Below are 142,581 nucleotides of genomic sequence, written 5' to 3' on the forward strand. Positions count from 1 at the left end.
TCTGTAGAAATAAATAAATAAAAACTAACTGCAAGATGTAAACATAGAACTGCAAGTAAACCGTCACAATTCTGAGATAAAAAAAAGTTGCAATTACTTTTTTTTATTATGTGGCAAAAAATAAAAATAAAATAAAATAAATTAAATAAGAGAGATGTAAACTCAGATTTACAAGTAAAAAAGTCAGAATACTGAGTAATATCTTAAAATTCTAACTTTTTTTCTCAGAAATGCAAGAAAAAAGTCAGAATTATGCGATAAAAAGTCAGAATTACTTTTTTTTTATTGTGTGGCAAAAAAAAGAGAGATTTAAACTTTGAATTGCAAGAAAAAGTCAGAATTATGCGTTGAAAATTCGCAAAAACTTGATTTTTTTTTTTTTTATTCTGTGGCAAAAACAAAACAAAACAAAGTCACAAAAAGGAATAAAAGTTGTTGGCATTTTACTGCCACTACTGTTCATCTCAGCTGGAAACTGTAGTGAACTGTACGTAAAGGTAAGTTTTTGGAGTTTTGCAAGTATATATATACATTACTCAATGAGCTGAAAACTAGTAAACTCTTTTTTTGCCACCAGACTTTTCATGTTCAGTTAGATTTCATCATTTCCGACATGTTATATTCATCATCATAGCTGAAATGAGAATTTAGACAGAGAGAAAGAAGCAATCAGTTTTTCCATTCTCTCACTTATGCTGAAATGGGCCCGGGCAAATGAGGGGCATGGTATGCTGAGGAAATGAGGGAAAGAGGAAAGCTAGAAAGAAAATATGAAGAGAGAACCACAGTAACTTTAAGGCTTTTTCTTGTGTTAGAGATAATCGGAACGGTAGAATCCTATGTTTTTAAAGGAGTCTTCAATCCAACAGTGGTTCACAATGGTTGAAAACTATGCTAAATCCATTTTTTTTTAAACATAGTTAAAATTGCTAAATAATTGGACTTGTCAACTTTTAAATGAGAGGAGAGATCCTTTCCCATATCTTTTATTGACATCAAAGGCCGTTGACCAATTAAATGCTATGGTATTTTATTATAATATAATTGGTATAATAATATAATTACATAATTGGTAAAAGCTCATCAAATTATCATCAAATACCAGGTTGCGTGAGATACCCCCATCCTGAAAAACCATCAATAAATTGCATTGAATATGGGTTCACTTTCAGCAAGAATCAACATGCTTTGTGCCGACCACAATGTTTTTTGTGTGGTAAATTATTGGCTGCCGAGAGCATGAAACCATCAAAATTTAGAAGACGTTTAGAAAACAAAATGGTCCATTTTCCTATTCAGCCTCTGTCGTGTTAATCATTTTGCATATTGTTGAACCTATGTAGTTTATTGTAATATTTTATAATATTTTATAGACTGATACTTGTCTGCCTTTCGTGGTTGTCTGCAACTTTAAACTAACAAACCTCAAACTGACTAGAAATCTTGGTGACCACTGTGCAGACTAGTGATTTAAAACAGCCAAAAGACATGCAGAGCAGGGTGAAAAAGTGTTAAGGTAAAGGCAAGAGTAACACATTTCTTCCCACGTTTCTCCAGCCACTGTTTCATCCTCATTTCTAGTCTGGTCAAAGCAAAAACCGCAGTCCCTTCCTCCAGGTTGATGTTAATCATCTCTAGCATTGCTGCGTGTATGAGTTGGTGTGAAAACGTAAGTGGAATGAGCTTATAATTGACTCTAGGGCTTGCATGTCTACTTATTTTTGCTAGTTGTTCAGAAAAGTTGCCAACTAGTTGACGGTTCAGTGATTACCTTATACAAATGACTCAACATGCAGCATCGGTGGCCTTTGCTGTTTCAGGCAAATCAGGCACTGTTTATCAGAGAATTTCCCACACCGCTGAGATGACTGAAAGTTTGAATGTCTCCAATGCCTATTCATGCTGCTTGTATTGCCATGAGCTGTGAAAAAGCAGCCCTGTCACACTGGGTTAAAGTTTCTGTCAGTCTCTGGGTGACAATCGATTCGTTTCAGGGCGCTTCACAAGAATGTTGGCTTATATCTTAATGCTCTAAATATACTCAGCCAATGCCCAATGTCACAGCTTTAAAACACATGCTACTTTTCTTCATAATTCTTCATTTTGTCCATTAGACTTGTTTGTTTTGCAATGCAATATGAACACAGTAAGTACATATTTTTAATGCAAGTACAGTACATAGCAGTTAAAGCCACCTAATACTGTATAAAGTGGAACAAAAGATATTTTGAAGAATGCTGGTATTCAAAGAGTTGCTGGTAGCTATTAACTTCCATAGTATGGACAAAAATACAATGAAAGTCATTGGCTACTGACTTCAAAATATCTTCAGCAGAAGAAAGACACTCATACAGGTTTTGAACAACTTGGTGGTGAATAAATGAAGACAGAATTGTAATTTTGAAGTGAACTATCCCGTTAAACAAGAAACTAATGTTAAATGTGCACAGTCGGCGAGCTTCAGTCTGTATTTTTGTATTTTCAGATTTTGCATTCACTCTCCCTCTCCATCTTTCTTCCATTTAGAGTCCTACTAACTTCTTCCTCATCCCAATCTGCAGCCGTTCTCCTCCCACTGACCTCTCTTTTACCTCTCTCTCCATCCTGGTCCCACACTCTCTGGCTGCAGTTCCCCGCTGCATGCCTCTAATACTTGCTCCATGTGCTTTTATGTGGCCTTATTAGAATTTATATCTAACAACTGTTTCCCGATGTTATGATTCATCTCCTGCCGCATGCTGGATCCGCTGCCTGAAGCTGCAAGAATGGATTCTGGGAATCTGCACAGTAACACCGTCTCTCCAATGCAAGCGTGCAGCACGTCGCTAAAAAACTAGATCGCAGATAATAAAACTAGATTCCATTATAATCAACAAAGCTGTTTAGTGGTGCTCAGCGTAGCGCTGTGTCCCAACCAGGTGTAAAGCAGTGTTTTTTTGGTCCACACTGAGTGCAAAAATGCTGCGTGACGAAAACAAAATAACAGATAATCAGAACAGTGTGTGAACACAAGTTCACTGAGTAAAACCAAAAACACATAGAGCCTGCTTTGTGTTTTCATGGCTTCTGTCATACTGCCCCAGACAGGAGGATTTTTATGGAGTTAGGTTTTTCATATAATATTTAAAGTTTCTCAATAAACCTCTCCTCGTGTATGTTTATTGTTGTTAAAAAAGGGATATATCACCCCAAAATAAAAATTCTGCCATAAATTTCTCACCTTGATGTGGCAAATGCACACTGAAAAAAAAAGAAAAAAAGTTTTTTGGAGTTTTAAATAACAGTAATAACAATAACAAACAAACAAGAAATACGATTATCAGAGTGTTTTAAAAGAAAATACTATTTCAGTTTTTCTACTTATAATTATAATATTACAAAATAAATAATAATAATAAAATAATAATAATAAAAAAGTATAATATAATTTTTTGTATGTTTGGAAGAAGTTATTTGATCAAAAATACAGTAAACACAGTAATGTTATTACAATTTAAAATAACTGGTTTCTATCTGAATATACAGTATGTTAAAATGTAATTTATTTCTGTGATCAAATCTGAATTTTTAGCATCATTACTCCAGTCTTCAGAGTCACATGATCTTCAGAAATCATTCTAATATGCTGATTTGCTGCTCAAGAGACATTTCTGATTATTATCAATGTTGAAAACAGTTGTGCTGCACAATATTTTTGTATATTTTTGCTCGCTGTCAGCATGAAGAGGGTTTAAGGGGAACTTCTGTTAAAAAAAAAACAAAAAAAAACAACACCAAGCACAGATAACCTTGTTCCATTCAGAGGGAAGATTAATAAAAATGAGCAAAAAATAACTAATGTTACATGGTTATTGTTTGACAGTGGAGTATCCCTGGAGCAAAACGGTCAGATTTTCCACAGTTTGGGAGAGAGGGTTGGAGGTGGGGGTGAGGGACTGTTTGGAGGGGAAACTCCACTGGCTCTGAGGCCGTTGTGTGTCTACACATACACACAGAACCAGAGAAAGACAGACACTGCATGCTCTAAACCTAGCAGGAAGCAATTTTAGGTATCATAAACAAATGACATTTTAATAGACAGGCAGTGACATTATGCTTTTTGTTGTTGTTGTTTTGCCTTTACAGTGAGGACAAGAAAATAGTGATGAGAAACAGGGTGAAAATAGACATAAAGGCCCGACTGAAACCTGGGTTGTGAGTCTGTGCACACCACAGCTATGACCTGATTTCTAAGACAAATCACAAAAGGTTATCCAATAATGCATTGCTCAGTAAAAGCTCAGTGAAAAATATCACACAAACAGCATAGCAACAAAGAGAGACAATGCGAAAATTATAATCAAGAAAATGATACGCCATTTAATTACTGCTGGGTTTTTTAAGATTTCTAACGTTCAATAGTTTATGATAGAACAATATTTAATGTTTAGCTACTTAACTAATTTACGCTAAGCTTCTGTTAATAGTAGCCTAGTTTCTTGAATTGGACTGGCCATCTCAAACAGGCATTTGACACTGTTGAGTGCAGTTTTTGTGTAATGCACTCTAAAAAACAAATGTTTTTAGGATAACAAATCAACTTACTAGTATATACAAAAGCTTCAACATAACAGAAATACTTTTAAAGGGATAGTTCACCCCAAAATGAAAATTGCCATAATTTTTTTTTCATAGACTTTTTGAACAATATAGAAAAATTTTAGCTAAAACCGTGGTCCTTGTAATTCATAAAACCACAAATCAGTGGCTACCATCATTTTGTGAGTCAAAAAAGCATATCAGGCAACACAAAATGAATTCCTGTGACTTCTGACAATATATTGAGGTCTTATGAAACAACACAATTGGTCTGTGCAAGAAACTGAACATTATTCACATGTATTATTACCTGTAATCCAGAGCCTCAAGCAAACGAGTGATGTCCGGTTCACAAACGAATCATCTTTTGAATCAGTTCTTTTTAGTGAACTAGTTGAACCAATCTTTCCATTCTGAAGTATTTATATTACAGCTGTAAAACATGCACAAAGTATAAATACCCACATACCTATAATACAAATATTAAATAATGCTGATGCACGCTTAATAATACCCACATAAACACAACAACAATGTGCATCATTTTCATCAAGTCTCCTGATCATCACAAAACCATTATGAGGCCACCAGGAGATCATGCTGGTCCTGAGCATGTCCAAGCACATTTACACACCAATTATAGCATTTGTAAATATTTCATGCAAAATAACTGTTTGAAAGAAAGCAGTGTTTCTTCTTATGTAATGGTTTTTAGGTATGTGCATAATAAAAAAGAAAGCGTCTGTCCAGGATTATGTACAACTAAAGGATCAGGTGGCGGCCAAGGCGTAAGGCAGACAGTGTGTGTGTGTGTTTGTGTGTTAGGGCTGCTGGGTGGGACAGCAGCAGGTGCCTGCATGTCAGACAGCTCGATCACAAGAGGTGAAGGCCTCACATGCCTCAGATTTGGCACATGGATCCACCAGCTTCACACGCTACAGACGGATCCTCTTTCAGCACAGACACCTCTGTTATGCGGGATTCCCTTCTGCTCTCTGTTTTCTCGGCTCTGTTCAGCTCCTGTCTGTCTGAGGAAATAATAGCTCCCAAATAAGTAACACAGCTCTTTGTCATTGCACTGCAAAAGATCAATTACTTAATCAGTATTGTCTCCCACTGGCAACCAGTGGAAGTCCATTTTCAGCATAAGATAAAAAAAAGAAAAAAGGTAATTGCGACATTTTATCTCAGTTAATGAAAGTTGTCCTAAGACAACAACACATTTTGGTTTTAGGTTTTAGGACAACTTTGATGAAAGGTTTTGATCCACTTCAAATGTTTATTATCATTATTATTATTCTTTAGCTTGGGTTAAACTAAATAATTTTACTTGGCTGGAACAGCAGCTAGGCTAATTATGTCTCTATTTGTTTCTCTGTTTTGTAACTAGGATTTACACAAGCTTCAGTCTGGATCCAGAACACCTGAGAAGAGATGATGCCAACCCCTCAGATGACCTCAGATGATGAAAACCCTGAAACAACATACAGAACTACCACATTTTGCTATAAGTTTGATTGCATAATTGCTGTTAATAGTGTTAATCATCTGTTTGTTTACGTCTTTGATTGATTTTTCTGACATGCACATAAACTGACAGTCACCACTGATAAGCTACTACTAAATATTGTAGAAACTTAATTTTCTGTAAAGTTGCTTTGCAATGATTTGTATCATAAAAAGCGCTATACAAAAAAACTTGAAATGAATTGGATTGAAAATGTTGACTCAAATGTGTGGCACACACACACACACACACACACACACACACACACACACACACACACAATTGTTTTTGTGAATTGTGCGGACATTCCATAGGCATAATGTTTTTTATACTTTACAAACTGTATGTGCTATTGCCCTACACCAACCCTACACCTAACCCTACCCCTTACAGGAATTTTGTGCATTTTTACTTTCTCAAAAAAAAAAAAAAAAAAAAAACACTCATTCTGTTTGGTTTATAAGCGTTTGGAAAAATGGGGACATGGGTTATGTCCTCATAAGTCACCCTCTCCTTGTAATACCTGTGTCATACCCATGTCATTATACAAAGTTGTGTCCTGATATGTCACAAACACACACACACACACGCAAACATTTTGATTTATATTTTCTGAACACTCTGAAGTTTTCATATCTAATGCAGTTTCACTTTTCAAAGGTTGAACAGAACTACTTGTTACATCCCTAACACCCTAACATTGTACTGTTAAAATGTGGTTGGATTTTATACAGTACATTTTAAAGATTTGAACTGAGAAACATCTGGCCTGAGATGAGGCCTTCTGCTTCTCTCACAAATTATGGCTAAAGACCGGGCCATGAGAGACTGCACAGCGACTAGCTATGTCAGCAAACTGTTAGGTTTAAGTAGATGAGAATCTCAGACTTCCGACAGGAAATGGCCGTTAATAAAACAAGGCTTTATTGTTCTAGGGCAGCGCAGGGTTGATTTGTGTGTTATGTTATGTTGTGACCCCGGATGAATCTTTGAGCTGCAAAGTAAATATGTTAGAGACCCAGGATTAGATTGAGCCCTGAGATTCACAGAGACAGAAATAACAAAAGAACAAATTTTACCACAGTAAAATGACTAGAATCAGCACATAACTCAATGACATCAGACACCTTTTCCACCAACAGGTTAGCATTTTTTGTAATCCCAAAATTTTATGATTCACATACACTACACAAAATTATTTTCTTACTTTGTGTTTTTGTCTTGTTAGTCTTTCTAGTAGAAATGTCTAAACATTCTTGAATCAAGATACAAAATGACTTAAAGTATATATATATATATATATATATATATATATATATATATATATATATATATATATATATTATTATTTTTTTTTTTTTTTTTTTTTTATGTCATTTTAATATGGAAGTATGATTTCCACCACTGAATAAAAAATTCAGTAATTGGTAATTGTGACTTTTTTCTCACAATTCTGACTTTTTTCTCATAATTGTGTGATACAAACTCACAATTGCGAGTTAAAAAGACATAATTGTGAGACATAAACTCGCAATTGTGACACATAAAGTTGCAATTCTAAGAAATAAAGTCAGAACTGCGAGACATAAACCCACAATTCTGACTTTTTTCTCGAAATTGCGAATTTATATCTAGTTTATATATAGTTAGAATTATGAGATATAAACTCGCAATTCTGAGAACATATCCATCGCCCAGCCCCTCCCCTCCCCCACCGCAAATAAATTGGACTTTAACTTGCAATTGTGAGTTTATAACGCGCAATTCTGACTTTATAACTCTCAATTGTGAGTTTATATCACACAATACTAAGAAAAAAAGTCAGAATTGTGAGATAAAAAGTCGCAATAGCCTTTTTTTCAATGGTTTCCATAAAAAACTCAATTTTGATACATACACTTTTCAGAAAACAAAACCTAATGTCTAATGTCATTATGCTTCTCAAGTAAATGTATTTTAATTCAAGTTTAGATATTTCAATGGAAAACAAGACAAAAATATGTAGAAAAGTATTTTTTGTATTCATTTACATGTGGATTACATGCATTTCAAACAAAAGTTGAGCACTTGCTCAATGCCCAATACATGATACAATAAATACTAAATAATAACAATCATTAGCAGTACACACACACACACACACACACACACACACACGATAAATTTATCAAATATATAATATTTATTATACAAAACAGTATCTTCAGTTACATCAAAAGTTCAAATAAATGTTAAAAATAACTTTGCATGTTAAAGTATAAGTTCTCAAGACTAAGAATAAACTATGTAAACAAATTTCTCAATGCATCATGTGTGTTTTTGAGTGGGTTTTGTAGTAACAGAGCCAGTTATGTCACTAATCAGTGGAAACACATTTTGAGAGGTTCCGGCTCCAGCACAGCACCATTTTTTGGAAAAGGGCTAAATATTAAGGAACGTTTCTGCCAGCTGTTCAGTTAACCAAATATACTAAAGCAGTCCAGCTCATTTTCAATGAATAATAATAATGAATTTTAATGCATTAATGAAATACCTGGAGAAATCTGCTCTCTCAAGTTTGTCAACTCTTGTGGTCTCTCTTATCTCCAGCACACGCTGTTGTTTCATCCCCTGATTCTGATCAAAACATCTACTCACCATCTCCAGACTCGGAGACAATGCACTCCGTGAGTTACTCTTACACCCACTTAAGAATGTGCATACTGTGGATTCCTCCACTGCGGTTCACTTCGGCTGTCCTCCACCCCGTCATACCTGCGAGATTATTCTCCTCAGCCCAAATGCTGTGAATTTTTCCCATTCTTTCCCCATTTTCATAATGCTCCGGAAAAGTGAGATGCGAGCTGACTGGGAAGGCCAGGAGCTGCCTCTGAAGTTACAGGGTTCATCGCTGGTTCACTGTGTTTGGTTGCAGATGTGTGTTTTAAATTGTGTGGGAATGTAAGAATGAGCGATTTAGAGCTGCTTTTTTCTACATGGGAGGGTCAAGAGGACACGCTTGTCAGTCGAGCGGCTTAATTACCATTCGCCGTGCATCTGAAATCACAATGCATGATCGTCGGCCGTTTTCCAAACTTTTGGTGTGCGACTCCTACATGAGGGATTTTCATAAAGGCTTTGGCATGTCACAGCTAAAGAGCGCGATCCCATTCAGTGCAGTCCAGGTTAATGTTATCACTTAACAGCTGGCCGGGAGATGACATCAGATAAAGTCAAAAATGTGTTTTGGAGGGAATCTCAGGTCATGGAGACTGGGAAGAAATAAGAGGAGAAAAAGGGGTAATGGGAAACAACTGTGTGTCAAAGTAGCAGGCTGTCTAACATCTTCTACACGGCAGAGAGATAACCTACAACCCCGTCTTCCTGCTTCCAGAGTAACACGACCCCCTTCAACCTTACTGAGAAGTCCAGCATGAATTCCCCTTCTGGGTGAAGGCTGGTCAGTGCTGGTTTGGTGCTGGTGTAACTGGACCAACTCTACCACATAGTGAAACATTGCGTTTGGGTTAGGGACACACCAAGTTGGCTACAGTGACAGCACATCAACACATCTGACATTTTCAACCTGATCTCATGAAATGAAATGGCTATTTTACATTGTGTTGATTTTATATGAATTTTGAAAATAAATAAATAAAATAAAAAATAAGAATTGGTCCACACCAAATCCCACCCCTAAACATAACCATCACTGGGATTTATGCAGATATCTATATCTACCAAGCAGGTAGCTACTCATTCGCCAAAACTAATATTTTGGTCTGCCCCAAACACAAAAGTATTAAATGAGTTCAGAGGAATAGAAAAATAGATTACAAGTCGAACTTATTTTATAGTACTTTTATGGTGTATGGTAAATAAAGAATAACTGATGAGAGACCACTGAATTATTAGAAAATATTGCACACTCAAGGTAATGATGTGGTCAAAATGTGAGGTGGATCCTTAAAATTGTGAAGCTGTAAGTTCATTTGCTTCAAGAACAGCACCGCTATTCCCTTGTTAGTGAGAAATGACATGTAGCTTTTAAGCTGCTAAAACTATTTTACCGATGAAATCATCAGACCAACACTGACAACACATTTCTGTGCTCATGTATGTTTCCGTGTATGCCTCCGTACTGTCTGTGTGCACGTTTTTATGAGTGGGAGAAAGAGTGTTTGTGCTTTCTGTACATAATAAAACAATATTATGGCAAAACATGGAAATAATTTTATTGTTTACTATATTTATTTGCATCGTCAGTGTCATTGTTGGCTCTGGTTCTTTTGCTGTTGTTGGCTGTAAGGACCTTTGAAATAACTGTAGTAATTTGGCAAAGAAATATTGACAATGCAATAAAGACCTGCCTGGAAATACTTTAGCTGTGCTTTTTTCCTGGAAATAATTGCACACATTAGAACATTCATTAAACAATCAAATTCAAGTGCAGGCCTGTACTATAATTTCAGAAAACTTTTATTTAACCTTTTGGAATATGAGAACTGTGATGTGTCTGATCAGACTAGAACAGGGGTGTCTAGTCTTGCTTGTAAAATTTAGTTCCAAGACTACTTAAATACACTTGAACCAGCTAATTAAGATTTTCCAAACACTAGAGACTTCTAAGCAGGTGTGTTGGGTCGAGTAGGACCTTAATTCTGAAGGATGTTGCCCCTTTTGGAGCAGGACTGTACTGTCCTGGAGAACTGAAAGAGAGAGGGCCTTCTGAATGTTTCTATGAGTTTGAATTTTGGATACAATGGTTATGAGAAAGCAATGTTCCCATGCCACTCTGACTCACTGGCCAATGACAGGAAATGCTTAGACCTTCACACAGGAAGCACCAGCACTTGCTGACAGTGCAGCAGACACACACCAGCCCTGATTAAACACACACCCCTACATACAGTCCATCACACACTCGGCTACTCTCTGTTCTGTCTGCCTCCCACACACAGTCTGTTTATAAAACTGGCCACAGACACAGAGAATTGCACAGAGCTCACTGTATTTGGATAAGATATAGAGGAGAGGGGCTTTCCCTGCTGGAGTGAAGAACATCAGATGCCCTCTGTCAGAACAGCGGCCTTCTGTAACTCTCCAGTAAAACACACAGAGCTCTTGGATTCCCACAGGAAAGAAAATCACAAACAAGATCTCTTTAATAGCTCAACTGTTTCTCTTAGTCAGCAATGAAACTAAATAGACAGTAAATACTTTTCTACAGGGTCACGCTTTATATTAGTTGGCCTTTGCTTAAAAAAATGATACAATTTACTTAAGGTATTGTGTACATACATGTTGGTGCATTGGAAATACTTTTAACATACTTGCATTTAATCAATATCTGTAGATACACAACCCCCCCCCCACCTTACCGTAATCCAAATCTTGACCAAAACCTAACCGCTTTAACCCTTTTAATCTTAACCCTAATCCTTCTCTTAGAACTAAATCGAACAATACTTCAAACTTATTAACAGAAAATGTGGTAATTTTCCAGAACATGTAGTTACACAATAAATCCATAGTCTTTTAGGTAATTAATATTGTACATTGTTTTAAGAGTCACCTAATATAAAGTGTGACCAGATACTGGAATTAAAAAAAAAAAAAAAAAAAATGCAAGTCAGTGTCTATCATCACTTAAGAGTAAAAAAAAAACAAACAAAAAAACATATCAGGCAACAAAAAATTAACACGTGTGGCTCCTGATGATATGTTGAGGTCTTATGAAGCGAAAAGATCAGTCTGTGCATGAAACTGAACATTATTTACAACATATATTACCTGTAAACCACAGTCCCAGGTAAAACCCATCAAAACTCACTTTCGGACACACTCGACAATCACTCTGATTGGAAATGAGCCAAGCTAGAAATTCTAGGCAATTGTGTTGGGTCAAATGGAACAGTACACTGGACTGAGCAAACATTTTGGACTCAGACTGCGCTAATGCAGTTAATTAATGTTAACAAATGGAATTTGTCCTTTTTGTTACATGGAAGATTTAAAGTCATATAGATTTAGAACAGCATGAAGTTAAGGGATGACTGAATTTATATTTTGAGTGAACTGTCCCTTTAAGGGTGTTGTTTGTCTCATTCTCCTCCTCCCCATCTTTTGAAAGGTACTGTTACACAAAACGGTATGTAGTTGAAAGGGGGGTATAGATGAGAGAGATGTCTGTAGTGTAATTCAGGGCTTAGGAGTCACCGGTGTGAAGTCATGAGCTGTTTAGGACAGCACCTGTCTAAGTGTCTGCTCTCTTTCTTTATCTCTGCCCTGTTTGAACATTTTCCTGCCAGCCTCACATTCAATAGCGCTTCCCCCATTACTCACACCTGTGCCCAGGAGGCGTTCTCTCCCTGCCAGTCGCCACAGCCTGAGGGGGAGTTCGGGAGTTCACTGTCTCAAACCACCCAGTGAGACATGCAGGTACCATTCATCATAAGGAGGAGAGATAGAGTCGATGAAGGCAGCCAGCAGGTACTACACCCTCAGCAAACCACCCAGGATGCACCACTAATGTCTGTCAGCACCGGAGTCAGCCAGTCTCACTGCGTGTGAGTTATGAGACTGGGCCGGAAGCAAAGAATATGTGCTGATGTGGAAGTATTCAATAACATTTACTACCAAACACAACACTCAAAAATTCTGAGTGCAGAATAATAACCTTATTTATTTTTTTTTTGTGTGTGTGTGTATCTCTGCAAGGTTTTGGGGAGTGCTTTTAACTGAATGCACCAAATGTTGGGGCTTTTATTCCAGAATATCTATTGTTGCATAATTGTTGTTTCAAAGTAGAGTTTAACATTTTGTTGTTATTGTTGAATAAAGTTTCTAATTTTGTTTTCTCAAACATATAGCTGTAAATAAAACAAAGAAACATGTATTAAATGCCACCTACAGACATTTCATTTATGAGACAGTGCTTCCCCGCTATTGATAGAATTTTCCGGCTCTCTGTGTTTTCACTGTTACAGGAGGCACTATTACACATCTTCTGATAGAGTATGGAATCTCTGGATCAAAACACAGGTGAAGAAGAACCAGAAACAAGCAATTAAGTATGTAAGCAGATAAATATGTAAATAATGCAATCGTTTAACAGCATATGAATTAAAATGACCTAATATTTCCAAATGAAATGTTGAACCAGGAAATGGTTTAGGACTGTGAAGCTTTGGATGTGTTGAAGGAAGCCATCTAATCTGAACCGGACATCACACAAAATGTGATTTTCTTAGCAAAATGTTACTTTTTTTTCATTGACCACCTTACCCAGATTCAAATGATGATAAGATAATAATGCATGAAGCTTCATGTTTAAAAGCAGAGGCCCTGTTCTTTCCTTTGACATATTGCATGTTCAGGTATTCATACATCCAAATGCTGATGAGCAAAGTGTTAATGAATTACCTTCTCTACCAGGGTGGAAGTACACTAAATTTCCCAGACTGCACTGTTGTGGTTTTTTGAACTGCAAATTCTTTTATTAAATTCTTTGATTTGAAATTGAATTTGATTTCAACTTTTCATTAAGCGTGGCTAATTCAAGTCAAATGAAAGGGAGCCAGTTTTTCAGTTCTGAATTTTGCCCAACCCTTGTTGTTGACAGGACAGTACAGAAGAGACAGGAAGCAGAAGGGAACAGGATCTCAATCTGGGTCTCGAACTCTGGTCACCACTGCCCGTCAGAACACTGCTCACAATGCTGCATCTGACACAGGTTTTATATTTTATGAAAGAAATGTGAGCGGTGTTTCCCATTTAGAAGTTCATTTGAAATTGAAATTGAATTGTATTTTGAATTGAGGCAACAATCAGGATGTAGAATTACAAATTGTGTTTGAAGGAAGCAGAATTAAAATGAATCTAAAATCAAACAGATCGTTGGCTCAGAGGAAAGTGCAGTCGTCTCACAGCATGAAGGCTCCTGGTTCAGTATGGTCAGTCTTTCTTTCTGTGTGGAGTTTGCATGTTCTCCCCGTGTTGGCGTGGGTTTCCTCCAGGTGCTCTGATTTCCCCTATAATCCCAAGACTAGCAGAATTATCATAAAGACAAGTTTCCTAGTTATAAATTGGACATGAACGACCTCTTAACTAATTTTTACTACTGGGAAACTCAGATAATTTTGATACTTGAGTTTCCGAGTCAGACGGGCATAGTTTTTTTTAACACAATGGAGGAGAGAACCATTGCTGTAGTGACTGTCAGGCTTTATTTGTTTTGTTTCCCACTACATCTATATTGTTCTCTGTTGATGTTACAGTCGTAATGGTATATACAGTTAGACACAGTTTTCATAATTTTGGCTCTGTATGCCACCAGAATAGAATTCAAATGAAACAAGGTGAAATTGAAGTGCTGACTTAAAGCTTTAAAGCAGGGTTCCTCAATTAGTTTTCACCTAGGGCCGAATTCTGCCAACAGTACCAAGCCAAGGGCCACTGATATATATATACATATATTATTGTTGCTTTCATTAAAATAATCAAAAGATGGTCACAAGATTCAGATTTTTTTCCCCCCAGTAGTTTTATTCAAACAATTATGAACATTTTTGCATTTAGATACAGAAGAACTTTGTCTGTTGAATATTAAAAACAAACGAACTAACAAAAAATCTGGATCTCTATGTCTGCCATGCAAATCAACTGTTCCTGCTCATCTCCAGACTGATCTCTTCTCTCCACTTTCCCTTAATTGCATATTCAATTATTAGATCGGTCAGCATTAATATTTTTATTAAGTCATGGCCTAGTGGTTAGAGAGTTTGACTCCTAACCCTAAGGTTGTGGGTTCGAGTCTTGGGTCGGCAATACCACGACTGAGGTGCCCTTGAGCAAGGCACCAAACTCCCAACTGCTCCCCGGGCGCCGCAGCATAAATGGCTGCCCACTGCTCTGGGTGTGTGTTCACGGTGTGTGTGTGTGTTCACTGCTGTGTGTGTTCACTTTGGATGGGTTAAATGCAGAGCACGAATTCTGAGTATGGGCCACCATACTTGGCTGTATGTCACTTTACTTTCATTCACTTTTAATTTTTTGGAGGGGGTTCAAACTGTAACACTGTGTCCCAACCTGATGTGACGTGACATGATAAAAAGTATCTTTCCATGTAGTTTTTGTCCTAACCATCTGCGACAGATGACAATAAGCAACACAGGATTCTGTTTTAGAAATGTTTTTTATTTTCTGCGACGTTGCGGCAGGAACAACATACAACATATGACAGTGATAATGTCAGGTAATGATTATGTGCTTTATTCAATGTTAAAAGTGTCTAATGTGAGTTTTAATATTATTTTGTGCAATCTTTATAGCCATGGTGAAAGCAACAATATTTTACCTCAGACCTTGAAAATAAATTAGGCTAAAGCAAACTTACGTTAAAACTGTGAACTCACTGCAAACCAACATCCATAACAAAGATGGTATCAGTCACTCACTTACTCACTCTCTCAAAATTGTTCAGTCCATTCACATTTGAATCATCTATTTTCAGTGTCCACTTTTGTTTACACTTGCCATGTTTTTGCTGTCACATGGTACATCTACTGGACGTGACAAAGCATTGCAAATCATTTGAAGTTGTGTCAGACGCACATCATAAATGTAACGAGTCAGCAGTTTTCTGTTGGGGATTTGTCGCGCCGCGCTGCACCGCATCCAGTGTAGACAGCATCATTGATTGTTATAAGTTCTATTGTATTTTGTTGCGGCGTGCCGCTCCCGTCTGGTGAAGTTAATGTCACTTTCTGATGCTGCGTTTGAATTTTCATGACACATTTGAAATTAGCGTGGGCCAACATTTTTCTCTCGCGGGCCGGATGTGGCCCACTGGCTGCCTATTGAGGAACCCTGCTTTAAAGGGTTAGTTCACCCAAAAATGAAAATTAACCCATGAATTACTCACCCCAGAGGCATCCTCGGTGAATATGACTTTCTTCTTTCAGATGAATCCAGTCGGAGTTATATTAAAAACTGTCTTTGATTTTTCAAACTGTTTAATGGCACTCAGCGGGTGTTGGATGCATCAGTCCAAAAGAAGTTAAATAAAAAGCGCCCATCCATAAAACAAAGTGTCTCACACGGCTCCGGGGGGTGAACAAAGGCCTCCTGTAGTGAATCTATGTGTAAGAAAAATATCCATATTCAAAATGTAATAATCACTTTAATCTAGCTTGCGCCAACAGTTGTACACAGAAGCAGTTCCGGGACGATGAAGTATGAGGTCAGCGCTGTGAGTCTCGTGAAAACGTTTGTTTATAGGATCAAAGGAAGCAAAGTTTCCTTACTTTAGCAAAGGAAAACCAGTTTCCTCTTGGCTTATATCGAAATCCCCTGACAGTCTTCTTTATAAATCCTCGTTTTGTACTTCTAATTAGTTGTTTTGTTATGAGCTTTCCCCTACGCTTCCACGTTCATCACTTCTGAGTGGCGCATGCGCAAAGCCGACCTGATACGTCATCCACCCGGCAGGGGTGTGCCTACGTGGTGCCCCCCCTACCAGATGTCTTGCGATAGGCTTTAGTAAATTTCTAACTGCATCTGGCAGTGGCGGATCCTGGCATGTGCAGCTGCCTAGGACCACTTTCTTCTCCTCTTTATACTTAATTTTATGTGGTTTCTATAGCGTGATATGACAAATATTGAGCGTGCATAATGTTACGTGATCCATGTAATGCGTGAGGATGAATCTCTCCTCTCGCAAGTGGATTTCCTTCACTCACATAAAACTGGATGTGTGCTTTTAAATATAGATTGTTCTTTTAAGAACAGTCTCTTCTCTCACTCAGATATTGCGTGTACAAGCTCTGAAGACTAGAAGAGCTTTTTTTCTAATTCAGTTGAGGAGTATGCTTATCTCACAAAATGGAAGCAAGCTGATTATAGACAGCCTTCTCTAATTATTTATTTTATTAATAGCCTACTTATTTTAGTTTAAATTGCTTAAATTGTAAATATGCATTTATTCAATAATTTTATTTAGTGCATTTGTATTTTGTTGTGTTTGTATATAGTTTTGCAATAAAAGCTTATCAACCAGGTTCCAGAAATAATCACTAAAGGTGCTCTAGTCTTAATACACATTTTCACAAATTTTGTCCCGTATATTGCTATGGTTACCACTGTGTAAATCACTGCTACTTCGAGAGTGAATCCTGGATAAATATGCAGATATCCCGAAACTTTGCAATGTGTGTGTGTGTGGACGAAAAACAACGTTGTACATTTTAAATGGATTATAGACTAGAAAGCTTGCTCATAACCACTAAAAAGCTGTCACTCTTGAGTGTATACACAATGTATTATAACATACATCGTGCCGCAAACCAACAATCACAATTATAATAATTTTTATACACAGTCCCACCATTTTTCAGGGGCTCAAATATTTTTGGACAAATAAACATAATCATAAATAAAATGTTCATTTTTAATATTTTGTTGAGAATCCTTTGTAGGCAATGACTGCCTTACGTCTGGAACTCATGAACATCACCAGAGACTGGGTTTCTTCTTTGTGATGCTTTGCCAGGCCTCTACAGCAGCTGACTTCAGTTGTTGTTTGTTTGTGGCTCTTTCTGCCTTTAGTTTTGTCTTCAGCAAGTGAAATTCATGCTCAATCGGGTTGAGATCAGGTGATTAACTTGGCCATTGCAGAATAATCCACGTTTTATAATGACCCAAAGGACGTCCATGGCTTTTTATGTTGCTGAGCTCACTAGTGCGTTCTTTTTCTCTCAGAATGTACCAAACTAAAAATACTAAAAATTGTCTGTTTAACCTGCATGGAGAGATCTGCATGTGTTCAAAGCAAAAGCTTCCAAATGTAAATGGCACACTTAGAATCAATTGCTTAATTGATGCAGAAATAACAAAGGAATAGCCCACATCTGTCCATGAAATGGCTTTTGAGTCATCTGTCCAATTACTTATGGTCCCTAGAAAAGGGGGGAGGAACATATTAAAGAGCTGTAATTCCTTAACCTTTCCTCCGATGTTGATGAGAATACCCTCGAATTAAAGCTCAGAGTATGTACTTTAAGCCCATATATATATATATATATATATATATATATATATATATATATATATATATATATATATATATATATATATATATATACCCATATATAGTGCAATATATATTTTAAGTATATTTGTAAGTATTCTAACTCTTATTAAAAGAATTCTAAAGTGTACTTCTTTTTCACAAAGGCCTAAGCAAGCTCCACTAATAAGCAAAGTCAATGGACAAACCTTTGATGCTGCATGAAAAGACTCGACTAACCTGCTCCAAAAGATCTGACCTCAATGTAAGATAACTGGCCGATTTAATAAACAGAGTGTGTGTTTGTCCATGTGTGTGCTGAGTTACGAGACCACCAGGGCTCTGAGCTTGTGCAGTGGTGTGTTTGATCTTGCTCTTGTAGGGCATTAGTGTGGTATCAGTGCACACCGCCTGTGGCATTGAGACGTCCGCTATAGAGTATCCACACTGGCAGAGCGACACATTGTTTAGTATATGCTAAAGGGAGGGCTGCTTCAGAGTGAACTCACACACACACACACATGCTGGCAGGTTTAACCTCGATTAAACCCGTCAGACTGATGGACAGGGACAGGTGGGTTTCCTGGCCGCAAATCAAGAAACGCTTTATTCAATTAAAAGCACATTTCACATGGAAGCTCTAGCATTCAGTTCTATTTAATGCGCTTGACCTCACCAAAGAAAGCATGTGCATACATGTAGTTTCTGCGAGCTGTAATTGCATGCACCTCCATGAATACATTGGTCTAAGTGGTGTGCAGGGCTGTGTCTTTGTCTTTGTTTGAGTGTGCATGCTGGAGCTCGTAACACGAGCCAGCAGGGGCGGATTTTGTTCGCAGTCTCTCCTAAAAGTCTCTCAGCTGATTCCCATATATGTAACAGCCAGAGCCGCTGAGCGCGGGCCAAGCCGTGGTGTACAGGATGCAGATAAACTCTGGTAAACAGCAGATTTGTGGCGGCTATAATTGGATCTGACTATTTGTGTGGAGATCAAGAAAGTCATTTGCAGCCTTTTTATCTGCCTCTGTGTCTTGCACAAAATGGCAAAAATGCAAGACATCCTCTGTTTGCTTTTGTAGCCGGTAGTTTGTGCACACAAAAGATGTTATCGGCTTCTCTGAGGACTGATTTAACTGCATAGAAGCCGGTTTATATGCACTTGGTCACCCCAGGAGTTGATGACTTGCAGAGACAAAATGTGAGAGTGGGTGTCCTAAAACTGCAGTCACAGATACGTGTGAGACTAACAGCACACACAGCGAGAAAAGCTGGAGGTCTTGGAGGAGGCGCTGAAGCCCTTGAGACACAGCGGAGGTGCAGCAGATCCCTGGAGGCCTGGTAAACTTAGGTATTATTAGAGTAGCACAGGACTTTTTAGGGACATGTGAAAAATGATGTTGGCTCTGCAGTTGCTCAAAGCCACCACTGACAGCTCGATTACGCCCAGCAATGCGAACCATTATGCGCCATTAATCTTGGAGGCTGGCGTGAGTCATCATGCGATATTAATCTCAGTGAGCTGGGCGCGACCCATTATATGCCATTAATCTTTGGAAGCGGTGTGCAGCGTTCGTGACCATGAGCTGAGCTGGTTCTTTGGGTCAAACCCGGCTCCCTACTGGTACCTGAGTGCAGAGCATTCATCACAACCCAAAGATGGAGTGCTGTTTAATTGCTTCCTTACACTGTCAAGGTAGAACAGGGTTAAAGGAGCAATGGTTACTGTTACGTCTCTGCCTCGCTCTGACCTCGCTGCCCTCCACTAATAAATCTCACCCACACCAACTGATAGATGTGCTAAAACAACTCCTCCTGTTAGCAACTGTTTTTCTTTTTTTTTAAAGACCACTAAAAAATACGCATCAGATGCAGCAGTACAACTGTTTTCAGCAGTGATAATACTCAGAAATGTTTCTTGAGCAGCAAATCAGTATATTAGAATGATTTCTGAAGATCATGTGACACAGAAGACTGGAGTAATGATGCTGAAAATTCAGCTTTGATCACAGCAATAAATTACATTTTAAAATATATTCACATAGAAAACAACTATTTTAAATTGTAATAATATATCACAATTATATGAATATGCAACTGTAAGTTGCTACATTGCAACAGAGAACAACTTACTTCATCTTAAGTAACGACAGAAGTGGCCAAAAGTGGAGGGAACATTTGCATTTGCTTCTAATGACCCTACAATTTTAATTAAACCATCAAAATATGAAGAACATTGGAAAGAGGAAAATACTACATTTGGTTAAGGTATTTAATTGGCAAAATTATTTGGCAATAAAAGGATTATCATGGAATATGGAATTTATTTTACTATGCAAGAAAAAAAAAACATGGAAAAAAACTTTATTACAAACAAATAAACTGGAGCACATATAAAACTTTATCACTGTATTTGCAATATGCTTAGAAAATTTATGTCAACTCAACATAAACAATATGTTTGAATAAAGGGACGGAAATATTAATTTTCCTAGGCCAGACATCACTTTTCACCACTACTGTGTATTATTTGGTGGAAGAACTGTTAATTCTCTCTTTTTATATATATATATATATATATTTAAATATTTAGTGAACAAACAGTCTTTTATCACTTTGCTTTTAACACTATGTTAAAAAGCATTTATGTAGTTGACATAAGCGAGATCATGCTTGCTGCTGTGGTTTTAAGTGTGTCTGGAATGCTAGGCCAAGCAAGCTGAAATAATAATAAACTGAATAAAACAGCAAAACAAAAGACAACAGCAACAAAAACATGGCATGGAAGTGAAATTCACATGTGGTGTGAAGACTGTTGTAGCTGACAGGAGCAGGGGCTGCAGTCTGCAGAAGGCTGGAAAAGCCACTGTCTGCGGCAGGAGCTGCTCCGCTCATCCTGTTACCAGAGCCACAGGCATTCCTCAGAGAGCTGAAACCCTGGACAGGTCATTTGCTTTCAACTAAAAAAAAAAAAAAAAAAAAAAAAAAAAAAAAAATGAAAAAGGAGAAGACAGGAGGACAATACAAGTGGAAGAGGAGCTGATTTCACAAAATCCATATTCTCTTTCTCTCTCAGATGTGCCATCTCTCCTTTAATGTCCTGCATGGAAGGTGTAGGGTGGCATGGCCCATTTTGGTAGACTTTATTTGCACTAATCTGGACATATCTTTGTGGAAAAGAAGTACATTTTAGCATACTTTTAAAAAGAGTACTTATTAGTGAATATATACTTGAGTGTAAAGGTTTTTACATGATATGTGCAATTAAATGAAAACGTATCGTAGTTTAAATGCAATTAGATGAATTTTTTGTCCCATTGAAGTAGGACTTAAGTACATCTTTATCTGTAATTTCATAATTAATTATATTATCTTCTAAATATTGGACGGTTAAAGTGTTACCGCTGGATGAACTGACAGGCATTTATAATAAACTAAAATCTACTTTAATGTAATTTCTATTGAAACTTGTATGTATTTAAATTAGTACTGTCAAATCCTGATTAATTGCGTCCAAAATAAATGTTTTTGTTCACATAGTATATGTGTGTATACTGTGTATATTTATTATGTATATATAAATACACAACCATGCATGTATATATTTAGGAAAAATATGTTACATTTACATATTACATATATTTGCATATGATATAAATCAGTGGTTCCCAACCTAGCTCCTGGAGGCCCCCCAACACTGCACATTTTGCATCTCTCCTTTGTCTGAGACACCCAGTTCAGGTCTTGGAGTCTCTACTAATGAGCTGATGAACTGAATCAGGTGTGTTCGTTTAAGGTGACATGAAAAACATGCAGTGTTGGGGGGCCTCCAGGAACATGCTTGGGAAACACTGATATAAATTATATGAATATAAATATATACATGTAAATATTTTCAAAATATATACTGCAAGTGTGTGTATTTATATATACATAAATATACACCATACACACATACTTTATGTAAATAAAAACTTTTATTTTGGATATGATTAATCATTTGAAAGCACTAATTTAAATGTATTTGTAATTACAATGAAGTTGCAAATATATTAACTGTAATATACATGGAATAACTCTGTATATATGAGATTGAGAGGCAGTTTGAGCTCAGTGGAAGCTTTCTCACACAAAGAGCTTCATTCTAGTGAGGTAAGGAAACACACCGGTGCTGAATAAGCTTCACCAGCACAGCCATGAGGAATGTCTCACCTGCTACGCTCCAAATAAACCTGCTCACAACTCGTTAGAGGTAAGACTTAAGCTAGCAATCCGGTTTAGAAGCCTTTTGTTTTTGAGCCAATCACCTGAGCTGCAAATACTATGTGACTGATCACTCTACACAGTATAACTCCACGCACAACCATAATGCCATATAACACCAAATAATGTATTTTTATAGAAGACCTAAGAACATTTACAAGTAGTTCACAAAGGTGATTACTTGTGTGTTTGTATAGGTAAGTAGGAAATGTGAGTATTGCTAACTCACTAGTTCAGTCAACTTAAAGGGGCAGCTCACCCAAAAATGAAAATTCTGTCATCATCATTAGATATTTTGAAGAACGTTGGTAAGCAAACAGCTGATGGTAGCCATTGACTTCCATACAGAAATATGGAGTAAATGTTGACAGAAATTTCATTTGTGTGTGTGTGTGTGTGTGTGTGTGTGTGTGTGATCCATCCCTTTAAGCTTATCAAAATTAAATTAAGAGAAAAAGAAAGCACAGCAACCCCCCCTCCCCAAAAACAAAAAACAAAACAAAACAAACAAACAAAAAACATAATTTGATTTATTCTCTTTTCTGTTTTAAAGTCTTATGATTTATTATCTAAAGTTATTAATAACTAGATCATTTGTTTGTTTCCATTGTTGTTTTGCATGCTGAATGTTGATTTTCTGCATGTCTACACAGTTACTAACTAGTATGATATTTATGATACATACATTCCTACATAAGTAGCCCATTCACATCCTTGGACTTTTTATTGAAAGTGCACTTGTACTTTCAACCCAACTTTGGTTCAAATATGGACTAACCCAATCATGTGTTTTTTTTTAATTTTTTTTTTTTTACATTTTTAAAAAGTGCAACTTTGTCACATTGAACACATTGAGCTTCTCTTCTCTTCACCTCCAATGGGAGCCCGGGTCACTTCCAGGCGCTGCTGGGTTTTAATTGTTATTTTATACTGTGGTGGGTCATATTTTATATGTAAAGCTGGAACGCTCCACAGGGATCCTAAACTTCTCCTCACTCAGCGGCAGGCAAGCTTTCCCACAGCAGCAGAGACAGATTGATTTCCCACATTGAAACACATGTAACGCTCCTCCTGATGTAGAGTATGTGAGAGATCAACACTGTACAGATCATCTCACAATGATGATTACACTTTCAGAAGCAATAGCAACAGTTTTAGTGATTTTCTAAACCAGACTGCATTTGCATGTAATATGGAGATAGATTCCCTTGTGAAAAACAAGTGCGCTATATTTTATTGATTTTGCACTTGTAGTGTACTTCAAATCTTAAAAGTATACTTTTAAAAAACTGTGCTTGCAGATAATATTATATGAAATGATAAATGAAAGGCGACTTAAGTGTATTAAATGTGAGCATACATTCATGACTGTTTTTTAACAACCACTTTCTGCTTTTTTTACTGTAAATTTCATGGATTTTTTACAGTGTATATACAGTATTAGTACCTAAAATGTACTGTACATATTAATAACTTTTCAAAGGGTACTGTCCAAGTGCCCATAAACTTTTTTCTGAGAGTGTGTAAAAATAAAAAATAAAAAACTATAAAACATTTTACAAAATATTGTCAATTCCACAAAAGAAAGAAATTCATCTAAGTTTTGAATGATGTGATTTTAACGAGAATTTTTAGGAACATCTAAAGCATCTTCTGGTTCAGTTTTTTTGGCTTAAAGATCTTAGTCAGGTTAAATGGTATATTGACTTTAACGAAAATGAAACCGAGGCTATGAGAGATAACCTTTTAGACAGTCTTTTCAATGGCAGTCATTGCATAAAGGTCATAGATCACATAGTTTTCACAACTCTTAACTGTTTTATGGAGTTATTGTCTATTGAAAGCTTTTTTAGTCAGAACAAGACGTTTCGTCAGATGAACAATCGGTATGTTGTTAAATAACAGTATACACTCCATTAAAACGCACTTACTACTATCCTTCACAGGCTTGTTTTCATTCCTTTCAAAAATGAAATATGGTGCTTCACTGAATAAGGTTTATTACTGTCTTTTCTATTATGGAAATGCATGAGCACTGGCTTTGTGAAAACGGGACTAATAACTGCAGCACATCGTCTTTTTTTCCCAGAGGGCCTGACTGATACCAGCACAGACCACCAGCATCTCTTCACTTAGCCTTGAGTATGTGCTATAAATACATCCCACACTAGGGGACTTCCTCCTTCAACTGTGTTTGTCCTCATTCCTCCCACGTTTCAGGCTGTATATATGTTTGTGTGCGAGGGTTACGGGGGTCTGTAGTTTAGCGGGGGCCCTGTCTTCAGGCAGACCGGCGCTGCAGGGATTGGATGTCCACAGATCTCTCTATCATGACATCTCCAAGACGCCAGTCAAACTCAAGGGAAGGCCGGGTGGCTGGAGGAACACTTTGTACTGGGATTCGGTGCTATACTTCAGTCGGGCTGCCTTCGTGCTGCTTTTCAGTGCAACACAAAGAGTTCCTAATCCGCAGCTCAAAGAAGCGAGCTTTCTTGTGTAATTACAGATGTAATACAACCTCTGTCTGCAGGGCAATTACTGCTGACACACACGAGACAGGCCAAGAGCACTGGAGACAGATGTCAACGCGGCATCAAAGGAATTCTTCGCATTTCCATACAAACACTGGGGAGAAGAGGAACGTTGCTTTCCTCTTACTTTTTTTCTGCATGAATGGACACACAAACAGCCTTTGACAAGTAGTTTCAAAATTCCTCTGTGTGCTAATGGGGTCCCTGCGTGGTTTCATGCTGACATCACCACTGAAAATGCTTCTTGCTAATTTCATATTGTTGTGAGCAGCCAGCTGCGGCTGAATCACTGAATCCCCAAATCATTCCGATCCCAAGAGACCCAAGACCCTTTCACCTCAAACCTCTCCTGCTGGATTACCAGAGCTTTGTGTGTGTGTGTGTGTGTGTGTGTGTGTGTGTGTGTGTGTGTGTGTGTGTGAGTGTACACATGAACCCTTGACAGAATGAAAGCAGAGAGCAAGTAGTCGGTGAGAGAGAAACTGAGACAAATGGAAGAGATAAAGGTGAAGTGTTTTTTTTCTGTTAAGGAGTGTGAGAAAAAAAGTAAAACAATAATACTGCTTCTTTTCAATCCCTCTTAGGCCTCGATATTCCAAGATGATAAAAGCCTGAAATGTTTACTAGGTGTAATCATGTGAACACAAATGTACCAAGCTATGCAAGCTCAATTTGGTCCATTGTTTTTTTTTATAATTGTTTTTTTTTTTTTTTTTGGGATGTATGTATGCTTTTAGCAAGTATACACCCTTTTGAATACTTTTAAAGTGAGTACTTATTTGTGGAAGTAATGTACTTTAAAAGAATATAATATACTGGTGTAAATTATCCTATGATGCTGGCGCTCCAGTTCCTCCAGTAGTCACTGAACTGAGGAAACAGTTTGATTCGGACCGAAGAACCAAAGAGTCGGTGATGAGCATATGCAAGAACCAAACACTCGAATGAAGGGGTGAAATTAAAGTTTCTAATTATGAATGAAGACTATATATTTTAATCTTACGTCCATATTATTTTATTTTTTTTTGTAAAATTTATATGTTTTACATCATTATAGGTTGCTATAATTATATAATTGCATATATGTTTCGTCATTGCATGATTACATAAACAATCTAGTAAATTAAACCAGTTCATTGACTAATAAAGTGAAATGTACTGTCTGAAAGAGCCATTTCACGGAAAATAATCATATTTCCCCTATGTCTTAGTCTCTGGACTACAGTTCTAAGTTTTAAGTCTTTGGTTCTTTTAATTGTGATGATTTTGGCTCACATTTAAAAACCCATCAAATCACTATCTCAACAAATTAGAATACTTCATAAGACCAATAAAAAAAACATTTTCAGTGAATTGTTGGCCTTCTGGAAAGTATGTTCATTTACTGTACATGTACTCAATACTTGGTAGAGGCTCCTTTTGCTTTAATTACTGCCTCAATTCGGCGTGGCATGGAGGTGATCAGTTTGTGGCACTGCTGAGGTGGTCTGGAAGCCCAGGTTTCTTTCACAGTGGCCTTCAGCTCATCTGCATTTTTGGTCTCTTGTTTCTCATTTTCCTCTTGACAATACCACATAGATTCTCTCTGGGGTTCAGGTCTGGTGAGTTTGCTGGCATTCAAGCACTCCAACACCATGGTCTTTTAACCAACTTTTGGTGCTTTTGGCAGTGTGGGCAGGTGCCAAATCCTGCTGGAAAATGAAATCAGCATCTTCAAAAAGCTGGTCAGCAGAAGGAAGCATGAAGTGCTCCAAAATTTCTTGGCAAACAGGTGCAGTGACTTTGGTTTTCAAAAAACACAATGGACCCACACCAGCAGATGACATTGCACCCCAAATCATCACAGACTGTGGAAACTTAACACTGGACTTCAAGCAACTTGGGCTATGAGCTTCTCCACCCTTCCTCCAGACTCTAGGACCTTGGTTTCCAAATGAAATACAAAACTTGCTCTCATCTGGACAACAGTCCAGTTCTTCTTCTCCTTAGTCCAGGTAAGACACCTCTGACGTTGTCTGTGGTCCAGGAGTGGCTTAACAAGAGGAATACGACAACTGTAGCCAAATTCCTCGACATGTCTGTGTGTGGTGGCTCTTGATGCCTTGACACCAGCCTCAGTCCATTCCTTGTGAAGTTCACTCAAATTCTTGAATCGATTCTGCTTGACAATCTTCATAAGGCTGCGGTTCTCTCGGTTGGTTGTGCATCTTTTTCTTCCACACTTTTTCCTTCCACTCAACTTTCTGTTAACATGCTTGGATACAGCACTCTGTGAACAGTCAAGCTTCTTTGGCAATGAATGTTTGTGGCTTACCCTCCTTGTGAAGGATGTCAATGATTGTCTTCTGGACAAGATCAGCAGTCTTCCCCATGATTGTGTAGACTAGTGAACTAAACTGAGAGACCATTTTGAAGGCTCAGGAAACCTTTGCAGGTGTTTTGAGTTGATTAACTGATTGGCATGTCACCATATTCTAATTTGTTGAGATGTGAATTGGTGGGTTTTTGTTAAATGTGAGCCAAAGTCATCACAATTAAAAGAACCAAAGACTTAAACTACTTCAGTCTGTGTGCAGTAAATTTATTTAATACACACGTTTCACAATTTGAGTTGAATTACTGAAATAAATGAACTTTTCCACAACATTATTATTTATTGAGATGCACCTGTATATAGTTTCTTGCACAGACTGATAGTTTCACTTTAGAAGACCTCAATATATCGTCAGGAGCCATGGGTATTCATTTAGTTTATTCTCAAAAACCAGCAGCTGCTGACTAGCATTTTATGAACCAGCAAGGACCATAGTTTCAGCTAAAAAAAAGCTTCTTTGCTGTTCTACTGAAGATAAAAGTAGATGACCTAAGGATGAGTAAATTAAGAGCAAATTTTGGGTGAACTATTACTTTAAGTGCACTTCTTTTTCACAAAGGTTGGCATGGCAGTGTGTAGAGAATCCTGTTTTGGCCTTAAGCGTATGTAGCTTGGTCAAATTAAGTTTGCTTCAAAACAATGGAAAATCTTTGTTTATGCTTCTTTATGCCAGGTTATCTTGAAACGTCCAGCTAACTAACTAAGTCACATTTGAAGAAAGGGACCTTGGACTGAAGATGCATGTGAGAGTCCAAAATGAACACAAAGCCACAGCTAGCTGCGTGTCAGTTCTGTGTTCGCATACCCTGCTGGGACAAGTGAAAGCCAGTTTATTAGCATAGAAGATTCATACCATGCGGAATCTAAGTGTCCTTTATTTTTTGAAGCAAGTTCATTGTAGAGTCAAACATGCTCGCAGAATGACAAACATCTTCTTTAATCTAAAAAGTGTTTTTTTAACATCTTTTCCCAAACTTTGGGCATTTTTGTCTTAATTTGGTAGGACAGGACAGTAGAAAGTGGAACACGTTTAGAAACAAAACTTAAACCTGGACTGTTATCAGATTTGAATGACTAATTGTTTTCGGAATTTGTGTTATTAAAGGATCTAAATTGACTCAAAACTATATTTGTTAGGAATTTGTTTTATTTGGGGTTTTATATTGTTTGAATGATTTATCTGTTCAAGCACTGTTCATGTGAATATACTACCAAAATGACCAAACATGACAGGTTGTGTGTGTGTGTGTGTGTGTGTGTGTGTGTGTGTGTGTACATAAAAAATGTGTATATATGCGATTACATTTACATTTAGTCATTTAGCAGACGCTTATATCCAAAGAGACTTACAAATGAGGACAATGGAAGCAATCAAAATCATCAAAAGTGTAAAGATATGGAAGTGCTATAATAAGTCTCAGTTAGCTTAACGCAGTACACGTAGCAAGGTTTTTTTTTTTAATTATATAATAAATAAAAAGAAAACAGATAAAACAGAAAAAGAATAGAACAAGCTAGTGTTAGAGGCCCTTTTTTGCTTTTCTGTCAATTGTATAATAAATAAAAAGAAAACAGATAGAATACAAAAAGATTAGAGAAGCTAGTGTTTTTTTTAAAGAAAACAAGCAGTTAGTAAATGAATAGAGTGCAAGTTACATATTATATGTTTACACATTGTATTTAAATACACACACATGCATGTATATATTTAAGAAAAATGTTATGTTTATATATTAAATATAGTTATATATAATATAAGTTATATGAACATAAACATATACATGTAAATGCATGTAAATATTTTTAAAATATATAATGCATGTGTGTGTATTTATATATATATATAATAAAATAAACACAAATATTATATTAACACTTTGAATGCAATTATTAATCTTTTGACAGCACTATATATATATATATATATAATCATTTCAAAGTTAACATCTTGCAAACTTATTACCTCGCAAAAATCTAATTATTGTTTGTTGATAATTATGTTCAGAAGCCAGTTTATGACTTAACAGTTTATAACCTTAACTAGATTTTTATTTTTCTTGAAATGTGCATGTTGTCAGGCAAAAAGCATTCTAGATTTAGTCAAGTGAATTTAATGTGCAATTTATACAACTTGGGGTCATGAGGTGTCTCTTTACAAAATACCAACTGGAACAACTGACTCTTACACTGTGCATGGAAAAACAGTTTGAAAATGAATTTTAACACTTGTGTCCTATGTCAGAGCCATTTTAATTACGAAAGACTCAAGATAGCATCCGACTGAAAAAGACAAAAACTCACCAGTCAACACCAGCCCTAAGAACTTAGTAAAAAGCAGCAATTCTCACGTAGCCGATATGTGTGACATCATGCGTTTGCAGAGCATTTATCTCTAGAATGTTAACCTAACCTAATTCCAGATTGACAGTCTCCAGAGCTTTCTGCTGCTGGAGTCTCACTCCTAAATAAGGAACCACAGACTCTGGGCTAATGAGCCTGGCACGACTCCAGAGCTCCAGGGCTAATGGGAGGATATACAGTATCAGAGCATCGTCAGATTAAACTCAAGAGTTTGTACTGTAGTTTATGTCAGCTTGCTCATGCTCACTGCGTATGTGAGTTAAATAAACAAATGGAGTAAATGGAGATTAAATGTTTAGGGTTTCATCATAAGGCAGTGTAATATAGTCTGTTTATGTTGAGTCGTTTCCTTTCCAGGTTTTGGGGAAAATGTTTGGGAAAATTCACTTAAATACTTGATTTATTCAACCACGTGAAATAATGAAATTCATTCAGACAGTTTATTTCATTGAACCAGTTAAAAAAAAAAAAAAAAAAAAAAAAAAAAAAAGATTCATTTTCTTAGACAGGGTGGTTGTTTGTGAATATATCACATTTATAAACTTTTATGAAGTTTTTTTTTTTTTTTAAGTCTGAAATCATCATTAATATGCAGACTTGTTGGTCAAGAAACATTTCTGATTGTTATCTGTTAAAAACAGAGTTTTGTGGAAACCATAATACACTGAATATAAATATAAATACATAAAATAAAAGCTGTTCATTTGAACTTTTAAACTGAAAGAATTTTTAAAATCACACTTAAACAGCAAAAACTAATTTCAGCTATGATAACAATAAGAATCATTATTAATAACTCAGCACCATGTGACATTGAAGACTGGAGTAATGATGCTGAAAATTCAGCTGCGCATCACAGAAATAAATTACATTTTAACAGATATTCACATAGAAAACAGTTATTTAAATTATTTTAGAATATTACTGTTCATACTGTACTTTTGAACAAATAAATGCAGCCTTAGTGAGTGTATATTCAACTCGTCTGAATAAAAAAAAATCAATTTATCAAAGGAAAACACAAGCACACAATCACTTGTCACTTAAATAATTTATTTACCACTAGAGCACCACAACAGTAATGTGTTACACTACATCATAGTGGGTCAACAATATCAACATCATCATCATCATCATAGACAATAATAACAATAAACAGCTCTAGTGTGACAATGCTGGTGTCTCCTTCCACTTCCTGTGTCTCCAGGAAGTCATGCTTGCCCTAATACAAATAAAATAAGTGTCACCTAAAAATCTTGGGCATGAATGGACGTTGCTCTTTTAATCTGATCTGCCACCAGTTTCTCTCTAACACTGGTTAAGATAAGGACTAGTTAAAAGGGGAACCTCCACCTGGAAGCCACTCACATCATCAGCTCATGTTATGTGGGTGAAGCTATAACTACGAATAAAAACCAACAAACGAAAAATGTAGAAATAAAATAGTCAGTGCAATTCTTCGTAACAAAGGATCACTTTCTCTGAGAGAAAACAAAATCACAAATTCAGGAAGACTTTTGAGATGTGTAGAAACAATTTCTCCATGATAAGCGTGGCTGCAGTGCATTCGTCAAGCTGGCCTCTGCACAACATGTGGGTTACCTTCTCTCACTTACACGTCTGTTCACATTCTTCAAATCCTTTCATCAAAATCTCTGACTTAACTAAAGCAACTCACTCTTCTCACATCAATAGCAACATTTACATGCACCCCAATGATCCGTTTAGAATTGGATCGATGGCTCAATCGGACTCAAAAGCCTTCAAGTGAACGATTCAACAGAGTTCGATCCAAATAAAATTTAAAGGGGTGTTTTACATGCTAAATTTTTTCATGTTGATTTGATTATTTCAGGTTTACAAACCTGTTTACAAATCAAAACAATGGGAAAAAAATAAGCACAACTATTTTCTTGGATAGATTCGAAAATACGCAAAAATAAGTACTCATATGCATCAGTGATAGGTTTATGTCATAAAAACATGTTTACGTGTTATGTCTAACAAACTGGTCAGTGGAGGAGACTGAATATTTCCTAATATTTGCTTAAAAAAACAAAACAAACAAAAAACTTTTATTTTTAGATATGTCCAGTTCTCAGTGCGGCGACTGGGAACTGCGCATGTGCTATATTTTTGTTCGGAATTAATGTAATGCACACGTAAACAAATAACTTTGAGCTTTGAGAATCTGATTTCTGAATCTGGATTGATTCCGATTAGTGCATGTAAACATACCTATTGCAAATTCAGTCTCTGTACCAGTCTGATGACATCACTTCCTTTCAACACTGTCGAGTTGGTGACATCACAGCTTCACCTGCTCTAATGAGGGACCATGGGGTGAATTCAAGAAGTTGCCAATTTACTAACAACCCGTATTCCAGTTTAACCAGGCACAACATGCTCTGGTATAGCTCTGCGCGGTGAGTATCTAAAAGTCACGGTCATTCTTTTCAGAAATGCCTGTTTTTATGCAAATTTGTGGCTGTTTGCAGCTGTTTTTATTTGTGAATTGTTTTCAAACCATGCAAACACTATTTTAAGGTGGTGTAGTTAAATGTACTTTACCCTGCAGTAAGAACATGTTGTTAATTAATATTACTCAGTACATATTACACTCTAACATCGTCACCTTAAAATACAGTAAAGACTGTCCTCTGTCCATCCTAAAGGAACTAACTTTCAGGCATGTGTTATAGGCACCAATTCTGCCTGGGACTCTTTTGCAGGTATTGTTGTGATCTTTACATATGATTTAAAGAATAAGGGGCCGTTTACAGGACAACGTTTTCAGCCAAAAATGAGAAACTTTTTATGTGTTTTGCCTATTCGTTTACACGACAATGATGTTTTGGGGACTGAAAACGCATATTTTTGAAAACGGGTTTCAAAGTGCAAATTATCGTTTCTGTGTAAACACTAAATACGTGGATCTTTGAAAACGGTGACACCATGCGCGTGCGTAGTACGTGTTAGGGTTGTAGACAAGCGCAGTACGTGTTGATTTTACATACACAACATACACAACAATGGCGGAGTACATGATACTGTTGTTGCTGCTCAAGAGTTTGCTAACGCTTCTTCAGCAAAGTGTGGATTTACTTCACCAATATTACAACTAACAGCGGAGACGTATCATAAACATTATATAATCCTCACTTCCCTACAGGTGCTGTTTACTAACAAGGTGACAGCGCCAACTACTGGCCTGGCATACGTCATACAGCGTTTTTGGCCGCTTGCGCGGACATGTGTAACTGTGAATCATTTTGAAAATGTTGTCATGTATATGTGAAACTTTTTAAAAATGTAAGGGAAAAACATTTAGTTTTTTGCTACATCATTGTGTTAACGTAGCCTAAGAGCTAGCTAGACATAAAATTGTAGAAAAACATTTTTTATCTTCAGAATAAGGCGTTTAAAGTTCTTCCACATATAAGTACACAACCATAAACACTTCTTGCTTTGCAAGCTCAGTTTCACACGCTGTTAAGTTCTGAAACACAATTAAATATTACAAGTACATGTTGCATTCTCAGGGGCGCTACTAGCATACTTTTCTCTGCCAGGTCAGTTGTTGTCATGGCAGAGCAACAGTTTGAAGAGAATCTTTCTGAGCATGTTTATATCCAGCTATCTGCATAATAAAACATTTGGATTAATGCTGCAGATATTTGATGGAAACTGTTTGTTTCTGCCACAGTGATACAAAAATGCAATGGTTTTGCTTTGCAGCAGTTGCGTGTGCAGTTGCGTATTTGTGTAGAGAATGTTTGTGTTTGCAATGGAACAAAACGTCTTTGCCTGCTTGGAACAACATGACTTATTGTTCTTGGGCTTATTTTACACCATGTTAGGTGGCTTAAACTATGTCTTTCTGAGGCTTGCATTAACTTTCCGCAATATTTCATCTTTCTGTCACCAACCCCTAAGCAAAAACGCTTCATTTGAGCCAAACCCGAAGTTCATTTGTGACAACTGTACAGTTTGCCAGAAGTTTCCAGCTCTTCACCAGTATTGGTGAACAATATCATGGGTTTTATATATTACCAAACAAACAATATCCGTATTACTGAGGGAACAAAATCAACAACAAAAACAGAAGTGTTGGTTTGAAATAAATGGAACAAGGGATTTTCTCTTCCGCTTGCTTCACATATAGACACATATAGATCACGTACTTCCAGTGTTTGCCAAACTCACATCCATAGAGTGATGAGCGGGTGATGTGACACATGCCGACAGGGCCGTTTCCAGCACGAGTTCACACATTCAGATGTGTGTTGTGGTTTGTGAGAGTTTGTAGGAATTACTCTGTTGTACCTCGACGCCCTGCGCAGCACGTGTGTGATTGGGTTTTAAATTACTGTGTGTTTGTTTGAGTGAATGTGTGTTCTCGGAAACGGAGCTGATCGGTTCCTAGCTGCACTTGCAGGACTTGACAATCATGTTGGAGAGCTGCTCGATTTTGGGGTTTTTTCCAATGTAGTAAAGGATCGTGAGGGGTTCCAGATCCTGAGACACACAGCACGGAGATGCAGACGCTTCTGGATTGATGGTGTTATAGAGGCCAAGGATCTGAAATGGGACATGAAATGCACTTATTAAAACCATATGTAATTCATTGCTTGACAAATGTAGAAAAAATCAGTACCTAGAAGCATTATATCTAGAATTTTATTAACTGTTCCCAAAATAAAAACTAATGATAAGTGATAACTGAAGGTTTTGTCTTACGTTGCTGTGCTGGGTGTCTGCGCTCCACAGATACGGACAGGCTCCCGCACAGAAGTTGGCGTTATAACCTTTGGGTTCGTGGATCCACTTCCAGCCCAGATCCTTCTTGAAGTCGATGTAGAGAGAGCGTAAACAGCAGTTGTCCTGCACATTCCTGTGGGATGATGGGAGACAAACACAGCTGATGTATTTCTTTCTTTGTTGGAACATTTTTGGCACACTTTCAAACTACGGTATATGCACATACAAATCCATACTCATATAATTAATATGTATTTCGATGATTAAAATGAGAAAAAGCCTTTTTCGACCTAAGAAATAACTGCAGTAGCACTATGCCAGTATTCCCATGAGCACACAGATAAAACAGTAACATTTAAATTAACTATTAAAATACTATTTAACATCACTGAACCAATCTACAATGTATACATTAAGTTATACTGTACCAACAAAACTCTTTTTGTGGGGGTTTAAGGTAAGTTACCACTTTCTTCAGTGCAGTTTTACATGTACATACATTTTTATACCATTAAACCCGCAGTAAATTTAGCTTAAGCAGAATATTTTGTTCTACAAATGCAGCTGTAGTGTATATAGTGATGGTATGCAGAATATTCAGAATAGAGTTAGGCTAGAAATGCCTTCAATTTTTTGTTTTTGTTTTTTATTCTTGAACTTGAAATTAAATTGGAATTAGATAAAAATCATACAACTGCTCTCTCTCTCTCTCTCTCTCTCTCTATTCAGCGTTTGATTTTTCAGCATGAATTACCTATAAATGTGTGAACGAAGTATTAGAGGAACATTAGATGATGTTAATCAATGTTTGAAATGGCAACTATAAAACAATTGTGTATATATATTTCATTTTATAAAAATATATAATTTAATTCAATACACACACACACACACACACACACACACACACACACACACACACACACACACACACATATATAGTATGTTACTTTTTTAATCAATTAATGGACTAATAATCAAATGTAAATTTTCCGATACTTATGTTTATCATTACATGTTTTTGTGCTTATAGCTTATTATATTATACAATCAAAATATGATATTTTTGACCTCAATATTTTCTTGTAAAGTAATCTGAACATAATGTGTATGGCAAAAATAAAATATATTCTTATGGCTGTTAATTTGTTTACAGTATTGAAATTAGTTAATCAGTTAAGAAAACTGAGTTATACATATCAAAAAATGAAAAGGAATAATTAGTCTAAATTAAATTTCAAAATGTATATTGGATTAATGTAATTTCTATGTGGCTAATTCATGGTTAAAATAATTCATGGCTCATCTAATTCATGACTAAAAATTAAAGCATTCATATGCATTTAATATTTTGCACTACACAGTCAAATGCTCTCTAGAATGAAATTATCCCTCCCTCTAATATAATATATCTTGCATCTGAACAGAATGTAGCATGGCTCACAGCTGTCTAATGTCTATTAACAAAAACAAAACAAAAGCGATGAGTCCTTCGAGACGTCCCGCCCAAACCTTCTATTCCAACAGGAAATTTGTCAACACAGGAAAGAAAATGATTCTTTCAAGTGATTTCTTAAAATCCTGAATTCTGGCCAACACTTCTAATCAGATCAGTCCACTCTTCACTGAGCACATTCTCAATGATAATTTATTTATTATTTATTTATTTTTTCGATTTGGAGACAAATGTCTGCTAGTTTCTCAGCTTGTTAATACTGGATGCTATGATGGAAGCTGATATGTCAGGAAATATAAAATTAACAGCACATTGGTATAATGTGAGTGAAAATGTGATCGTGACAGCAATTGGCTGGAAAAGCGAGAATACAGATGACTTTTATTAAAAGACAATCGAGCCACTTTTATTTATATTTTAGCTTTAATCCAACAGTGAAAAGTTTTCCAGTTCATTGATTAAGTAGAGTCTGGATTGATAGCTGGTCCGGTCCGCTTTGATACACGGCCCACCGATTGCATAAATCTGGACCGGAGTCTGGCTGTTTTTAACTAATGACAGATGAGTATCTATAGACCCCAGAAGCACATTCTGTTGCGCTTCAGATGCAAACTGTGGGAAAAACTCCATTTGTGAGGAGGTGGTACCTGGAGCAGAAGGCTGCATCCAAAGCGCGTTTCTGTCTGTGGCTCCTGTGCTGGGACTCCAGCCGGTATGACGGGAGCAGCATCAGCAGCAGGTGCGGAGACTGACTGCTGAGACGCCGCTTTTTAAATATCTTCAGATCCCCTCCGTGCACAAAGCTGTCATCTATACCTGTGAACCGCACAGAAACCAGACAATGTGTTAGACTGTTTGCATCAGCAAGCTAAGACACACCTGTATCTCAAACAGCAGAGCAGTACAGTAAGCTTTGGAAAATACTATTTCAGTCTTTCTTCTTCAAAATTTCATGTTTAATTCAATGCTTAGATTTTTTTATTTCTTTGTAAATATTTGTGAAATTGACTAGCAATTTCTGACTGAATATAGTTTATTTTTATTGTTTTCAGTGTAGGCTCAATTCACAGGGAATGCATGAACTAATTACTTGTTTATACTGAAAAAAGTGAAATGACCATGATATATTATTTATTTATTTTTTCATTAATATTAAAACAAAATTTAAGGTTTAAATCTAAACCATAAATATAATTTGAGAACTAAATTTGGCTCTTATAATTTAGAGAAATTCTGTTACCTAACTTAGTTCCAAAGTATTATTTTTTGCCAGTGTATCTTAAATGCAGTGTAAGTTGCTTGGATAAAATTGTCTACCAAATGCATTAATGTCACCCTGGACCACAAAACCAGTCTTATTTTTCAAAATTGACATTTATACAACATCTGAAAGCTGAATAAATAAGCTTTCCGTTGATGTATGGTTTGTTAGGATCAGACAATATTTGGTCGAGATACAACTAAAAATCTGGAATCTGAGGGTGTAAAAAAATTCTAAATATTGAGAAAATAGCCTTAAAAGTTGTCCAAATGAAGTCCTTAGCAATACATATTACTTATCAAAAATTAAGTTTTGATATATTTATGGTAGAAAACTTACAAAATATCTTAATGGAACATGACTTTTACTTAATATCCGTATGATTTTTTTTTTTTGTATTATTATAATTTTGACCCATACAATGTATTTTTGGATATTGCTACAAATTTACCCCAGCGACTTAAGACTGGTTTTGTGCTCCAGGGTCACAAATGTAAATGTTTAATAATGCAAATACCCATGAAAGGCTGTGTGTTACCATGATTTTACTACTACAGGTACAGTAGCTTAACTAAAATTGGGGGGGAAAATCTATATGAATTACTCATAAATATGCTGTCATGCACACAACATATGGAGCTTTTTTAGGAACATTAGATGATATTAATGATCATAAAGAGGTTCATTAAAACCATTAAACCAGTTTTCATTGAACTGTGAATCTGTAACTTTTAGGATGAATGAAATGTTGTCTGAAAAAATAATATTTTTATGATGATTATTATTATAAATCCTTGTATTGTTATAATTTTCATACTACTACTACTACTACTGATAAGAACATGTTATTATTATTATCATTATTATAGGATCAGCTCAAGGAGAAGCATCAACATGTGTCCATCAAACTTCTTCAGTTAAAAGCAGTATGTGACTAGAAGCTGGAATCTAGACAGACATTCAAATATAAGGTACTTTTAAAAATTTTTTGGTTCCTTCATAATTCCCATGCCTCCACTTCTGTTGTTTCATAGTTTTGACAATTTTATTATTATTGTAAAACGTGACAAATAGGCCTCATCTAGAACGAGTAGCTGTGTCCAGACTTTGGCCTGCTTGTGTGCTTTTAAGTGCACTTTGTTTTGAATTGATTTGCTGCAATTCATGCATTAATCAGATCCAGTCCTTTCTGTTTTATATATTGAAACTATATATATATATATATATATATATATATATATATATATATATATATATATATATATATATATAAAATCTGATGGACTCGAGGAAGAAACAAAAACATTGATTTCCATTTTTCTCTTTTCCTTTCAACTCCAACACACGCACACACACACGCACACACACACACACACACACACACACACACACACACACACACACACAGACACACACACACGCACACGCACACGCACACACACACACACACACACAGAAACAGCCCTCACTCACAAACGAACAGACTCGCACCCCCACCCAAAGCCACCTGCAAAGCGCGCCTCCAGCTCCTCGCTCTTGTTGGGGATGATGTAATTATTTGACGGCACAAATGTGCAGCAGGGACAGTGCAGGCTGATCTTGAATCCATTGTTTCTGTCTGATGGGAGAGAAAAACAGTGAGAAACACACACATGTACAGCAAGGTCAGATAATCTACAGCAGATAAATGAGCTCATCTCTGGATCTGGCCCCTGATGTAGATCTAGCCCACTCCCATCATCCCTCAGGAGTCACACACAGCATCACTGCCGTCTCTCAGCTCCAGCATTCATCACAGCCACTCCAGTCATGCAGAAGATCTGCTGCGTAAAGTGATGGAGAGCCGCTGGGCTCGTGCTCTTATGAGCTCATGCAGGCTGACGATGATCCTACACCTTCATCATTGCTTTTGCTCTGGCCTGTTACTACTGCTATTCTTGTGCACTTTGAAAAGCCGTGGTGAAAACTCACTCAACACTGAACTGATTTGAGCTGAGAATACAGAAATGGCTAAATCCATTACCTTTACAGTACTGCACAGATGCTTCACTACAACTTTTGTTGTAAGATGGTTATGTATATCTTTTGCTTTAGTGTGTCATTCGGAAATATTGATTGTAGGATTTAGGCTTCCAAATACACTTTGAATGAATACATATACTTTGTTGAGTTTCTTTAGTAAATATAATTAAATGTGAACTGAGTGTAATATTTTTGGACTTCTTGGACTTGCAGCTAAATGATAAAAGTATTATAGCTTCTGTTGATTAAGTCAGTTTCTTTGTATTAACTTAAAGGGATACTCTATCCCAAAATGAAAACAAAAATAACGACTTTATTCAACAATTCCTCTCCTCTGTGTCTCTCCAAATCAGCGCAGCACCATTTTGGCAAATCTGAGCAGTACGCAGGCGGCGTACGCTCTTCTGTGTCAGCTGCGCCACAAAGATAAGTTTTTTACGTGTATTTACGCTTTGGTTTGAAAGCAAACAGCGCATCAGCTCAGCGCGGATGACACAGAAGAGCGTATGAGAGACACAGAGGAGAGGAATTGCTGAATAATGTCATTATTTTTGCTTTCTTCGTGTACAAAAAGTATTCTCGTCGCTTCATAACGTTACGGTTGAACCACTGATGGCAGATGGAGTATTCTGACGATGATTTTCATATTTTTCTGGAGCTTGACACTGTTATTTATTTGTCAGTCTATGGGACAGTCACAAGCCTCTCAGGATTTATTGAAAATATCTTAAATTGTGTTCCAAAGACGAACAGAGCTTTTAAGGGTTTGGAACGACATGGGGGTAAGTGATTAATGACAAAATTTTCATTTTGGGATGGAGTAACCTTTTAACTTATTGGTAAACCAACTATATATAGAGTGTTCTGTTTTCTATTCACAAACATGTTTGCAAAATTAAATACATTTTAATGCAAGATACTATTATTTTTTTTTTATATTTTGAACTAGGTTTTATCATTTATATTTTCTGCTTTCGTGTTACTTTTAATTATATCTTTTAAAGTTATGTTTTGTAATTTTGTTGTGTATATAGCCATTTTTATTAATGTGTTTTGTTGTTTTCAAATATGTCTGTGTAAGTTTGTATAATTTTTAGTGCTCAATTGATTAATCATGATCAATCGCATTCATATTCGCATTCATTCGTATATATAAATACATACACATACAGTATATATTTTGAAAATATTTATGTATTTACATGTCTGCATATATATATATATATATATATATATATATATATATATATAAATATTTAATATATAAAAATAACATGTTTTTCTAAAATATATACATACATGTGTGTGTATTTATATATATATATATATATATATATATATATATATATATATATATATATATATGTATGTATGTATATGTATGTATGTGTGTGTGTGTATAAATATATATACACACATAATAAATATACACACACATACATTACGAAAACAAAAACTTTGCAATTAATCGTTTGACAGCACTAATAATTTTTCATTTCAGTACATCAAATTAAATTAAATGAAAATGATAAATGTTGCCTTGGAAACTAGTCGAAAGAAACATTCATTTAACATTTACTTTATTTCAAGCAGCAAAAATGTTTTTGTTTTTTTATGATTTTTAACTATGTTTGTTAACTTTGTTTTAATTTAATTTCTATTGAGAATTGTATTTGAATAATCTGTAACCACACATTTAACACAGATGCAATCTAGTACCTTTAAAAATGAACTTAATTAAATGTAATATCAAATAATAGTTAGTTTCATTCATTTTATATTATCTTTAAAATATACTTTAAAGATTCAAAGTTCATTACAGGTGCACATTTAATCAAATTAAGCACACTTGTTTTACACACATCCCTGAGTAGGCTACAAGATGACTCTTGAGCAATATTTTTGGCCCATTCTCCAAATGTTAAAATCAGCTAAAAGTGACGTTTTGGCAATGTTTTGGAGAATACTAAGAAACAGACCAGGACTAAAAGTCATTAATCTTCCGTTTTGGACTTCCCAGCAGGACTTTACCTCTGTGCAGCAGCCACTCACTGACAGCCTCCGTCACGTCGAACGACAGCCACTCTCCCTCCGTGCGGGTGCGCACCACCTTGCTGCCAATGTAGCGCTGTGTGGGGGACGTGAGGTCCTTGTGACCTAAAATCTACAGAAACAGGACAGGCATCAGCACGGGTCAAGCACAGACCGCAAACGGAGCGGCACCCTGTCCAGCGCCTCAGCAGCAGCTCCCTTCCTCCCATTGGAAGCTCCCTGATTGATTAGCCAGGTCTGGGAAATGCTTGGAGGGGCTGCGGTGGCGGAAACAGATGCTGGACAGGGTGCACTGTTATTCCTCTGTTGACGTTGGACAACACAGCTCTTAATGCGTAAAACACTGCTTCAGCTGCAGCGGCTCAGCTTCCCTCCATCAGGCCGCGGAGGTGAACGTGGGATAGAGAGGCTCAGACGGAGGCCAAAATGGAGATTGTTAATTGTAGGGTTGTTAGGCTGGAGCTACAGGGGTCTGCTGTCGCTTTTGGGACAGTTTGGAGTCTGGTTACACAACTGCTGATAAAGAGATAAATCTCCACACTTGATTTTTTTAATAGGAGGGATATGAGGGATCTATTCAATTATTACTGATTAAAATACACTTCTGTAAGATTTTATTGAAAGAAATTACTACTTTAATTAATCAAGGATGTATTTATGAGAACTTTATAATGTTACAAAAGATTTCTAAATAAATGTTGTTCTTTTGAACCTTCTATTCATCAAATCATGGTTTTGAAGAAGCGCAACTTCTTAAGGAATGTTTCTTGAGCAGATTTCTTGAGGATCATGTGACACTGAAGACTGGAGTAATGATGACGAAAATTCAGCTTTGATCACAGAAATAAATTACATTTTACTATATATTCACATGATAAACCATTATTTTGAATTGTAATATTATTTCAATATTTTTCATTTATTATTATTATTATTATTATTATTATTATAATTATTATTTACAGTGTTTACTGTAATTTTGATCAAATAAATGATGCATTTGTAAGCAGAAAATATTTTTAAAAATCTTTCTGGGCCCAAACTTTTGAACGGTCGTGTTCATTAAAAAAGCTATTTATACAATGAATTAGAAACACCTCTTCTGTGATGAATGAACATGCTTTTCATTTCTGAATTAATATTGATTTTATTTTTTTATTTTATTTTTTAGGACATAATTCAAAAATGTAAACCTCATTAAAAAGATAAAATTGTTAAAACTAAAATCTTGTTTATTAGTCAATCATATTCTTGTATTTTATTTCTTTGAAAAAAAGGGGAATTATTATTTTTTTTAAATATTTTAATAATTTAGGAATGAATTATTCCTGACTACTGAAAAAAAAAAAAAAAAAAAAAACTTCTGTTATGAACTTTTTTTTTATATTCTGATTTACGGTATACTGATTTTTATATCATTATGAAGAAATTGTAATACTTTGTCATTTACTTTTTATATTATGTCTTAGAAAAAAATATATCCATGAATAAATAATAATAAATAACCATAAAAACACCTCTTCTGTGATAAACGTTTTTAATTTCTGAATCAATATTGATTTTGAACTTTTGAGGATGTAAATAAAAAATGTCAACCTCATTATTAGAAGCAGTTTTGTTAAAATATCAGAAAACATTTTAACAACTTGTGTCCATCAAATAAAAGTCATGTGGTCAAATAAATAATTCATGATATTTGGGAAAAAAAATTTGGCCTTCTACTTTGGTCTTGCAGTTTGACAGCCTGAATAAAGTATATGCTATACAGTAAAAATGCATTTCGTATCGTTCTTTCTAATCTTTCAGTTTGAGCTGTTTCACCATTTTCATACACCAAACAGACACTACTTAGTTCCAGCATGGTGATTAGATTCACTATTTTTGACTCCCTTCTTTAATCAGCCAGTGTAACACCTACATTAAATGTGTTATATTGCACTATATTTTCAGTACTGAAGTTCAATTTAATTATAACGACTGCATGATCCTGACCAGGATCATTAACATGAGTAATACAAATGGAAGCGGCTCAACCTCTCCCTTCCAGTGAGCTCCTTTTAAACCCTCCCTAAGACATTCAGCATCTCTGTGTTAGTGGGCCAGTGTTTACTGCACCTGTCATGACGGACCTGACACATGAACAGAGAGGAGGGGAGCGAGGTTAAATGGAGAGACAGGTGGGAGGCGCTGGGATTTTATTCAGCCCTCGAGACCCTCCGAGCTCTAAATCACCAAGCAGCATTCCACACACACATAAAACCCCGCTGATCGATGGGCCGGAGCCCTACAGCACTCTTAAGATAAATAAACGAACATACGAGGACAGAGGAGGAGGAGAGAGGTTAAAAAGTGCATGTGTGGGTGCCTTTACACCGCGTACACAAGCCTGTTTGACGTCACTGTTTGCTTTGTTTGCTTACCGTGAAAACAGTTTTCTAAACTTGAGTGCGTATTAGTGAACCGCAACTGAGTACAAGTGGCCTTAGTTACTTTACTGGTTCTGGGTTACTTTACCAGTTCAATCTGGTATTGCATTTATAGCTCAGAACACTAAACCCCTGTATTGTGTTCCAGAGGATTTTGTTTTTCCTGAAAATGTTAGGTAATGTTCAGTGTTGGGAAGGTTGCTTTGGAAATGTAATAGGTTGCAGATTACAAGTTACTAATCTAATCTAAAATGTGACCATGGACAACAAAACCAATCATAAGGGTTGATTTTTTTTTAATACTGATGTACAGTATGGTTTGTTCGGATCTGACAATATTTGGAGGAGATACAGCTATTTGAAAATCTGGAATCTGAGGGTGCAAAAAAATCAAAATACTGAGGAAATTGCCTAATAGCCTAAAATATTACTAATCAAAAAATAAGCTTTGATATATTTACAGTAGGATATCTACAAAATATCTTCATGGAATATGATCTTTACTTAATATCTAAATGATATTTGGCATAAAAGAAAAATCGATAATTTTGACCCATCCAGTGTATTGTTGGCTATTGCTACATGCGACTTATGACTGGTTTTGTGGTCCAGGGTCACAAATGTAATACGTAGTAACTTTATTAAAGTAATGTAACATTATATTTGATTACTTTTTGATTATAATTATAAAGTAGTTTGGACCCAAATGGAAAACTGTCACAAGAGATCTACCAAAGAAATGAACCAAGTGTGAAAACAGCTCAAGTTTACATGAAAGTAGTTCATGGAAATGAATGAGTGGATGAAGTCAAATGAAATGCTATGATGCTGAAGGGCTGATGGAGAGGACAGGACTCACCTGGTAAAGCTCGATGCGCTGCTCAGACACACGGGCCTTTGGGTTCTGCAGCCTGAAGATCCTGAGCTCTGCCTTCACCAGGTTCGAGGCATTCTTCTCCATGGAGCTCACGTCAAACCTGAGCCTCCTGAAGTACGGGTTGTAATGTTTTGTAGGGATGACATCTGGAACAAACAGTGCACAGTATTACTGACCTGCTAAGACTCTCTGTGTACCTGAATGTGTGCAAAGAATCCAGTCCTGCACACCATTATTTAGATCTTTTGTATATACAGTGTCCTTCACTAATATTGGCACCCTTGCTGCATATGAGCAAAGGCAGCTGTGAAAATAAATCTGCATCATTTATCCTTTTGATCTTTCATTCAAAAACTTCACAAAATCCTAACATTTCATCAAAGTAAAACAATGGAAAGTGGGGGGAAATCTCATCATGAAATAAATGTTTTTCTCTAGTTCACGTTGGCCACAATTATCAGCACCCAAATATTGCAATGTCCTTTTCCCAAGAGTTTTCTCCTATATTGACGGAGGAGTTTGGAGAACACCTGACAAGAGAAAAAAAAAAAAACGTCAAAGGAGCTGTTTTCTAATTTTTCTACTTTCAATATTAAATAAAAAAACGAATGAATGAATGATACATGGATTCTTTAGCTCTTGTCTTAGAGCCACTTTCTATTTTGTGAAGCTCAACAATCTTATTCTTTACATCAGAACTATATTCTTTGGTTTTACTACTTGTGATGGATGATTAAGGGAATTTGGCTTTGTGTTCCTCATATTTATAATCATATAAGTCATGGCTGGACAATTTCATGCTTCTTGTCACCCTGGTGTACTAGAAAATGGAAATATGAATGGAAATATACTTCAGAGATATTTTATTCATAAGAATTTTTAGGATGCCAAAATTGTGGCCAACACACACACACACACACACACACACACACACACACACACATATATATATATATATATATATATATATATAGTTTTATATAGTATAAATATAGTTTTATTTTTAACCATAAATGCTTGTCAATAAATTCAGCAGTGAACTTTAAACTTAAAGATTATTTGAGTATATTTTACCACAATATATTTGTCAGTCTTTTTACTTAAAAAAGAAAAAATCATGTTTAATTCAATGTGTAACTTCCCTTTTCTTTGTAATTATTTGTGAAATTTACTAGCAATTTCTGAGTAAAAACTGAAAACTAAATTCTACACCAATTAGGTTTTTTTTTTTTTCAGAGTATAAAATTACATGTATAGACCTACTTATCTGGGTCAGAAAATCAAGCATGTAATATAAATTTAAACTAAAATACATTTAACTGTAAACATCATGCGCAATAACTGAGTGTCCATAACCATTACATTCAGTATTTTCTTTAAAGTACATTATTTCCATAATACAGTGAAAGTGAAAGTTTGTTGTTATTTAGTTTCCTGTTTTGTCTTTTGCTGGGAGTTGGTGGTATGTTTTTAACTCATCCAAAGTGCACACGCACAGCAGTGAACACACACACACAGTGAACACACACCCGGAGCAGTGGGCAGCCATTTATGCTGCGGTGCCCGGGGAGCAGTTGGGGGTTTGGTGCCTCGCTCAAGGGCACCTCAGTCGTGGTATTGCTGACCCAAGACTCAAACCCACAACCTTAGGGTTAGGAGTCAAACTCTCTAACCACTAGGCCACGACTTCCCCAGTAAGTGCTCTTTTTAAAAGTATGCTAAAGTGCACTTCTTTGTCTCAAGGGTTTGCATATTTCTCACACAGCTGATGGCACTTGAGGCGTTTAAACTATTTCAAACTTTCACTGTGTAAATCAGAGTCTTGCAGAGGCTGTGAGCACTGCTGCAGTGATGTAACATTTGACGTGCTCGTGGGGCGCGTTGAGGCGTAGTGTGTACACTGAGCGTGTGATGAAACAATAGCGGGACACACCCCAGGGGCCGGGCCGTCACGCGAGGGTCAGCTGCGGTACAGAGCCACTCCATATGGTTCCTGAGTGAACCCAGTAGCCCAGCACTCACACAGTACTCCAAACCATGTGTGAACATCATGTGCTTTGACAGGCCACGTAAACACACACACCGCGAGTGTGCTGAGAACCATGTGTGCTGCAGCGAGATGAGAGCGACACTCTGCACAGTAGCTCAACAAATTAACAAAGATAAACATAGCCACATGCACAACTGTGTAAGCGAGCTCCTGACGGGCCGCTGTGACACCACATGAATTACAGCGCCCTGATGCCGCGTGACACACAGAGATACACTCAGTTTGCTCAAAATCACCTCGCAACTGTGTGTAACTCATGTGTTTTTAGCATGAGCTTCACATGTTCCCCATATAGGGGATTTTTTTTTTTCCAGGCCAAAATATTTTTTAAATATATGCTAAGTTTATCTTGTAGTTCAATTCAAGTTCAATGAAATGAAAACTGAAAACATATTTTGTTTCATTCTTCTTATACCAAAATATATTTCAAAATGTATTTCAGGGCAAGAAAAATGCAGTGCAAATGTCAATGGAATAGCCAAGAGTTTATATTTTTAAATGTATTTATATTTATGTATTTAAACATATTTATAATTTAAATTTTTTTTTAAATACACAAAAAAATTGCTAAAAATATTTTGGTAGAAAATATATATTAATATAAATATATTTTTAGATATATTTCAGCAAATATATTGTATATTCTGATATAAATATATATGTGTGTGAGAGTGTATGAGGCCTGAAGCTCTAAGTGGAGCCAGAGTGTTGCACAGAAGTCAGGGATTACAGAGGCTCAGTGGTTTGTTTAATAAGCCTACGCAAGCAGGACGTCCGTCCACATGAGACGGACAGAAGAAAACATTGGGCAGCTGCCGTGACTGTAAGAACAATCAGGACTTTGAAGGAAAACTGTGAATTTTCACTTCAAGAGAAGTAACTTTATTACAGGGCTTTCTGGGGTATTTTATTCTGAATGGTCATTCACAGTATTTTGTCATCAGATATTATCACTCTGCAGTGTTTTTTTTTATAATCAATATTTAATGCATAAGCAACGGTGTACCAAGTGAATGTGAAAGTATGTGAATGGTTGTGCTCAGCTTGTCACAATGCAACTATGTTAGAGTTTTTAAATGAATTTTTGAATGAGCAGTGTTGGGAAGGTTATTTTGGAAATGTAATAGGTTACAGGTCACAAGTTACCTATCTAAAATGTAATAAGTAGTGTAACTATTTCAATTACTTTATTAAAGTAATGTAACTGATTACATTTGATTACTTTTCTAAATTTCTAATGTTTTCAATTGTTAATCATTTTCAAACATGTAGAGCAGGCCGGGTTAACCTTACTGTACTCAACACTGATTACTGTCACTTTCAAAATCCTTCATCCCTCGAATTAAGATTAGATTTTGAAGCACAGCCACCACAAACTAAGACTTACTTTGAGATCATTCTGAGGATAAAACCAGATTTAAAACCATAACAAGAAACAGTATGATACTGTTTTTGAAATCAACTCTTTGCATAGCCATGTGTTTAAGATCTCAAGCACCAGAAGTCTATCAATTTTTGTAAGGGTTTCTTCTGCTGACCAGCTGAACAGAAGAGCCAAGTCCAGCCCACTTCTCTGAAGCTTCATCCCTCCAGCAGCAGAAAAAGTCACACTTACAATAAGGCAGCGTAATGTGCAGTGTTTACATCTCGACTGCATGAAAGGCTCTGCTGTGCTGCTACTACACTGGACGCTTTGAGCAGGGTTCACTGAAACCACACTCCACCGAGTTCACACACGTATAATGATACTTCTAATCTCTCTACAACACAAGCTCGCTGTCACCCTCAGTCCGCTGGGGAATATGGGCTGAGTCGGGAAGCAAACCGCTGATTTACACAGTTTCAGTAGCAGAGAGTCTGTAACCGCTGATTTATACCAACATGACATAAAAATGATTAGTCGCATGTGGTGCCGCTGTGGTCTGAACAAACTCATCAGAACCACATTAACGTACACAGAGAGACTGTATTGTAATTGCACAGAAAATAATAGAATGTGTAAAGGCTTCCAAAAGTGATACGTACTGATTATTTCACATAAACAGAGCAGAATAAATAGTTCTGCTCATGAATACATGGTTTAATTTTTCCAAAGGGGCTCCAACGTCAAATTAAAAAATGAGAGGTTAATGACCTTGTGAGTGTTCGCAAACTCAGTGATTAGTTCTTTCTCAAAAGTCAGCCAGCTAATCAGATTAGAGGAAGTGCTTTCCAATTTTGGGTTCACACACATCGGCCTAAATGTAAGATTTATGTATTTGAATTGCATGTAAAATGTCCATCCATTTGGATAACACAGTTTTAACATCAAATCATTGCAAAATGTATTTTACTATTTGATTTTATTTAAATAATGATATTTTCAAAATGCATTTAACCAAATTGTATGACTTTCTATGATGCCTAATGCATTATATGGGTATCCTTAATGCATTCTAATGCTTGCATAATGATTTCCAAACAACTTTATAATATGTTTTAGCATCTGACAAACACTCAAAACAACTTTATAAAGCATTACAATTATGCATGAATTATAATGCATTATAAATGCAGGCTTCCCAAACTGATTTCTTTATGTTCATTGTGAAAACAAAATTATTCAGTTTGAACACGGTTCAAATACGGCTAGCTGAAACAACCAAGATTCAACCGCAATAATCAAAGCTAACTGGATTTATTGTGTATTTAAAACACAATCAGGTTATTAATATATTACAGAAATCTGACCTGTTTTATTTATGTATGATTGACAAATATGCACCACATTAAGTTTATTAGCCTGTTTATCTTAAAACGAAATGCATTTTTATGCAATTCAAATACATAAATCTTTTTTTTTTTTTTTTTTTGGAGCAGAGCTTGTATGATTATTTGTGTAAAATTAGCACGTATGACCTGACTTTGCAGGAACTTTAATAGGCTCTCAGCTGGGTGTGTTTTCTTTTTGATCACACAATGAAAATATCTCACAAGGGCTTATTATTCCCATCTAAGGAATTTTACAAGCTTACATAAGCTCGTTGAGAGCACCTTATTACCAAGTTCACACAAAATGATGTAATATAAAATAATGTAACCGTTTTTCAATAAAAAGAGATAACGCTGGGAAAAAAAGTCAGATGTGCTGCTTAAACTGAACTGGTTGAACCCGATATGAAGCGCTCACAAAGAGCACTAGCCCTGATGAATGATTCACATCTCTCTCGCACACACACGCATTTCATACACACTAATAATAACAAAGAGCCTTTTTTATGCTCCCATAAATCACTCGTCAGGTTTGCCATTGCAAACACTTGGATCTTAAACTCAGGAAGTCTTCGTGAGTGAGGACCACTTGTGATGTGCGCCAAAAAATATGCACAGCGGCTTGATCTCACAAGAGCTTCCTTCCTGAGAGGAAAGACGCTACAGAGCTGCACTGTGGCTGCCACCAGTTGTTTAGTTTGCGAAAAACGCTTATCTGATGCTTTCGCACATATTTCCAACATATAAACCTCATCTGAACCTCTGTATGCACATCTGTGAAGACATGACATCATGTTTGTTTTAAGCAGTGAAACCGTGAGCCCTGCCGGTGTATAAGCAGTTTACCCTACGCGGAATATAAGGCATCTTGAAGGCATTAGGTAGTTAAATAGACATGGATCCCGGTTACTGATCTGCGCCCCTGAACGCTCACTGATCAAACACCTGCGCCAGGAAATGCCTCCCAGTGTCCTCTGCTCCGCCACTGACCCCAGTCCTATTTCCTGTGTGCTAGATTTCCTCCAGGATTTAATGAACAGATATATTAGTGAGCTTGTCTGCTCGATGACACGGCTGTCCGTCCTTCAGTCTCGAAATAACTCCTGTTGCTGACTGGACCGTCTCTCTCTCTCTCTCTCTCTCTCTCTGGCTGGAAAATGCTGTCAGATGTCAGAGTTAGCGTTTGAATCCAGTTACACAAACACATGAGCATACACTTTCACCTTTTCACTATCTACATTACAGTGACACGCCCAACTCATCATCCACCACAGATGTTCTAGGTCGTGTGTCACGGGCCTCATCAGTGGCCAGAAATCTTCATCAGTGATCCGTGAAGAGATGAATAAACATATGTATGTTCGTTAAAGGAATAGTTCACCCAAAAATGAACATTTTCTGAAAATGTACCCTCAGGCTGTCCAAGATGTAGTCTGTTTATTTATCGGAACAGATTTGGAGAAATCAATCACTTGCTCACCAGTGGATGCTCTGCAGTGAATGGGTGCCGTCAGAATGAGAGTCCAAACAGCTGATAAAAACATCACAATAATCCACACCACTCCAGTCCATCAGTTAACATCTTGTGAAGCCAAAAGCATAATAATGCTTCCTCCAGTGTTGTGTAGCATATATATAGAGTTCATTATTATGTTTGGTTCAAAATTTTGTTTTTGGATTGTATTTGTGGATTTGTTTCTTATAAACACACAGCTGTTTACTTCTCCAGATGTTAACTGATGGACTGGAGTGCTGTGGATTACTTGTGGATTATTGTGATGTTTTCATCAGCTGTTTGGACTCTCATTCTGACGGCACCCATTCACTGCAGATCATCCATTGCTGAGACACTGATGCAATGCTACATTTCTCCAAATCTGTTCACATGAAGAAACAAACTCATCTAAGTCTTGGATAGCCTGAGGGTGAGTACATTTTAAGCAAATTTTCATTTTTAGGTGAACTATTCCTTAAATATTGTATAGTGGAGTCACAATACTGCAGTTTCTAACTTTTATACAATACACTGAAAAATATCGATATCCATTTTGAGGAGATGAACAAAAAATGGCACAACATTAAAGGCAAGTGAAAAAACAAACACTTTCAGAACATTTTTTTTTCTAGCTGATGAATGATAAATAATTGACAGCCAATCAGAATCCACCCTGCTTGTAAGAGCTTGACTATTTTAAGTGGGAGGCACAAAACTGCAGTGCACACTTATAAAAAACTAAGTGTTATCGTGCATTGGTGTAGACGTTAATGTAGTTATCATTACATCACATCTTAGTGTGAAAGTGCCTTAATAGGCACTAATAGGCACTTAAAAGGGCATAAATTTGAATAGTATCTTTAATATATATATATATACAGTAAATGGTCTTTTCCACATGCAAAAACAGCATTAGAGCAAGACAATATTATTCTTTATGCTTTCCAACACAAAAATAATTTTTAGCCTTAAATATTACAATACACAGAGACACAAGCTTACTTATGTTGAACACAGAATAATTGTTTATATTATTTTCAAAGGAATAAGTTTTAGTTACCGTGGAGACCTATGGCATGTGGCTTCAATAAAACTATGACATTAAGGGGCTTATTTATAGGGATATATTAGTTTTCTCAGTTTTTACAAGCAGTGAATTATGAGGAAAATATTCAAACGTTTGTTCATATTCAAAAGACTTGATCCTGATTTATGAGTCCGAGAAATTGCCGGATGCAACCATTTGCAACCTCAGAGTCACTTTTACCATTTGAAAATGGAAACTGAGACCAAATACTGGTAGCACTGTGCTAAAACTCCGGGAAGGAGAGCGGAGGGAAAGTATTTGACCTACTTTAAAGCATTTCTCACTTCTGTAAGACATGCTCTCGGAGTCCCCCGCTCCCTCAGTGGGACTATCCTGCACTCGTCCTGTCCCGTGAGGGTCAGAGAGAGAAAACAGGACAGCGCAGGCTGCCCGGAGGCAGCGAGGAGAACACAGCACTGTAGGCTCTTGCTCAGAAGTAGTTACATTAGTACTAACTTAACTACATATTCAGTAACATGACAGTAGTTAAGCTGTTTTCAAGACATTGTTGCCTTTCCAATAATGAGCTACTTTTTCCATTCAGTTGAGCACAGCATGTCAAAATGCTACATCATTGTTTTTGTTATATTGCATTGCAGCTTACTTACAGCACTTACTGCGGTAACAATCAAACACACTCTGAAAATGCCTTCTCTCTGTCTTAAATGAAAAATTATCTATTGTAGTGAATCGGCTCATACAGATGATTCGTTACAATGAAATTGAAAAAAAAAAAACATTTTTTTTTTTTTTTTTTTTTTTTTTACATATGGCAATAAGCAATTTGCTGTTTGTTTTTTTCTTTTCTGACAGTCACCAGTTTTAGGGCTGTCAACCTCTCTCAGCTTATGAAAATATGTACAATGTAGTGGTATTAAATTGAGACAAAACTCCTTTTAAAAGTTCGGGAAGAAGAGAAAGTGAAAAAAAATGCACTAGAGAGTCTTTGGCTGCAGAGGACGAAAGAAGTGGGAGCTGCTTTTCTGAAATAAAAATGAAAAGCCAAGACATTTTGAATGGTTACCTGCATTCCTCAAATCAAAAAGAAGACGAAGGACTTCGGTTACCTATTCATGCATTGTTGAAGACATTGTTCTGTTCCTGTCTGCTGTTGTACGCACAGGACATTTGGAAAGCCGCACCTGTTAGTAAACACTGTTTTTCCGATCTCAAACACTGACTGTGTGGAAGCAGCCAGAGTAGCTTCCAAAAAAACTGCCGCAGAGAGTCGAGACCTTGAGAGGCCGAACGGAAGCCAGATTAAGCAGCGAGGGCAGAGGAGTGGGAGTGAGAAGAGAAGGGAATGCTGGGAAAGAAATGAAAGACTGGGAGGGAGAAAAGTGAGAGGACGGGGACAGAGAGAAGACTGAGAGGGAAAACAGAGAGAAGAGAGGGAATGTGAGATGGAAGAGTTCTTCCCTCCGCGCTGACGCTCACCTGCCAATAGCAAATTGAAAACAACTCTGTTCATAATCCCTGGGAACTAAAAATACCCCACACTTCTGAAGGCCCTTGCATGAAGGCCGCTTAGTCTCTGCAGGACTCGTTCTGAGCCAGCGGCCAACACACACACCAAGAATAATGATAGACAGAGAGCTGGAAGAATATCCATTTAAATATGAATCTGCAATGCATTTCTAAAGAAAATGTGAGAGGTGCTTGCCATGCAGACACTGGTGCCACAACACTAGGGTGCTGATGCTGTTTCTTAATGGCCAAAAAAATCTTTATGTGTATGACTTACAGGCTTCTCTTAATTTATGTCTGGATGTAATGGATGTTTTCCACTAGTAAAAGTAAAATAAAATTAATAGCACACCTCTCCTTAACAAGCCACATAGTTTTAGCAATAATGCAGTATCTGTAGCACAAATGGTGGTGGATGATATTTAATACCAGGGTTAAATCCTTAATTCTAAAAAAAAAAAAAAAAAAAAGGAAAAGCCAGAAAAATCAATTGTTTTAAATGCATAAAAAAAGTTTATTGAACATTTACACCAATTATTATATTTTTTTAAATGCATGTTTTTTGACGAGTATCATATCTGATGCATCAGGCTTAGAGTCCCAAACTGAGCAAAATAAGCAATTTTGGTGCAGATGTCAATATGTCAACAATTAAGATTAACATTTTGATGCATGTAATGTAAATCAGTGAGCTCTTTATAACAAAATAGCAAATACACAAAATGATATAAATATCATCACAATGTCTTAGTAAGATGATATTTAAATGCTTAGTTTGATGATCAAAACATATAATGCAATACAATGATGACTGAGAGATGAACAAACAAACATTCTTCAAAAGCCTGATGATCATATCTGAGATTCACTGATTTTTCTAAAAAATTACATCTCGAGAATCCAGTCCAGTAAGTGTTCATCTTGAAATCTTACCAACAAAGTAACACTTATCTTTACTTTTTAAAAATCAGTAAAGGTTTAACAGCAAAAAGACTTGAATCACGAGCTGAAAGTTGACATTTGTGCAATTAGACTAAAAGGACTTTTACTTTGCTAAAAAAAGTATGAACTATCAATCAGGTGACAGAAGGCATGCAGTAGATTGTGTGCAACAGGTTTAACAGCAAAGGTTGAACATGTTGATCATTTAGAGGCCTTATAATTGTGTATCAGATATGATACAGTAGGTTTTATAGGGTTAACTCAAATATGAGTAATAGTAACAGCAATGCTGGCCTCAGCAAACACTGGTAATAAGCTGAGGTTGTCTCTCTCTGCCTTCCTTGTCAATGAGATTCTTTTGTAACCAGCCAGGACCACCATGAAATTTCATTGGTCAAAAATCCTGCTCCACATTTCAGCGTGTTAAAATGTCAAATATGATTATGTGGCATCAGGCAGTACTTCACATTCAGTGAAAGTTAGTATGCATGGAAATGCTCTAGTTTCTAACCTCTCGATCTTCCCTTCTCGCTTCTTTCGAGGCCCTGGACACGTAGATGGGCCCCAGATTTCATTCCCACACTGCGCTATGCTCGTGTTAGAGTATTGTATTACATGAGACCTGCGCTCTGCCTGTAAACAGTATAAAAGCGCTGGAAGAGCAGTTGTTATTCTTTCACAGTCCCACTCTCTCTCATCCTTTACTCAAACTCTTTCTGTCTCACTCCCTTTCACTCTTTTCCTGTTACGCAATGCAGTTTGGCTGTCGCTAACTCCCAAGTAGAAGCAGAAAGAGGGTCCAGGTCTTGCGTAAGTATCGAGTCCCCCTTTTTCAACAATAACCCCACTCGAGAATCTCACCGAGAGATGTTTGGTGGACCGAAACCAACTCTCTCAAGGCAGCTATGAGGAAACCGAGGGTTTTGCGATCAGGATGTTTCTGTATAAACACACAGGCGGTAAATCTGCACTCGGCCTACTCCTAATGCTCAGATCCGACTCTCTATGTTTCTCCCCAAGCTTTCATAATATCAACAACTTGCACTCGCATCTGAGGGAACTCACAGGAATGTGCAAAAAGAGCAGAGTTTATGAATAAACAGCTGGTGGATAACCTCGTATAGGTAAAGCTCTGACTAAACGGCAAATGTCTGATCAACGTCGCAGCTCCTTCTGGTAAAGAACCGCCCACGTAGACAAGAAAAGACTGACCGACATGTAAAACAATCAGCCACTTCTTATCTTCCATTTAGATGCGTTCACATTATGTAGACTATAATAAATAGATTATACCACAATGCATTTGTATGCGTTAAAAGTATGTTTAATATATTAAAAGTGACAGTGAAGACATTTATAATGTTACAAAAGATTTGTTTCAAATACATCCTGTTCTATTCATCAAAGAATCCTGAAAAATAAACTGCATCACATTAAAAAACAAAAATAAAATGAAGCAGCACAACTGTTTTTATATTTTTTTTTTATATTAATTTTTTTTTGTTAAGCAAATCAGCATATTAGAATGATTTCTGAAGATCATGTGACACTGAAGACTGGAGCAATGATGCTGAAAATTCAATTTTACATGTTTTACACACATATATATATATATATATATATATATATATATATATATATATATATATATATATATATATATATATATATATATATATATATAAGATATTTTACATTATAATAATATTTCAAAATTTTACTGTATATTTAATCAAATAAATGCAATACTTATTTCAAAACCATTCCATGTATATTTGAAATAATGGGTCAGAAAACTCTGATTAGAAAGATAGGAAAAAAGATTTTAAAAAATATGAAGCGATTAATTTACTGACATGGAATATACTTTTGAAGCACCTCAGAAAAAAACTCATCAAACTCATCACCCCTTGCATTGTTTACAAATAACTAAAACAAACTTTTACTCTTTGAAGTTGCATAAAATCAGCCAATCAGATTAGAGCTTGCCAGAACGAGAATGTGCTTTCCAGTTTTGTGCGCAACAAGCATCTGTGGATATCAAAGCTGGTGGACGACACGCTCTGATTGGCTGGCTGTTCAGTCTCAGAAAAAAGCCACAAAGCCGTCACTGGGGCACTACCCAAAGGTAAAAAAACCCTAAAAGGTGCATCTTTGTATCATATTTACCCAAAAAAGGGTACATATTAGTACATTAAAAGTACATATTAGTATCTAAAGTGTATATATTAGTACCCTTTGGGGTACCACCCCAGTGACAGCTTTTATACCTTTTTTTTTTGACAGTATAGTTTTCTCCCCGCAGGCTGTTCGAGATCAAGCTCCATTGGTCTCCATCTTTATCACTGGATAAAGGCCGGAGGTCCAAGCGCCCACCCTGGGCCCAAATGCCCTGGTTGTTTTTTGAGATGGCCTGCATGCCTGTGTTTATTTACAGAGGGAGAGGTGCAGGGAGATCACTAAACATGATCCGTCATGCGCATGCACCGGCCTCTTCTGGAACATACACAAATGCTGACACACTTCTTACACCCATGCACTCCAAACACACTCAAGAACAGCTTCAACTTTCTAAACAAGCTTTGCTGTAGGACACACAGGAAAACGACTGGTTCAAAAAGCAAGTGTTTTTGTTTCAAAGAAAGATAGTGCAAATAGACTTTTCTAAAATACTGTAACACTGACACTAGATCTTCAGATTGTTGAGCTACTATTTCCTCATTTTCTCATCTATCTATGATTCATTCGGTATCGACTTGTGAGTGTGTATTTATACAGCAAGACAGATATTCTCTGGAATATTTTCTTATTTGGGTAAAATTAGCTCAGCTCCATTTGTCATATGTAACAAATTAGTTCATGCACCCTGTAATTTTCTCAGAGATAAAAGAGCAACTTCTGTCTACAACTGTGTTAAAAGGCACAAATTATTTTGCTCTTACACTAACAAAACGACTGACCTCAGACGAGCAGAAATAGCAACAAAAGCAATACTGTTGAAGCGCCTTTAAATTTAGGGTGTTTGCAAACCTTTTCATGACTGCGTGTTTGCTTAGAGACAAAACCTCACTGTCATAGAGTTTCTGGTAACACTTCATAATAACTTCATCCACGTACATTACAACATTATATGGCGCTTAACAAATCACTACTTAATTTACATTCTGATGAAGTAATGATAACCTGATTCATGCATGTACAACCAAGCGAAGGAATGTTTGTGTAAAAGAACGACTGATATGTTAAGCATAATGCTTGTTATAATGATATATTAGTGAAAATGAGTCATTTTCAGTGATTTTACCCACAGGGTCGAATGTGAGCCGTCTGGCACTGACCGCAGTCATTCTTCATTTTGAGTAACATTTATGTTTATGTTAGTATGTGCAATGTACAGGAGACAACGTATATTTACTCAGTGAACTATGCATCCTGCTATACAGCACATTCACTGAATTTGTCCGTAAAGTGATTAAATAAACACTTATCAAACACTGTACAAACTTATGTAATGATTAATGTTCTATAATAAATCATATAAAGCAGCCTATATGGAAACTTTTTTTCTATAATTACTGCACTGAACAAGCTGTAAGAGATCAGAAAAAGCTAAATATTACAAACCAGAGTAGTGATCAAGCTAATCTGGGACTGCAAAGCTCAATTTAGCAAATTCATTTTATGACAAATTAAAGCAACTATATACTAAATAACAGACAGCATGAATGATATTCAAGCCAAGATGTTGTTTTTGTGCATCTAAAAGTCTCTTACAGTGTAATCATGAGTCGAATGGAGGAGACAAAGCTATGAACTTTAAAAGCCGTGTCCAGCTGTTTTTGCTCAATGACTCACTGTCATTTTTTTTTTTTTAACAGGTTAGGTGTGTTAATGGCAAAAAAATACGGTGCTGATATCCAGTGCAAACAGAGAGCATACTTCAGCAAGCACTCAAAGCGCATATATACTAAGTCATATGCTCTTGAACAGCATAAACCACACAAAGCCATAAAACGGCTGCAACATAAACCATTTCCTAGAGCCTGGTCTCGGTGCACAGAGACAGCCTTGTGTTCCTGTGCATTCAGTCACAAGGGAGCTCTGTGCTGGGCTCCAAGAGACCTGCATTTACAAACAGACCGGTGGGGCCACGGTATGTTAGTATTTATGCATGCATGGACATTTAATACCACAGCGAAAACATACGGACCTGTTGAGGGACATTAGGTTTAATGGAGGTTCCTGCAGGATGAACGATATTTGAACGAGCTGGTTTGTTTCTTAAATAACGGGGCAGAATAATCTATATATCAAGAGAGAGGCTGTAAATAATGGGTGCTGTGTATGTGTTTACTGCTGGAAATTTCACTGTGTGAATGATGTATGAGGAACATTATAGTTAATAATAAAGCCGTAAAGTTGAAACTGGATGCAAATTGGTGCAGCTCCTAAAAATAAAGATTCAAGTCAGAACCTGTGAAAGCATTTTAGAGCCTGGTTTCAACAGAGAACCTTTTTACACTCCAATAACTTTCCACTACTATTCAAACATTTGAATTAATTACTCGCTGTTTTGATAACATTGATAAAAATTAGAAATCTTTCTTGAGCAGCGAATCATCATATTAGAATGATTTCTGAAGATCATGTGACACTGAAGACTGGAGTAATGATGCTGAAAATACAGCTTTGATCACAGCAATCAATTACATTTTAAAATAGATAACAGCTATATTAAACTGTAATTATATTTCACAATATTACTGCTTTTAGTGTATTTTTAATCAGATAAATGCATCTTTGGTGAGCAGAAGAGACTCATTTAAAAAAATCTTACTTGCGCCAAATCTTAAATGGTAAAGCAACGTAATGTACTTTTCAAACAGCCAACTGAACCAAAATATTTCCACTGTCCTTTTAAATTTCATACGACATAGAAAATAAAACACTGACTGAATAGTTCCAGAGTTATACCTTTGAAATAGAACAAGTTCTGACTTTTGGTTTTGACTTTAATGGCTTTGACAGCTTCATATTTTCCCATTCAAAACTATATTTCTGATGACTTTCCAACTAATCTGCACTTTACTGATTGTTTTTCTTTTCATCACTAAACTCTGATTCTAATTCAACAACCTCCCAAGTGCCTTCTTTCAAAGATCATTACACCTGCAATCCAAAAGGTTTGAGAATGTGCAGAAGTGTCAATGTGCAGATTAGCAAGTTAAATCTGTTAAAAACAAAGGCTCCAAAAGGTGGTTTTCGCATAGAACAACCATTTCAGGTTTCCAGGTTTGTCTTATTGTGAGGACCAACTGAATAATCTAAAGAATCTTTTTCCTCTACGCTCTTTGAAATTAAGGTTCCAAAATGAGGTTTGCCATAGAATATCAATTTTTGAAGAACATTCTAACATTCTGAAGATTTTTTTTCAAATATTAAAATTTCCAGTGAGATTAAAGATTCTAGTAACCATAGATTCCAATAAAGAACCTTTATTTTTTTTAAAGTGTACAAGGAACAATCAACTGCAATCAAACTGTTCCATGGATGTTCAAAGTTCTTCAAGGAACCATAGATGCCAATAAAGAACATTCCAACATTAAAGCATTCCATTCTGGTGCTTTAAAGACACCCAAACTGGAAGAAACTGTAATGTACCAACAATGCAACAACGTTCTAGGCTCATCGATCAGAAGAGAGTTCTCCGCTGAACCCAGGAGGCACTGAAGAAGCTTTCTTTTTAAGAGCACATGAGATCGGCTGGAGGTGGGGGTGCGGGGAGAACCTCTCCAGTGACTCCAGCTCCACACCCCAGCAACAGTGGGTCTCAGGGTGGAATTTTCCATGGAGCATGTGGCACGGTGCGGAGTAAACGCACACTCCTCTCTAGTTTAAATAGTGCTGTGTGGGCTCTGCCAGCGCTCTGTCTCCGCATGAGCCCCACTCTATCGCTCTCTCTCTCTCGTGCATATTTTTGTGGCTTCCAGTGCCGCCTGCGAGCGCTTCCTGGTGCCCAACCAAATAAGGCCGATAGCCTGTGTGCGTATTAGCCAGCACGCTATTCTTCAACAGTACACCTGATTCAAAGTTCACTTCCATGAAAAAGTTAACTGCATCCCATATGGTTTTATCTAGTCTTCTTTCTTTTCTGTTTGCTTAATATTTCTTTGCCACACATTGGCTCCATTCCAATTCTGCACTGTCTACATAGGCAGCTGCCTTCTAAGGATTCTATCTGAAAAGGAATCTCATAACTGACCGATTTGGAACGCTCTACATAGGCTCTAAATAGTACTCCTCACAGGAAGTGCACGGGATACTTGACTCCCAATTGATTTCGCTACAAGTTGGTGTTAGCATGTGCGCTAAGCTAATGCCATGAACTCAGAATAAAATTCATTTGGTAATACGGTCCATTTTTTATTAAATTGAACTATTTTTAATGAGTATTTGCTGGGGGTGCACCGCGGGTTTCAGTTTATTCTCAACTTAACCAGTAGATGGAACGAAACGTAATTTGATCCATTATGGATTTATGTAGCAAATGAGAAACTATGAAATTGTAGAATATATCTCTTAGACAAACATCTGATGTTCAGTTTTATTCCGGGTAATTAAATCAACAGTAGGTTAGAGATAGTTGATTGTTGATTTAGATTGTTAATATCATTTATTAAATTGACTGGCCACCTAAGAGATAATCAGCATATTTATAAAGAATATAATTCAAATTATATTAAAGTATGTAATTTTATTTATAATATAATTTAAAAAAAAAGACTTGTCTAAGGAAAAATATTTTTCTATTTATCAAAATAGTGTGTGCCTGAAAATAAAAGTGTGCAGATCTTTTTTTTTTTCTGTATTATTTGATGTATTTTTATTACTTTTTTTGATGTATTTTTACTATTTATTTATTGATTGATTGATCTTGCACCTGGCGAAGATGCTTTGGATGTAGGTACTTTGACTTAAAAAAAAAAAATATCAAAATAAAAAAAATTAAAAACTTTTGCAAACTTTGCTGAAGTGACTGTTTTAATAAGCATTAATGCAAAAATAATATTACTGGCGAGACTTTTATCCCAAACGTGTCACAAGATTTGAAAACAAAGCCAACCACTTTAAAAGTGGCACTTTTATGATTTATTATCCCACCAAATGCATTGCTGTATCAACGTTCAATAAAAACCGCAGTCATACAGTACAGTAATAGTGAAAAGCACATTCTCCTTAATGTGTGCCTTCCACCCTGTTGTACCCTAATCAGCATTTCTGTTTCGCTTCGCTTGAGCTCATCGCAATGCATTCTGGGATTTCAACATCCATTAGGGATACATGTGATACTGCTTTAAACCTGTCGCACACCACATCGCAGACAACTCACAGGTATCACAAACCGAACGGGTCATTCTGTACTCGCACGCTCCAGTTAAAGGCAGTCGTCCAAGACAGTGAATCTAATCACCACACAGGCAAAAGTTCACTTCAACAATGAACAAAGTGGTTTCAATGCATTCAGTGTATAAAAACAGCACAAAGAGTTGAATTAGATTAGAAGGAGTGATGCATATTATATGACTGCCTATATGCAGCACATACTTCATTCCAGGGAGTGTGCCTACAATGCCTTAAAATGCTAACTATCTAGGCAGCTCATTAGGTTTTGGAACAGAGCCATAGTGATCTAACCCACAATCTGAAGGTTCAATTTTAAAATAATCAGTGGCATTTCTCTGAACGTTGACACAGGATTATTTATATCCCATAAATGCTTGCTGACTGGGGCTGGAGCCGTGCCAACTCTATTCATATTTGAAGCATTTTTACAGCAGGCAGAGCCAAGAATAACATTTAATGCAAAATATACCTCAGGGCATAAAAGATCTCCTAATGTATTTTTCATTCAAGCTGTATTCTCACATTTGATCTGGGAGCTGAAAACGATTACATAATTAATGGCACAATAAGGATATTTAAAAGCACTTATTTGCTTATATAGGCCCAACTTTCAAGACACAGTTGGGCAGTATTTAGGTACACTGAGAAGCATTATTCAAAAGTGGTGTGTGTGTGTGTGTGTGTGTGTGTGTGTGTGTGTGTGTGTGTGTGTGTGTGTGTGTGTGTGTGTGTGTGTGTGTGTGTGAGTAATGGAGGGAAGGAATGAGAATAACATTCTAGAACCAAAAGTACTGTAATGCTGACCTGCTTGGTAGCTAAAAGGGAACATGAAATATATATATATATATATATATATATATATATATATATATATATATATATATATATATATATATATATATATATATATATAAAAAAATTATTATTATTTTTTTTTTTAATGATTTGCCCAGCAAATTTGCGTATAATGATGTAAAGATACTGCAAACAGCTGCACAAATATTGATCAGGGGAGACCACACTATAGCCTATGATGTGGGAGCTGTGGCTTAGTGGTTAAATCTGTTCTGTAACTGAAAGATTGTGGATTCAAGCCCATTAGAGGAGTGACGCATTGCCAATGTGCCCTTGAAAAAGGAGGCTAACCTCAGGTTACTCCAGAGGGACTGAACCTCTAATATATGTATTAATGACAAAGTAGTCATTTAGAGTGTAGTCAAGAATAATCTGGCAACAACATCTTAGTTCTTGAATAGCAAAGTAAAACCATGCCCTTTCCCATTTGACATGAGGTTCACATTAGACAACAATTGGATAAGGAGTACTCCAGGCTACAACCATCGAACCTCTTTTTTTTTTTTTTTGTATAAATTACAAATGACAAAATAAATTACACAAAACACAAAGCGAGAGGTATCCATGGCATGGACTGATCTACAGAGCATAACCAGCATGCTTTTAATTCTTAGAGCACAGGATTGAATTATCATTTAGCTGGTTCTTTTATTGAAATTGGCTTAAACAGTGGCATTACTACTACACGGGCGGAGCGGCTGTGAAGGGGCGTGCAGATGTGGGGTGCGGAACCATGCCACGATATCTTTGGACATGCAAGTCACACTGTTAAATGACTGGTGACTGCCAGCTTTTGTAAATGCTGTGCCAGTTTTCTATTTGGAAAGCACTATATACAAATATAACATGTATGCATTTAGCAGATTCTAAAAATATCAAAATGATGCTAAAAATCTGCAAATATTCTAAATGTGACCCTGGACAACAAAAGCAGTCATAAGGCTCAGGTTTTTGAAATTGCGATTTATACATCATCTGAAAGCTGGAAAAATGAGCTTTCCATTGATGTATGCTTTGTAAGGATAGGACAATATTTGCAGTGCAAAAAAATCTAAATATTGAGAAAATCATCTTTAAAGTTGTCCAGATAAAGTCCTTAGCAATGCATAATACTAATCAAAAATTAAGTTTTGATATATTTACGTCAGGAAATTTACAAAATATCTTCATGGAACATGATTTTTACTTAATATCCTAATGATTTTTGGCATAAAATAAAAGTCGATCATTTTGACCCATACAATGTATTGTTGGCTGTTGCTACAAATATACCTGTGCTACTTAAAGCACTGAGGTAAACTGAGCTCAGTGATGTCAGGTTCGAACCTGCAAGCTTTCAGTTAAACCATTACCCCATCCCACCCCCCAAACAGGGTTGAAACACTCACTCTCGGCAGGGTAGAAGGGCTGCATGTCTATCTTGTGCACTTCTTTGGCGTAGTACTCCTCCTCGCTGCGCTGTCTCTCGCAGGTGGCCGCTCGCTCGTTGGCTTTCTCCTGCAGCAGGTCCCGTGTGCTGTTATAGATGGCGATGATGTCCCGGGACACCTCCTCGGGCTCGGGGTAGATCTCGGGAGGGCAGCTCAGCTTGAGTTTACTGAGGATCTGACCGCGGATGGCCTCGATCCGCTTCTTTTTGAACTGCTCCATGTCCAGAGTGCTGCATGTGGATAAACTGACGGCCACTGTGGCTAGATCCAGGGTCAGAAGAAGACTCAAGACGTACAAGTTCATTTTGTGCTTTTGTTTTGGAAGCTGAAGCGAGTTTGAAAATGCTAATTAATGAATTAAGTTACGCAGAAGCCCAGTCATTTCGATGGCGAAGCCAAATGTAACTTTTTGCGCACTCTATTATCAATGGCAAACGTCTCTGTTTATTGTTCCTGCAAATCCATCCGATGTGCCAACGCGAAATGGTCTGTCAGATCCAAACTAAGATCATCATTCCAAATCACTTCATAGCAAGTGCACAGAATCACGGGGCACTAAAAGAGCCATTGATTTGGCCATCAAAAGTTTCTGCTTCGCAAAGCTCTCTTTTTGACAGACGCGTCGCCTGCAGGCTTTTTGCGCGCACCTCCACCGCATCAGAGCGCCGCAAACTCTCTCCAAAGCGCCGCACAATCACTCGCCCTCGCTGTATGAGAAGATGTGGAGGTCCAGGAAAAGCCTCTGCTCACTCCGCAAGGCGCATCGCCTCTCCTCCTCCTCCTCGCGTTTGGCACCAGCAGATGCTGAAGAAAATAAAGCTGTACCTGTCTTACGCGTCCTAAACTTGCCTGAACGAGAAGAAGAGTACGGAGTGATGGGATAAACTAAATCTTATGAGCAGGCAAAAGCGATTTCCTTTTCAGTTTGCGCACTCCTCTGGTCCTTCTGGTGGAAAACAACGGTCCCCGTGCCAGCACACACATGCACATCTGAAGTCGGCCGGTTAGAGAGAGAGATTTATATAGGACTGACTTCACCACGTGGTTGTGGTCATCATGGTGAGTCCGAGGGATTCGTCAGCGCGCGGGTTCTCCAAGCGCTTCGCAGCGCGTCGTTCCTCTTCGGCACTGCGGCCAGGTCCTAACGCCCACTGGGTCCTTCCACTCTGGCACGACCGGACTAATGGGAACCTCCCCAAAAGAAAGTCAGAGTAAACCACAAAACTAGCAAGAAAAATATTTCGAGGGGCCAGTTCACCTGCGCTAAAGCGCGAGCGGACATTTATAGTCCCAGGTGGTAACTCGACAAAACACGTTGTCAATTGTCAACAAGTATGTCATAAAAAAAACGTTTTTATTTTGTTTCAAAAGTCTAAATAGCTGACATTGGGGATAAAGTGGAAATACTATGCACAAACAACATTAGAAATTAAAACTAACTGGGTCATTTGAAAGTTTGTAATTACACCTGAACTGAAAAGCATTATAATGACATGTATAAGCTTTAATTCATTACACTATGGATACATTTTTATGTAAATACCTTCAGAAAGCCAATGTGAAAGCTGACTATTTACTTTTTATTTTACAAGAGAATGTTTCAGGGTTTTAATGTTAATATATTTACGAACATTCACGTATCAGTTGTTGTCAGTACAAAATCATGTTAACAGGATTGATATTTTAGCATCATCCACTAAAATATATATATATATATATATATATATATATATATATATATATATATATATGTATATATATGTGAACAACTATCAGCTCTCACTGTCTTCATGTAGGGTCTCCATCATCATGCAAGCAGTATTAAGCACTCATACAAGAAAAAGACTGTCTGTAGTACGGTACAGTTAGTATTTATAACCTTTATAAATGAAATGAGACAGAGAAGTCTCAGCACAAAACCACCCGTTTAATCTGCCCTCTTATCTTGCTTCATTTAGTACACTGAAAAGAAAAAAAAAATACAAAAAAACAAATAGCATCTTATGGTATTACTACTGTTATGACACAGGCAGCTGATAAGGAATGGAGAAGCAAGTCCAGCTGTTGCATCAGTGCATACAAATCTCGCTGATAACCCTTTCTGGGAGGTTTCTACACATTCTCTGTGTGCAACATGTGACGGCAGGCATTTTCCACTCTTCCTCAATCTCCCTCGCCGCACCTGCTTGATTCACTTTTCAATTCCTTGAGCTTCTGCTTAAAAAAAAGAATCATCATTTGCCAAAGCCTTTTGTACCCGGCCCACACTCCAGTAATCTATCAGGAGGGACAGGCCCTCAGAACGCCCCCGATGGCTCTACCCTCCGCTGTACACCAGATGTTATCACTAAATCAGTACCAACAAAGACAGATGTGAGCCTGCATGCGAGCGAGGGAGAATAAGGTTAAGGATGTAAGGAAATAAACCAAATGATATTAAGTGTGGTAAAACTGCACAACAATTTTATTACACGGTCCACCTGACTGTTCTCACAATCACTTGCTGATGATGAGGAAGAGGTTTTGTGATGCAGACAGTGGGCGGCTATGAACAGATGAGCAGTGAGGGAGCAACAGAGGAGCTTGACCCATTCTAGGGCGCTGTGTCAACATGCCCTGGCTAGGGCGGGCATTCCTGAGTGGCAGCTCACAGTGTTGTCGTGACAAATGGGAGTTTTACGTCGGCCAAAATGAAGTGCTGTACCCTCTCAGACACTGGGTAAATATATCTCAACTGGGTGTGTACACATAGCTCGACTGAGAGTGATAAAGAGAAAGTCTAGAATCAGCACAACTGTCATTCCAGCAGGGCTGCACCCTTAAAGGTCAAAGGTCATCTCCTGGCAGCCCTCCAATCAGAGAGGCCTACAGCGCACCTCCGATGAAAGGACCTGTTATATTAGAACATACACTCCTAATGAGCTCAAAAGAATGAAATGCACCACGTGGCCCATATCATGATGTAACGTATGCATTTCAGTTTTACATTTACAGAACTGTCTAGAGGTCAGAAAGTCAACCCAGATGTAGATCACTGCACTACTTTGACAGCAGCGCCACCTGATGGACAAGCAATCCTGAAGCCCTTGATTAGAGGGAGCAGGGTTAAAGACCTCTGCTACAAGTATTTGGAGAAATGTTTCTCAAATGTTAGCACAACATGTCCATAATAAATGTGAAGAACAATGCTTTTCTTGCATAGAAGTCTTCTTGTTTCCAATCAAAATATCTGAAAATGCTTAAACTGATTTATTTAGCAAAAAACTCTGTGACAAATGTCTATATACAGAAAAAGAGCACAGAGGTGTGGCTAGATGTGCAGCACTCATCAATGCAGTCCAAAAAGACACATGAACAAGATCAAGATCAGGGGAACGTCACAGATAACTGTCTCTCTCTATTCCTCGCTCTGAGATCTCCAGGTGACGCTGAGTCTTCTCTCTCTGCGCAGGGCAGGTCATGTGTGCACTACATGTGATGGATCAGTCCGATTCACTGCTGCACTCTTCAGCAGGCTCAAGGTTGTCCTCTCCTTCCTCACGCTCTTCATCGCTCTCCTTATCCCAGTCCTTCATTGACGTGCCCATCATGAAATCATCCCTCAACACGCTCCAGGACGGATTCTCCCCTTTCACTTCTACAGGCTGCTAATATCAGTCAAGAAAAATTACAAGAATCAGTCTCATAATTCACACGCTGTGATGTTAGGCCTATATTTTTACATTAATGAATTCAATAAGAGCCGTATGTAAACACTGCCACCAAGTGGACACAATGCATTTCTTGAACAAAGCCTACATGATTTACATCAACTGAATCTTAATATTAAATAGCAGATAGCCAGTAATATTTAATAGCAGGTACAATATCTCTAATAGCAAATGCGAAGAATAACAGTGATTAAGGACATGATTTCTGATGATCTTTGAGACATTTTAATAAATCATTTGATTAACAATGCTGTTATTTTGAAATTAAAATTTTACTCATGTTTTGTGTCGAAAAGAAAATTCCACAACACAAAAAAGTCCATAATCACAAATGCACACATTATTTAGAAACTATTATAATATTAATTCATATTTTGATTTATTTTTCACATTTTTATTTCAGTTTAAGTAATTGTATTATGCACTTTCATCATTTTATTAGTTTTGGATCTTTTTTTGAACTCTATTTAACATTACTTTTATTTGAGTAATTTTAATACTTCAGCTTAAATATTTTCAGTAAGTTGCCTAGGCAACATTTCTAATTTAAATTTGTCATTTTGTTTTTATTTTTTATTTTAATTCAATTAGAATAATAATAAGTTGTTATAGTTAATAACAACACTGGTAAATAGAGTATATTTTGACTTCAAGTTGTCTTAAAGCAAGAAAGCTGTACCATGTGACGAGGAAAGATAATAAGTGTCTGGGAAAGAAAAGTAATCTCACCACTTTCTCTTTTTTGCCAGCCGGTTTGTGAGCCACGTCTGCTCCTCTCAAGACATCAATGAAGTCCTTCTTAGTCACTGAGGACAGAATTCTGGATTTCTTTCTCTCTGAACCTCCAACTTCCTTTATCCTGTCATCCACGTTCTTCTGATGCTTCTTCACGGCGTTGAACAACTGCACCACACCTCTACAGATATCATACGACACACAATTATACTACAACAGACTGAAAAATGGAGCTCATAATTATATGGAGCAAAAGTGGACTGAATGAAATTTCACCTGGTTGCAATTTTCTGAAGGTTCCTCTCGTGCTCTCGGTCTCGAACCACATCAGGCTTCTCTCTGCACATATTCTCCCACGCTCGTTTCTTATCCATCTGTCAATTCATTAAAAAAAAAAAAAAAAAAACTATGTAAATGCATATAGGGGTTGGTCATTTAATGCTTCTTTAAATAAATGCATTGAAGAAAAAAAAAAGTGTGTTTGTAATGTTCACCCTTTTTCAAATGTTTAATTTTATTTAAAGAGTTTAGAAGTTCACGCTGTGTATTAAACTAGGTTGCCATCATTGTAGGACATCATTAAGTAACATGTACATATGCTCCAAGATAAATATATATTCATAGTACCGTAATGAGTATCAATTCTGCATACATAGTTGTCTTATTTTTGTTGACTATATTAATCATTCAGCTAAATTACTCCCTATTTAAAAACATTTTTTGCAATTCATTCCAGCCCTTAGAAGCTTAATATTAAGCATTGTACCACTTTAAACATAAAAAAAGCAGCTGTTTAAAGAAATAATCAATTGTATGAGATCTGGAAAAGCTCAGCTGATGGTGCACCCGTTTCTTTTTCTCCAGGCGCTCTTTCTTCTCCTTCTCTTTGATCTTGTCCAGCTCTTTGTTCTTCAGGAGGATGATGGGCTTGCTGTCTGGTGTTTTCTTGCCCAGGATTTTGGCCATGGCTTCGGCCCAGCCGGTGTTGGGATTTTCCGCAGCGTCTCCATTCTGTTCTTCCCCGCTCTTTCCATCCTCATCAGGGCTGTCTTCTACGTCACTTCCCACACCGGACCCCTCCTGATCACTCTCAGATCCACTCTCTCCATCATCACTGATGCTTTCATCAGAAACTCCAAACTCTTCATCTGATCATCCATATCACACACACATAAACAATATTTCATCACATGGCATCACAATTTATGTTCTTTTCAAGCACCTTCTCCTTAATTTTAAAATAAAGAGACCGTATGTTAGAAACTACCAGTGAAATGTTAAAAACATTTGCCTTAATTTGTTTCTCCTTGTTTTAAGAATTTCTTCATCTAAAGACTTAAATGCTTGAAATCTGCTTGTGTATGTAAAATGGGCCAGTATATGTACTGCATGCATTAAGAATGTGAATATTTAGCCCAAACAGTTAGATTTTCCATTTATATGTTTTTTGTACGATAAAGTTGTAAGGAACCTAAAGTGTTAATTGTAGCCAGTTAAAATATCATCGATAAAATAACCCAAGCGTAGCATTTTTTGACAAAGACAAGCCAGATAAATGTCAAAATAAATCACTAATTATTGCAAACAGAACGAATGTGTATTCGGTTTTACATTTCTAGAGTAAAAACGAGAGTAAGTTGATTTACTGAAATATCCCTCTGCCATGTGTGGCAGTTGTTGGGTTTAAATTAAGAAATCAATAGTCGTTTGATTAACGATTAATAATACGCATCCTGGCATAATGACATGCCATATGTGCTGCATCATAATTTGCCAGTAAAACAGTTAAATTTCTCACCGATTCCCTCTTCAACCACGACATGTGGCTTCTTCGTGAGCGTCGCCATCTTTACTGATATTTACGAGTACTTTCTAAACAGTTCGTGCGAAACAAGAGGCGCTCGGGAAAGGTTCCGCTCCTTTTAAGTTTAGATGTATTCGCCTTGTTCTGTCCCGAATAATGCCACACAAACCCCCACTGAGAAAGACAACGGCGATGTTGCAAAGAAAAACTTTCTAATAAGACGAGGACTTGATGGATATAGCTCATGTTACATACTCTGATACAGTAGGTGGCGGTATGCACCTTTAAAAGTCATGGTTGCAATCTGCCAAAAAATGAAAAGAAGAAGAAGACGAGGACTTGAGGGGAACAAGGAATCAAGGTTTTGGGAATCCCACATTTAATTAAATAAAAACATATAGTCCTATATTCATACAAAACTGGCTAGGGTCTAAAATTAACAATCGCAAACCGGCATGCAATTAATAATAATAATAATAATAATAATAATAATAATAATAATAATAAAACAAGTGGTTGAGTACAACAACATGCTTAAAAAAAATAAATAAATAAATGACCAGCATTCATGTGTGCCACGAAATAAATTATTTTCATTCTATATATGAATTTGTGCTATGTTACCCTTTAACACAAAAAGTAACACCTGAGGCATTGAATGACCTGACAAAAAAAAAAAAAAATAGTGAAGAGGAATGTGTCATGTGATTGTGTGATTGTAATTATAAGACATAGCCAGGCTCTTTGAGGAACTATGTGGAGAAACAGTGGAAAGATCTGTGCAGGTGCACAGAGAAAAAGTGAACACACACACACACAGAGAGAGAGAGAGAGAGAGAGAGAGAGAGAGAGAGAGAGCGAGAGAGCTGCTGTCTCAGCTGCAGAGGTGCACTGAAGAAGGGAGCCACCTGACATCTTCACTCTCAAGTGGAAGGACTTTACCTGTTTGCCCGGGTCACCATGGAGCCATCACAGCAGAGTAAGACAAAACCTGATCACAGTGATTAAAAATAGTCAGAAAACTAAGAAGTTAAGACTGTTTAAATGCGAAAGACTGTTTAAATGCGTACTGTATGTGTTAAGGCACATATGCATGGCATGCTGGCGTGTTATCTGTAGTTGTTTGTCTTTGCCATTGTTCGTTTCTGAAATGGGCTTAAGTAGATAACATGAAATTAAAACTGTGGATCAATCACACTATTTTAAATTCGTGTTAACTACTTAAACCTATTTCGGAAATGAACAAGGCAAAGAACTGAATTTTGTTACTTCTTATCAATTGATAATATATGGGCTATTATGTAAATATATAAATCTTGGTGCTGATAAAAAAAAAAAAAAAAAAAAAAAAAAAAAAGCCCTATTCGACATGTTAAATGCAACCTATATGTCCCATACTCTTCTACAGGCAGAAGATGTAAGACGTTTGAAAACTAGGTCCAGCAGTTTTTTTCTGTGCAATTCTGATTTATATCAAAAATAAACTGAACTGATATTCATTGTATGTTCTGTATAACCGATGTAACATAATTAGTATGGAAAAGTATGGAAGAAGATGTTGTCACATCAGTTTTGTTGACTGAAGTTAAAACTCATGTTGTCACATTCATCTTTTACTCCAGCCTGCATGTGGACACATACACATCACCATGTTGCATGGTACCTGAATAAACTGGCTCATCATGTTTCAGTCCACTCTCTTTCCTCTAGATAAAATATGTTAAGGTCACACTTTGAATTAGCTGGCCTTAAAGGGATAGTTCACCCAGAAATGAAAATTCTGTCATTAATTACTCACCCTCATGTGGTTCCAAACCCGTAAGACCTTTGTTCATCTTCAGAACACAAATTAAGATATTTTTGATGAAATCCGAGAGCTCTCTGACCCTCCTTAGACAAAAAGGGTCCTTACACAATCAAGGCCCAGAAACGTAGCAAGGACATTGTTAAAATAATCCATGTGACATCAGTGGTTAAACGTGAATTTTATGAAGCTACGAGAATACTTTTTGTATGCAAAGAAAACGAAAATAATGACTTTATTCAACAAACACCATATAGTGCCATTTTGGAGAGTATAACATAAATAAACAATGCATGCAATGTATGTACGCGGATATGTTGTTTACATTCAGATCAAAGCGTAAACAACGTCAACAGTGTAATTGCGTACATATGTTGCATACATTGCATACATAATCCTTGTTTTAAAAAACCTTAACTGACTTTAACTGAATTACAGGCTAAATGTACCACAACCGTGAAGCACTCTAAAAAGTTTTGTGCCATGTGCACTAACTCTGCCATATGTGTTTGCAAAAAAATAATAATAAATAAATAAACTTTGTTGTTCCAGTGTTCCAGCTGATCAGAAAATAGTTGCTTAAAACTGATTGAAGACATGTGCTGGTTAAATGTGTATACATGCAATAAAAAGACAAACAAAATCAGCTTAAAATGACAAAAATTTGACTACTGGCATATATTTTATGGTAATCAACAATATCGTGAAACTTTATACGATTAATATAGCCTACTTCAGGTTTTTATAATAAAGTGTTTCTTCTGTTTTGTTTTCAAACGTCTCTAATACAATTTTGTTTAGCCATAAGCTTATCTGTGGTTTCATAACTCATATCGACTATAAGAACAAAAAAGCAAATATAGCCTAACTGTGCTAATCATACACCACTACACTGATTACCATAACGAATAACACAAATATTGAGACACTTATCCTTCATTATGATATGAATGCAGTGATAACTAGTGGAAAACATTTTCCCCATCACCACAATCACCACGATGTAAGCGGCAGTGAAATCAGTCTTATTGTGGTATCATTTCGTGAATCAAAGGCCAGCATATTTTTATGTAATACTGTATATACAGTAGTTTTAGATGCTTGCTGAACAGAGCAAATTAACCAGACCTACCAAAGTTAAAATAATATCCAACAATAATAACTGTATATTTTGAAATATTTGTATTTTACTCAAGAATAGCCAACATGTTTCTGTTGATTTATAGAAGACTCTAAAACACTTCTTTAGAGTGTAGACCCCTTGGATCAGGGATCCTCAAATCTGGCTTTCATGCAGAGTTTAGCTCCAACCCTGATCAAACTCACCTGAGGATGCTAATCAATGTCTTTAGGATCATTCGTAAATCACAGGTAGATGAGTTTGATCAGGGTTGGTGTTAAACTCTGTTTATATGTATAAAAAAAATAAATAAATAAAAATATATAAAAAGAATCTGTCTAACGTTTTGTGTGTGTGTGTGTGTGTGTGTGTGTGTGTGTGTGTGTGTGTGTGTGTGTGTGTGTTTGTGTATTAATATATATATATATATAGATATATATATATATATATATATATACATACACACACACTCACCTAAAGGATTATTAGATACACCATACTAATACTGTGTTTAACCCCCTTTCGCCTTCGGAACTGCCTTAATTCTATCTACATGGCATTGATTCAACAAGGTGCTGAAAGCATTCTTTAGAAATGTTGGCCCATATTGATAAAATAGCATCTTGCAGTTGATGGAGATTTGTGGGATGCACATCCAGGGCACGAAGGTCCCGTTCCACCACATCCCAAAGATGCTCTATTGGGTTGAGATCTGGTGACTGTGGGGGCCATTTTAGTACAGTGAACTCATTGTCATGTTCAAGAAACCAATTTGAAATGATTCGAGCTTTGTGACATGGTGCATTATCCTGCTGGAAGTAGCCATCAGAGGACGGGTACATGGTGGTCATAAAGGGATGTACATGGTCAGAAACAATGCTCAGGTAGGCCGTGGCATTTAAACGATGCCCAATTGGCACTAAGGGGCCTAAAGTGTGCCAAGAAAACATCCCCCACACCATTACACCACCACCAGCAGCCTGCACAGTGGTAACAAGGCATGATGGATCCATATTCTTATTCTGTTTACGCCACATTCTGACTCTACCATCTGAATGTCTCAACAGAAATCGAGACTCATCAGACCAGGCAACATTTTTCCAGTCTTCAACTGTCCAATTTTGGTGAGCTCCTGCAAATTGTAGCCTCTTTTTTCCTATTTGCAGTGGAGATGGGTTGTACCCGGTGGGGTCTTCTGCTGTTGTAGCCTATCCGCCTCAAGGTTGTGCGTGTTGTGGCTTCACAAATGCTTTGCTGCATACCTCGGGTGTAACGAGTGGTAGTTGCTCTTCTATCAGCTTGAATCAGTCGGCCCATTCTCCTCTGACCTCTAGCATCAACAAGGCATTTTCGCCCACAGGACTGCCGCATACTGGATTTTTTTTCCCTTTTCACACCATTCTTTGTAAACCCTAGAAATGTTGTTGTGCGTGAAAATCCCAGTAACTGAGCAGATTGGTGAAATACTCAGACCGGCCTGGCTGGCACCAACAACCATGCCACGCTCAAAATTGCTTAAATCGCCTTTCTTTCCCATTCTGACATTCAGTTTGGAGTTCAGGAGATTGTCTTGACCAGGACCACACCCCTAAATGCATTGAAGCAACTGCCATGTGATTAGTTAATTAGATAATTGCATTAATGAGAAATTTAACAGGTGTTCCTAATAATCCTTTAGGTGAGTGTATATATATATATATATATAATGTTTTAGTTTTTTATACGCTTTGTAATATATTGCATAGCAGCTTAATTTTAGAAATATCAGTCAATCATTTTTTTCTCAACTTTAATATGCCCAAATCGACCTAAAATGTGGTCAAATTTTGTAAAGTGTCTTTGATCTTGTGTCTTGATATTATCTCATCTCGACTGTTCTTCTTATTTTCCAGTTCTTTACTTGTACTCTGTAATGCCATTGTCCTCTCTTTCTTGGATTGTTTTTGTCATCTTTCCTTCAGCCTTTCCTAATGATCCTGATTCTGTCATGCATAGACTAACTGCTAAATCAGTATGATATTTTTTTGGCTTCCTTTGCTCCCTTACCTGGCTATTTCATTTCCTTTTATACTAATATGTTTTAACAGCCATAAAAATACAACTCTTAAGTCCCATCATTTGGATCCTGTATAATGTTTTTTGTATTTCTAGCAAAGTGTTTGATCTGCTGTCTAAACGGCTAGATTCTATGCATCTGTAAAATTTCATGGCCCCCAGAATATTTTGTTGTCTGAATATCTGAACATGTAATACATCAAAATAAGATGAGAAATGAGAAACTAACCAGCTAGTCAAGATTGTTTCCTGAAACTAGTAACATGGTCGCACCTCCATTGTTTGAACCATGTTGGTTTAACAACATAGGACTCGTTGATGACTTCACACACTGGTAGTGAAGTAATAACTTCTGCTAATTGATTTGAGATCTCCAAAATGCTGTTGTAACAAATATCAACTGATGACTACTTAAGTGTTTTTTCCCCCATCATTTTACTTTATGTAATGTTAGATTAATTGCAGTTTCCCTCTTGCAGTGCTTTGCACAGGCCTGTTTTGCACTGGCAAACAGGTTGCACAGGTTCCAAACACATCATTTTACAATGCCGTTTGTGAATGTTTGTTTGAACTATTGTTTCGAGAAACACCTGAACTTGTAATGAGGATGTGGCAGAGGCTTTGTTAGAATCCCTTTAACAGAAGTTTAATGAGCAAACAGTTCAACAATCCAAAATGTGGGGCAGGAATCAGAGTCGTGGTCACAGGCCAAGAAGTCAAAATCATAGTAATCATTCCAATAATCATTCAAGTATGGGGGAAATGTATGAGGGAAATCCAAAAGACAAAATCCAGAGAAACAGGCGATAAATCGTACACGTAGCAATCAAAACAAGACAATGGAAATGCTCTGTAAGGCAGTGATACTGGCATTACTTCACAAAGGTCAGTTTGGCCTGACCAATGCCTAAATGGCTGCCAAACAGGAAGTGATCACTGAAGCAGCAGAGGGAGTGGTACCAGTCAGAACTCGGGCGAGGATTCCCTCTGCTGGCGTGGCATCACAGAACCCCCCCCCCAGGAGCGCCTCCTGGCACTCGACGAGGACGTCCCCGTGGTTGTGGTGCTGGATGATCAGGTCTGGCTCGATGGAAGTCTTTGATATGTGATGGATCCAGGATGTCAGGGGCGGCTACCCATGATCTTTTCTCAGGTCCATAGCCCTCCCAGTCCACCAGATATTGGAGCTGACCCCCTCAACGTCTTGAGTCCAGCAACTCGTTCACCTTGTATGGTGGTGATCCATCTATATCCAGCAGTGGCGGTGGCTCTTGGTTCTCGGCATTGGGGTCAGCATCCAGGTGGACCGCTTTGAGGAGCGAGACATGGAAGGATGGAGAAATCCGGTAATTAGTCGGGAACTCAAGCTGGTACGTGACCTCATTAATCTGTTTGATTATTTTAAATGGGCCAGCATACCTGGGGCTGGGCTTCCTGCTCGGTAGCCTCAGCTTGAGGTCCCTCGTAGAAAGCCAGACCTGTTGTCCTGGTTGGTAGGGAGGGTGTGGGCGACGTCGTCTGTTGGCTTGGAAATCTTGTGTTCTGACGGCTGTCTGTAGATGGACATGAGCACTGTCCCACACCGTTTCACTGCATCTGATCCAGTCATCGACTGCAGATACAGATGAGGGTTCACCTGACCACGGGAACAACACTTCATTAGCATGTAGACCCCTTGGATCAGGGATCCTCATATCTGGCTTTCCTGCAGAGTTTAGCTCCAACCCTGAACAAACTCACCTGAGGATGCTAATCAGTGTCTTCAGGATCATTCATAAATCACAGTTTGATCAGGGTTGGAGCTAAACTCTGCAGGAAAGTGGATCTTGTGAGCCAGATTTGAGGATTAATATTCTATGTATGTCTCCCTGTAATAACCCATCTGACTGATTCTGATCATCAGCTTGTTGGGACAAGTGAACACGGACCTGTCAGAACGCAGCTCAGTTCAGAGAGCTCTCTCCTAACCAGCGTGTGTCCGAAAAGAGAGACATATAAAATATGCAGAGCATCGTCAGGACCAGAATTAGCCTACATGAGCATTGCAATCAGTTATTTGAGGGTCATAAAAAGAGGTCAAAACATAAACCTTTTTTGTTATTAGTGCCCCCAAAGAACCACAAACTGAGAAATAATCTTTAATAATAACGATACATAATATTTTTTTATTATGTAATATTGTGCCCTAAGAGCTATAGTGAAGTGAGTCAGGAGGGTGGGGCTGAATTTAGAAATCATTTGACCTGTTTGCTGAGGAAAAACGACTTCTGTTGAAAAGACACCATTCAGGTGTTATAAAACCAGCGTCTAGTGATACCATATCTGACGGTAAGATTAGGCTTTTCTAATGTAACTTCATGTTTCCCTGAACAGGTTTGGTGTTTTTTTTTTATTTCATATGTTGTTTATATATATATATATATAATGTTTTATTTTTTTATACACTTTGTAATATGTTGCATAACAGCTTAACTTTTAAGAAACATCAGTCAGTCTTTTTTTTTCTCAACTTTAATATGCTCAAATCGACCTAAAATGTGGTCAAATTTTGTAAAGTGCATTTTTTGATCTTGTGTCTTGATATTATCTCATCTCGACTGTTCTTCTCATTTTCCTGTTCTTTACTTGTACTCTAATGCCATTGTCCTCTCTTTCTTGGATTGTTTTTGTCATCTTTCCTTCAGCCTTTCCTAATGATCCTGATTCTGTCTTGCATAGACTAACTGCTAAATCAGTATGATATTTTTGTGGCTTCCTTTGCTCCCTTACCTGGCTATTTCATTTTCTTTTATACTAATATGTTTTAACAGCCATAAAAATACAACTCTTAAGTCCCATCATTTGGATCCTGTATAATGTTTTTTGTATTTCTAGCAAAGTGTCTGATCTGCTGTCTAAACGGCTAGATTCTATGCATCTGTAAAATTTCATGGCCCCCAGAATATTTTGTTGTCTGAATATCTGAGTCCCATCATTTCAGCAAAGTGTCTGATCTGTGGTCTAAATGGCTAGATTCTATGCATCTGTATAGATATGGTTGTAACTGTAGGTAATGTAACCATTAACTCTTTCTCTGCAAGCGTTTTTGAAAAAAAAAGAAAAAAAGTTTCCAGCCACCACCAGCAAATTTTTGATCATTTTCACTAAAATTTCATGGCCCCCAGAATATTTTCTTGTCTGAATGTCTGAACATGCAATACATCAAAATAAGATGAGAAATGAGAAACTAACCAGCTAGTCATTATTGTTTCCTGAAACTAGTAACATGGTCGCACCTCCATTGTTTGAACCATGTTGGTTTAACAACATAGAACTCATTGATGACTTCACACACAGGTATTGGAGTAATAACTTCTGCTAATTGATTTGAGATCTCCAAAATGCTGTAGTAACAAACATCAACTGATGACTACTTAAGTGTTTTTTCCCTGTCATTTTGCTTTATTTTAGATTAATTGCAGTGCGTTACACAGGCCTGTTTTGCACAGGCAAACAGGTTGCACAGGTTCCAAACACATCATTTTACAATGCCATTTGTGAATGTTTGTTTGAACTATTGTTTCGAGAAACACCTGAACTTGTAATGAGGGTGTGGCAGAGGCTTTGTTAGAATCCATTTGCAGAAGTTTAATGAGCAAACAGTTCAACAATCCAAAATGTGGGGCAGAAATCAGAGTCGTGGTCACAGGCCAAGAAGTCAAAATCATAGTAATCATTCCAACCAGCAAACAAGTATGAGGGAAATCCAAAAGGCAAAATCCAGAGAAACAGGCGATAAATCATACACGTAGCAATCAAAACAAGACAATGGAAACGCTTGGTAAGGCAGTGATACTGGCAATACTTCGCAAAGGCCAGTTTGGCCTTACCATGCTTAAATGGCTGCCAAACAGGAAGTGATCACAGAAGCAGCAGAGGGAGTGGTACCAATCAGAACTCAGGCGAGGGCTCCCTCTGCTGGCATGGCATTACAGAATCCCCCCCCAGGAGTGCCTCCTGGTGCTCGACGAGGACGTCCCCATGGTTGTGGTGCTGGACGAACAGATCTGGCTCGATGGAAGTCTTCGATAAGTGATGGATCCAGGATGTCAGGGGCAGCTACCCATGATCTTTCCTCAGGTCCATAGCCCTCCCAGTCCACCAGATATTGGAGCTGACCCCCTTGACGTCTTGAGTCCAGCAACTCATTCACCTTGTATGCTGGTGATCCATCTATATCCAGCAGTGGCGGTGGCTCTTGGTTCTCAGCATTGGGGTCAATATCCAGATGGACCGGTTTGAGGAGCGAGACATGGAAGGATGGAGAAATCCGGTAATTACTCGGGAGCTCAAGCTGGTGCGTGACCTCATTAATCTGTTTGATTATTTTAAATGGGCCATCATACCTGGGGCTGAGCTTCCTGCTCGGTAGCCGCAGCTTGAGGTCCCTCGTAGAAAGCCAGACCTGTTGTCCTGGTTGGTAGGGAGGGTGTGGGTGATGTTGTCTGTTGGCTTGGAACTCTTGTGTTATGACGGCTCTCTGTAGACAGACATGGGCACTATCCCACACCCTCTCACTGCGTCTGATCCAGTCATCGACTGCAGGTACAGATGAGGGTTCACCTGACCACGGGAACAAGGGGAGTTGGTATCCCAACACGCATTGGAAAGGGGTCATGCCAGTGGAGGAATGAGTTAAGGAGTTTTGAGCATACTCAGCCCATGGAAGGAATTCTGCCCACAACTGTCTGTTCACGACCACAATAAATTCTGAGATACCTGCCAATTTCCTTGTTCAACCTTTCCACTTGACCATTTGACTGTGGATGGTATACTGATGTGAGGTTTACACTGATGTCTAATTGCTTGCAGAAGGCCCTCCAAACCTGAGAGGTAAATTGGGTTCCTCTGTCAGAAACAATATCCTCAGGCAAACCATAGACTCTGAAAACATGGTGGAATAGGGCTTGGGCTGTTCAAACGACAGGTTCTAGAGAAGCGATCAATAATTACTCGTATGGTGGTGAAACCATTGGAGAATGGCAAGTCTGTGAACAAGTCTATGGACAAGTGAGACCATGGACGTTGAGGAATCAGTAATGGTAGGAGAAGACCAGAGGGTAGTTCCTTGGGAGTCTTGGATTGAGCGCAAGGTTGGCAGGTCTTGACATAGGTTACTACATCTCTGGTCATCGATAGCCACCAGAAGGAGTTCTGTAATAGGCGGAGAGTGCGAGAAATTCCAGGATGTCCTGAGCTCAGGGAGGTGTGAACCCATTGCATGACTCGGAGATGTAAACCTTTAGGCACAAAATATTTGTCTGTGGGACTGTTTGCTGGTGGTGATTCCTGCTGATGGGCTTGTTGGATCTCTTCCATAATGTCCCAGGTTACTGGAGCAATGATAACAGATGGTGGAAGAATAGATTCAGATGTTACATTGTCTGTTGAAGGATCATGACATCTGTATAGAGCATCAGCCATACTGTTCTTGCTGCCAGGTCTGTAGGTGACGGTAAGCTGGAAACGGGTGAAGAATAAAGACCAACGAGCTTGACGTGGATTCAGGCGTTTGGCACTCTTGATGTATTCCAGGTTTTCATGGTCTGTGATGACTGGGAATGGATTGACTTCTCCCTCAATCCAATTCCTCCACTCTTCTATGGCTGCCTTCATGGATATAAGTTCTTTGTTGCCTACATCATAGTTGCACTCAGCAGAAGTCAGGTTTTTTTTGAGAAAAATGCGCAAGGGTAGAGTTTTCCTGGTTGACCATGAGGCTGGGAAAGAATGGCTCCAATCCTGCAATCAGATGCGTCAACTTCTAACACAAAGGGAAGTTTAGGATCAGGATGCTTGAGAATCGGGGCTGTGGTAAAACTGTTCTTGAGTTTGGTGAAAGCTTGGGTAGCTTCTTCAGTCCATTTGAGTTTTGATGGTTTGCCTTTTAGCAGTGACGTTGGGGGGGTGCAATCAGACTGTAGTTACGAATGAAGCATCTGTAGAAGTTTGCAAAGCCGAGAAATCTCTGATGTTCTTTTACTGTAGTGGGTTGTATGCAGTGGCTTTTGCAGAATTCAGACCAATTTAGACCAGAATTTAGACCAGCTCACCATGATGCCAGGAAAAGATTGGGTCGTGAACAGATAACCAGGGGTAGCCAAGGATAATTTCATATCTGGGAGAGTCAATGGCGTAGAAGGAAATAGCCTCTTGATGGAATAGTCCAATATGGAGTTGAAGTGTTTGTGTTTGATGCCATCTCCTATGGGTGTATTGTTAACAGCACTGATCATGATGGGTGGCACACAGGGTTGAGTTGGAATGTTGAATTTGTTAATGATGTCCTTGTGGATGAGACTCAGGGCAGCTCCAGAGTCGATCAGCACTGTTAAATCGATGAAAGTACTTTCAGTAGCTAGTTGAATAGGAAAAGTCTTTGATTTGGTTAGAAGAAGAGAAAGTTGTTCAACACTCACCCGGGTAGTAATTTTGGTGTTCTTCCAGGCTTTGTGTGGGCATCCTACACTGTGGTGGCCTGATTCACCACAGTAGTAGCACAGATTGAATTGGCATCGTCAAGTTCTCTCCTCGTCAATAAGTCTTGAGAAATCCAGTTGCATGGGCTCCTGGCTAGGCATTGACATGGGTAGAGGAACATGGCAGAGCTGGTGTGTGGTAGGAGCCTGTGATGATTGGACAGTTTTTCTCATGAGGTTATCGATCTTAATAGCAAGAGTTATATATTCAGTAAATGAATAGTTTTCACCCTTGCAAGCCAGTTCGGTCTGTAGATTGATGTTCAAGCTTTGTCAGAACACAGCCTTTAAAGAGATGTCATTCCAGCCACTTTGAGCAGCAAGCGTTCTAAACTCGGTAGCATAATCTGCAGCGGTGCGGTTGCCTTGAGACAAATGAAGCAATTGTGTAGATATATCCTTACCCCTAGCAGGATACTCAAACACCTTTCGTAACTGTTTGACAAAGTAATCATATGAAGTACGCAACAAAGGGTCTGTCTCCCAGACTGCTGCAGCCCAATCGATCGCTTTACCAGAAAGCAGTGACATCAAAAAAGCACATTTCTTTTCATCTGAGTAAAACCGTCCTTCCTGGCTAGCCTTTCTAAAAAAAGAAAAATTTCCACTTGACGAATAAAACCCCAGCATTGCTCAGCTGAGCCATCAGATTTTTCAGGCATCGCAAGTCTTACTGTCTGTGGTGTAGGAGGAAGCAATTGAATGGATTGGGTCAGATGCTCGTTTGCAAACTGAAGCTTGTTGAGCTGTTTTTGGTAACCCTTGAGCATTTTGCTTTGATAAGCGAAAGCTGCTTGAAGCTGGGAAACTTCCACTGGATTCAATGGAGGCAAAGTATTCTGTAATGAGGGTGAGGCAGAGGCTGTGTTAGAATCCATTTGCAGTTTAATGAGCAAACAGTTCAACAATCCAAAACGTGGGGCAGAAATCAGAGATGTGTTCACAGGCCAAGAAGTCAAAATCACAGTAATCAGTCCAACCAGCAAACAAGTACAAGGAAAATCCAAAAGGCAAAATCCAGAGAAACAGGCGATAACTCATACACCTAGCAATCAAAACAAGACAATGGAAACGCTTGGTAAAGCAGTGATACTGGCAGTACTTCGCAAAGGCCTGTTTGGCCTGACCATGCTTAAATGGCTGCCAAACAAGAAGTGATCACAGAAGCAGCAGAGGGAGTGGTACCAGTCAGAAGTCGGGCGAGGGCTCCCTCTGCTGGCGTGGTGTTACAGAACCGTGATACTATGTTGGTAATGACCAAACTTGTGATCATTGTTCACAACGTGAGAAAAAAACTGTTGCTGCTTCTGTTTCATTGCAACTTTAAGGGGTGCAACTAAGCGTAAAAAAAGGACAAAAGGGAGAATTAAATGTAGTCTGTTTAGAAGAAAGGATTGTTCACCCTGTTTGACAACATTTTAGCGGTTCCATTTAGGCAAGGCAAGGCATGTTTATTTATATACCACTTTTTATACACAATGGTAATTCAAAGTGCTTTTACATAAAAGAAAAGAAAAAATATATAATCACAACAATAAAACAAGGAATTTAAAAACTTTGAAAATGATAAAAAAAATATTTAAAAGACTTAAAATGAATTTAAAACAGTTCAGAATAGACAATGATTATACATAAAATATATTGCAATCAGTTCGGACACTGCACAGTGCTCATTCACTAAATACACACAGCTAAACAGATGAGTTTTGAGTTTGCATTTAAATGTAACTAATGTTTTAGCATAGTACTTAAATACACCTTGCAGGGCTACCTGGACACATCGTCAGTGATGCTTCCTGGATCATAGGGTGTTTTGGGTCTTACATCAGACACCCTCACCCGGGTGACCCAGCCGGGGGTGATCAGGCACCGACTTGTGTCCAGGTAGCGCCCTACGCCACGCGTCCCCCCTCCTTAACCAGAGCCACCGTGTAGCCTTCTCAGCAGCTCCCAGGGTGTTCTTGATGGGTCTTTGCCTATGCAGTCCACAAATCCCTAAGAGTCCCAGGACCCGATGTAGAGACTGGCCTGCGAAGCCCTTACAGCCCACTTCAACAGGCTCACAGCGGGCCTTCCACCCATTCCTCCGACACTCAGCTACCAGATCAGCGTACTTGGCCCTCTTTTTTTCCTGGGCTTCCTCCATCCTGTCTTCCGAGGGGACCATAAGTTCAAGTAACACCACCTGTTTACTCGCTGGGGACATCAAGACCATGTCTGATCGGAGTGATGTGACTGCAATGGTGTCTGGGAACCTCAATTGACTCCCTAGGTCCATAAGGAGGTGCCAGTCTCTTGCTTTTGCGAGCAAGCCCCCTTGGGTCTTTCTAGGGGGCTGCAGCTTCTCGCCTGCTCGAACAAAGGCAATTGCAGACTTGGTTGGATGATGCTGTTTGCTGATGTTAATGCCAGTGCAGATGGTGTCTGCTACTGCCTTCAGGATCTGGTCATGGTGCCAACGATAACATCTCCTAAGGCTTTTAAGCAGCAGCTGAGGATATGCTCTAATGAGCCTCTTTTCTGACAAAGTTGGCAAGCAGGTGAATCCACCAGGCCCCAGGTGAACGGGGATCAAACACCTGATCTCTTCTGGAAGCTGGTTCCAACTGCGGCATAATAACTAAAAGCAGATTCCCCTTGTTTTGTGTGAACCCTTGGTATTTCTACCTGACTCGATCCTAATGATCTGAGTGGTCCGTTAGGTTTATATTCAGTGAACATATCTGCTACAGTATATATCTAGGTCCTAGGCCATTAAGTGATTTATAAATGAGTAAAAGTACTTTAAAATCAATCCTAAATATAACTGGAAGCCAGTGTAAGGACCTGAGGACCGGTGTGATATGCTCAGATTTTCTGGTTCTAGTCAGAATTCTGGCAGCAGCATTCTGGATGAGCTGCAGCTGTCTAATGGTCTTCTTGGGAAAGCCGGTGAGGAGACCATTACAATAGTCCACCCTGCTGGTGATACAGGCATGAACAAGTTTCTCCAAGTCTTGACTGGAAACAAAACATCTATTTCTTGCAATGTTTTTGAGATGATAGTATGCTGATTTAGTAACTGCTTTGACATGACTACTGAAACTAGGGTCTGACTCCAGAATAACACCAAGATTCTTGACTTGATTTTTAGTTGTTTGACCCCTAGAGTCAAGGTATGAATTCACCTTGAGAACTTCAACTTTGTTTCCAAATGCAATTACTTCAGTTTTCTCCTTGTTTAACTGAAGAAAGACCACTGGCCCACATCTGGCACATCCAACTGTTAATTTCATCAATACATTGGCAGAGGGAGTCAATGGGGCTGTAGTCATTTGGCAATAAGGCTAGGTAAATCTGGGTATCATCTGCATAGCTGTAATAGGCAATTTGGTTCTTTCTCATTATTTGACTTAGTGGGAGCATATACAGGCTAAATAAGAGCGGTGGAAGAATTGAGCCTTGCGGGACTCCGCATGTCATGGACGTCCACTTAGACTTATGCTCTCCTATACTCACATAATAACCTCTCCATTCTAAGTATGACCTGAACCATTTGAGTACCATCCCAGAAAGCCTGACCCAGTTTTCCAGTCTCTCTAGTAGTATGTTATGATCGACAGTGTCAAATGCAGCAGTATCTAGTAGTACCAGCACTGATAATTTGCCAGAATCAGAATTTAAGCGAATATCATTTATTATCTTAATGAGCGTTGTCTCTGTGCTGTGATGTGGTCGGCCTATTTAATAACAATAGTGAAACAGAAATTACACACTTTTGATTTAGCAGGCTACTATTCCTGTGGTAAAAAAGTTGACATTATTGTTGTCTGTCATTGACTTCCCAGCCAACATTTCATGGTGGGACAATATGTGTTTGAAGTATGTCCATGGGTTCCATGTCAGCCTTATCTGAATTAACCTATAAGAATCTAATTTACATAGAATATGACTGGGTCTAATCCAGATAGGCCTGACATGGACAGAACCAATGGACAAACCCATTTAAGCCCATAACGTGCCTACATTGGCACCAACCATGAAATGTTGGCTATGCTGATATTAATAGCTGATGCAACACAATTTGACAAATGTTTTTTAACTTTTTTTCCAGAGACCATGAGCCCAGTGATGGAGTCTGCCAAGGGCTTTGTGCTTGGAGCCATGGCTGGAGGTACTCTGGGAGCCACAGAGGTACCGCTGAATCAAATTATGTCACAGATAATCTCAGGTGCCCAAATGAAGCCCGTTATGTCTGGCGTTAAGAGCATCGGGGCTCTGGGACTGGGTGCACTTCTAGGAACTACTGCACTCATCACATCAATGGCATTGGTGGTAACGGGGGTCACTGTAGCTGCTTCTGTGGCCTTGTGTCTATTGAGATTGAGGAAGAATGAAGGATGGGTGGCAGCAGGATTGGCCGCGGCTCTCACCACGACTTCAAGCGGGGCAGCACTAGGGACCATCATTGAAAATCTGAGCATGAGCTACGGGATGGTCAGCCTGCTCTGGGCTTTGGGGATTTTTACAGTTCTGAAACTATTGATGCACTTCTTTGTCAAGCATACATGCACAGAACGGGAATTCTGTGGATCAATCGCTGATGCTACTAAGAGAGAACAAGCAAGACTACTTGCTTTGGAAATAGATCTAAGACGGCGGGCTGCATTGGAATTGGAAAAGCGGATTGAGGCCTGCGAGATGAAGAAACCAGAAGAGGATGGTCTGGCTGCTTGGGAGGCCCAACGAAGAGAAAGAGAAGAAATAAAGAGACAGCAAAGGAAGGCTGTTGAGTTGGAAATGCAGCAGAGGACTTCTCGACAACGCCTGCTGAACGCGGTGGCCAAATACATGGAGTTTCTTGCATTTTCTGACATTCCGATGACTGTGACTGCTTTTGTGACTGCTGGCTTTGGCATCTTTGGCTTTGGAGATTACAGATTTGTTTTTGTTGTCCTGTTAGTCATGGTGTTATGCATGTCATTTTGGCTCATGAGTTCTTGGCGTTTGAACTTTTGGATGCTAATGGGATGCATGGGAATGTTTGCCACATTTGCCATTGCCGTGCTGACTGTTCATGCCGGGCAGGAGGTGGCAGGCATGTCTGTCAAAATGCGCTTTGCAGGACAAAACATGAGCAAGGAGAACATCAGCATCCGTATGACTCATGCATCCTCCGTACAGGCAATTTCTGCAGGATTCTTTGTCTCAGAAGTCTGTCAGGTTGGTTTAGGGGCCACAGTCGGTGGTCCAGTGGCACGAGAGGCAGGAGGAAAGGTGATTTTGGGGGCGTCTGTAACCGCTGTGGTTGTTTTGTCGATAGTTGAAGCGTCGACACAGATGCTGGGAGTCGGTGGTAAGGCGGGGGCTTTGCTGGGGGCGGCTGGAGCTGCTGGTGTGTCCATGGGAGGCGCTGCAGCCATAGCTGTGAAATCATCCACATGGGGAGGAACAATGGGAACCACTGCTGGGATGATCTTTGGCTTATTGGTGTTTAGAAAGTGGGACATTGTTAACATAGGGCTTCAGATATTTGTGGCATACCTGTTTGCCATGACAAATCTTTACTGAAATGCTATGATGTAACTGCTCTTTTTAGTATGGTACTACAGTGGGCATGGAAAGAATCAGCATCAATAAAATTGCTTCCTTCTTTTTCTGTTCTCACTATATAAAATGTTTTGTTCTCTATATTTGCTCTCTCTCTCTCTCTCTCTCTTTATATATATATATATATATATATATATATATATATATATATATATATATATATATATATATGTTTTTTTGTGTACTTTTTTTGACCATTATTTCATATATCAGGCTTCACAGGGTTAAAACAGGATTAAATTTTTTAATAGGCAAAAAAAAAACATTTAAGTAGTGTAGAAATAAGGGAAAGGTAACAACTTTACTAAACAGAACTCTATAAATTAAGATAATACAAATGAACAATAAGAGACTATAGTGACAGCTGTCAAATATTAAAATGAATTTGTCAGAATCAAAATTTCCCAGTGAGAAAAATGGTGTGAATGACTTTGTGTATGTAAATAACAATATGCAGTTATTTTGGTCATTATTGTAAAACAAACGCTACATGTTGTGCCTGTACTTATTGACCTAATTATATGCTACTTTCTTTCCACTTTCTGTTTCATATTTTTTAATTTCCTCTTACCTTTTAAAGGGTTGATCCCAATCAGGAGATGCAATGTTTGCTTTTGAAATCATTTGTACTTTTTATTAAAATACTTTTATTTCATTTGGTCTGCTTTTTGTTATTTCGATATGTTGTTTGGTATAAAACTATTTTATTGTATGTTTGCACATGACCACACTCGTCACACAGCTATAGAATACCATATGTAGGAGAAAGAGCCTGTTTATTTGTCTACATTTTCTGGAAAATGTATTTTATTGAGTACTAGAAATGTTTAACCTCGGATCAAAATATGAATAAATAAAATAAAATAAATGAAAATAAATGACACAAGTTAACACATATGACTTTTCTGGCCAAATACTATATTACTATAGTAATTCGATATATATGGCCTGAAGTTGTGTTTGACAATTTCAAAATGTTAAGTGTCCACTAGAGGGTGGTAAACACCATGATAATCTGTGTGACTGACTTCTGCCATCCTACATAAAGATCAATCAGCACAAATATCTGTCATTCCAACTGGTCATATTCTAACCTAATCATGATCAATGTAAGTGTGACCTTTTACTACATCTAGAGCATTGTTCTTCATGGATACAGTAGAAATGCACACCGACAATTTTCACTCGGGTATTGCAACTCTTAATGATAAAGAAACTGCAAGTAACAGATTGGTTTAAATAGAAACAGTTTATCACATTTATTAAATAAATCACATTTAAATTGTTATATACTATTATAGTGATTCATCATTAGTGTTATCAAAATGCAGTCATCAGGTTGCGTAAAAGAACACAAAACGTTCACAGAACATGCTGTGGTGTGTGAGCAGTTCAGACTGACACTCCTGAACTGAAAGTGAGAGCAGTTGTGTCCATCTCTGGAGGTCTGTGCTCTCAGGTGTTGGCCAGTGGTCTCTTACTTTGAGTGTCTGGCTTGAATGATGGATTGCGGTAATTGTCCACCCATGTCTTTCTCATGGTCTCTGAAAAACTCATCCAGCAAGGTTTTGACAGGGGTTAGTTATTCTGCCAGCTGGGAACGATCATGGATGAGTCTGTTTTGATCTTCCTACATAACACACAGTTACACAATACACAAAAATGTCAGTTTCATTACAGATTAAAAGCAGATTTCAAACTGAATACAAAACTCTCAGAAGATGCATTTTGTGTTTTAAAAAAGCTCTCCTCTGCATGTGTACGTGTGAGACTCGCTGGCACTGAGCGTCAGAGCGTGCTCAGAATCCTCAGACAACAGCATCACTGTTCACATAGCAACAATGCTTGTCTGTGTGAATCTAGCATGTCATAACGCTACGCTTGCTCTGTTTCTTGCTGTAATTTTCCCTTTTATCAAGTACACTAACATTTGGGAAAAGGTTGGGGGTGGGGGTATTTGGTCTTGGCTGAAATTATGTCAGGTCATGATTTGTGTCAGTGTTATTGATAATAAGATAATATAGTTTTTATGAATATTTTGAATTCAATGATTTTATATCTTCTGGGTTTAATATATTTTATTTTACCTGGATATTTTCATGGGGGTGGGCATGGGGGCCCATCAGGACTGCCTATGCATAGGGCCCGGGATCTTGTGCAATGCCCCTGGGTTTACAGTAGGTTTAGCTAACTACAATAACCCATTTTATTTTAATATTGAAAGTCTTGAGGATAATAAAATCTACATAGCAAAAATATATTAAATGACGAAGGCATGGTAAAAAGGTTCTAAGAAAGTTTTAATGTGACCTTCAAAAAAAAAAAAAAAAAAAAAAAAAAAATGGGAATAAATGTGCCAGGGTTGAAAATGCCTGCATGCAAATTGAGGATGCTGATGCACACAGTTCCAGTGTTTGTGTACATTCATAACTGTATCATTGAGTTTGACCTCTTTAGGACATAGAAACATATTTTCCCAGCAGATGCTTCACTGTTGGATCTTTCCTGTGGACTGTTCCCTTGGTTGAAGCAAGGAAGAACAAAGAAGAGGACAGGCATGTGTTATTGATGTTATTGGCTTTTATAACCCAGCAAGACAGAGTTGAGAAGAAAGGGCCCTTGGTTACATTGTAAGTGATTTGTTAGAAAAGTATTTGCGTTGGCCGCAGTACAAACGCATCACATGACGAATGCCTTATGTTAATAATACGTAATGTATTACAACAGTGGTATTGGCGATTCTTTTATGGCTCTTTCCCCAAAGCACATCTCCTCTGACCCTGTTAACACTAGTGAAGAACTGAAGCATGTCATAAAGAAGGAGCCGCTCCCCAGCTCAGGTCCAAAGGCTGAACGATAGCACACATCTGCAGCCACTTCTCACTGCACACAGAAGACAAATCTCCAGCTTTACATTAACTTTATTAGAAAGATTAATCAAACTTTATTTTAAGGACCAATTCTTACAATTAACTGCTTATTAACTAAGAATTTTATTTTATTTTTTGCCTCAATAAACCCCTAATTTGCTGCTTAATAATAGTTAGTTAGGTAGTTGTTAAGTTTAGATCTGATGTTTAAAGGTTAAAAGTTAATACTAATGCATTATTGTGCTTCATAAGACAATATGCTAGTAAGATGCATGCTAGTTAGTAGTGAGAATTAGTCTTTAAAATAAAGTGTTACAGCAAGATTATTACTTTTTTAATTAAAGGGATGGTTCTCTGTGAAATGAAAATTGTGTTATCATTTACTCAGCCTCAAGTTATTCCAAACTCCTTTTGAACACAAATTAAAATGATTTGAAGAATGATGGTAAGCAGAAGGGACCAATTCAAACTAATTGTTTATTAGCATGCATAGTACCAGCATACTGGCTGTTAATTAGTACTACTAGTAGTATAAGACATAGTATATTAATGTCTTATTATGCATGAACATATTTTAAATCCTTTAATGCTACCCCATACCTAAACCTAAAAACTACTTTACTAACTATTAATAAGAAACAAATTACAAATTTATTGAGGCAAAAGTTATAATTAATAGCTAGTATGAAAAAAAAAAAGTTGCTATGTGGGGACCAGGAACTGTTTGACTGTCCACATACTTCAAAATATCTTTCTTTGTGTTCAGCAGAAGGAAGAGAGTGAGTAAACAATGACATAATTTTAATTTCGGGATGAATTATACCTTGGGGTGAATTAAACATGGGCCGACTTGAAACACTTCACCTAAAGAAATTTCATTTATATAATTTGACATTCATTTATATCAATGCAAATCACTGACAAATAAACCAAAAGAATCGCAATATGTATGTAGAATGTAAATATAATCCAATAACCAGTAGCAGATGATACTGCTGTCAATGGCTCAGTGTGTTTAGCAGCGTGATCTGGCCGTGTGATATGCTTTGTCTTTGTGAATGGGAACTGACGTTGGTGGAATAAAGGACTCGGTTGTCATTGTGCAAAGCCCACAGGAACTTGGCAATGGGTCTCACTAGAAAAACTCATTGAGGCATCTGACTTTGATGATGCATTGTAAGTTAGAGCGCCATCAGCAGCATCACTTATTCATTTGGAATGACTAATATGATAGAGGCACGAGATACAGAGGAGAAGCTTGCCATACAAAATAACAGAAAAGCACATAGGCATGATTGTGTCATAAAAGACATGCAATCATTTACATCTTATTGCTGTCGTGTTTTGGGGAAAATATCATGCATAACATTTCCTAACTGACAGATGTCACATTGAGTGGAAGTGCATTTTTATATTGGTATAATCAATGCTGATGTCAGGTTGACTGACTTTAGAGGGTGGTAGACAAAAATGAACATTGAAGTGAATGGGTGCCGTCAGAGTGAGAGTCCAAACATCTGATAAAAACATCACAATAATCCACAAGTGATCCATATAACTTCAGTCCACCAATCAATAAGAAACAAATACATTAAGACATTTTTAACTTTAACCTGTTGCTTCTTCCAGTTAAATATAATGAGAGAAATATGCACGGAGCAAGTTTATATGCACAGATCACTGTTTATAAGTGGAAACAGTCCAAAACATCTCTAAATGAATGTGTTGGTGGCTTTTGATGTGAGAGATGACTGGAGATGGACTTTTTCACTGGTGGAAGCGCTATCATGGATTATGGATTATGGAAGTTAAAACGTCATAATAATATATTTGTTTCCTACTCACACACACACACACACACACACACACACAGCTTAATTGATGGACTGGAGTGGTGTGGATTATTGTGATGTTTTTATCAGCTGTTTGGACTCTCATTCTGACGGCACCCATTCACTGCAGAGCATCCATTGGTGAGCAAGTGATGCAATGCTACATTTCTCCAAATCTGATGAAGAAACAAACTCAGGAGAGCCTGAGGGTGAGTACACTTTCAGTAAATTTTCATTTTTGGGTGAACTATCCCTTTAAGGTGTTGTTAGCGCAGTGTTCCCTTCTATTAAAGAAATTCTTTGTTGTTTACAAGTGCTCATTCAACCCAACACCAGACCTATTACAATGAATCTACTGAAGCAAATCCATGCAGCAAACCTGCCCGGGGCACGTGAGCAATTATCAGACTCAAAGTGTCTATTACGTAAGCAGTTACTTACCACAATGCATTATTATGCATGATCACAGACAAATCTGGATTGCTTTCATTGAATGGATCTTACATTTTTAACAAATGTATAAAATGCATCACTTTTTCCAGCTGTTTGGAATAAAAATCTATCATGTTTAGGTTTCTTATTCCTGAATGAATGAATTTTCTCTTTGCAGTGCCGTCATTTCTTTCAGGCTGAGTCCAAGCGTCTACATGAGCAGCGGCACGTTTGCGATGGCTCAATTCTGGGTTGGCGGAGAGCCAGTCTGTCAGCTGACAGTAATGGGTGGGTGAAAGTTAATGCCATGCAGGGCTTCATTGGGGGCGCTATGAAAAAAGATAACACAGAACATGCCTGGAGTTTTACACAGATTTGCTCACAGCACAAAGTGCATTCCTTGATAAGGGCTTTATGGAAGTCACTGCCATGTTTATTACGAGTCTGTATTCGACATGAAATCATCAGTGTGGATTGTGGCCTGATACACATGAGCAATCTGTTCATTTAAAGGTTGAGTTCTTTGTTGATGATGCTTGATCTGGTGATTTGCAGCACTGATGATGATTGGTACGAAAGCATCCGACATCAGTAGCATCATTCAGAGGAGTGTTTGTATTAGTAGACAGCTCAAGGTGTCTGATTACTGAGGCAGGACTTGTTTTAATACATCATCTGATTTTACTGGAAGGAAATGTTGCATTCACTTGTTTAAAATAATTCAGTGACTCAAGCCTCTTTGTAAAAGAATAACTGTTAACTAAATGACAGAAAAGCACAACAAAATAAACTAAACAAAATTAAATTCAAATGAAAACATAAAAATAAAATACAATTCTAAATATTAACAAAAATGATAACAGTGACATTAAAATAACACTAGAATGCACACAGACATTAGCTGGATCAGTTTGAAAAATACACTGTTGATTTAAAATAAAGAGGCCAAATTGTGATCAGAAGAACACAAACTAATTTTAATAAATGTATTAATTCATTATTTCGTTTTATATATATATATATATATATATATATATATATATATATATATATATATATAGTTCAGCCGAAAAAACACTAAAAATGCTTCAATCAAAAAAAAAACAAAAAAACATTTCTGTTGCAGAAAAAAACTATTGTTTTGAAAATTAGGTATGATATATCACCTTAAGACAGAACCTATGATGAGCAGTATACTTTAATCTATGACAGCCTAATTAAATTATGTCCGCCATAGCTTTCATCATCTTTAACAAACATTATTACATGATATTATGTTTATCAGATTATTCGAACCATGTAGCACTGGCCAATATCATCACCTCCTTTGATCCAGGAAGCGTGATTTCTTGTGAAACATCACAATCATTTCTCCCATATCCCTTTCAGCTTGTGATGTTTAAGCCATTTCTATGCTCTAAAAACGAATTGGGGAGTTCACCAAATAAACAAATGACTGTGATTACCTTGTTCTCAGCAACAAGTGTTACGCTGACTCCAGAGTGCATGGCAGCATGAGAAAACTATGCAGTTGCTACATTCAGGTTTTATTTGCTGTTGTCATTTGTTGTCAGGACTCACACAATGTTTTGTAATGGTTCAGGTCTTATCTAAAATAATTAGGTCGTTAGTGTAGTTGTGCTGTGCATGCTGAATGGTGATGTCTGTGCGTGTCTACACTAATACTGCTGAGGTCATATGGCATGATATCACAGTTTTATGGAGCTGGTACTCAGTTACAGATGTCAGTATTAAACTTAATATGTTATACCTTTTATATTGCAGTGGTAAATGTTGTTGCCCCACCTCAGAAGCTCTTTTTTTTTCATCACAAAATGTTACTCAAGAGCATTGGTCTCAAACTCAATTCCTGGAGGGCCACAGCTCTGCACAGTTTAGCTCCAACCCTAATCAAACACACCTGATCCAGCTAATCAAAGTCTTCACGATTACTAGAAGCTTCCAAGCAGGTGTGATTTGGAGCTGGTTGGAGCTAAACTCTGCAGAGCTGTGGCCCTCCAGGAATTGAGTTTGAGACCACTGCTCAAGAGAGTCATCAAAAACAGTGTTGGGGGTTCTCCAGGACCAGGATTGGGAACCACTGCACTATGGGACATCTTTGACTGTTGCGCTGACACCTTGCACAGCTTTACATGAATAAAACAACCTTCTAAAAAAGCAGCACTAAAGTTAAAAGAAGTTCGATTTTTAAAAGACGCATCACGAGACCTTGTGCTTTCCAAAGCAAAAACACTCAATTTGCCTCTGTTCGAGTAATAGGCTACAGTTTAATTTACTTCACGGGACTGTTAATGCTAAATAATTCTAAATACACTGTAAGTATAACTAATAAACTAAATGTAACTAATGTTAAAATAAAGTTAAATAAAATATGTCTCTTTATTATAGACTGTACAAACATTAAATGCATTTTACTTGGTTTAGTGTATCTTGAATGTGTGTTTTGTTGCATCGGGCAGCTTTTAGCAAGTTGTTTTCATTCAGGATGTGTCTAGAAGGTCTAGCTTGCCAAACTGTATTTAACCTTCACCTGGAGTTTTGATAAGGTTCACACTAGTTTCATTGTTTAGTTTACGTAGTTGCCATTAATAAAAAAAAAAAAAGGAAGAAACCTCTCTATCAACACATTGTTTGATTATATATATATATATATCTCTCAATTTTGGGAGTATCGCACAGGTGAGGGTTTGTACTTTATGTTTAGCTTCAGACCTTTTGTACTTTTGTTCTTGAAATGGACTGAAACTAAATTACGTAAACTAAAAGTAAAACATTTGTCTAGCTGCAACAACTGTTTGCAGTAAAAGGAAGAAGTCGTTTTAGGGGAAGTCGTGGCCTAATGGTTAGCGAGTCAGACTCGTAATCCAAATGTCTTGAGTTCGAGTCTTGGACCGGCAGGAATCATAGGTGGGGGCTGTGAATGTACAGTTCTCTCTCCACCTTCAATACCACGACTGAGGTGCCCTTGAGCAAGGCACTGAACCCCCAACTGCTCCCCGGGTGCCGCAGCATAAATGATGTCCACTGCTCCGGGTGTGTGTGTTCACGATGTGTGTGTGTGTTCACTGCTGTGTGTGTGCACTTTGGATGGGTTAAATGCAGAGCACAAATTCTGAGTATGGGTCACCATACTTGGCTGTATGTCACGTCACTTTCACTTTCAATAATTTAACATACAACTAGTAGTTGATATCAGTTTTTTATTATTATTATTATTTTTTTTTTTTTTTTTAAGAAAGGTTGATCTTGATTAGACTCTCATTTTACAGTTGATAATGAGATTGGACTGGATGTAAAAGCACATGACAGGTTGTTTAAAGTTCATTTTGTTCAAAGATCCACTTTGTCCCACTGTGCCACTTCTCAGGTGGGGAAATACTGGCGAGGTCAGCGGCTGAAACTCATCTGGACTGTATCTCTTTCCTTTCAACAGCTCCTCCTCCCTAACACATTCCCGCCAGGCTCCTGAGATAACAGCAGCTGTGCAAGGTTAATATTTAAAACAAGAGGATATGAGCTGAAGGTCTGTTATGAATATTTTGGCTAACTGATTTTGTCCTCCATGACCTCTGTATAAATCAAGCACACGCTACAGGACTGACATCGTCACATTTGCACAGAACTCACAGCTTGTTGATGCATATTTGCTCTCACACAGACTCACATGGTTAACAAAGAAGAGTTGATTCTTAACAACAAGCCAACAAACAAACTGGAATCGGACTTACTGTAACTTACTGCAACAACTAACTGCTAGAAAGATAACAACTGACAGCAAAGTTTGTTATCAGTTAATCAAACCTTTGCACTGTGCTATGTACGTAACTATAAAATCTAAGAACATGTAAACATATTTTCTTAGATTTTTAATGGTCGTATTCCTAAAAGTCATTATTATATAATAATTATATTACTAATAATTATTAGTAAGTAATTATAGATTTAAATGATTGCTAACTTAAATGGGTTTATTGAATGTATTGCACCTTTTAGAAGTTTAGTACTAACCACTTTGTTTGTGGTTTGGAAATTTATTTCATCTGCTTTCAAACTGTTTTAATCGATTAATAATATAAACAATGTTTTTGTCGCACAAATAGGCCTCAGTTTAGGCCTATACATTGTTTTAAGGAGTTGACTGAACTTTATTTTTCTCAATCTATTCAATGTTTTAATGTAAATTGTGCATCTGACTCCAAAAAATTGAGTAAAACAGAAAAAAAAAAAAGAAAAAAAAGTTTGTTTAGTGTGCTTAATTAATTTGGGTTAAAATAATCTTAAAATTTAAACTGCATGAAGTACCGCTAGTAATTTGACTACATAATGCTACATAATGCTTTTGAGTAAATGGATTTAGGATCAAGCCTATTTAGACCTTAATTAGATGCCATACTAAATTTAACAGATAGAGACAGTGCTTAAAGGTCCAACAACACACAATTTTCACTACTTTCATAGTTCTTTTAAGGTCTTTTTTTTTCAACTGAAAGATGTTTTGGCGGCTGAACAATCAGTATGTTGTTAAACAACAGTACATACATTCACCTGAATGCACTGTACTTTAGTTCCTCACAGCCCCCATTTCATTCCTGTCAAAATTAAATATGACACTACCCTGACCAAGGTCTTTAGTCTAATGCTGAGTGAGTTGTGATCACAGCATGTGCAGACGGGACTGTAGAGTGATGGGCAAAGACAGTTGTGATGATGACAGCCATGACAGACTTTGCTCGACTGTCACTGTCATGAGGAGAACATGCTTTAACGCCTATAAAACAGCACGAGCCAGAGGGAGCTCTATTGTATTTGATAAGGAACACATACAGAGTGTCACAGTAAAAAGACATCAGTGTGACATTGGGACAGTATACATTTGGTGATGCTTGTTTTGATAAATATTGCTCCCTAGTTATTAAAGTTCAGCATTTAACGCCTCTTCCATTGATTGTGGTAAGGACATCATAAAGCTTTTTTTGGGAGAGGTATACTGTCACTTCTCTTATTGACTTTAAAGAGATAGTTCACCAAAAATAAAAAATGCTGTTTATTAACTCACCCTCAAGCCATCCAAAACATAGATAACTCTTTTCTTTTAGCAGAAGAGTAAAGTAGATTTTTAACCGAAACCGTGGTCCTTGATTCATAAAATGCAAGTCAACAGCTATTGTCACTTGAGAGTAAAAAAAAAAAAAAAGCATATCAGGTAACACAAAATTAACACCCATCTGTGGTTTATGATGATATATTGAGATCTTATGAAGGGAAACAATCAGTCTGTGCGAGAAACTGAACATTATTTACAGCATTATTACCTGTAATCTAGAATTAATTTATGTAATCGTGCAGTAACGTAACATATACACAATTATATTATTAATGCAGCCAATAATGATGTGAATCATGGATGTTTTACATGTCTAAAGTATATAAGGTGAATAAACTAGTTCACACAATTAACTCACGCATGCACATATCTGTAGCTCATTTTGAATCAGAGTGACTGTTGGGCATCTAAAAGTGAGTTTTGATTGAGTAAACTATAAATCTGTGCTGCTCGAGGCGCAAACTGTTTCAGACAATTCAGTCTGATTTGGTGAACTGGTTCAACTAGTCCACTAAAAGGAAGGGTTAAAAAAAATGATTCGTTCACAATCCAGACATCACTCTGGACCGTTTGCCTGAGGCTCTGGATTACAGAAAATAATGTTGTAATAATGTTCCTTTTCTTGCACAGACTGATCAATTTACTTCATAAGACCTCAGTCAGGATCCACTGGTAATTTTGTGTTCCCTGATTTTTTTTTTTTTAAGTTATATTTATGGGCTTCCATGCCTTTAATGGACAGGACAGTAGACAGGAAAGCACTGGGAGGAGAGAGGGAATCAGCAAAGGACCTCGAGACAGGAATTGAACTTGGGTCGCCGAGAGCACAGTTGCGCTCTATTTCGGTGTTCTAACCACAAGGCTATTGGCGCCGTTGTACGCTGCTTTTTCTGACTCTCAAGTGACAGCATTTTATGAATCATCAACGATCATGCTTTCATCAAAATAAATAAATAAATAAATAATAATAATAATCTTCTTTACTGTTCTAGTGAAGAAAAAAATCACCTTCATCTTGGATGGCCTCAGGGTGAGTAAATTAACAGCAAATGTTAATTTTTGGGTGAACTATCCCTTTAAGTTGAGCTTTGACAGTTATGCAAAACACCCTAGCAACCACATAGCAATGTATTACCAAATACCCACTGCATCCTACATCCCACATTGGCAAGCAATGCTATGAGGTTTCTTCACTTAAAAAAAAAAATGCTGGGTAAAATATGGACAAACCCAGCGACTGGGTTTTTTGACCCAGCAGTTGGGTTAAATATTTAACCCAACCTTCTGGGTAGTAACCCGCTTGATCAAAACAACCCAATTGCTGGGTTTGTCCATATTTTACCCAGCACTGGGTTGTATTTAACCCAGCATTTTTTTTTTAAAGTGAAGCAACCTCATAGCAGTGCTTGGCAACCACCCACACCACAAATTGTGATAGCGTGTTTTGTAAGAGCAAAAACACTCACATTTTTTTCTGAAAATGTAAAAATGTGTCAGTTATTTTCTTTTGAATTTATTTTTAATATGATATTTGTGATCATTTATCTTACACTCACATGAGGTGAAGACTCCATTCATTATATCAGGGGTTTACCAAAAGCACCTCATAATAGCTGTCATATTTAGATTAAATGACCGTTTGAATAATACTCATTTTAGGACTAGACTGCTTTTTATGAATAAATATTGTCACATTCCTTGATAGTATATTAAAAAAATAAAAATACATAAATAAAATAATAAATTTGTCATATGGCTGGACTGTTGCGATCTAGTAAATGCAGAAAGCCAAACACATGGTGTAAAAGATAGCTGAACAGTTACAGAACCAACATTCTCTTACGTGTTCATATAAATTTTGACCTAAAATCTTATTGTTGATATAAAAAAGTCCATGATCATGTTATGTGTCAGATACCCTTATGGCTTTTGCCACTTGGGCATGTAGGGAGGTCTAAAACACTTCATTTCATTATTGAATCACATGTGCTGTCATCACTCGTATAAACCAAAAACAGAGCGCTCTGAGGAACAAGCTATTCTGTTCTGCCTGTTCCTCACACTGTCAGCCGAGGGACACGATCAGCTGTGCTTAAGAATGAGAATGTGCGAGACTGGAGGCAGAAATAGCCAACCTTGATAAACACCGTTATAAATAACTGTACCAATTGCTGACATTCACACTGGAGAGACATGCTAATGCTGGAACCTTGTGCTTTGTCATGCCCATCGAGGAATGACACATGTGGACTGTAGGTCTGCTAAGGTTTCCTGATTTTCTCTGGACTGCCAAACAAATCAAGAGTGCCAAACTGTTCCCATAGGGCCCTGTAGGATGCATCATAGAAGACCTTAATGTCCCCCATTGATGGTCCTGCTCTGAAGTTTCCTTGGAAGTTTGTTTTCCTGTGTACAGTTGATAACATGTTGATTACCAGATGGCCAGTCTAATTTTAGAGGACTATACTGGAAGAATAAGCACAGAAGAAGGAACATTTCAAGGTTGTGACGGGAGATTTCACACATGGTCTTGACTTTGTGTGATCTTTTTTTTTACTTCTATTGTGATATATAGTAAAATTTAATTTATTGCTGTGATCAAAGCTGAATTTTCAGCATCATTACTCCAGTCTTCAGTCACATGATCCTTCAGAAATCACTCTAATATGCTGATTTGCTGCTCAATAAACATTTCTGATTATTATCAATGTTCAAAACAGTTGTGATCCTTCATATTTTTGAAAAAAAAAAGGGAAAAAGTCCTACATTTTCCATACAAAAACAGTTTACAGTGACCATAATTATGAAGCTCTAAAATACATAAATTCCAGAAACATATCATAAATGTATGGTATAATTCATATGTTTAATGAACTATACATTCTGAATCACTTGAAGTTTGAGAAACTTCACCATGAATTGTCATTTTATGTAAAACATCTCCTTAAGGATCATTCTGAATTTCACCTTCTGTCCTATACACTAAAGAATAACCAGAGAGGTTTGAAACAACATGTGGGAGAATAAATAATTGCAGAATTTTCTTTTTTGAGTAACTTATGCCTTTAGTCTGTTCAGAAACCTTTTAGCATTACCCATCAACAAGTGCTGTGATTACCTTATCCATCACAATAGAACCTTTCATTAGTAAGTCAATCATGTAACAGACACTTTAATCCAGAGTAATTTACAGTACAGCTGACAGAAGGACACAATGATGATCATGCACACATCAGGTCTTTAACCACTACGGCACACTGTCCTCACTGGTTGCTATCTCTTGTTATCCTCCAAAGAGCATGTGCTTGTATACTTTAATTTGTTCTTATTTTGGCTGAAAGAAGTGGAAATCATATCATCCACAGCAGTAGCCAAATCATCCACAGCTTAGTGATTTCATTCTTCATGCAGAACAAGGATGAATGTCTTGTTTAGACTTAATTTATGATAACACACTCTAATCTCAAAGAGGCCTAGTGTGCATTTGTGCAACTTATAATGCTATGGAGTTTTACTGCTTTAAATGACAACAATGTACTTTGCACAAATGTTGCACTAAAATTATGCACCAAAGTCAGTGTATTTCTCTTCCTCTCCTTCCTTTCCTACTAAAGCAAAAATATTTATATCACATTGTCATATTCCTATATATCAAAAATGAATGCGTGTTGCATATGCTGGGGAAACTGATTGTTTGTTGTAATAAGTTTTATTCTTTGTTAAATTACTACACTGGAATAAAATGTAAGATAACTGTGCTAGGTGCAAGTACATGCTTGACATTCAACATCACAAAATGTTTCCTGTATTTTGCTCATTTATGACTAAAGTTGTGCTGTAACTGTAAAACAACACAAAGATACTCTTTTCATTAATATTATATCTTCATATGATCAATTTTGATATTTCATAATCTTTTACCAATTTTTTTTTTTTTTTTTTTTGCATTTTATATTTGCATTTTGCATGTGTATGTGCCTCTGTGTTTGCAGGGACATTAACTAGAATGATTTATTTACCCCCAATACTAAGGTCATCCTAAAATCAAATTCCCTACCACATGGGGGAGCTATAACTTCATAATGGCATAAATGGATCTGTATTGAATGGGACCACACAATAGGATTGCAGACCCTTCATTTGGCCTGTAGTAACTTTGCATTAAATTTTGTCAAATGGAAGTGAAATTATCAAAATAATTGATTGAAATACAGCAGCGTGATTTTAGACATTTGTTGCATGTGACCCATGCTGACACAATGAGTGCCAATAATGACTGTCCAGTGTACCAAAAATCAGTTTATTGAAAAAACTTGTATTACCAGTTTACATGCAAACTTATGGCCCAGCAATACAAGAAAACCACAAAAAAAAAAGAAAAAAAGAAGAGTTGTGATGCAAAATAAATAACTGAAAAAAATAAAAAATGCTGAGTATTCCAAAATGCCACTGGGAAACATGTACAGACTCATATTCACTTCTTATGTTTCCACTTTTTTCTAGGGATTCAGCATTTTGGCTATATTTCATTGATTGCACAAGAACGTACTCAGTTACTAATGTAACCTTGGTCCTGCTTAAGACGCTATGGGGAAAACTCCTTTTCAATAATGCAGTGTAACTGCACGGCCATTGGTTTGTGCAGTGAATTAAAAATTAACCAATGGCTTGGCTGCTTGTAAATAACCCAGTACGATTACTATCAATACTTCACTCGCACTGCATCTTGCTGAAGACGCTATGGGGAACCAGTAAAATCCCGCCGTGCCATGCTAGAGGAATGACAGTACTTGAACTTGCCTTAAGCATCAGAAAGGGGCCCAGAGAGACCAAGTATTTTGCAGGAAAACCCCGCTGGAGGCAATAGTGCTAAACTCCTAGAGGTAGGCCCGGCCTTGAGTAATCGTCCCAAGATAATTTTTTACAGCCTTGGAACTCAGTGAGAGCCAAGAGCATAAAGGAAGAAGGCAAACGCCGGAAAACACTGGTTTGTCATATGACAAGTGTGAGCCCGTTATGCAGAAAGGACCCGGCCCTGTAAGGCCGGGACGTCCAGATTATAAAACCTGGTAAATGTGGGTGGCAAGGCCCAGCCGGCCGCCGCACAAATCTCTGCAATGAACACACTGTTAGACCAAGCTCAGGAAGAGGCAATGCCTCTATTTGAGTGGGCTCTTACTCCCGTGGGGCATTGTAGACCCAAAGAAAAGTATGCTAGTACAATAGCATCAATTATCAATTTGGAAAGTCTCTGCTTCCTGACTGGAGACCCCTTGGTGCATCCACTGAAGCATTCAGTACAAAGAGCTATTCCATCTGCCTGAACAGGGTGGAATGTTCATAATAAATTTCAATGCCCTTTCAGGGCAGAGTAAATTCAACTCTTGGTCTTGCTACGAAGGAGGAAGTGCCAATAGAGTTATTACCTATGCTCTGAATGGAGTAGAAAGCACTTTATGTATGTATCCATGCTTTGCCTTCAGGACGACCTTGGAGTCGCCATGCCCGAATTCGAGGCAGGTGGGGCTCACAGAGAGCACCTGCAGATCTCCCATATACTTTACCGATGGTAACGGCAGTAGCAGATCAGTTTTTAGTGTCAGGGAACGAAGGTCAATGGACTGTAGCAGCTCGAAGGGAGAGCTCTTCAGAGGCCTCAACACTGTGGGCAGATCCCAAGAAGGGTGATGGGGCGAGGTGGGTTAAGCCTCCTAGACCCCTTCAAAAACCAAACAACTAGGTTGTTTTTGCCCACTGATTGGCCAGCTATAGAAGCATGAGAGGCTGCTATGGCTGCTACATAGACCTTGAGCATGGAAGGGGAACAGCCCTTATCCAACAGCTCTTGCAGGAATGGCAATATCAGAGATATGTCGCAGGACATTGGGTCTGTAATTGGGCTGTACACCAGGCGGAGAAGACAGACCATTAAAGGGTATAGAGTCATCTCGTAGATGGTGCCCTAGCCTGAGAGATTGTATTTAACATGCTCTTGGAGAGGTCCACAGGCTCCCATCGAGATGTCAAAGGTGCAGAGCCCACAGCTCTGGCTGAGGGTGCTATATTTTTCTTTTCGCCTGAGAGAGGAGGTCCTGGCCACTAACAGAAAATTGTGTTTCCATTCCCTGATTCACCTGATTACCTGTGGGAATAGGGCGATCAGGGGGAAAGTGTAAAGGGGGAGGTTGTCGTGGGCCAAAGCATCCTTGTCCTTCAAAAAATAAGTTAGGCAATGAGAGTTGTCTTCTGAGGCTAAGAGGTCGACCTCTGCCTTTCCAAAGATCTCCCAGATTCTTTGAACCATTTATGGGTGGAGGATCCACTTGTCCGAGGGGACATTGCTCCGAGATAGCATGTCTGCTCCCTGGTCCAGCCTGCCCGGCAATGCGTTGTTCTCAGTGAACGCAAGTTCAGCTGAGTCCATTCCAAGAGGCACTCTACCAGAATTAAGAGGCGCTTTGAGGAGAGACCGCCCTGGCGATTTATATAGGACACCACCCTCATGCTGTCTGAAAGGACTAAGACATGGTGTCCCCTCAAGTCTGGCAGAAAGGTGTGAAGGCCCAAACATACTGCCAGCATTTCCAGGCAGTCGATGTGAAGCCGACCCTCCTCTTTCGACCAGTGGCCGAAAGTTGGTTTGGTATGCAGGCCTGGCCCACCTTGACATGAAGGCGTTCGAGTCAGTACTAAGGGGGGCCGCATGCGAAGCAGGCCCAACTGAAGTACTGGAGATGGGGAGGCCATAAGGCCTAGCATCCATTGAAACGCCTTGAGAGTGTGAGAGGCTCCAATTTTGAATGAGGCCACAAGCTGCTGAATGGCCAGAGTCGAGAACGGTTCCCAGGAACAATATTCACTGACTAGGGGACAGCGCACTCTTGGCAAAATTGACCCTGAGTCCCAGGCATTCTAAGTGGCTGAGGAGGAAGGATCTGTAAGATAGTAGCTCATCCTCCGACTGGGATAGAATTAGCCAGTCATCGAGGTAATTCAGAATGCAGATTTGTATAATCTTCGTAAAAGTGCAAGGAGCTAGGGACAGTCCAAATGTAAGGACCGTGTATTGATAAGCCACTCCCTCGAAGGAGAATCTCAAGAATCATCTGTGGTGGGGGGTTATCTGGATGTGAAAGTAGGCGTCTTTTAGATCCAGTGAAAAGAACCAGTCCCCTGGGCACACGCGAGGATCTGTTTCTATGTAATCTCTCTGAACGGCTTTTTCATGAGGACGTGGTTCAGATGTCTGAGATCGAGGATGGGTCTTAGGCCGCCATTCTTTTTGGGGATGAGGAAGTATCGGCTGTGGAAGTCTGGCTTACTCTGAGCTGAGTGAACCGTTTCTACGGCTCCTTTTGCGGCAAATTCATCACCTCTGCGCACAGGACGTGTGCATCTTTTTCCTGAACTCAGGAGGAAACCATGCCACTGAAACGCGGGGGTCTTCAAGCGAATTGAACTTTATAACCTTGTTTTATTATTCCCAAAACCCAGTCTGACAATCCGGGATGGCATGCCAGGCCTCGGCTCGTGTAGCGAGGGATTGTTTCAAATGACAGGCCCAATGCTTGTGATAAGAGAAAAAGGAAATTTGCTCACTTTTTGAAAATGTTTGTGTTTTATTTTTCCTTGCTACAGGAGCAATCGGTTGTGTGGGCGCTATTTGAACTGGCCCAGAGTTCACAACGGTGCTTACTACAAACACAATGCCATTGGCACCCGGAACTGAATGGGGCACTTGGAGGCATGACAGAGGCTGCTTGGGGGGTGGTCAACTGCAGCGAGACTCCAGCACTTGGGCCAAGGTCCTTGGCACTTTGAAAATGGATAGCATCTGGCCAAGCAAGTGCGATGACGTGGCTCAGGTTTAGAAGCTGACTGAGCTGCTGGTGGTGTGGGCTTCGCGGGTTACTGAGTGAGCACCATCTTGAGTTGACTGGAAGCAGTTGTATAACTGGAGCGCTTTGGCAAGAAGTCTTCTGTGTGGCGGTGAAGCATTCAGCAAAACCCTCAACCTCAGGTCCAAACAAGCCGGTGGGGAAGACCAGGGTGTCGAGGAAGGGGACATTTTCCACATCCTTGATCTTCGTAAGGGTCAACCAAAGGTGGCGCTTGGGCATGGACCTGCCAGTCGCCTGAGCCGTCATGGTGGTGGCGCATAAAACCAGGTCAGTCACGCTGTGCAGCTCTCTAAAAGCTGCGGGGTCTGGGCTGGACTCATCCATGCAGTGGAAAAATTTGGCCTGAAAGACCTGGAGGAGCGCCATGGAGTGAAGCACAGAGGCCGCTTGTCCAGTTGATGAATAGGGTCATCCAGCAAAAGCTGAAGTCGTCTCACAAGGCTTGGCGCCCCAGCAAGAACCATTCATCCAGGCGTCTGTGGGTGGGTTCCTCAGGAGGAGACCACTTCAAACCCAGCTCCTCCACAGCTTTTTAACAGCAGACAGCAGTGGGGCAGGGTCATGAGAAGACCCCATCAGCTCCTCCGCATCCGAAGCTACAAGACGAGACCAAACAAGACCAGATCGCTCACAGCCGCAGAGGGACGCTGGTCCGGGTGAGTGAAGAGGATGGGAGAAACCTCTCTATGAGGTGAGAGTGAGGCATGCGGGGGCTTAGCCGGTCTGGGCTCACTTGTGTCAAAGTGCTGAGTTCCTCTACCCCGCTGCGTTTTCCTCACAGGTCCCTGGGAGGAAGGAAGCAGGAGGGTGCGAGGGGCGGATTCATTTTCTGAAAATAAAGCTAACTGTAAGCGGCGAAGTCATCCAAACAGGAAGCGGTCTTGATCCGCTGTGAGGCTTGTTCACGGCGAAGGCTTCGAGTCCCATAGAGCGAAGAACTTGCAGTCGTTGCTAAAGGAGAAGAAATCTGAGGATCCTATGGTGAAATGCCCACTTATATAGCCAGATGGCCCCGCCCATTCTGGTGAGCTCTGGAGGGCTTTGTTGCCATAGTCTCATGCAGCTCCGCTGCCGAACCATTGGTTCATTTTTAATTCACTGCTTGAACCAATGGCCGTGCAGTTACAGTACACTGCAAGGCTTCAGTCATCGGAGAAAAATGAGTTCCCCTTCAGCAACTCGAGCTGCGTCCGAAAACGCTATGGCAGGGATAGGCAACTCCGGTCCTGGAGGGCCACTATCCTGCAGAGGATAGCTTCAGCCCTCATAAAAACTCACCTGCCTGTATCTATCTAGTAATCCCGAAAACACTGATTGCCTTGTTCAGGAGTGTTTAATTAGGGTTGGAGCTAAACTCTGCAGGACAGTGGCCCTCCAGGACCGAAGTTGCCTATCCCTGTGCTATGGGAACGCCCTTCAGCGTGACCAGCTCTGAATAACATGTGTAATCAGTCCCATGAATGGGCGTGACGTCATAGGAAGCTATAAAAGCACGTGAGGTGGAACGAGTGTCAGCTTTCTGTCATTCAGCGAAGCTCTGTGTGTGTGTGTCAGTTACCATTTCGTGTCTGTCAGTCTTATTTACTGTTGTCTGTCATACAAAGTTGCACAAGCACAACATGGCAAGAAAGGCTGATAGTAAGACAAAGCATTTGGGCGAAAGTGGATTGTGTTTCAAGCTGTGTGTTCCTCCCTGCTCTCGTTACATCACGAGCGGGGATACACACAGTTTGTGCATGGTCTGCTTGGGGGTGGTGCATGCAGAGTCGGCTCTCGAGGGAGGAGAGCTTCCCCTGCGTACGCTTCCCTCTCGGAGGGCTCTCTTTGAGGAGGGAGCTTTCTCGAGCGTTCCTTGCGGTGTAGGCATAGTGTCAGCTGCACTCGTGGGGATCGCAATTGGATCTGTTGTAGTGTTGCTTTCGTCAACGAAAATTATGACTAAATATCGTCGTCAACGAACCTTTATCATGTGATGAAAACGAGACAAGACGCAACGTAAATGCTGGTCATGTGATGATGACTATAATTAAATGTATAATGCAATATCGTTGACGAATAAAAACGAGACTAAATGTGGTTTACAAAATAAAAACTTTGCTAAAATGTCTCTTCATTTTCGTTGACCAAAATGAGACGAAACGAAATGTTATAACGTTATTTTGTCTCGTTTAGTCGTTATTATTATTATTATTATTTTGCAGTAATTCTGTTTCCTGTGTCTCACTGCGCAGACGCGACTGACGTCACTTCCTCAAGTCCCACTCATGGCATTATTTATTTAGAAGATGACAACAAACAAAGTTAAGCAGGATTTATCCTTTCGCCTGGCTCCGCTGACTGCGAGCACACCTTCCCAAATGGATGAGGCTTTTATACTTGTCGCGTTCTGCATTGTACTATTCTTTGAAATGACAGGGGAGCGACGAGGATTAATTGTCCTCTAAAACTGTCGAGAATCACCGGTGAGAAGTCATTTGCCAGTACAAATCTTGTGATGAATGAGTTGATGAATTAATCATTTCTTTATGTACAAACTTAAAACAATCTTAAACTATTGGCTGTATTACGCATCAAACACAAGACAACTTTAAGCAAATAGTGTATAATTAATATCTAAATGAATTTCTAATTCTATTTTATACAATAAAAATAAAACATACTTCAAATAAGAAGCCTTGAACAAACTATGCAAACATTTTTTTCCAAAAAAGCATTTTCCGTCAAAAAGCACCTGGTGGAGTTTGAACTTCACATTAAACTGCTTCTGTTTCACAGAAACGCCGACACAGACATGTATGTTTGGCTAGAATCGCCCTGAACTCGTGCATGTTCGGATGCGGAGCTATGAGGAAAGTTACAAAAAATGGCATGCACTCCGCCACGCGAATAGTTTGCACACACTCAAAACGAACTTCCAGCAACACCGTGATGACGTCATATTTTCTGCGCTCACCCAAGCGAAATTGCGGACGCATCGAGTATAAATCAGACTTGACACAGAGAAAGGGACCGATGGCCGGCCAGCCAGGGTTCGTCTTTGGGAGAAAAATTAGCAGATTATTATTATAACTTTTTTTTTATTGTTTTTATTTATTTTATTTAAATTTATGTGTGTACTTCTAACATGTTTGGTTGGTAAAATAAATGTAAATTCAAATCAGAGAGTCTTTTGTGTCTGGAATGGATGTATTCTTGAGTCTATAAGGTAACAATAATATAATAAGATAACCTTGTTTGAAATGGGTTTGGCTAAAAGAAAATTTTGGTTTTGTCTATACTTCTAGGTACTTGTACTATATTGACTGGGTTAAATAGAATTGCATCACTAAAAAGAGACTAAAATACCATTTTCATTGACTAAAACTTGACTAAAATGTCATCAGTTTTCGTCGACTAAAACTAGACTAGACTGAAAAGAGTATGAACGTGACTAAAACTAATAAAAAATAAAACGACAGCTTCACACAAAGACTAGACTAAGACTAAAATTAAAACAGGCTGCCAAAAACAACACTAATCTGGTGGAGGGAATGCAGACGGGGGAGTCCCTATCTTTGTCTTCACCTGCAAGATCCAGCGTTCGCTCTCTGGGATCAGAAGCGGACGCGACGCTCCGACTATCTGCCTCCGAGGAGGTGGATGAGGAGAGCGTCGATAAATCGTCCTGTCAGTCACCACAGTATGAGGAGTTGTTGGAAGTGATAACTCACGCGGTAGCCAAGTTAAACATCCATTGGCCCACTGAGAAAAAAGCCGAACCGCAGAAGAGTAAATTAGATGAGCGGTTTTAATGATCTCAGCCACCACCTCCACGCCGGAGCCTGCCTTTTTTCCCCGATCTCCTAACCGAGGTGTCGAGATCGTGGGCGAAATCATTCTCGTCCCTTTTTTTTGTCCCCGCCTCCAATTATTGTGGCAATGTGGCACAGTTAGATGCCCCTCACATTCGTCAGATTTTATGGTTTAGATCTGCGAGCCACTCCAGGCTCTTCTGTTCTCTTGCCTTAGCTGTGCTCCTTGTATACACACTAGGCAGGGACTTGCAAGTCTGGCGGCGTGGGCATTCTCGTTCCCATAGCGTTTTCAGACGCAGCTCGAGTCCCTGAAGGGGAACGTTCCCAGGTTACGTATGTAACCATGGTTCCCCGAAGGGAACGAGACGCTGCATCTCTAGGCCATACTTCCGGCATCCCTGCCAGAGTTCGCTTCATTCCTAGAAGCTGACGCTCATTCCACCTCACGTGCTTTTATAGCGTCCTGGTCTCTACGTCACCCGCCCATGACGTCACGCCCATTCATGGGACTGATTACACATGTTATTCAGAGCTGGTCATGCTGAAGGGCATTCCCATAGCGTTTTCGGACGCAGCATCTCGTTCCCTTTGGGGAACCATGGTTACATACGTAACCTGGGACAATTTCCCCATAGTGTCTTAAGCAAGATGAGTGAAGTATCAATAGAGAACACCTTTTTATCAAATTTTTTAACACTTTTTTTTTTAAATCAATTTCCTTGTCCCCTACCACAAAACACACGCTTTGGCTGAATGTACTTTGATCAGCAGTAACAGCGTGTGTACAGGGGTGTAGGGCAGTCAAAATGCTCGCACAGTGTATTTTGGGATTGACAGAGGATCATTCAAAACTGTTGAGAGCATCCCAGAGAATTCAAAAGTTTTAAAAATGCTTAACTTTATGCAAATGTAAGGCAAAGGTGGCAGTCAAATGTTGTTGGGGTGTACGTATTATTATTTGTCATTTGCTGATTTTCCAGGATATTCTGCTGGGTTTATTTAGTGCATAAATTATGTTGTTTACATATTGGACGCCTTGCAGTTATCAAATATAGGTTTGAACACCTTCATTTTATAGACTGACTGGGTTTACAAAATTATAATTAAACAACCACTGTATCTTTATTTTCAGAGTTGAGCATCAATTAATTTCAGGCCAAAAAATAAATAAATAAATATGAAGCTACAGTTGCCAATAGGTGATGGCAAGTCACGTTGAGTCATTGACTTTAAATCATTCACTCAACCAATTTTTGCAAAATGACTGATTCATTCAGAAGTACGTTTATGAATGTGCTATTAAATCATTCACTCAGATGAGTTGTTTCAAAACCAGGATTCATTCAGTAAGAAAATCCCATTGTGTGTAATGTAAGTTGTGGAATATTAACTTTTTGTTTATTGGGCTATCATCTAAAATTAATATCAAATTTGCAATTGCAAGAAAAACAGCATTTTTCTCGTGTGATTTTGCTTAGGTCTTTTTTCCCTCTCTTTTTTCATATGTTGAAAATGGGGGTCATTTGTTCTCATTCTATTCAAACTGTGTTAATTGACTGATTGAGATAAATAAAAATTATCATTTTCCCTAGGTGTTGTGGACCTTTTTGGTTCCATTCTACATTTTTCTTGTTAAATGTCCTGTTTCACTTAGACATAAGTTACATTACACAAGAGAAATCGCTTGTGAACAGCATGTCAGGTCCAGATTTGAACCTCACATGGTTCCTAGTCCACTGTGCACACCTGTTAAGGTCATGGAGCGTATTTCAGCATGACGGCTCCAGAGATGGTGTGTGAGGTCTTTTGTGACATGGTGTGAGGTCTCTGCCAACTGATTTTAATGGCTACTTCGCAAGTGACTAAGCTTGTGTGGGCAGGGGTGTTTGCGTCTGTGTGTGTCTGTATGTGTGTGTGTGTGGTAAAGCAGAGAGAAACACATAGGTCATAGGTTCAAATGAGGACATTACAGTCCTTTGACCTGTGTCATCTGTGTCCACATAGCACACCTGCTTTGTCATGGTCTAGGATATGTTAGCCTTATTGCAATGCAAATTCTGTTTTTATTTATGAAACTAACACATAGGTCAATAATGCTTTTTTATAAAGCACAGCAGATTTGTCAAAATCCTATTAATTTTCTCCATGGAGAACTTCATATATAATTTATATATAATTTTTCAAGACAGACCTAATGCACTCCAAAATTATCACTCATATATCCTGCAGAGGCCTGTAATTCTGTTTAAAAAAAGTTTGTAATTGACACATTTCCAGTGAAATATTGCATTTCCCATAATTCTGAAGAAAACATCCTACACAGAGGACAAGAGTGACAAGTTGCATCATGTCAACAGCACGCCACTCCAATTCTAGTTAATGTCTTGCCCACTTTCAGATGCTCCTGACATTTTATTACACCATCCAAATGAAATATAATGATTTTACTCTGATATAAAATTATCATTATATAATTATATAAGCTTAATATTATGAACAATATTTTTACCATAATTTTATTAGGCACATATTTAAACTTATAAAAAAAATATCATTATAAAGCCTTATAAAGTGAATAATATTTGTTAAGGACATTTTTTAAGACTCTAAAAGATCTAAAAGACCAAAATATTGATGATAACCCTGTTGCTCACAATTTACTACCTGCCTTCTTTCGTCTGACTCTGACAGATAGTTTATCATTTTAAAACTAAAGTAAAAGCTCTTTTAGTATAATTGTACAAACATCCACCTTCAGCTCATGCCTCACTTGATTTTTATAAATTTAACATAAGAACAACTTCCTCCCTATATCACATATATAACTTTTTACTTAATTTTAGTGCTGTCAAACAATTAATAATGATTAATTGTATCCAAAATAAAAGTTTTTTGTTTACACAATATATGTGTGTGAACTGTGTATATTTATTTTGTATATATAAACAGACATACAGTATATATTTTGAAAATATAATACATGTATTTACATGTTTATACTATTCATATAATTATATTATACACAAATATTTTTAATATATAAATATAACATATTTTTCTTAAATATATACATGCATGTGTATGTATTTATATATACATAATAAATATACACAGTACACACACACACACATATTATTATGTAGCATATTTTTCTTAAATATATACATGCAGGTGTTTGTATTTATATATACATAATATATATATATATATACTAATTAAATATCTACTAATTTAAACCATCTTTATTTTCTATTCACATGTAAATATAAATTAAGGAACAAAATATAGTTGTATAACAAGTTTTTAAACAAAAGGATTTTCTATCAAACACAAAGTTGCATGCTTGATTATTCACCCATTTTACTGTTGCCCAAATCAAGCATCAAGCTTACAGCTGATTGGTAGATGTTAGTGATCACTCTTAGATGAGCTTTAGCACTTCCATTACAGACAAACTCCAGGCGCTGTGACGTGTTGCGATTCATTACCAGTCGTTCAAGTGTTGACACTGTCATTTAAATCTATGTAACCGTGGAAACGGGAATTGTGCCAAAAGATATAAATGGTGACCGCTCACTCCCATAAAGCCTTACAGATGTCATAAATTACTCACTCTAGCTATACTCTTAAAATATATGCATATATATATTTAGTATTTTGCATTACAATACATGGTATTTTACACCTAAAGTAAAATCAGTGAGCATCAGTCAGTAGTTTTGTATTGTACAATCAAGACATTTGATGTAGTCATAAAATAATTTAAGTCTTTTTTCTCTACATTATTAAATCATAGGAAGGATTTTTGAATACGTTTAAGCTGTGGTTACATGCTGAATTGCAAAATGCAATGTATGAAAACTATTTCGCTTTCTGATTCTGCTTGTTGCCAGCTGGTTTGGTTCATCTCTTATTGAGGAATCTTTTGAAATCCTCATAGAGAAAATAAATGAATTCCATAAATAAGGCCGCTGTGAAAGTGAGCAGTCACTGATGTGCTTTATTGGAGCAGCACTATTGCTAAATAGTTTGGTTAACCGATATAATGTGGTGTGTACAACTCAGCATCTACTGGGACTCGAATAAGATGCTGTAACATGAATGTTACAAAATCCATCTAGTTCAGGCTCAAGTCATAGGCTCCACTGAGGTTTTGTCAGCAGACCAAATGGGCATGTAGGACATGGATAACTAGGCAAACGCATCATACCGATCATCATCTTCTGCTGGCCACCATGCAACATTGTGTTGAAGGTCATAATCACACGATTTTCTGTAATTGCAGACTCTTGCTTTTACAGGAACTTTTCATGCAGAGAAAGTGAGCAAATTTGGTGCGTTTGAGATTGCCGAGCACTGAAGATGACAGCTTCGCTTTTCTCTGTGCTTTAAACCATTCATTAACCTCTGAAAAGCATGAATTTGCCCATTTCATGTTTTGGCCTTTTTCTTGTAATCAACAAAAGCCGCCCACGCAAATATGCATGGACGCATTTAGACATAACTGCATGGTTACAAATATAGTGCCACCCATTTTAAATAAAGAACCAGAGACTGAAGTGTAATGAGGAAAATTGTGCAAGCAAAACCAAAAGATTGATTCATGAATGTATTACCAGAAATGACACTCTTTCCTGTACTAAAACATTTAATTAGACAAGCTATTGCTGTTGCTCAAACCCCATAGTGTTGTGATGGTGAGTTTTGCACATGCAGCCACCATTTAGATTTACCATCTAAACATGTGGTAAAATACATTTTTATTTTTCTGTTATCCTTGATGTGTTTGCTTGTCTTTTCTCGACTAATGCTACCCACAGCCTCTTGTGCAACGATGGAGGATTCAGTAGCTATTTCCATCCAAAATAGATTTAAAAGTAAAGCACCATTTTCATTCCATGTATTCAAGAGAACAGTATCTTCACTTCCTGGGAAACTGGTGCAAAGTATCAGCAATAAAATTATAAAAATGCTGCAACCAGGAAAGCTAATGTCTCTTTCCTACATAATATATCAATCGCACCCTGAATAAATGACTAAACACAGTAACAAACACTGTCATGTTATATTGCATTCAGACACCTGATGTTTGGGAAAGCATTTATGTGAGACATTGTGGGAGGTAATTATACCAAACCATTTTCAGACTTTTGTTCAGGAATTTCAGAATGACTCAAACTACATTTTAGATGGTGTGCAAATGAAATTGGCTTGTTGGTTGGTCTACATGAGGCAAAATCATGTTTTTTGTTGTGCATCCAGGAATTCATTCAGTAGATTTGTTTCCATCCTAGTTTATGTGCATGTGTTTATTTTGCCTCATTTGAGTGTATACTTTTTATGCGCATTTTAAGATTTTTATGTGCACCTTGTTTTTTTATATACGTCAAAATTCTCATAAAAAAATATGTGAATGGAAATGTGATGATTTCCTTCTGAAAACATGATGGATATATTTGAGACCAACAGTGTTCAAATGCCAAATGAGGAGGAATGAAAATGGCATGAAATTAAATCATTATTTGAGGTGAATTGTACGGAGCCCCGCACATGGCATGCAGGAATAAATAGTAGGCTAAATCGTGCGCACGATTTACTAATTCGTTCCCTCGATTTGCTAAATCGTGCGCACGATTTAGCAAATTGAGGGAATGTAATAGTAAATCGAGGGAACGCAATAGTAATCGTGTGCACGTTTTAGTACATTGAGGGAACGAATTAGTAAATCGTGCACACAATTTATTTATTTTTTCTTGCATGTCATATGCGGGGCTCCGTAGAATTGGGGCCGAGACTGAGCAAGGTTCTTTTTTTTTCACATTCCCCACACAGATGGCATTGTGTACTTAAGGGAAAGCTCTATTTGCTTCGATTTGTACAATCAGCATCTGCTTGGAGACGTGTGGCCCATAGCAAACATCACTAATGGAGGTGATCTGTCAATATAACATTCACCTATGCTAGTTTTCACCCTAAGCAACGTTGTCTGAGTCAACAGTTTCAGGAAACCCTTTGCTTTCAGACCGGCCATGGAGACAGGAGAATGAAATACATGCAGTTATGTGCTTATTAACATTTATAATATTCATCACAGATGCAGGATTCTGAACTAGGTTTAGTAGAGTAGGGAAAAGGTTAGAGGCTAATTGTGGATTAAGCAGTAGTATTCTGTGTAAATAGATGCACCTTCCCGAGACCAATCCATGTTGTTTTGGCAAACACAGACCTCTTTCATCACTTATTGTTGATCAATCAGTATTCCTGGGGGTTTCTACTGCTCTAATTACTATTGATCTCTTTTCAAATGCATGTAGGCATGTCTTCCCCAAGCAGAAAGTACCCAGAATTCCCAAACCAATCAATTCACCAGCATCACATGTCACTGCATTTTAAGATACCAACCTCCAACGATTGATGATTGGAAATAATGTAGCAGTAAAAAAAAAATCAAGCTTCTGCTTGTCAAACTGTAAGAAATTCAGTAACATTTCATGTCTTTCACTAAAATACCTGCTGTGCCCTCCACCCAACCCAAACTATCACCACCTGAAGCCTTCCTCCACTAGATGCTGACAGCAGCCCAGCTTATGTTGTTAACACTCTCCATGATTGGCTTGATACGCATGTCAGAAGTCAATGTTCGGGTGGGAGGTTATGTCATATTCACATCCACACCCAGTAATTCCCAGCTTTATTCCAGTGATCATCAAAACCTAATAATTTGCCTACCTAGACACTTTGTTTTGTGGCATAAGCACACAATTAACATAAAAAAAAAAAAAAACACGGTTTCTGGATGCCAGCACTTCTTTTTGACCACAGGTTTGAGCAACAACATATGTAACTTTCACAGATAAGACAATCCAAATCTTAGAAGTACACTAGCATAAAGATGACCTCAAAGCTCACAAACAGACTTAAAACTACAATTTCTAACTTGATCTGATTTCATGAGAGGTCTATATATTAGTGGGCAAAATCGTAACATCTATATTAACTGGTTTTATTCAAGTCAAAAATATTACTGAAATCATTGAGTCAACCCAAATACATGAAATTATACCAACAAAACTAATTTTATGGGTTAAATCAAGAAGAAATAGCATTGGAAGGAAGAAATAGCATTGGAAGGAAACAGTTTTTAGAGTATGCAGTCCCCAGCTACATCGCCAAGTTGTTTGTTCTTATTGACGTGTTTATCTCTCGCTACTTTATTAGGATATTTGGATTGCAGTTCCAATTACTATTTTTAGATTCCTAGCTGTGTTTGGATGCTTGTGCAGGTTTCCTGACTAGCTTAACCAGCAAAGACTGGTAACCCCATTGCTACTGGCAGTTTGTCCTCGGGCCTTCTTTACGTCACCTGCCTTGGTTTATTAATAGACAAATAGTTCAGCCGCTTTCTGAAGTCTTCTGGCCTTCTGCAGTCATGGATGCCAAAGAACACCAAGTCCAACCTAAGACGTTCCAGCCATCTTGTGTAGACTAGTTAGCCACTCCCAAGATTTTTACATTAGTCTCAAAAAATTTTAAAGCATTTATGAACTTCAAAAGACAAGCTTTTCTGTTATATGTATTTTTATAAAAGCTTCAGTGGTTGGGGTTTACAAGGGCCTTGTGAATCTCTCTGTAGGGATATTCTGGATGGATTCCAGGACAAGTGAGTCCAGTCATGAGATTGGATATGCTAAAAGTAGCATAGGCTGCCATGACGCCTTCAGATGTCATGAATGCTGGATCATATACAGGAATCTCCAAGAGTCACCAAGTAAAGAGGGTCAATGTCTGTTGTTATGCAGTCATATGATAAGTGTTTCCAAGCCCACCTCACACTCCTAACATATTTGCAGCAGCCAGTAGACTGGCAGAAAGTACACAAGACAAGCAAATGAAAAGCAGCAAATCATCAACCCATTGTGGTAACACCAGGTGAAGCTGTATTTACAAACATTCTTTAACTTCTGACGTATTGGTACACCTAAACCCTTTAAGGGATATTGTCACGGTGGACTCCTGATATTTGACATTTGCTTCTGTAAATATTCAAAGCTGTGTGCTCTTTACAGATGGATAAAGTAGATCCTCGAGGGTTCAGGCAGCAGTAACGGGTGCCGTGGTGGCAGTCCGGTTGGGAAATGTTCCTCGGTGTGGTCTGACTGCTGGCTGACCTCCAGGAGATGTTTATAGACAATGAGGGCAAGGTCACCTTCTCAGAGCAACGGAAAACTCACACGGTCCATGAAGTCAGCAGTCACTTGACCACACCGAGCATCTCTGACGTCTACAAATAAACAGACAGGAGCCACGTCGCATACTGGACAACAGAGTGGCGTTCTCCGGTGCACAAACTCATAGCTTCCTCAGGCATTTCAGATGGAGAATGAATATGTAACCACAGGAATTAACAGGAAGGTCCTTATAATAAAGCATGAATTACTCTCCTACACTTTTCATGGGGAATCTGTTGCTAGTATCTCAGCCCACTGTGAGATAAGGCCATGGGTTCGATTCCCATGAACTAATAAAATTTATGCACTGAATGCAATGTAAGTAATTTGGGATAAAAGAGTCTGCCAAATACACAAATAAAAAAGCATTTATAGTTAACCAGTATGCAGTGCCTATGTTTTAATAAAATCAGTTCCTGATGGATGAAATCTGTGACATTTATTAGTCAACTAGTAAAATGTATTTATATAGCGCATTTTACAATACATTGTTTCAAAATAGATTTGCAGAAAATTATAATGTTGAGTTTTTTAGAGTCTTAAAATCACATTTAGCAGATTAGTCCTGGGGGATAATATAATAGTTTACATTTTGCAACATTACAAGTCATCAAGTAGTTGAGATTCGCTATATACTGTAGTATATGTTTATTTGTGTGAATTTACTGTATTTATGAGGGTATCTAAATTTATATAAAGATAATATTTAGCTACATTTTACAATGATACAAGCAATCAAGCTGTATTGATACTCACATATCCAACTTTATATAAAGAGCTGGGCATAAGAAAAAAAATCAAGTTGAGATGTATGTGGATAAAGTTGGATATCGTATATTGCTGTGTGATATGTGTACAGTTTTCATTTTTGGAAGATGGATTTTGGAAGAGCTGGGTTCTAATATCATTTAAATTTTGCAACACAATAAATTGGGCAGTTGGGATATATATTTATCATATTTTCAATTATATAACAATCAAGCAGTTGAGATTTTCTTGTTGTTTTGCTTGCTAATATGTCCGATTACAGAAGTAATATGGCTAACAAATGAACAAACAAACAAAATGGTATTCACATTTTAGAGAAAGTCTAATTCTAGTTTGTCTCTTATAACCTTACAGACCATGCCAAATCACGTAGTTACATCCAGAACGCATCAATCAATCCGAGCTGGGCAGGAGTTGTGGGTGCTTTCATAAGGTTCATAGATGACACAGATTTACCCCTGCGCCTTTGCCAGGGCATGCCTGTGTTCAGAGAGGTCAGCCAAAAGAAGGTCTGCCATTTACGGTGAGCAAGTAAATTGATAACAGAGATATACATCATGAGAGTCTTATATGGTGGGGATATTTTTCACTTGACGGAGGTGGAACAACATGGCACTGAGGAAAGACTGCAAAAGGAATGACCTCCTTTAAAGTAAAGGAAAAACAACACCACCTCCTACATGCGTCATATCCCAATCAATATGTAGTTCCAAACGCAGGTTCGGGAGGAGTCTAATCATTCAGTCCTATATCAATCGTCATTACGAGTGTATATAAGGAGCAGTACCAGTGACAAATCTTCCAGCATCCCTCCACCTCCCCATCTCCTCTTCTTTTTTCATTTCTCCTTCACACCATACAATCACACAGCCATGGGCTTTGTGTAAAAGATTAGAAGATATATTTACAGTTGCATTCATGCATTTGGCGGGGACTGTTATACAAAATGAACACTGTAACACTATATTCAAGCTATATATTTTTCCTGGGAATTGAACCCATGATCCTGGCATTACATCAGACATTACATCAGCTACAAAAATGCTATATAATAATTTATTCAGATGGTAAATAACAGATTCTGGAAACTCTGGAAATTCTGGAAACTGATGTATATATATATATATATATATATATATATATATATATATATATATATATATATATATATAACTGTTGTGTGTATGTGTGTTCACACGGGGGTGTGTGTGTGTGTGTGTGTGTGTGTGTGCGTGCGTGCGTGCGTGCATTGTGTGTGTGTGTGAATTTACTCATTCACTGGGATTCGATCCCATGACCCTGGCATTGCTTGAGCTACAGGAAGGCTAAAATGTTTAAAATAAATGAAAAAATATTTTATATATTATGTTTAATCAATAAAAAAAATGATAAATTATTAGAATTAATTGTATGCAGTTATTTTATCACTTATTATTAATTTATGTTATACTTTTAAAGCTATATTTTAAGCTATATTTTAACTATAAAGCAATATTTTAAGCTAGTCTTTAACTGTTGTTTTTCATTTTCCTATTGCAGCATTCTAATGTTACTGCCTCCTCAGGATGAATCACTTTTGTTGCATTATTCTTCATTTGTAAAAAAAAAAAAAAAATAAAAAAAAAAATATCTGCTAAATGAATATATCCCCCATGAGATCTAAAAGTTTGTACAACATGCAAGGCCTTGAGTCAAGAGAAGTGATATGCCTGTCCATCTGAAGCTTTGCTGACTCCAGGTGTTTCCACAGTTTGAAAGATTAGACAAGAAGCCATGTGACCGAGGGTTACCCTGACCGCCAGCTGTTTGCTTCAGCATCGCATCATAGTTGTACTTCCTGTGGTCACAGACAGGTTATTGGGTCATGGTTAGTTTAATAAATGAATTATAATGAATTTCAACACCCTGTAAATGTCCTGAACTTGAACTGGAGCACTAGAATAAGGTGAAGGACATTTCTCCTTTACAAGGACTATATTTTACAATAACACAATTAGGAAACATATTTCCTAGTGTGTGTCATGCCACTTGGATCGATGTAAACATAATCATCTGTCACTGGCATAAAACAAGAAGTAAGATACTTTTTTGCATCTTTCTCTCTTGAGCTACCGCTCTCTTAATTCTGTAACTCTCTTAAAGAGATGTTCACTCAATAAACAGTAGACTAACTCTTTTTCACTGTTTGTATGTCTAGACAGCCGAGTTGCCAGTAGGGTGATTAAGTGTCCCAGTGAGACATAATGAAGGTTTGCTGCAGAAGAGCCAAACTTTAAGATCAGAGTCTAAAACATCTCATACATTTGTGCAGATTGGTTTGTGCTGCTAGCATAAGCATAGTTTTATTGACTTTGAGACTTGGATGAATGCTGCTGTAAGCAATAAAAGAATAATGCTGTGACACCAAAGCTAAAAATTACAGTGTGAATCATCAGACCTTAGAGAAAAAATAGCTACTGTCAGCCTAGAACATAACACACTTGATTATAACTTACGTCACACTTTGTATTAGATGCACAATATCAAATCAGTTGGTACCTTAAAACAAATGCAGAAGAGGTTTTTATTTCAGCTTCATTTTTCGTCATCATTTTTGTTTCATTTTCAAATCTAGATGTATTGTATAATGGCCCTTATTTTTAAAAGAACAAAATCAGATTTTGAAACTGGGTCACTATTACTCTTCTTGGAGAACTGACATGTCAAAGACAGACATGCCAGACAGATTTCAAAGAAAGAAAGCCAATGAAAACAAAATAAAGCAACACAGCTGTACAACATAGAAAAGTTGCAACATAACCAAACTGTCTTTTATGATATCATTTTATTATGCATGTTGTGGTGGAATTTGGGATAATTATGGTGCCATTATCTGGTGCCTGACTTGAGAAATGTACTTTCAAAATTAAAGTAAAAAAAGAGTAAAAAGATTATTTATTATAAAGATCACTTACTTAATGAATACATTTTCTTTGTAGACATATAAAGGATTTTTATAACTTTTTAGAACTTGTTAGTTGATATTTAATTCAGCTTACTTAAAGACAGCTTAATGGACCTTAATGTCTATTGTGACGTCTTTTTAAAATATGCATCATATTTTCCATTATGTACAAATTAAAACCACAACCGCTGGTCAATCAACAAACAAACAAACAAAATAAGGAGGTTTGTGGTTTGCTTTTAGGCAAACTGAACAAAACAGGTTTAAATGGAAACCATGATTTTGATTAGACCAATATAAAAATGCACTTTTTATTAAATGACTTATTGACTTTTTCTTTTTTCAGTGTATGCTTGCTTTTTTCAACTCTCTAAGCTGAACTTTCAAAAAACATGCTCCCTGCTTCATATCAAATCACTCAGTTCTGGCCTGGAATCCAGCAAACACAGAGAAGTGAAGTGATACAAACTACCGCTCATCAAATTAAATTAGATGACTGGAGCTAACTAGGGTAGCATGATCTTTTGAGTCTCTGTGTAGTGTTTGCACGTCTTCATGCATGTTCTTCAGTTCACCTACAATTTAAAGAAATTCAAGACAGCATATCCCATCCACATCAGGTTTTACCCAAATACAAATAAAAATGTTTTTGCCACTGAAACAGATACGGATACAGATATTGGCTTCGCTGCACACCCCTAGTTTTTGTGTACCAAATGCTGCATACTGTCATGAAATTCTGCTTTTCATGTCATGTAATTCATTCAGTCTATGAAATTAGTCAGGTATAATATCATATATGATACATAAAGGCATAACAGCCCTGAGAACCTCCTGGCATGCCTAGTTAACAGACACAAGGTCTTATGACTAGTGCTCTTTAAATGTTGCCAGGTGAAGGCATACTATATTTATAATAAGACGTTTTTCCACCGTGCTAGTCTTAATTTAGATGAAATGGAGGAGAACAGTGATAGAGTGTCAACGAGTGCACAGTCCTCCTCCTGGATCCTCTCACATTTCATCCATGAGGCGAGTGAGATGTGCTGGTGGGGCGTTAGTGTGAGAGAGAGCGAGAGAGAGAGAGAGAGAGAGAGAGAGAGAGAGAGCGTGTTCAGTGCTTCTTGTGCAAAAGATTTTAAAAGATGTGTACATACTATTCCAGCTGTGCTTTATCTGAAGTAAAGGTCATTTTCAAAGATGTCACACAAAAATGTGAAGCGCAACAGTGTATTTATCTTTTGCTCTTCTTTAAGATTCAAACATTCATCCTCTAAACTTCTGCTAGTCTAAATATTTAAGCTTTCTTTTTGACATTTGAGAGGGTTTTGTCAAGTAAGCATGTCAGGCAAGCATTAAAACTTGGAACGCTTTACAGCAGAGGAGCTATCGAACAGATGTCTTGACACGTCAATACCCGTGAGAATCTTAAAGCAATGTCATTATTTCACCCTGAGCTGTGATGTGCTTTTGTTCCCATCACATTTAATAAGTCACATGGATATTTACATCAGATAATAGTTGGCTTGATAGAATTTTTTTTTTTGTATGACAAACATTGCAGTTAAAAAATAGATACAGATAAACATAAAAAAAAGTCATTTGGCTTTTAACAAGCAACTACTTTTGATTTTAGGAATGAAAAAATATTGCAGTGATTAATGTGTTTATGGCAATGTTGTATGTTTGGCCAACAGTTCTTTAACCCTAACTGATGCAGTGTGTAGCTTTTTATTTCTGAAACAACAATGCTGGAAGATATACCCATGTCCATATTCCAGGAGCACAATGGTAAAAGTTCATCAGGCATAATTTGTGAAACAGTGGTTCAGTGAGGATGAGGAATCACTTTCACACATGAATTATCCACCACAGACACCTGAAGTAAAGTCAATTCCAGCAATTCCAAACACTTTCAATGGGATTAAGGATTTAGGAAATAGGATTCTGTGATGGCCAATCTCAAGCAATTGGCGTCTGATGAATCCTGGCATTGTCATCCTGGAATATATACATGGGTTCATCTTCCAAATACAAAAGCTATGCACTGAATCAGTTGGGCTTAAAGTGACGTGACATACATGAGTATGGTGACCCATACTCAGAATTTGTGCTCTGCATTTAACCCATCCAAAGTGCACACACACAGCAGTGAACACACACCTGGAGCAGTAGGCAGCCATTTATGCTGCGGTGCCCAGGGAGCAGTTGGGGGTTTGGTGCCTTGTTTAAGGGCACCTCAGTCGTGGTATTGCCGGCCCAAGATTCAAACCCACAACCTTAGGGTTAGGAGTCAAACTCTCTAACCATTAGGCCATGATTTCCCCCACGAAAGAATTGGTGCTTAACTTGCAACATGCCAGAAATATATTATTATTATTATTATTAATCACTGCAATACTGATTCAGTGCTAAAATCATTTTCAAGTATTTGCTAATTTAAATCTAGACGGTAACTTTTGTTGGCCAGGTAAATTATGGGTTGTTCCCTGTCAGCAGAGATTAGAATTTTCCAATGGTGGTCTGAGGAGAGACAAAACAGGAGGTGTCCCATCCAGGTACTGACCAGCTAAACCCTGCTTAGCTTCAGTGGGCAACCAGTCTTGGGGTGCAGGGTGATATGGCCACGTTTTGGCCACGTTTAGCATGAGAATCCAAACCTTTAACAGTGTAGATATCTCAGAATGAATAGTATTAGACTCCCCCAACACACACACACACACTTAATTAAACAGAAATGGAAGTAAATGGAAGCTCAAATGTGAAAGTAAGCATGATAGAGCTTTATCTTATATGTAATATAGTAAACACCAATGAGCCAAAACATTATGAACACCTGCCTGATATTCTGTTGGTCCACATCCCAGCTATAAAAGATCCTGGTCATGATTCGGAACCGGAGGCGGTATGTGAAACTGCATCAAGTTTCTGTGTTTTGTTGGCAAACGACGCTCAAGTGCCCGTGACTCTTTAGCTCCGCCTCCAGGAGCTCAGCTGTTTTCGGAAAGAATTGTAAAGCTCTATCTTTCTTTTATAAATGTGATAAAACTTAAGACTCTTTGGAGTTATGAAGGATGAATTAGGTACTCAAGAATAACATGAGATTGGGCAAAACTGTGTGTTATGTCCCCTTTAAATCTGTCAATTTGGGTGAATTAACCCTTCAATATGACTGTAAATATTTTGTGTTGTCCAGATAATTATTACACTTTGTAATTCATAACATTCTGAGGTTTGTGCAGTTTTTCCTGTTCGGATTTGAGCTGTCACACATGTGGGGTTGGAATGAACTTCTGTTCGGAAATTAATTCTGTGGAATTTTTGAATGGGGAATTTCGTCAAGGAAATGTCTGCCAGTAGCTGCCTGTTTCCCTTTAAAACAAACTTCTGGCCTCCTAGTTCTTAAGCTTTTTGATTAATTTTTTGCCAGTAATGTTCACTCTATACTGTTACACATTAATCTTCATAGCACTTCGATTTACAGATGCTTCTTATCGTGTGGCAGTGCTGTGACCTTATTGAACAGTTACTTAGCATTCAGACTAGTCATTACTTTGCCAGACATTTTGGATTTCATCACCCCTTGTTTTTCAGTGATTAATTGTCTCATTAGTGAACCTGTGTCTGTCAAGAATATAAATAAAACCCTTTGAAAAAAGGATGCAGGTCGTGCTGATCCTGACTAACCATTAACAAGAGCTCAGCACACACTGTTCTTCTCATTTTGTTCCAGCACTATGATACCACTAATTATGCGGTTGACTTTAATACAGGCACTCTACTGCCATACTATAAAAAATTGAGAAAATATATTTTAAAATGCAAGACAACACTTCCAATACCCTGAGACATTTTCCTGACATGTTACATTGTGGCCTGATTGATGAAACCTGAAACACTCCTTTGTCAGGCCTGCTTAAACATGCATCCACACACACACCTAAATACAATTAAGTCTTTTGTAAACACAAGATTTACTCTCCCTCATATTAAACAGACCCAGAAGACAGCATGACATTACCTTCAAAGAACAAGATCAGTCTTACTCTGACAATCTGATTCATGGTCAGGTATATCCATTTGTCTTACACATGTGCTTATTAAAGCTGGGTAAATGTCATCTGACTCATGTGAAGTCGTTTCGCTTTCTTTGATAATTAAGACCTGGTTTATGGATGGGTGGGGTTAACCGTACATTCATGTCTTTGATGGATATTACTCCATGAAGAGGACCTCAGCAAAGCAAAAGCAATCTGTCAGGTGAGTCATCTACCTGAAAATTCTGACCCCAGGATATTCTCATTCAGCCGGCGGAAACCAGATTTTTCAGGAATTTTCATTCAGCCAGCAAAATGGCAGATTTTCTATGCTTCCATGTGACTTATTGTACACATCACTTGCAGGCCTGAATGCCTGTTCATCACATGACTGGGATGTTATAATTTGCTTTGTGATGTATGCCATGTATGCATTGGCTCAGCCCCCAGTGAGGGTATATATACATATACTGTATGTGAAATGAAAATGGCAACATCGTTTTATACAGTACGTGTTTATATGTGCTTCATTTTCTCTGGGAGAAACAGCTGTGGTGTGATGAGGGGTGAACGCAGTGAAATACATGTGGAACCGATTGCTCCCCCATGATGTTTTGTAAACTGTATTTATGACAAAAAACTGCACATATAATATTATAACAATCTATCGATAAACACACACCTTGTCCTCTGTTTCTCGCTCTGTGTCGCTGAGGTCTGGATTGAAGAATGCGCTGAAAGACGGGGAGGAGCCGATCGAAGTTTGCTGCCGTTTTCATATGAAATTTAAAGGGGAACGGGGCGATAACAAATTTGTGTACAGTTTATGTAATCTCATCATTTTAGGGGGGCTATAGCTCCCCTAAAAATGGCCTAGCGATGCCCATGAGTCACATCAAGCTTATAGGCCTATGCTGATTCTGCTTGCTTGTGTGACATTTAAATAGCCTGGTTGCTGTAAGCCTACCTGCAGTTCCAATGAGACCCTCCACCTCCCCCAGCACCACTTGTTTAAATCTGCTATGGGATTTATGTATGCCTATTCATGCAGCAGCAGCAGTATATCTTACATGTTATGTGCATAGTAGAGTGTTTATTTATCCATACTAGATCTGTGTAGCACCAAATGGAAACCAAATATATATTCAGAGAGTTGTCATGATTAAAATGCACGTAACGAGAATTCAAATTTGAAATTTATTCAGTGCATTATTAATAATAATAATAATAATTAAAAAGAAGAGTAAATTGATTAATGGCAGTTTTTTCCTAATCCAGACATTCTTTTCCCGGGACCCTGGCCGGCACCATGGCACAGGTCTCACTGCAACCTCTAGTACTGACCATCTGTCAACACTATCCAGCAGCCATATCACCCTGCTGCCCAAGACTGGTTGCCCATTGAAGCTAAGCAGGGTTGAGCCTGGTCAGTACCTGGATGCGAGACCTCCTGGTAAAACTAGGTTGTTCCTGTAAGAGGTGTTAGTAAGGCCAGCAGGGGGTGCTCACCCTGTGGTCTGTGTGGGTCCTAACACCCCAGTGTAGTGACGGGTACACTATACTGACAAATAGCAATGTCTTTCGGATGAGACGTTAAACTGATGTCCTGACTCTCTGTGGTCATTAAAAATCCCAGGATGTCCTTTGAAAAAGAGTAGGGGTGTAACCCCGGTGTCCTGGCCAAATTCGCCCACTGGCCTCTTAACCATCCCCATATCTGCTGATTGGCTTCATCACTCTGTCTCCTCTCCACCAATAAGCGGGTGTGTGGTGGTTCTTCTGGCGTGATATGGCTGCCGTCGCATCATCCAGGTGCACACTGCTCTTTGAGTGCCCAGAAAAGCGGTATATAAATATAAGAAATTATTATTATTATTTATCTTGCTGCAAGTTGTTCTGTGACTGTCACTGGGTGCTGGAGCAGCTTGTCTAGCAACTCCTGATATTTTGATATATTTCAAATTTTATGATATAAAATATCATAGCTTTGATCTAGTTCAAAGTTTATAATTGTGTAATTGCACCATGTCTACAGATGTTTAATATTAACTTCGCTTGTATGTTTACCAGCAACTTTTTTCTTCAGCAAAAGTGATAGTATCAACATACCAAAGTAAACATGATACTTGATTTCTGACTTAGTTTGCCTTTGATCTCTGTTCCAATGAATTATGCCAGTGGCTTCAAGAAAGAGTTTCCTGGGTGTCTTTACAACAGTTCTCTTGGGAAAATATCGACAGCAAGTCAAGAAGCAACATGTCATTGTTATCCTGATGTAACCCCTTGACAAACTACCTCATCATTTTACAATGTGTGTGAATGATGCAGTTTGCTCCTGGTGAAGTGCTATTCCAGTCATCTGATGGTGGATTAAGTTACATTGCAGGTTCACATAATAGTAAGAGCTGGAAATACATACATACATACATACATACATACATACATACATACATACAACTTTGATTACTGGGAGGGAATATGAAATGGTTTGCAGGGCTAATCCTTTGATTAACTATTAAAACTTTAAAGAAATATTTTAAATCAATGCATTCTATATATATATATATATATATATATATATATATATATATATATATATATATATATATATATATATATATATATATATATATATATATACACACTGATGCTTTTAAATGAAAATAAACTTAGGACAACTTTTCATTTGATGAAATAACCACAATTCTTCAGCATTTACAACACATCTTTTATTTCACCCCCATAGTTGTTGCATAATAATATTAGAAAGTAATATTATACTGAAATATTAGACCAATAGCCACATTTACAGATTATAGTCAATTTTCCATTCATGTACCTTAAAGCCCTGATAAGAAGCTTATTTTAATCAGCTTAATGTAACAAATAATTAATTTATATTATGTCTTTACTGTCACACACAAATGCTTTTTTGTACGAATTCATACAAAATCATGCCGTGCAAAATAGTTACGTAGTTACATTCAGAGATTGTATCATTAGCAAAGACTATGAAGACTCCTACATCTATTCAACCATTAGACTCCAAAACTGAGGGTTTGTCATTTATGGATGGAATTATGTACAGTATCATTTCAGAATGTGTTTATTAAAAATTCTGATCTACTTTGTTTATACGCTATTCTAAACAGCTGATGTTGATTTTTATTACAAATAAGACCCTTTAAATCAGGACAAAGAACAGGGGAAATTGAAAAATGTATACTGTTCCACTGCTGTGTCAACAGTGGCTTATCATGTCTGATAGCTGGGCAAAACAACAGACCCGCTGCAATTCCTGGTATGGAACAACATGTTACACTCAAGTGTCGAGAGGAAAGTAACCTGAGAAACGGAGAAACTGGCTTCGGCTTGTTTGTGCCATGCTCTAAGTCTGTCTGCGTTTGCTGGTTATCATTGGCTGTGAGAGATTAGTGGGGTGTGCTGTGTGTGAATCAGGGAGATACTGTGACTTAATGTCTGCATTTTGCTTATCAGTGCGATGAATGGAATCCTCAGAGACATGGGGATAAAGTGAAGTGTGGGCACAGAGTCAGTGAAGCTGCTATCTGATCTGACAGATGCTCCTATAGACTTGATTTTACTCTGATATTCTTGTCTGTGTGACTGAGTACAGAAGCACACAGATTCACAGATTAAATTGTGGGGAAACAGTGCAATTGAAGAAATGATTCATGCAACAGATGTAACGGAAGAATAAGACACATGAGGGACATCATTGTCCCTGACTGACAAATGCACTACTGTGGCTGTCTTTCGCTTTGTCAGTTTAGTAGAACAGATTTTTTAGATTAAAATTGCATTGTAAGCATTTATTCATTTATTCACACAAATCCCAGCATATTTATGTTTATTTATTTCTGTGAAACTCAGATTAAAAACTTTGTCCCACTTTATAGTAAGTGTCTCAACTAAGTACTTATGTAAAAAAAAAGTACATTAAGTGTAATGTACTTGTGTTCATGTTTAAATTTTTAAACAGAAATAAGATGTAAAACCGTGTACGTATGCAACAAGTGCTTTGTATTATAGTAGTTAATTAATCTTAATAAAAAGTTATCCAAAACTTTTTCTACATTTAAATGCTTTTTATCTTTTTCTTGTAGATTTTCTTGTCCCTTGTCCCAGATCCTGAATTTCAGACTTAAGCTATAAAAATCCACCTTAAAAAAATATAATCTTATTAATAATTGCATTTTTTAAACATATAATTGAAATATTTTTTTTTTTTTATCAAATATAAAGTTGACAATCTGTGTTCATTTTATGCCAGATACTGTTCATCCTGTTCTTATAATTTTTTTTTCTCAGTGTTTGAGCTTTCTCTCTCTCTCTACAACATGTATTTCAAGATACATTTTATGACAATCTTTTAAAACATTCTGCCAAGTAACATCTTCAACAAACTAAATGTTACGTTTCTATAGCAACAGCCAGCTCCTCAGAGGCTTTGGAATTTAGAAAACACAGTGCTGACAATAAGTTACCAAGTAAAGATCATAATGACTGGGAGCTATTACAGCACAAGCTGTTCACTCGCAGAATAAAATCACTTTAATGAGAACTAACTGTTGACAAAACGAGTGTATTGTTTATTAATAGGTAAAATATTAAAAAATGCATGAACAATTGCGTAATGGAAGCAATCCAGGGGGATCTCAAGTCTCCTCATCCAGGCCTCTCAGGAGCATGCCGTGTCTCCCCAACTCACCCCACGCCGGGAATCCCCACATACCTCTCCAATGGCTCTGCCCACTTGCCAAAGCCAGAAGTGCCAGCCGCACCGATGTCAAGCCCGCTGACCGCCTATGACACAAGCCCGCAGCCCGCAGCCCGCACCGATGTCAAGCCCAATGGTCATCTCCCTCTCCTCAGCCAAAAGGAGGAGTTTGCGGAAGAAGAGACTGTTAGCTCTAGCCCCAGAACTCGCTCCAGTGTCGGCTCCTGCCCCAGAGCTCGCTCCTCCCGGGCTCCTGTTCCCAAGTTGAGCCCGGAAGGGGCTCCTGTTCCTGAGTTGATCCCACGGAGGGCTCCTGTTCCCGAGTTGATCCCACGGAGGGCTCTTGTTCCCGAGTTGGGCCCAGGGAGGGGGTGGGGGGGGGGTCATGGTCGCCCGTTCTGCCAGCTCCGCCATGGCCTCCCGGGTCTCCAGCTCTGCCATGGCGTCCTGAGTCTCCTAATACTTAATCTGGTACTTCCAGAGCGCCCACCCCCCCTCTCTGTTTGATGTTATGTGGTGTGAGGTCACGCCTTCTGGGGGGGGGGCGTCATTTCTGACTCTGTACCATTTTTTGTATGTTCCTGCTCCCTGATTGTTTGAATTGTTCCAGGTGTCTCTTTATTAGTTATCCTCCTCACCTGTCTGGCCCTCGTTATCTGCCCTATTTAGTTCCAGTCTGTTCTTTTCTCCCTGGTCTGATGTTATACGTCAACCTGTGTTTGTCTCCCGTGGTCTATGGAAATAAGTCAAGTTATAGCATTCTCCAGAGTCTCCTCATCTGTTCCTTCCTGCCTGAGAGTAAAGTGTTCCTATGGCTCAGTGGTAGAGCATTGCATTATCAGCGCAAAAGGTTGTGGGTTCGATTCTGAGGGAACACATGTTAGGTAAAAAATGTTAGCCTGAATGCACTGTAAGTCGCTTTGGATAAAAGTGTCTGCTAAATGCATAAATGTAAACGTGACAATGGAGCCAGATTAGTGTGTTTATTCAGGCAGAAGGCAATCAGTTGTGAATGATGTGAACAGCCACAAATTGACATTTGAACTATGAACATTTGGAATGTTTTAATCGTAGCTTAGAGCAGTCTTAGGTCTAATTGCCGTCATCTGGGTGGGGGGCTGTGAAGGGAGGTCACTATTACAGTTACTTGATGTTAGTAAATGCACAAACTGATATTTCACCCTTGGAAAATCTTCAGCAACCATAAAGACTGAAGTGAAATATGTAATATGAATGAGCCCAGACAGCCTTCCAAAAGGCTCTATTAGTGTATGCATGCGTGTCTATCTGTATCACTCTGACTTGCAACTTCTAGCTGCTATGTCATCAGCCAGGTTTGCTTACATAAAGGCTCTTCCTTTGCTTGTGACTTCCTTTGCCAACTTTAACCTTGTTACTCAAAGTCTATTTTTAATTAAGCAGGTTTTGTTACTCACATGTTTACACATGTCGTACCAAACACATGTCGTACCATTTTTTTTAAGTGAACACAAACGGTTGTACATCTGTCAAGTTCCTAAAAGAACAAAAAAGCATCAAAGAAATAGTCCTTATGACTTTTATATGAAGTATTTGTATTCTTGTGATTCATGTGAGAAACAGTCCAAAATTTAAGTTGTTATTCACTGAAAATCAGTATCAACAAAATCCATCTTTGGAAATAGATGTCATCATGTAGATGTATTTATAAAGATGTTTTAATGCAGCTCAGAGGTGGATTTAATACATTTACAGTGCCATTACAATTAGATATGAGATTGTTTTAAATATATATATTTTGAATAAAGAAGTCTAAAATGTTGGAATGCTACTCATAAACTGGCAGTAGGTTGTGGCAAGTCTTAATAAGTGAATCATAGAATCATTCATTCGGCTGATTCATTCAAACCAACTGATTCATTTAGAGAAGCAAGTGACCACTTGAAAGGGTCAGTGAATCACTGACTCACTTGATTCATTCAGATGATTCACTCAAACCAACTGATTCATTCATGAAGAGAAGCATTGAATCATTGACTCACCTGATTTGTTCAAAACTGAAAGGAAAAACAATTACTTTGTTTGAAATGATGGACTGGCAGAAACATTAGCAAAAACTGGCAATATTGCATCTAAAAATTGCATATTGCTGTGTTTATTGCATGTTAAAAGCATATTGCTTATTAGACTGTTATACAAAAATCAATTTCACATTTGCAGTCGTGCTGATATTAGGTATAGAAGTACTTTAGCTCTTGTGGTATTGCTTAACTATGTTATGTAATAAATAACTTTGCAGCAGTTGTTGGACACATGCTCATAAAAACTAAAATATAAAATGTAAAGTCTTGCAAAAAGGGCAAGTGGTGACCTTCTCAGAACTGACCCTTAACTTACCAGAAACATACAGCCATGCAGCATTTTTAAAAATATATATATATATTTCACACAAACATCCAATTGTTAATTTGGGCAGCTTTTGGATTTCTCCATGGCACATACAAATTTTTTATGACAGATGGTGAGGATGTGCTGATCCAACTGAAATGGGGCACGGAGAGAAAATGAGTAGCTCCGAAAAGACTGGCGCCGGAGTTGGACATAGCTGTCTGAAAATCTGAAAGTACAAGTGCAGGCGAGCGGAGACGACACCCTCCTTTAGCCCGTGAGTCATCAGCTACACCCTAAAACATGCTGCTATGAAGAGGAACATGGATGAGGAACACAAAGAGGATCATGCTTATTTCATATGTGTCAGAATCATTTATAGAGGTCATTCAACAATACAGGCATTTCTATCGTTCATTAAACATATAAGTAAAAGGTGTCTTTTACAGGTGCACTCACATTTACTGTTGTTCTGTGAAATTTGGGGAATCAGAAATCCATACGATCAGGAGGACTTCCCCATGCAATGGTTGCAATGGATTATTGTGATGTTTTATTTGCTGTTTGGACTCTCATTCTGAGAGCACCCATTCACTGCAGAGCATCCACTGGTGAGCAAGTGATGGAATGCTACATATCTCCAAATCTGATGAAGAAACAAACTCATCTACATTTTAAATGGCTCAAGATATTTCCAGGAAAATTTCCTTTTTGGGCAAACTATTCCTTTAAAATTTATAGGAAGAAGGGAAGCAATGGGCTCAGCAATAATATATTATTAATAATATATTCAGGTTCAGGATAGACTGCTGTAAACTCCCAAAGTTGATGTCATAACTATTCATCATAACTATTAGATCAGCACCTATTATTTGGCTCATATGGCCATGTTGTGGAATCATTAAACTTCTGTATGACACAAAGCTTGAAGTGACAGTGGCACCAAGGTTTATGTATAACTGTCAGGTCACTGACTTCATCAGATGTTTGTAAAGGGTGTAATTTGATCTCAGCCACGTGGCTCACACCATTCTGTGCAACAGGAAGTCAGGAATCACCTGAGCAGGTAGGGGCAGAGCTTTTCCAAAGGATGGCCAATTAAATCAGGGCCCCCAGTTTGTTTACATTCTATCAGCATACGTGTAAGAGAGGTGTGTTCGTACAGGCCCACTGCCGGCCCCCAAGCATTGCTTACATAGTCCATGTGATCATCAGAGTGCTGGGAAAGTGTGTGGTCTGGTTTGTAGGCGTTATCGTTGGCGCTGTTTTACTGCATGAATGAGCTCTGGAATGTGTGTTCCAGTAGAGGTGGAGCAGTCGGTGTCATTTACTCCACCATTTCCTCCAGGTAGCCTCATTGGGGCTGTTCTTTTGATTGGCAATACAAGTAAACTTTAATCTCTAAATAATAAGAGAGGTCAGGTTAATGGTTTAATTGCTGTATGTTCACTTGAGTTCATTTGTATTATCTGAATTGTTGCAGTGGAAATCCCCTGTGTTCCTTGAGACATTGTTTCCTGATGCTTTGCTCTGGAATGTATTTGGCAGGTCAAGACTTGCCCAACTGTCACCTTTTTTCAATATTTTTGGCATCAGGTCTGTCCACAGCAAATCACACACAAGCACACACTCATACAAAACTTACATTCTTTAAAACAATTATCATACCAAAACCAGTATAATATGCCTCAGTCATGCAATGACCACATTCTTGGGATTCTATTAGTTCTTTACTTTATTTTCCTATTACATTATTTATTAGTTAGTTTGTTTATCTATTTAATTACTTACTAGTGTATGTATGCATGTACTGTATGTTCTGTATGTATGTATGCACATGGAAAGTCTGCAGTGTGAATAGATCTCCAAACCCAGCTGGGAGTTGTAGTGAGGATAAGCTCTCACTGCTTACAAATGCTCCTAAGGCATGTATCTCATGTAGCATCGGACAGTCAAGTCAATTTACAAGATCTTCGGGACACAATGATTGAAGGTTTCCCTGTATAAAAACAAAGGGAAGAAGGCTGTCCAAGTTTACACTGGATAAATTAATAAAGCAGAGTTGTGACCTGGCAAGTATGTTCATTCACCAACTTGCAACACACACCACCTTGCTAAAACACACATATGTGAGAGATGCAGAATGGATAAAAATAACTCAAAAAATTCTTCACATAAACTAGCAATAGAGTAGATGAAATGGATCATACTCACAAAGTACAGCTACTGCGCATGACTCAAGCTTACAGGTATAATCTGAAGGCGAAGTCCGAAGACCGCTTCAGTCCGGACCATCAGTAGGTAGTTCTATAGGACATAGAAACTAACCAAATATATCATAGGTCCAGCATGAGAGACTGTAATGCGAGCACAGGAGGCTCTTACCTAACCTTGGTCAGGTGGATGGCTTTAGAGGAATTAAGAGGAGGAAGATGAGAGCAAATGTTACTACTCTCAGATGGAGGTGAGAAGTGGTTCAGGTTTTACTCTGGTCTGGATAAGAGCATTAAGAAAGCCTTGCCTGGATCACCTCCCTAAAATCTTGCCTGTTACCCGTTGAATCACACCTCCTTTTAAATCCTACCCAAAGGCGGTGGAGGGGCGCAAGTCACAACACTAGTCTTCTGTGCTCGCTTCTGACCCTTAGATTGAGATGGGCCAGGACCCCTTTGTTGTTCGGGTTCAGACCTGGACCTTCGTTGAATAAAGGATTTAAAGGCACCCAAGCGTATCTTGGCCGCCTTAAACTTCTCGACCACCGTCTCAATGGAAGTGGCGAAAAGCTCAGAAGGGGAAACTGTTGCATCAAGGAGAAAGCCCCTTTCTTTCATCCCGATATCTGCCAAGTTCACCCACAGACTCAGCCATCGAATCAGGGCATAGACCCTGACCATTATCCATGTTTTTCAATAGGTCAGCCTGATAAGTCTAAAGCACCGCCATGGTGTGCAACGAAGCTACAGCCTGACCTGCTGCTGCATACACCCTGCCATTCAAACAAGATGTATGTTGAAGGGGTTTGGATGGCAGGGAGGGAGCCTTAAGAGATGTCTCACCCACAGAGAGATAGCAGGCCAGCGTTTGTTCAATAGGAGGCATCTTCTTATAACCGTTCTCACACATCCCCTCAATATTGGAATAACTAGTATGCTGAAACCTATGGATGCTGGACGAAAATGTATTTTTCCAAGCCTTCTCGGTCTCCACATGGCGATCAGGAAGAAATGGATGGCTCACTTGAGCTGGAGAGCTATGGTCAGAAAGATTTTGCTCATTGAAGTGGTCTCGAGGCGCTACTTTCTTGACCTACTTCCATGGCAAGTCAAGCCTCATTGTGGCACGTTCCATAACCTCAAGCAACTCAGCGTACACAGGGCACGAGGAATGAGAAGACTCAGTCTCAACTTCTTCATCCTCATCTGACATCTCCTGCTCTTCCTGGCTTGGAGCCAACAGAGCACTAGTTGCTGGATCAGATGATGTAAGAGAAATAGCATCGTCATCCAGCAGCTCACTCTCATCCGTGACTGATGAGTGCCAAAGGGAAAGACCCTTTTTCAACTCATCAGCCAGATCCACCTACGATCCCCACTCATTTTCCTCCGTGCCTCAGCAGCGGCAGGTCCTGAACTGAGGGAAGCTGATGGCTGTCCCTCTTTCCTCGAAAAGAGATAAAAAAGAGAATGGGTTTTCATTAGAAAACGCTCACAATGCACGCAGAGCGCTCTCTTCCACCCTCAATACCCATGGCTGAAGTGCCCTTGAGCAAGGCACTGAACCCCCAGTTGCTCCCTGGGCGCTGGATATAGCTGCCCACTGCTCCAGGTGTGTGTTCACGGTGTGTTCACTTCTCACTGCTGTGTGTGTGCACTTGGATGGGTTAAATGCAGAGCACCAATTTCGAGTATGGGTTACCATACTTGACAAATGTCACGACTTTCACTTTCACTTTCAGATTACCCTCTCAAGGACATTGTGCAGTGCTCTTCGCCCAAACAAAAGACTCAAAGATTGTGTGTATCATCAGGTGTCAAATAATGAGGACATGGATCCACACACTTCTTAAATGCCTTACTAGTGCTCGCCATGGTAAAGAAGAAGAAAAATCATTCTTAGAGGCACGCTTCAACAGTCCTGAAGATGAAGAAGAGGATGACGTTTTCTCCCGGCGCCCTTTTATACTGTGATTGTGCTGGGTAATGATGTCATAGGCTGATGCCAGCCAATGTAATTGTCATGTTTTTAGATGTACTGTATGCTTCAGACACTGGTCATGCTGAAGGCATTCCCCAAAGCGAGCTCTAGAGGACGCAGTTAGAAGTTCCCTCAGAAGGGAACATACCTTATGCTGGTTCATCATCAAACCTGCTTACTGTGCTGAGGACCAGCAAACCAGCAACCAGCATCCCATGCTGGGGACCAGCAAACCAACAACCAGCATAGCAAGCTGGTCCTAGCATGCAAACATACCTTATGCTGGTGACCAGTAATGTTTACTGCGGATTAATCACAGCCGTGCCAATATACAGCCATATAGCACTGCCACTCGTGTAATATTGCTCATATGTGTGTGTGTGTGTGTGTGTGTGTGTGTGTGTGTGTATGTGTATGTGTGTGTGTGTGTGTGTGTGTGTGTGTGTACCTGTCAGTTCTTTGTGCTTTTAAAAATATGTACAATTTTCATTTAGATTTCACAAATAATAAAAAAGAAATGGAAGGTAACACATTGAACTGAACGTGAAAATTTGAAGTAGAAAGTCTGAAATAATATTTTCTTGTAAAACTTGCTCCAGTAATTTTAGTTTTATTTACGACTTCAAAAAAAAAAGGTTCTGCTTAGTGTTATTTATAAACAAAAATTATATTCAGAAGTCTCTATTATTAAAAAAAAAAGAAAAAAAATCTATTAATTTTAAATTCATTTTCTTATTGCAGATACAACTTCTTTGTACAGATATTGTTCTTATAACAGGATCAGGTGATACTATAATGACACTATAACATGCAAACATCAAAAGTATCAGGAATATGCTTGCTTATTGAAACAGCTTACAGAATAGTTTGTTTCTGTCCCAACCACAGTCTCCACTCATCACCACAACAGTAACCCTCAAAATAACCCCTTTCTAAATCTTAACTTAACAGTCATGTTCAGCACTAACAGCAATAACTCTGTGTCAGTTTCCCAGAAACACTGACAATATAGTTATAGTTTTTTTTTCTTTCTTCTCATCCAGTTTCATGCAAAGCGAGATAGGAGCTGAAAATCCCCTGCTAAATTTAATATTTATCTGTTAAGTTCTCTCATTGTAATAACCATGTTAGATTAACTTTATTGAATCAATTTTGATCAATTGGTGTAATTTAAACAGTAAGCATGTGTATTTTAAAAATGTGTAATTACAATATATTAAATAATATTAAATTTTATTTAAATACATGAGTACAAGTTTCAATATAAATGACATTTAAGTATATTTTAGTTTACCATAAATGATTGTCAGTACATCTTGCAGTACACTTTACCCATATTTAACCATACAATGACAATAGAAGTAATTATGAGATCACATATAAAATTTTTCTTAAGTTAAGCTAATAGCATGTCATATAAAATTTGATTCTGATTACATTTTCTTTTAAATGCAATTAACATGCAATTAAGTTTCCAAAAACATTACAGGTATGTGCTTTGAAAGTATATTTGAAAGTAGGCCAAAGTCTACTAGTTTTTCACAAGTAAGTGCACTGGTCAAGTCAACTTAATTTACTTTACATAGCGCTTTACATTGCACATTGTCGATAAGCCGCTCATTGAGCAGCTCCATTGAATTGTTTTTTTATTTTTTTAAGTATGCCTTAATATATTTGTGTGTAAACCCCCAATGAGCAAGCCAAAGGCAACTACAAAATGCAAAGATGGAAACTCATAAGGTATTTATACCTGGCACATGGGCGTGATGTGGGCACTTGACCCATCTAAGCAACCCAATAATTAAGTCTTCACACCCTTGGCTTCTGGGCATGGGAATGTGTTCCTAATCTGTAGTAAGGGATTATGTTGAGAGCTTTCTGAATAAGTATGGAGTTTTTGAAAAGAGCGCTAAAACATACCTTCCTGTAGTAAAATCAGGATCCAATGGATATTAGTAAATTTATGAAGTAAAACACTGTGGAATTTTACATAGAGATTCTGTAGAGAGTAACAGCTGTTCTCCACTGTTCTGTGTTAATTTTACAAAGGGGCACATAGAGGCAATAATGTCCATGGTGCCCCAGCGCTCATGCTGGGATCCCCTTTCTGCCCTCTGTGTCATATATCACTGAGAGCTTTACTGTGAGATGAAGTCACTTCAATGTGGCACAGCACTTTTATTGCTTGTGCTACTAGATATTTTTCTAAGAGTCTCAGGGGCATGCTGGGTAAGAGATGAAGTAGCTGAGAAGTTCATAACTCTCAGGTCTCCAACTCAGCATGAAAAACCCTTTCAACTTAAGAGAGTGAAAGACAGTGATGCAGTAGACATGATTCTGGGGAATAACTTGTGAACAGTCTGTGTTTCTGATATGACGTTCTTTCTATGAACTTTCTCTCTATGTTATACTCAAGAAAATATATCACAGTACATAGAAATACAGACAAGAACAGACAAAGAACATATTGAAGTGAGAGCTATGAATACACTAAGGGAAAGGACAAGGAAAACACAAGGAACAGGTGGGGTTAATCAATTAACAAATGAGTAACTACGGCTGCATCTGAAAACTGAAAAATGCTGCCTTCGGAGGATGCATTCCAAGGTAGGAAGGCATCAAGGCACGTCCGAATTCAATGTTAGAGATGGCTTCATCTGACCGGTTTTTGAAGGCAGCATAGATGTATCCTTCGCTGCTTTTGATATCCCACAATTGAGGACACACGTTACATTCTGTGACAGTAAAGCCAAAAAATAAAGATGGCGTCTGAAAGTTGTGGTCGGTGGTCAGTTTGTGAGTAAATGTATTTATTTGATCAACGTTTTCTACTTTTTTATGTAATTTCTAGCAAGAAATTAATATTGCAGTAATTAAATATCCACTAAGTTATCACCAAAGCTCTCTATATTCTGCTGTAGATCATTAAACCATTACTCTGCCTCAGAAGCCTGTCCAAAATCAGTTTCATGAGGTGCCTTCGTGCAAAAACGCTGCCTGCAAAGTCGAGGCAGCAAGTTTTCAGATGCAGCCTACAACATCATATGAACAGGGACAAAGGAAACAGGAACTAACCCAGGCGAAGCAAGGAAGGTGTAGCCGCAGCCTCACCAAGACCAAGGATTAGCACACAGAGGAGGAGCCAGTGGGAGCGAGGAGAAAGGTAGAGCCGAAGAGAAGGAGGAACCTGGCAAAGCCAGAGGGTTAAAGGACTGAGGGAGATGACAGAGCCTGAGGGATGAGGGCACATGGTGGAGCCCAGGGAACAAAAAGCCAAGGTCGATCCGATGGGTTGATAGGCCAAGGTGGAGTCATGGGCTCGGAGGCTTGAGGTGGAGCCAGAGATTGGGACCATGAAGTTTAACCTGTTAACCGCACCTGGACGCCGGCCCACTGAACGCTCTTTGTTTGCAGGTGTCAATGTTTACAGATAGATTATATGAAAAGGGACATAATTAATCTTGAACAACTATATATCATTCTAAAGGTCTAAGCCTCAAGCATCGACGATAGGTCGCTGTTTTTCAATGGAAAGCTTATAAGGAATGTTTTTGCTAAATTTGTGTAAGCAGTACACATCAAAACATGCATAATCAAAACGCAGTACATACCAGATTCATCCTAATAACGATTCATAAACGCATCCACTGCTGTAAATCCCGGTTTAGTTAGAAAGGTAAGGGTCCACTGATAACATCCCATAGAGCACTTTTAGTCATTCCAAACCCGTAAGACCTTCATTCATCTTCGGAACACGAATTAAGATATTTTGATGGAATCTGAGAGCTCTCAGACCCTTCATAGACAGCAATGCAACTGAAATGTTCCCAGGTCCAGAAACGTTGTAAGGACATTAGTAAATCAGTCCATGTGACATCAGTGGCTCAACTTCAGTTTTGCGAAACTACAAGAATACTTTTTGAGCGCAAAGAAAACAAAATAACATAATTTATACAGCCATTCTTCTCCCCTGAGCGTAATCGACATAATCAGCATTGTTTACATTCGGGGGAGAAAGCGCATGCATGAACGTAAACTGCGTAATCAGCATTATTTATGCTTAGGGGAAAGCGTGCATATGCATTGTGATACTCTCTAAAATGGCAGAAGATGTAACTCGGGGAGAAGAATTGTTGAATAAATTATAATATTTTTATTTTCTTTGCACACAAAAAGTATTCTCGTAGCTTTGCAAAACTGAAGTTGAGCCACTGATGTCACATGGACTGTTTTAACGATGTCCTTACTACGTTTCTGGAAAGATTTCAGTTGTGTTGCTGTCTATGCAGGGTCTGAGAGCCCTCACATTTCATCAAAAATGAAGATGAGCAAAGGTCTTACGGGTTTGGAACGACATGAGGGTGAGTAATTAGTAACAGAATTTTAATTTATGGGTGAACTATCCATTTAAGAACATGGGTTGGAGCTCTTAATTTTGAAATCTCAGAGTGCATTAAATAGAATAATTTAACTTTAAAATGTACAAAATGTATGTATTGTGGACATATCGTGATATTATCGTATCGTAAGATTTTGATATTGTTTTACTTGACCAACACACACTCTACATAGTTGTAACTAATAAGCTGAAAATGGAGATGCATATTAATAATAATAATTTATTATGATTATTTACCTTATATCAGCTGCTAGAAGTAACTGTAGAAGAATTCATATTACAGTCAACCTGTTTGTCCAGAGAACATTCAGTGTATTTTTATATAAACTCTAAGAAATGTTTTCATGGCCACAGAAAATAACTTTCTTACAGTACCACAGAAACCAATGAAAGTGTGCACAAAAGCTTTATTAACTAAAACACAATTAAATAATTAGTCTAAACAAACATATACACACACTCATACATACTGTATATACAAATGTAAAAAAGTAGTAAAAATGTAAAAGTAAAAATGAATGAATGAAGCCATTATAGAAATTAGGGAATGAAGCTATAGAAAAGGAGCCAGTTAACCTCCTCTGGGACAAAGGGGTCTGTGACAAGTGCTTAGTACTATGCTGCTGTTTAGTTTATTTAAATGTATGATACTTGCATTGCCTTGGCTGTTCAATGAGCTTCTGGATGCAGTCTCAGATGAAAGTCTTGATGGTTCAACAGTTCAGTGGAATTGGGTTTTTCCAGGTTGAAGAGGAACACCAAAAATGTTATTCTGACTCAGTGGCAGTCAGGAGAGTGGTGGAAAGTTGCAACATGACTTGTTGCAACTTTGAGGTCTTGCTGGCACAGGGGAGGTCTAGGATGTCTCCAGCCACCACAGACTCAGAGACTGCTCAAATGCCTGTTACAGATTGCAAGTCAAAGCCAAATTTCTGTGAATTGTCAATCCTGGAGCCAGAGTCCACTGAATTATGGGACTTGCTAGACTAGAGCTTGCCGCCATGTCCATCCAGGAGCCAGAGCTTGCTGCCGTGTCTGCTTCAGAACTACCATTGGAGGAATTACTGAGTCACCTGTTTCCACAGAACTAGTCCCTCCTTCAACTCCTTCCTGCTTCATCTGTTTCTGCGCAACCCCTTAGATCCTCAATAGCTGCATTTCCACTGTTGGAACAAAAGCAGGCAAACTAGTGCGTGCCAGTCACGTTTCCACTGTCAGTTCTGGTCATGCTTTTTCAGGGCTTCCTTGGGGCCAAAAGCCAGGGTTTTTTGGCCTGCCAAAAACCTTGGGCCAAAGCAGGCCAGCTTAGGCTTGAGGAGTGGCTATGAACAAAGGCGGAGTTTCTCCGCGTCTGGAGAGTGTCAGTTCTGCAGATTATTTGATATAGTTAACAGCTGTAACACTAGCATTAAAGACTTTTAAAATAATTTAGCTCAAAACTCACTTGCAGACTGCAGCGATAGTTTGAAATAACTTCTGTTTGAGATCAGATGTGAATTATGATCACCATACAAGGCAGAAATATTTATAAGAAATGCATGCAAACAATTACCTAGCAATTATAAAACATGGTAAATACGACTGCTTTAAGAAGTCAGACAAATCATATAGGCTATCACAA

The 142,581-nt window shown here is 38.1% G+C and overlaps 3 protein-coding genes across 4 annotated transcripts; 1 reads left to right on the forward strand and 2 right to left on the reverse strand.

Moving 5' to 3' along the window:
• Positions 1-30,693: 30,693 nt before the first annotated feature.
• LOC109081564 (transforming growth factor beta-2 proprotein) lies at positions 30,694-65,397 on the reverse strand. The gene is made up of 7 exons (XM_042740401.1): positions 63,952-65,397; positions 44,495-44,658; positions 41,189-41,321; positions 38,643-38,753; positions 36,522-36,690; positions 34,398-34,551; positions 30,694-34,238 (listed from the first exon to the last, which is right to left on the reverse strand). Exons 1-7 carry the CDS (start codon positions 64,295-64,297, stop codon positions 34,080-34,082), a joined length of 1,236 nt encoding a protein of 411 aa, XP_042596335.1. The 5' UTR covers positions 64,298-65,397; the 3' UTR covers positions 30,694-34,079.
• Positions 65,398-66,429: 1,032 nt separating this feature from the next.
• LOC122139943 (RRP15-like protein) lies at positions 66,430-70,503 on the reverse strand. 2 transcript variants are annotated; one of them, XM_042740404.1, is made up of 5 exons: positions 70,237-70,503; positions 69,285-69,586; positions 68,715-68,812; positions 68,433-68,619; positions 66,430-67,637 (listed from the first exon to the last, which is right to left on the reverse strand). In XM_042740404.1, exons 1-5 carry the CDS (start codon positions 70,283-70,285, stop codon positions 67,476-67,478), a joined length of 798 nt encoding a protein of 265 aa, XP_042596338.1. In that variant the 5' UTR covers positions 70,286-70,503; the 3' UTR covers positions 66,430-67,475. The 2 variants fall into 2 exon arrangements, with proteins under 2 accessions (XP_042596338.1, XP_042596337.1); XM_042740403.1 differs by having other exon boundaries at positions 66,430-67,640.
• Positions 70,504-71,086: 583 nt separating this feature from the next.
• Positions 71,087-87,443, forward strand: LOC109081562. The gene is made up of 2 exons (XM_019096548.2): positions 71,087-71,221; positions 85,833-87,443. The coding sequence occupies exons 1-2, from the start codon at positions 71,203-71,205 to the stop codon at positions 87,287-87,289; spliced, it is 1,476 nt and encodes a 491-aa protein (XP_018952093.1). The 5' UTR covers positions 71,087-71,202; the 3' UTR covers positions 87,290-87,443.
• The last annotated feature ends 55,138 nt before the right edge of the window (positions 87,444-142,581 follow it).

Source organism: Cyprinus carpio, chromosome B16 (assembly GCF_018340385.1).
Source record: "Cyprinus carpio isolate SPL01 chromosome B16, ASM1834038v1, whole genome shotgun sequence".
Classification (NCBI taxonomy): Eukaryota; Metazoa; Chordata; class Actinopteri; order Cypriniformes; family Cyprinidae; genus Cyprinus; species Cyprinus carpio.

Coding starts and splice junctions, on each gene's coding strand:
- LOC122139943 (XM_042740403.1), bottom strand. CDS start 70,285: ATGGCGACGCTCACGAAGAAGCCACATGTCGTGGTTGAAGAGGGAATC. Junction 68,813..69,284: donor GCCTGGAGAAAAAGAAACGG/GTGCACCATCAG, acceptor ATGAATTGACAG/ATGGATAAGAAACGAGCGTG. Junction 68,620..68,714: donor CTTCAGAAAATTGCAACCAG/GTGAAATTTCAT, acceptor TGATATCTGTAG/AGGTGTGGTGCAGTTGTTCA.
- LOC109081564 (XM_042740401.1), bottom strand. CDS start 64,297: ATGAACTTGTACGTCTTGAGTCTTCTTCTGACCCTGGATCTAGCCACA. Junction 41,322..44,494: donor AGCGCATCGAGCTTTACCAG/GTGAGTCCTGTC, acceptor CTGTTTCTGTAG/ATTTTAGGTCACAAGGACCT. Junction 36,691..38,642: donor GCTGGAGGCGCGCTTTGCAG/GTGGCTTTGGGT, acceptor TGCGGTTCACAG/GTATAGATGACAGCTTTGTG.